The 144,179-nt window shown below is 40.5% G+C and overlaps 1 long non-coding RNA gene across 1 annotated transcript; it reads right to left on the bottom strand.

Moving 5' to 3' along the window:
• Nucleotides 1–63,069: 63,069 nt before the first annotated feature.
• LOC309821586 lies at nucleotides 63,070–124,245 on the bottom strand. The gene is made up of 3 exons (XR_014296633.1): nucleotides 124,156–124,245; nucleotides 118,356–118,452; nucleotides 63,070–63,382 (listed from the first exon to the last, which is right to left on the bottom strand). It is a non-coding gene; the product is annotated as an uncharacterized lncRNA (long non-coding RNA).
• Nucleotides 124,246–144,179: the final 19,934 nt, after the last annotated feature.

Below are 144,179 nucleotides of genomic sequence, written 5' to 3'. Positions count from 1 at the left end.
ACATTCTTTCTTCATGAAAAGCAAAATCATCTCCCTGAAAATGCTGTTATTAGCAGATGGCATCTGCTTCCATGGCTTCCTGCAGGAGTACTGAACCTCCTCTATAAATTTTCCCTGATGCATTTCACATAGTACCCATCAGACTGAAAAAACACACCAGCCTAAAAGGTTAACATAAATGTATAGTTGCCAGATAACTAAGATTTTCAGTAACTCTGTGCTACTGAAGTGTTAAAGGAAGGTCAAGAATCCTAACTTATTAAGGAAAAAAAAAGAGCAAGACCTCTTGATGCTGTTTTGTTCTAGAGGACAGTATAACAGTTACTCTCCTTAAGTAGCTAAAAAGAAAACTGGAAATATATGATGAAAATCAAATGCTTAATATCCCTTTAAAATAATGAAAATTTCTGATAAAGCTCAGTTAAGTGCACTTAAAATCTCATGCCCTGGTTGAAAGGTCAAGTTTTCCATGAAATATTGAGCAGTGATTCCACTTGGAAATTGCAATTAATAAAGAATGAAAGGAGGGGCTTCCCTGGTGGCGCAGTGGTTCAGAATCTACCTGCCAATGCAGGGGACACAGGTTCGAGCCCTGGTCTGGGAGGATCCCACATGTTGTGGAGCAGCTAGGCCCATGAGCCACAACTACTGAGCCTGAGCGTCTGGAGCTTGTGCTCCGCAACAAGAGAGGCCGCAATAGTGAGAGGCCCGTGCACTGCGATGAAGAGTGGCCCCCGCTTGCCGCAACTCGAGAAAGCCCTCGCACAGAAACGAAGACCCAACACAGCCAAAATTAAATAAATAAATAAATAAATTTAAAACTATTAAGAAAAAGGATGAAAGGAAAAAATTTTATTTGATATGCTATCTTGTGAAAACACATTGGTAAAAGAAATGTCATGTCTGCAATTCTAGGCCAGTTGTATAATCTAAGAATAGTAGCAGGGCAATTTACTGACTATGCAAATTCTATTTTGTTGTTAAGAATAAGATGAATGATTTAACGAATGTAATAAAGAAGGTATACAAAAGGGGGATACTATGAAAACTGATAGTTTCTCCCACTCCTAGTGTCACTTACCACTATCAACAATTTCTTCAACAAATGTTCCATTATAAATCTATACATATTTTTATTCAAATGGACACATATTATTTACACAGTTCTGAACTTTCCTTTTTTATTTAATAATATATTGAAATTTGAAGCTCCTTCCATATCTACATAAAGATAGCTATACATTTTCATTTTTAGTGGCTACATAATATTCCACCAGCATTTAACTTTACTTTGGGTCATTTCCAGTTTAGTAAGCTAGGTATGAAATCTCCTTTTTTCAGGATCTTGTTTCAAAGTGTGGTAGTTTTGCAAAAATAAAATGGAAGCATTTTTTTTTTTTTGCAGTACGTGGGCCTCTCACTGTTGTGGCCTCTCCCGTTGCGGAGCACAGGCTCCAGATGCACAGGCTCAGCGGCCATGGCTCATGGGCCTAGCCGCTCCACGGCATGTGGAATCTTCCTGGACTGGGGCACGAACCTGTGTCCCCTGCATCAGCAGGCAGACTCTCAACCACTGCGCCACCAGGGAAGCCCAAAATGGAAGCATTTTTCTACTCAGTTTTCTATTCAAACCCAAAACAATTAAGAAAATTGCCATAGTAACATACATGTCAATAATTACCTTAAGTGTGAATGGATTAAATGCTCCAACCAAAAGACACAGGCTTGCTGAATGGATACAAAAACAGGAATGCAAGTACCTTGAATTCAAACAGTGTATAAGGGAGCTTTGATACCTTTTCTCAAGATCTGAACGATTCACATTTAAAATACTATGAGCCTTGACCTTTTCTAAAAGGATAGCACTTTCATAATTTTTTTTCATTTTCTTCTTTGTAATTGTTCTGTTTGAGTTTTCTCTTTCATATGATATCAGTTTTGGTCATATGTACTTTTCTAGAAAATCATCCATGTCTCCAGGTTTTCAAATGTATTTGTTAAAAGAAAAACCTGAAACGTTTCCCATAATTTCCTCTGTATCTTGTTATTTTTCCTTTGGTTTCTAATTTTGTGTTTTTACTGTCTCCTTTTTTCTTTTTAATTAGGTTAACTAGTGATTTTTTTTTCTGTGTTATTGGGAGATTCACTTATGCATTAGTTCTGTTTTTCTGTATTCTAGTTTATTAATTTTGCTGTTATTTTAATTAAATCTTTACTTCTGCTTTCATAAGACAGTTTTGCCGGTCTTTTCCAAACTTATTCTGTTAAAAGACTTTTTCATCTGTGCTCAAGGCCATGAATTTTCTCCTGAGCATGGCTTCAGCTCTATAACATAAGTCCTCTTGTGCCATGTTTTCATTATTGTTATTTTCTACATGCTCTGTAACTTCAATTCTGATTTTTCTCTTTGACCTAAAAATTGAGAGTTTCTTTTGTTGTTATTGTTGCTTTTAATTCTAGATGACTGGGATTTTTTTTATTTTACTTTTGTAATAAATTTCTAGTTTCAGTGCATTATGATCTATTATAATATTATGCACTCTTTCTAGTTTATAGAATTTATTGAGGCTTTATTTGTGCCCAGATATATTATATGTTTGTTTGATTTTAATATCCAAAAGCATTAGAAATGAGACCATCTTCTCTGATTTCAGATCAAGGGATTTGTGTGTGTGTGTGTGTGTGTGTGTGTATATATATATATATATATATATATATATATATATATATAGTTAAAATTTCACTATCATGTACATTTTCAAAGAAAGATGCATAAGTATTCTATTCCTTGCATTCGTTAATCTCTGAGATGATCTGTGTACTATATACTCAAACAGCTTGGCTTGGTCCAAAATTCTCAAATTCTCTGAGAACGGTTTCTTTCCTTCCTAACTTTTTCTTCTTTGAGTCATTATTTTTCTTGTTGACCTCTCATTTCACAAAAGTAACAGTGTCTTGAAACGTTTTTTCTGCTTGTGGGCATAATCCTTATTCCCATGTGAATTAATCACCTACCTTATAGAATAATAATAATAACAATATTAACTTGTTGAGTACTTTCTACACGCCACTTTACATGGATTATCTCCTGTTCCTCTTTCTTTTTCTTCAATATCTGTGTATAAATTCCATGCTCATTCTTTTCAGAAAATGATATCTCTGAATAAGGATCGTTCTTTCAGGACCAGCTGAGATTGACTGGTGTGGGAAAAGCCAGGGAGGAAAACTAGGAATGCCAGTACCTTGAATTCAAATATATTATCTCAAAGTATTTTCTCATTAATTCTGAGGCCTCGCTGTGTCTCCAGTTACTGCTCCCTGTATTCAAGTTGCTAAACCTTCATTTTTTCTGTCCTGTCCCCCAACACAGAGTAAGGATATTTTGCCGGGGCATTGCAAAGCATCTGTGGGTGCTTAACTAAATATCCTTAAAGTAGTGTACGCATTTTTATATACACATACATTTCTACATACGTGCATGTTATACACACATACATAAACTTATTCTAAGTTTTACTAATATAAAGGATTATAGCAAACAATTTACAAAATAATAAAGTAATTGTAAAGTCCAGGTAGCCAACTGATTCTCTCAGAATGCTTTCATTGAGTTTGCCAAACTAGTACCCAACCTCTGGTGGTGACTGACAAACAAGTGTGGTTCAACATGAATGTTGGATGTTGTTTTCATTTATGTTAATAAGTCCAATGAAAGTGAAACAGCAAAGATGCACATCTGGGAACTTCACTCCTTCGTCAATGACTTGAGCAACTTATTTGCTGAATTAGATAATAGATTCAAACACTAGAGGAATACTTCCTTATTTTTTTGTGCTAGAGCCATGACACTGCTAATTTTTATCAGCATGATTAAAATTTTCTCTATCATTTTAAGTCAAAATAAACAAGACCAGAGAGGGCAGACAGCAGAAACAAGAAGAACTACAATCCTGCAGCCTGTGAAACAAAAACCACATTCACAGAAACATAGACAAGATGAAAAGGCAGAGGGATATGTACCAGATGACGGAACAAGATAAAACCCTATAAAAACAACTAAATGAAGTGGAGATAGGCAATCTTCCAGAAAAAAGAATTCAGAATAATGATAGTGAAGAAGATCCAGGATCTCAGAAAAAGAATGGAGGCAAAGATGGAGAAGATGCAAGAAATGTTTAACAAAGACCTAGAAGAATTAAAGAACAAACAAACAGAGATGAACAATACAATAATTGAAATGAAAACTACACTACAAGGAATCAATAGCAGAATAACTGAGGCAGAAGAACGGATAAGTGACCTGGAAGAAAGAATGGTGGAATTCACTGCTGCTGAACAAAATAAAGGAAAACGAATGAAAAGAAATGAAGACAGCCTAAGAGACCTCTGGGACAACATTAAATGCAACAACATTCGCATTATAGGGGTCCCAGAAGGAAAAGAGGGAGAGAAAGGACCTGAGAAAATATTTGAAGAGATTATAGTTGAAAACTTCCCTAACATGGGAAAGGAAATAGCCACCCAAGTCCAGGAAGCGCAGTGAGTCCCATACAGAATAAACCCAAGGAGAAACACACCAAGACACATAGTAATCAAATTGGCAAAAATGAAAGACAAAGAAAAACTATTGAAAGCAGCAAGGGAAAAATGACAAATAATATACAAGGGAACTCCCATAAGGTTAACAGCTGATTTCTCAGCAGAAGCTCTACAAGACAGAAGGGAGTGGAATGATATACTTAAAGTGATGAAAGGGAAGAACCTACAACCAAGATTACTCTCCCCGGCAAGGATCTCATTCAGATTCGATGGAGAAATCAAAAGCTTTACAGACAAGCGAAAGCTAAGAGAATTCAGCACCACCAAACCAGCTCTACAACAAATGCTAAAGGAACCTCTCTAAGTGGGAAACACAAGAGAAGAAAAGGACCTACAAAAGCAAACCTAAAACAATTAAGAAAATTGTCATAGGAACATACATGTCAATAATTACCTTAAGTGTGAATGGATTAAATGCTCCAACCAAAAGACACAGGCTTGCTGAATGGATACAAAAACAAGACCCATATATATGCTGTCTACAAGAGACCCACTTCAGACCTAGGGACACATACAGACTGAAAGTGAGGGGATGGAAAAAGATATTCCATGCTAATTAAAATCAAAAGAAAGCAGGAGTAGCAATACTCATATCAGATAAAATAGACTTTAAAATAATGAATGTTACAAGAGACAAGGAAGGACAATACATAATGACCAAGGGATAAATCCAAGAAGAAGATATAACAATTATAAATATATATGCACCCAACATAGGAGCACCTCAATACATAAGGCAGCTGCTAACAGCTGTAAAACATGAAATCGACAGTAACACAATAATAGTGGGGGACTTTAACATCTCACTTACACCAATGGACAGATCATCCAGACATAAAATTAATAAGGAAACACAAGGCTTAAATGACACAATAGACCAGATACAGTTAATTGATATTTATAGGACATTCCATCCAAAAATAGCAGATTACACTTTCTTCTCAAGTGCACACGGAACATTCTCCAGGATAGATCACATCTTGGGTCACAAATCAAGCCTCGGTAAATTTAAGAAAATTGAAATCATATCAAGCATCTTTTCTGACCACAACACTATGAGATTAGAAATCAATTACAGGGAAAAAAACGTAAAAAAACACAAACACATGGAGGCTAAACAATACGTTACTAAATAACCAAGAGATCACTGATGAAATTAAAGAGGAAATCAAAAAATACCTAGAGACAAATGACAATGAAAACACGACAACCCAAAACATATGGAAGGAAGCAAAAGCAGTTCTAAGAAGGAAGTTTATAGCAGTACAAGCCTACCTCAAGAAACAAGAAAAATCTCAAATAAACAATCCAACCTTACACCTAAAGGAATTAGAGAAAGAAGAACAAACGAAACCCAAAGTTAGCAGAAGGAAAGAAATCATAAAGATCAGAGCAGAAATAAATGAAACAGAAACAAAGAAAACAATAGCAAAGATCAATAAAACTAAAAGCTGGTTCTTTGAGAAGATAAACAAAATTGATAAACCATTAGCAACACTCATCAAGAAAAAGAGGGAGAGGACTCAAATCAATAAAATTAGAAATGAAAAAGGAGAAGTTACAACAGACACCACAGAAATACAAAGCATCCTAAGAGACTACTACAAGCAACTATAGGCCAATAAAATGGACAACCTGGAAGAAATGGACACATTCTTAGAAAGGTATAACCTTCTAAGACTGAACCAGGAAGAAATAGAAATATGAACAGACCAATCACAAGTAATGAAATTGAAACTGTGATTAAAAATCTTCCAACAAACAAAAGTCCAGGACCAGATGGCTTCACAGGTGAATTCTATCAAACATTTAAAGAAGAGCTAACACCCATCCTTCTCAAACTCTTCCAAAAAACTGCAGAGGAAGGAACACTCCCAAACACATTCTATGAGGCCACCATCACCCTGATACCAAAACCAGACAAAGATACTACAAAAAAAGAAAATTACAGATCAATATCACTGATGAATATAGATGCAAAAATCCTCAACAAAATACTAGCAAACAGAATCCAGCAACACACTAAAAGGATCATACACCATGATCAAGTGGGATTTATCCCAGGGATGCAAGGATTCTTCAGTATACACAAATCAATCAATGTGATACACCATGCTAACAAATTGAAGAATAAAAACCATATGATCATCTCAAGAGATGCAGAAAAAGCTTTTGACAAAATTCAGCATCTATTTATGATAAAAACTCTCCAGAAAGTGGGCATAGAGGGAACCTACCTCAACATAATAAAGGTCATATATGACAAACCCACAGCAAGCATCATTCTCAGTGGTGAAAAACTGAAAGCATTTCCTCTAAGATCAGTAACAAGACAAGGATGTGCACTCTAACCAGTATTATTCAACATAGTTTTGGAAGTCCTAGCCATGGCAATTAGAGAGAAAAAGAAATAAAAGGAATACAAATTGGAAAAGAAGAAGTAAAACTGTCACTGTTTGCAGATGACATGATACTATACATAGAGAATCTTAAAGATGCCACCAGAAAACTACTAGAGCTAACCAATGAATCTGGTAAAGTTGCAGGATACAAAATTAATGCATAGAAATCTCTTTCATTCCTATACATTAATGATGAAAAATCTGAAATGGAAATTAAGGAAACACTCCCATTTACCACTGCAACAAAAAGAATAAAATACCTAGGAATAAACCTACCTAGGGAGACAAAAGACCTGTATGCAGAAAACTATAAGACACTGATGAAAGAAATTAAAGATGATACCAACAGATGGAGAGATACCATGTTCTTGGATTGGAGGAATCAATATTGTGAAAATGACTATACTACCCAAAGCAATCTACAGATTCAATGCAATCCCTATCAAATTACCAATGGCATCTTTTACAGAACTAGAACAAAATATCTTAAAATTTGTGTGGAGACACAAAAGACCCCGAATAGCCAAGGCAGTCTTGAGGGAAAAAAACGGAGCTGGAGGAATCAGACTCCCTGACTTCAGACTATACTACAAAGCTACAGCAATCAAGACAATATGTTACTGGCACAAAAACAGAAACATAGATCAATGGAACAAGATAGAAAGCCAAGAGATAAAACCATGCACCTATAGTCAACTAATCTATGACAAAAGTGGCAAGAATATACGATGGAGAAAAGACAGTCTCTTCAATAAGTGGTGCTGGGAAAACTGGATAGCTACATGTAAAAGAATGAAATTAGAACACTCCCTAACACCATACACAAAAATAAACTCAAAATGGATTAAAGACCTAAATGTAAGACCAGACACTATAAAACTCTTAGAGGAAAACACGGGAAGAACACTCTTTGGCATAAATCACAGCAAGATCTTTTTTGATCCACCTCCTAGAGTAATGGAAATAAAAACAAAAATAAACAGATGGGATCTAACGAAACTTAAAAGGTTTTGCACAGCAAAGGAAACCATAAACAAGACCAAAAGACAACCCTCAGATTGGGAGAAAATATTTGCAAACGAATCAACGGACAAAGGATTAATCTCCAAAATATATAAATAGCTCATGCAGCTCAATATTAAAAAAACAAACAACCCAATCCAAAAATGGGCAGAAGACCTAAATAGACATTTCTCCAAAGAAGATATACAGATTGCCAACAAACACATGAAAGGATGGTCAACATCACTAACCATTAGAGAAATGCAAATCAAAACTACAATGAGGTATCACCTCACACTGGTCAGAATGGCCATCATCAAAAAATTTACAAACAACAAATGCTGGAGAGGGTGTGGAGAAAAGGGAACCCTCTTGCACTGTTGGTGGGAATGTAAGTTGATACAGCCACTATGGAGAACAGTATGGAGGTTCCTTACAAAACTAAAAATAGAATTACCATATGATCCAGCAATCGCACTACTGGGCATATACCCAGAGAAAACCATAATTCAAAAAGACACATGCACCCCAATGTTCATTACAGCATTATTTACAATAGCCAGGACATGGAAGCAACCTAAATGCCCATCGACAGACGAATGGATAAAGAAGATGTGGTACATATACACAATGGAATATTACTCAGCCATAAAAAGGAACAAAATTGGGTCATTTGTTGAGACGTGGATGGATCTAGAGACTGTCACACAGAGTGAAGTAAGTCAGAAAGAGAAAAACAAATATCGTATATTAACGCACGTATGTGGAATCTAGAAAAATGGTACAGACGAACTGGTTTGCGGGGCAGAAGTTGAGACGCAGATGTAGAGAACAAACGTATGGACACCAAGGGGGGAAAGCCGAGGGGGGGTGGGGGGGGTGATGAATTGGGCAATTGGGATTGACATGTATACACTGATGTGTATAAAACTGATGACTAATAAGAATGTGCTGTATAAAAAAATAAATTAAATAAAATTTTAAAAAATAAATAAACAAGACCAGAAATCAAAGGCTGATTTGTAGCATTTGCAGATTTTCATGGTATAAATACTTTCACTGTGGCTGATTTCAAACCACTCTGACTCCTGTCATATCTCTGACCACAGGGTTAGGAAGAAATGCATGGCAGGGCACTTTTATATAATCCTCTCACCAATCAGATACAATTGAGGTAAATAACCTCAAGAACATAGATAAGGGGCTTCCCTGGTGGCGCAGTGGGTGAGAGTCCGCCTGCCGATGCAGGGGACACGGGTTCGTGCCCCGGTCCGGGAAGATCCCACATGCCGCGGAGCGGCTGGGCCCGTGAGCCATGGCCGCTGAGCCTGCGCGTCCGGAGCCTGTGCTCCGCAACGGGAGAGGCCACAACAGTGAGAGGCCCGCGTACCGCAAAAAAAAAAAAAAAAAAAAAAAAAAAAGAACATAGATAATAGTAAAATATAGTCATTAAGGAGTGATGAATCTTGAGCACTTATTACCTTTTTAAATATAATGTATTGTACATTTATAATTTTATTTTTAATAATGACTATGTTTAACAATCGACTTGCAAAATTTCAAAGGTTACTAATTGGCTCTAGAGAGCAGACGTGAGCTGGCTCCAGCAGACTATACATGTCTTCGGCTGCCTGTGATTTCCTAAAAACCCTGTTGTCCTTCTAACATCTTCCCTCCTCCTATGGGTCAGCCTGCTCGTGATAAAATGGTATGTCTGAGGACTTCTGTTTAACCCTGACCCTCCTCCTCCTTGGCAGTGTAAGCCTGAATTCAATGACCTTCCTGCAGCCAATCCAAACCCCCGAACTCTGTGATTCCAGGGAGAAATCCTTGGTTGGGCCTTTCAGGACTGGGCCCCCAGCTTGTAAATCACTCTGCTTACAGCCAGACATCAGAGATGTATGTGCCGGCAGCCCGAAGCTATTTCAGTTCGGTATTATTTTCACTGTTTTTGGCACCTGTACTTTGCTGTCTAGTTTGCCTATGCCTGGTTTCATCGAACATAGCCTTTCTTACTTGTTTTTGCCCCAATGTTGTTTTTTATTATTTCAAGGAATAAACTGGGCTACAGACACATTTCCTCTGCCATCTTTAGTCAAAAATCTGTATTTGGTCTTAAATTTTAACATCTTTCACTTGAGAGCCAAGTTCCTCTTGACAAGCGGTGCCATGGAGATACATAATCTAAAAGAGATACCGTAAGAATATCAAGTATGGCAGTACCAAAATAAATGTCCCTCACAAAAGAAAGTGCTGAGTATATAGAGAATGATTACAATAGTGAAAAAAAATCTGTTAGGATATTTGCTGATTGTATACAAAAGTTTAAAGAACCAGAGCTTTTTAAAATCCTCAGCTGAAAAGCATTACACACATTGTTTAATGATAAGAAAGGAGGAACTATCTACATATGTTTCCCATATAAATGGAAAAGACAATTTTTAAGGAGGGAAAACAAGGACATTGACTCACAATCAAGTCATTCCAAAGTGGTGGATTCTGTGGTATTTTTTCTCTGTGTGTGAAACATTTACAATTGAAAAAAGAAAAGAAAAGAAAAGGAAAAGATAGTCCATACTATTCCCGCAAAGTCTTCTATTTGTCGAAAGGAAACATCATTCGACAGCAGCGGTGTGTAATTAACATTCCCAAGGTGGTGGTTGTTTTTTTTTAAATACAGATTTGTTTCAGAACACTTTGAGATCTACCCTCACAGTTAACATGGAAATATTTGAACACATGCCCATTTTGGCGTGTACTTTTTTGTTCAAAATTCTCCTCCAAAAGACAATATGACCTAGAGCAAGATAGAAAGAAAATTTTTCTGGGACAGATGTGGAAGGATGCATGAGACAGCACCGCCTCATTCAATGTGAAACTACTTATCAGGCCAGAAGTCTGCTATCTTCCCATAAGAAGTTGTAGGAGGGAAGGACTGGCAAATCTTATCTTCTAAGGGAGATAGATGGTCCCCAGAGTAACAATGACTCCATCAAGTTTTTACTGAAGAGTTTCCAGATAAATAATGTCTTCCCACAAATAATTTGCTCTCAGAAGGCAGTCCCCAGACGTGGGAAGCAGAAGGAATGGCTAAGGGCTGTGGAATTTTTGAACATGAACAATAAAGAATGTAAGTCTTTGTAACTGAGAAATAAGATCACTTTGAAAGCATAAATGTCTAGGACCAGGACTATTGCACAAGGCAGCACGTTTTTGGAGCCTCCGAAAAAAATGCATTCTCAAAATGAATCTTTACGTCTGTTTCCAGGGGCTTCATTCAGAAGTTGACACTTTTGTACAAAGAACACCCTAGTGCTGCCCGTGACAAGCATGCGGCACTGCCAGCCAAGTCCTAGCAACTCACGAAGCTGTGAGGGGCAGCGCACGCCACGCCGCCACCCTCACTGAACCTCTGCAGCCTCTCAGTGCCCCGAAATTTGGAGTAGAGTCCCCAGAGTGTGAGAAGAAAGTGGCCGAATACATAAAATAAAAGACAAAAGCCGACGGGATTATGCCAGCGGCCATCTGCACAGCTGAAGTCTTCAGGCAAAAAAAAAAAGTCTCCACAGTTCCTGAACCAATTGCTTCCTATTCACAGGCTCCCTGTATAGGGCTAAATTCAAAATGGCTCTCGGGAAATTCCTGCCAACCCTGTGGTCTGATTTTAGGCTCTATTTTTCCCTTTCTTTTTAAGACCCGAGGATGTAAGTATGTATCAGGGCTGTAAACTTGCCAGCGCTCACTGGAATGAGTCAAAGGGACCTGGCATTCAATCACAGGGATTTGAGTTGCTAATAAATACAGCGGGCCCCATCCATTGTTGATTAATTCTGACTGAACTCTAAACACCAAACAACAAACACTCTTCTGAACTGCTCTGGTACCCATTAGTTTGATGTGTTTATTAGACAGGGCTGTGTTCTTTCAAGTATATTAACAACAGATTAAAAATCTGCAAACAAATCTAGGTTTCTTTTTATGATTTAAAAGTGCGGGTACCATTTACTAATGTTTTTAGGATTTGACAGTAAATCCAAACAAAACTAAAACATGCCATCATGTCAAATTAAGATCTTGGTACAAAGTATGAATACTTATTGTCAATGTGCAGCTCCCAGGATTTAAACAAATAATCAAAATTTCTACTTAATTTTTTAATGTTTAGAATTGTCATGTTTTTTAAATTCTTGAACAGGGATTTAAGTGATATTGTAGAATGAGATGTAAAAATCTTTACAAGAAATATGATTTACTGCATGGTTTTAAAGATATAGATAGGGGCAAGATGGAAATAAAGACGCAGACCTACGAGAGAATGGACTTGAGGACACGGGGAGGGGGAAGGGTGAGCTGGGACGAAGTAAGAGAGTGGCATGGACTTATATACACTACCAAATGTAAAATAGATAGCTAGTGGGAAGCAGCCGCATAGGACCGGGAGATCAGCTCGGTGCTTTGTGACCACCTAGAGGGGTGGGATAGGGAGGGTGGGAGGGAGGGAGACGCAAGAGGGAAGAGATATGGGAACATATGTATATGTATAACTGATTCACTTTGTTATAAAGCAGAAACTAACACACCATTATAAAGCAATTATACTCCAATAAAGATGTTAAAAAAATAAATAAAATAAAAATAAAGATATAGAGGTTAGTAAGATATTTTCATGGTATTTGATTATATTTATCATATAGCAGAGTTCCCATAGGTTAATTATGAACTGGGCCAAGCAATACATGGTTGTGAATTTGCCATATATTATTTATTAGCAGTGCCTGAAAGTTAATAAAAAGTACAAGCAAATGTACAGTGTACAGAGATACACTGGTGCCTCACTATCAAGGATTCAAGAGATCAAAGACCACAAGTGCAAATTTTCACACTTTTGGAATGTATTAACTCTGACTATGAATACCTGGTTGAATCCTTGAAAATTTCCAAGGTATATACTTTTATCAACCACGTAGAAGACACAGAAGTCCCTGAGAGTCTCAAAAACGCCCAGTTTCTGCTATTTCAAGTTCACCAGTGGAAGCAAAGATAACAGAGACATAGATGCCCCAAGAAAATTACCATAAAGGATATTTACCTTAATTCAAGCTGTCTAAAGACTTTAAATCGATTTTACTGGCTTAAAGACCATGTACTTATACTCTGGTAATAGTTTTTGCAAACCATGTGATTTTACATAACTCTTTAAATAATGTGTGAAGGGGAATAATTTTCAAGTTTTGGCTAAACCAAAAACTTCTGGTCAAATCTAGAGCCTTGGGAGAACCATCATGCACTAAGGTCATGTGAGGCAACATCTTGATTTGAAAAGGCGTGCATAAGTGCATCTGCTATTGCATTCACAAAATATTCCAACCCAAATCTGCCACCGCAATATCTGGATTTTCCCCAGAGCTTCCCAGACCACCAGAGTTCAGCTCAGCAACTCCAAAATTAAATCATTACCTCCTTTAATCCTAAATCATGTCATCTTAATTTTTACAGCATGTAAACTACTAAGCTTTTATTCTCTGCTTTTTTCATGAATGCATAAAAGCCACGATAGTGAAGATCAGACGACAAGTATAACAGATTATAAAATTGATTCGTCTATTGAACCCAAAGCTTACTGCTGCTATGGTGGTATTGGTGGTGATTGTGATTAGGTGAGCCCAAAGTAATGTTTGATTTTATGACATCTATAAACAAATCCTTTTTACCAAAAGAAAGCATGATAAATATTTCAAAGACCACATGGTATGAAAAATGCAGCACTGTGCCCAAAATGATAAAGATTCCAGCACCACATTTAAAAAAAAATAATCATTGCTGTGTTACATCTAGTACACGCCCCCATGAATAACTGATGGATTGGTAATGGACTGAGCAGAGAAAAGAAAAGACGAGAGAAGAGGAGTATAGAAATGGGGAAAGGCACAAAGGAAAAGGCAAGAGTGTATTGAAGCTTATTATACTAATATAAATCAAATAATATTTTCAATCAATGATAGTTAATCAAGAAAACTGAAATAATAAAAGGACAAATAACACTGATTACCAACAATTAATAACTAAGTCATCTACTTCTATCAGTTAGAAAGTTAGTACTTTATAAAACTAAACCTCACATTGTCAGTGTTTTAAGGAATAGGTTGACATAATTAGTGTCTTGATATCTTTCAGGATAGATGTAAAAAATGGAGAATTTCAGGGGAAATTTATCTGGTTTTCTTTGATCCTATTTGAAACAAAATTCCTCTATCTAAAAACTAAATGGTATTTTGGATTGGCATCCTAGGCACTTAATAATATAGCCCTACACAAATTTTCCTGACCTGTTTCCTATGGTGCCTTGATTTCTCATTCATGTAATTCTGGCCCTGTCCTTTGTTTCATGTAGAACGTTCTTCCCTCTGTATGCATCTGTCAACATTAGACCCATTCACCAAAGTCTATCTCAGGATTAATGAAAAGAATATCAGCCCTGAGACAGATGACTTGATCCAGAAGCAAATCTAGCTAAAGAAAGAATAATCAATAATTATATGAATCAGAATATCTTAAAATGGTGTGTACAGCTTCCTCCTGAAACCGTACCAAGAGCAGGATTTCTTTTTTAAGAAAATTCATGGATGTTTTATTCATGATAAACCCAAACAGAAAACAATCCAAATAACCATCAACCAGTGAATAAACAAGTTGTGCCGTGATCATACAATGCAGTAACGCTCAGTGAAAAAAGAAACAAACTACTGATACACAGAACAACATGGGTGCATTTCACAGCTTTAAGTTGAGTGAAAGAAGCCAGGTGCAAAAGAGAACATACCGCATGGCTCTTTTTATGTGACTTTATATGATGTTACAGAAATCTAAACAGTGGTTGCGCAGAGGTGGTGTGGAGTGCGATAGGCTGGAAAAGGGCAGAGACGGAACTTTCAAGGGTGATGCAAGAAGGAGCAGGTTTTTATAGATCTCTGGTCTTTCAGTGGAAAAGGAATCTTCTAGATTCATTAAGTATTTCTTAACTACCGACCACATGCTGAGTACTGAGCTCCCAGCCTCCAGGTGTTGTTATCTACTGCCACCCTTTCCTGTTTCCCAGGGTTGTCTAAACCACCACTCTGAACCTCTGCTTTGACAACACATTCTGCTTCTTCTGGTGTGGGTTTCTTTTTCTTTTTTTTCTTTTTTTGGTCACCGTTTTTGTTTATTTTTAGTGCCCCACTGTATTAAAAAGGCCTCCAAAACAAGGAATTTGTCTTTACAGCCCCCATGTGCCCAGTTCCTGGCGCATACTGAATGCTCAGTGATGATCACTGATAACTAGTTGAATTAAATTAAGACACAAAACTGATTTTTAAGAGAATGAGATCCAAAATACAAAATCCACTTTAGCACCACCAGAAGACAGCTAAAGTGCAAATCACAAAATATGTGAAAGGATTCCCAAAAGCAGTAGCGGTGGAGCAGGGGAAGGTGAGGAAGGTGCCGAGAGGACTCTAAGGTTACAGACAGAGCCCGCAAAGTAGATTTCTCGGCAGCGAGGTGCACACTCATCCGTGTGAAACCTAAATTCCGGGGCTTTCTTTTTGCAAGAGTTGGAAGAGTGAGTTCTGTCTGGTCTCAGGAATTTCCCTGTGCCCGGTGTGGTTCCAAGAAGCAAAGAAGATGGGGACCAGTGAGAAGCCACACACACAGGCCATATTTGCAGGGAGCAAGAAAGGGAGAAGGAAGACTTTGCACCATAAACAGGCAAACATACACACACTCCAAGGACCTCCCCAAATAGCTTTGCATCTCGCTAAGAAAAGTAAAGGCTAACCGAAGTTATACACAAAGGCCTGAGTTATAATACAAACTCTCTTGCCCTGACCACTCCCCCCCCCAGGGGAGCCTCCTACAGATAGCTGGCCCGAGGAAAACTCACTTCATTCAAAGACAGGTTATCAGAAAAGAACATTCACTATATCCACTCACACAGACTTCACAAAAAAGGAGTAAAGGGGCAGGAGATACAAATGACGGACACAGACTAGTCTCCACAAAAATCTGCCGCTGAGGAGATGAATAGTGTGACTAGATATTTTCACCATTAATCTGAAGAGCTAGACAAGGTCGTGGCTTCTATGACGCTACAGTACAAAGATGCAAGAACTCAAAAAGCAGTGAGACTACTAGAGAAAAGGAGATATGGGCCTACAGCTCAAGCGAGGAACAGAGGAAAAAATAAGATTATCACAGAAATGAAGGTGAAATTGGAAGGCACGCAGGGGAAAATAGACATGCTGAAGTACACTAGGGACAGAGCAGATAAAAAGAGGAAATCAACCCCCCCAAAATGGAGCTAGAGAGATAAAAAGGATTAGGAAAAAATGATAAAGTAATGAAAAGGAATTTTTCACAACCCAAAGAAGAAAGCTAAAATAATGGAACCATACACATACTTAAGTATAACTCAATAAACCTTTCTGAAATAAAAGAGAATTTGAGGGCTTCCTTGGTGGCGCAGTGGTTGAGAGTCCGCCTGCCGATGCAGGGGATACGGGTTCGCGCCCCAGTCCGGGAAGATCCCACATGCCGCGGAATGGCTGGGCCCGTGAGCCATGGCCGCTGAGCCTGCACGTCCGGAGCCTGTGATCCACAACGGGAGAGGCCACAACAGTGAGAGGCCCGCGTACCGCAAAAAAAAAAAAAAAAAAAAAAAAAAAAAAGAGAATTTGAATCTATATGCTAAAGAGTACAATGTGTCCCAAGAAAAACTGGTCCATTAGTAAATAGCAACTAGTAAGATTTAAAGAAAAAAATACAAGTAGGCATTGGTTAGCCAGACAAAAATACCAAGTGACTTTAAAGGAGAGAATGCCAATCTAGCGTATTTGTCAAAAGCCAGATACAGAAAGATATTGAAGCCCGTTTACAGTAGAAGAGGGTGTAGTTGTAGCTATACCACATCTGGAAGATAAGGTAGCTACATCCAGAGAATCCTCAAGGAAAGAAAGTGACCCTAAGATTTTCCACCCAGACAAACTGTCATTTCATAAAGACAACAGATAATTTTGCACATACAAAAAATCAAGGAATATTCCTCAAGAATATCAGGCTCCCTTTTCATTTGCAGAGACTTTGGATAAAGTGGTTCAGGGCAGACTGTTTGTTGCAGGTATGGAAATGAGTGAGGAAGTATGACTGTCAATTAGGGTGAAGTATGGTGAACCAGCCACTGTTCACCAAACCTAGCGTACTTGCAGTTACATAAGTCAGGTTGGACTTTACTGTGCTGTTCATCTAACCCAGTACTATAGGTACCAGGATCAACTACTGCCAAAGATCCCTCCAGATCAAGCCATCACGTTAGCTATTCCAACCCTGCTGCCAAGTTTGGTAACCACACTGCCACGCGGCCTCTAGCACACTGATTCCATCATTCATTCCCATTAAAATCAAGTGGACCATTTCAATCAGTTGGACCATTTCAATGGCAGCATGTCACACCTTCCTTCCTGGACAGCAATCACTACAAAGCCGCTGTTGCCACTGCTCCAGTTATGGGTCCTCACCACACGGCTTCTCAGCTGCTTGATATAGACAGTGTACTCTGGGCCCTTCTAGGATACACAGTCAGGAAGTGAGTGAGTAGGTCATACATGATAAATCCACTCCTAAATCTTTGGATTCCTTCATCAATGTTTGACCAAGGCATTTCTGGAATCATGATTTCATTTCGTTAAAGAGGACACTCAGGTTTCAAGACAACTAACTGACATGGTCAGAACCCCAATTCTCAAGCTTATATTGAATTCAGAATTTCTGGTAACTGTACCCAGACCGATGAAGTAAGCCTGAAATTTATGTCCCTTCCTTCCTGGTCTAGCATCATTTTACTCTATTTCATGCCCTTTCTTCAGATTTCTTCTGATACATATTAGCTAAATCTTGGAATGATTTTCTTATATAAGTATTTCATTCATAGACACATCTGTACTTATCTCCCTAAGGCTTGTTGGGATTTGTAGGTTTGAAGAGGTAATGGAGGTTGTCTGTGTGGGGAACAGACAACCCCTTATGGCCAACTACCATAAGTGGGGCAACACTCGCCTCACCAGACAGGTAAGGAGGGGATGCCACCCTACTTAGGGTGGCACAGAGAAATTTGGTGGTTCAAGGTATTAAGAGTCATCCAAATCCACCCAAAAGGCCATACTTCAAGTCTCTGGTTCACTTTTCCCTACCAATATTTTAAGTTCTCATAAGAGGTCTCACAAGAATACGCATTCATCTTATATTAGAATCCACAAGCTAAGACTCTTTTTCTCAGTTACACTAGGCTTTTGACTACAAGACAAGAGGTTCATTTAGAGCAGTCAGAGAAGCTCCCTGGACCCAGTGCCTTGAACCAGGCCTTGAGCTTGTCATCATTTTCCTTAAGTACTCTAGCATAGCCGGAAGCAGTTATCCTACCTCATCTTGAATTTTTCATGACTATCCTAATGCTCTAACATAATAATAGATACTCGGTCTGACAAAACACACATTGTGATTCTATTTCTGTTTTGTAAATAAGTTCATTCGTATCCTTTTTTTTAGGTTCCTCATATAAGTGATATCATATGGTACTTGTCTTTCTCTGGCTTACTTCACTTAGTATGATAATCTCTAGGTCCATCCACGTTGCTGCAAATGGCATTATTTCATTCTTTTTTTTTTTATAGATGGGAAAACCAAAATCTGAATAATTGGTTTTTGAGCTTCTTATATACTAATCAATAAATATAAGTTCCGGCTTCTTAGAAATAATTGTGTTGCCAGAAAAAGGAAAACTGATTAGAAACAACCTTTGGACTTGAACTAAAGTGACAATTGCTATATTGCTACCTGTAGTCAAATTACAATAGCATAGAAAAGGCCATTTCTCCTTGATTTGGTCCAAGAAAAATGGAAAAGTATATAATGCAATTTCTAGTCAGTTCAAGAGGTTTTCATCCAAGAGAAATATGTATATCTCCACACAGATTTCTTTGCTAGTGCAAAAAAGAGAAAGAAAGAAAGTAAACATTTGTTAGTGATGACCCGTAACAAAATGTTTTTCTTAAAGGTAAATTCAGTTTCTGTGTCTATTACAGAAGAGTCTGTAGACTGGCACAGAAATCTCAGTGAACTCATTGGAAGCCAATTATTGAGTCAAACAAGAAATAGCAAAATATGATGCAATCCATTGCAGAAACCACAGAAAAGGCAGAAAGATGAATGGATTCTGGTCCATCCAAGAAAAGAATTTATTAATGTAGAAGAGAGAAACCTGAATCTAATCCTCAAACGTATGCATATCAAAATATATATATCTCTAATGCCTGTTACTAGGAGTACAAGTTAAAAAGAAAAGTTTAAAATATTTCCCAATATTTTACTTGTGTGTAAATAAGAACTAATTTCTTAGTGGTAAGAACAATGATTTGAGATATAACGGGAACTGTGATTGGCTTCCAGGCTTACAATTAGATAGCTGTACAATAAAGCTTATATCTTTTAACTCAATCAGCTAGTCAGAAATGCAACTCTCCATTTATCGGATGTCTAAAATGTGACGCTGTTCAAAATTACATAGATTCTGAAGAAAACAAAACAAAAGTAGCCCCTCTCTGATGCAGCCTACACACAGTTTGAGGGAAGAGAACTGCACATTGAACAAACAGTATCATCAATGAATATACGATCATTAAGAGGTACACAAGAAGAAGAGAAAAGGAAGCAAGAGAGGAAGTGATGCTTAATTTGAAACTTGATATGAGGAGTTAGTTAGGCAAAGGGTAAGTAAAAAGTACATTGCAGGCAGCAGGAATTGTATGGACAAAGCCTGTGAGCCTGAAAAGAGGTGTGTTTTAAGAACCCAATGAAGGTAGAGAGAGGTTGACACAGAGGGGTTGGAGAGGGTAGGCCAGGGTCATGTGCTAAGTAGTTCAGAGGATATTCAAAGAACATGAATAACCATCGAAGGTTTTTAATGATGGGAAGACCCGGTAATGGGCACCTTCTGTAGCTCTCCTCAAAACTCCAAAGTGTCCTTAAAATCCAAACTCCTTAATGTGACCTAGGTAGTATAGCATAATTAGAAAATATTGTAACACGAAAAAAATGTCCTAGCACCAACTGCAGTGGAAGTAAAAATAGTCCATTTTTTCCCCTATAGCTGGTATCCTGCCAGTAGTGAAATATGTGTATCCAGTAGGGGAGGGAGAATGTGCTATTAGGAAACCATCTGGTAGCTATATTCCCCATTAGAAAATCAGAACATGAAAAACACAAACATCATAATAGAAACAAAACAAAACAAAAAGAGCAAAGCACATAAAGAGAATTCACAGAAGAGGAAATTCAAATGTAATAAACTTATGAAAAAGGGTTCAACCTCATTAATAATCAAAGAAAAGCAAAATAGAGCGGAACAAGAGGCCTTCGGGCATCTCAGATTGACCGTTTAGATTGGCCAAACCTTTTCAGATGTTTAAGTGCTGTTACATGTGTGGTGGAACTGACACTCCCATGCATTGCTGGTCTGGGATGCAAATTAGTAAAACCTGCCTGGAAAGCAAACCGGCAATGTGTGTTATGATCCCTAAAGTATTCAGTGTTTCTAAGAGTCTATCCAAGAAAATAGTAAAGAGATATGTGATTTTTTAAATTTAAAAGTTCAATGTAGTATTTATTTTAGTGAAACACGAGGAACCTAAAATTGCAAATGTTTGACTATCAGGTTAACGAAATACTAAAAAATGGAATATCATGCAGCCAAAAAAAATCATAACTGAGAAAAAACTGAGAAAAAAATGTTCAGATAAAGGATTAATCTCCGAAATATACAAACAGCCCATGGAGCTCAATATCAAAAAAACAATCCAGATAAAAAATGGGCAGAAGACCTAAACAGACATTTCACCAAGGAAGACATGCAGATGGCCAAGAAGCCCATGAAAAGATGCTCAATATCACTAATTATTAGAGAAATGCAAATCAAAACTACAATGAGGTATCACCTCACACCCGTTAGAATGGCCATTATCAAAAAATCTAGAAACAATAAATGCTGGAAAGGGTGTGGTGAAAAGGGAACCCTCCTGCACTGTTGGTGGGAATGTAAATTGATACAGCCACTATGGAGAACAGTATGGAGGTTCCTCAAAAAACTAAAAACAGAACTACCATATGACCCAGAAATCCCACTACTGGGCATAGACCCTGAGAAAACCATAATTCAAAAAGAGTCATGTACCACAATGTTCATTGCAGCTCTATTTACAATAGGCAGGACATGGAAGCAACCTAAATGTCCATCGACAGATGAATGGATAAAGAAGATGTGGCACATATATACAATGGAATATTACTCAGCCATAAAAAGAAACGAAATTGAGTTATTTGTAGTGAGGTGGATGGACCTAGAGTCTGTCATACAGAGTGAACTAAGTCAGAAAGAGAAAAACAAATACCGTACACTAGCGCATATATATGGAATCTAAAAAAAAAAAAAAGGGACTGATGAACCTAGTTGCAGGGCAGGAATAAAGATGTAGCCATAGAGAATGGACTTGAGGACACGGGGTGGAAGGGGGAGGCTGGGGGGAAGTGAGAGTATCATCCACATACATACACTACTGAATGTAAAGCAGTTAGCTAATGGGAAGCAGCAGCATAGCACAGGGATATCAGCTCGGTGCTTTTTGATGACCTAGAGGGGTGGGATAAGGAGGGTGGGAGGGAGGCGCAAGAGGGAGGGGATATGGGGACATATGGATATGGCTGATTCACTTTGTTGTACAACAGAAACTAACACAGTATTGTGAAGCAATTATACTCCAATAAAGACCTATTAAAAAAAAAAAAACAGTATTGTACCGGCACAGATATCTATATGATAGACATATAGATCAATGGAATGGAATTGAGTTTCCAGAAATAAACTCATGCATTTATGGCCAAAAAAAAAAAAAAAAAAAATTGTTGAAGCTTGTTTTGTAGCCCAACGTGTGGCTAGTTTTTATAAATGTTCTATGTCTGTTTAAAAAGCTGTATGCTGCTTGCAAAGAGACTTATCAATTTTCTCTAAAAATGTCTTTATTTTATCTTCATTTTTGAATGATAGTTTTCACAGGATATAGAATTCTAGCTTGGCAGTTGTTATCTCAGAAGATAGAATTCTACCCAGCTAGTGTGTATTCAAGTTTCACGTCTACCTAAGGGTTGCCTGTAGCTACAAATTCTCAGATTTTTTTTTCAGTATCAATATTTGAGACAGATAGTTTTCCTTGAAGTTCCTTTCTGTTCGGGAGTCGAGGAAGACAAGGAAGCCTGTATGTATTCACATGGAGCAGCCCTTTAGTATCTCAACTTTATGGACACCCTCCTGTTAGTGAACTTGAGTAAGCACTGGGCTTGGACCTCCATCCCCGGAGCTCAGGATCAGTAGTATCTTCAAGTAAATATCTTCAGGGTAGACGCCATCTTCACTGCTGTGCTTACTTTTGAGTTCCTGTTTCTACTCAGTACCTGCCCTAAATACCCTCTTATGTGCCAGCACATGGACGCATTCAAGAATATTTTTATTCAGCATTTTAAGTTGTTTTCAGAGGAAAGATTTATTCTGGTTCCTAGAATATCATGTTAGAGAAAAAAATTGTTTCTAATCAGCTTTTAGTGCCCTGATTTTAATATGAATAGACAACCAAAAATCATCAGACGTTTGAAGAAAGTATCTATCATGAAAGATGTAGACAGATTAAAAAAACAGGGGAAAAAAGCAACCTGGAAAAACAGTAGCAGTACAGGCAGCAAAAGAAAACTTCCAAGCTGTTAATATGCTCAGAAACATAAGAAAAGATGTTATATCCATGAAACAAAATCAGTTGAAACAGGTACATCCACAGAACCTAAAAGATGTTGGGGAAAATTTTAAATCTGATAGTAAAAATGAAAATCCTAATAGATATGTTAGAATATAAAGTTGATGAAATCTCTCAGAAAAATAAATTAAAAAAAATAAATGACAGAGAGACTCTGAGACAGAAAATAAGAAGAAAGATAAGAAAATCAGAGGAGCAGTCTAAGAGAATCACTATCCAACTAATAGGAGTTTCAGAAATAGAGAACAACGAAAATTTACCAAAAGTAAAGCACATGATTCTTCAGATTAAAATACTCCTCTGGGTGCCCAGCAAAACATACAAAACCGATATACCTTAAGACATATTCTCATAGAATTTTAGCAGACTGAGAACAAAGATTTGGCAGGGGAGGGGGTGAGACACATCGAAAACAAAGAATCTAGAGTTATAATAGCTTCAGAATTCTCTGTTGTAACACTGGAAGCTAGAAGATGGAACAATGGCATCAAATTTTCAAAAAGACAATTATTTCCAACCTAGACTTCTATGCTAAACTCTCAGTAAAGTACGAGGCTGAAATAAAAATATTTTCCAACATATTAGGTCTCAAAATATGTACCTTTCGTGCATCCTTTTCCTAACAGGTACTGAAAACTGTTTTAACAAAAACAAGAGAGTACACCAAGAAAGAGGAAGATGTGGTTTCCAGGAAACAAGATTCTCTAACATCACAGAGAATCAAAGAGAATGATGGTGAGTAATCGCAAATAAGTGCAGTGCCACGGGCCCAGAAAGATTCTCCAAGAAGATGAATTCCATCTATCGTATGTTAGACGATATAGAAAGAGGAATTAGAAAAATGCCCCGAGTCTGTAGTTGATAAGAACGCAGAAAACCAACACAATTGTTAACTCCACAGAAAATAGAAAGCAAGCAAGAAAGAGTAATCATAAAAGATTGCACGGCTCAGTTAGAAATAGCATTTATATATTCGTAAGAACGTAAACTCCCGATATAGACCTATGCAAAATTCTATATAACTGTATTGAAAAAACATATAGGACCAAAGTGGGTGTGTGTATGTGGCCGGGGTTTGTGAGAGAGAGTTAAAGTCTCCTCACTCCGAGAGGGAAATAACAGACAAGGCCAAAACCTGCAATATCAAGAAGCAGCAATAGAAATGTGTCATTTGAAGATGTGGAAATAAATACAAAGAATCAGCTTACTTTGTGGAAAACAATGGCCTCTGAGAAGGGACAAACCGAGGGAAAGTTCAGGAGGCCAATGGTTTTGTGTAACAAAATTCATAGAAAAATGGACTCTGTAAACATCGTAATTTTGATGAAAAAATAAAAGTTAGGAAGATTCGGCCACTATTCTATTTGGGTCTATAATACAGGACACCCAAGCAGTATACGATACAAATAAGATTTAAATACTTTTATTATTCTTCCATTTTCCAGATTAAAACCAATCTAAGGCAACCCCTATGCCAGGACACCTGTATCACAAGGAGCTCAGGTCACCCTGGAAAAAGGGAGGAAAATGAGAAGTGTTGCCACATTTCTCTTGGCTTGAGCAGCCCCCTCCTGACATGCTGCCATGAGGCATGTGATGATGCATTGCTGGGTCCTTACGCCTGACACCACAGTGTTTATGAGAAATAGACATGGTTTTCCTTTCATAGTGAGGTACCAGAATTTTGCCAAGGAAAGGCGCTTTTCACCCACTTTGGGCGTCATCATCTCTTTCTCACAGTTTATACCTTTATATGAAACTTCCCTTCTACCACGTTAGAGGTTGTTCCTACCCTATTGTCCTCAAAAATATGTTTCTCACCCACTCCCTCACCCTGATACGACCACCACACGGAATTAGTGAAGCTTTGTGCATAGTTCAGGGGAAGGAGGGTGACAATGCTCTCTGGCGTTTACTCTCCACAAATCATTTCATATGTTTCATATTTAAGGAGGTTGGACTCAATCACTCATTCAATCTTGTAAAGCTCTGCTATGTTCTGGTGCCAGAGCCCATAATTACCATAAAACAGGTTGATTTCAGGCCGAATTGCACTGGAAAATGACATTTTGCATTTTTATTGGCACTTTGAAGAGAACATATTCTTCTCCAGTTATTGTACTTTTAACACATTAAAATACTGAGAAATCGTCTTTCCATATGTATTATAAGAAAAAATATTCAAAATTTAAGATTTATGCTCGTCTCTTATAATTTTATTAGCATTCTAAGCAAGTTCAATGCCCATCAGACCTAGGTCTAGTTATTTTTATTGATGCCATGTAGACAAGCCTTAATCAAAACCACTAGCAAAACTACTATGTCTCCTCTGCTTCTGCCAGAAAATTGGCAGAAAATTCTCATTTAAAGCTTGCAAGAAAAACCCAGAGGAAGCTTGCAGAAATCCTTTATGCTATATTTCCCAGCAACAGAATAGTTTCCTGCCTTTGAAACTCAATTAATTTTACTTCACCAAAAGTGTGAAAACCAGGTGGCACCTAAGAATCCCATCCCTACTCTGGTTGATCCTTATAAAAATAACACCATGATATTTTGCAACAAATAGTATAAACCCCTTTTGGCCACCCTAGGAAACATGATGTCAGAGACCATGAATATGGAATATTGATTTTCCCTTTAAGCGTGAAAAGAAGAAACTTGCCTACAGCCTAAATCTCTCTGTTCTGTGTACTTCACCAAGAAAATAGTTATTCTGCTGCCTAAGGTGCTATCATAGCCTTTGTGTTCCAAGCTTTCCTGGGAGTTCTGTTCCCATAAGAGATGCTTTAGTAAGTTCAAGCCACATTTTGAAAGAAAATTCCTCAAGTGACCACGTAAGCTCCTACCTGCCCCTAAACTCCATCCAATTTCTGGGCACATCTGGGAGGGACCTTATCCTTCTCCAGAGAAACCCAGTTACTGTTTCTTTTGTGGGCTTAGAAAAGAAAGCTGTTGGGTTTCGTTTTTCCTTTACGCGTGTTCAATTAATATGGCTCTAACTAGGCCAGTCCCTCAAGAGGCCTGAGTCGAAGAGAAATTATGAAGGCGTCTGGCAGCAACATCAGCTTTTGTAAATCTGAGAATTATCTCGGTTTTCCTTGGTTCAGCGAGAGCCAAAGTTTCATCCACACTTTGTTCTACTACCATGTTGGACCGGTAGCGATAGAACCACAAAGCAAGCCAACATAATAAGCGGAGTTCAGAATTCTGTCAGCAGGTTGGTTAGAGAAACTATGTTTCGGGAGTCTTCAGGGTTTCTCCGGAAAGCCCAGGGAAGTCCAATGGCTGCTCAGATTCCCTTTGAGGGTTAATGGCAGCACCAGGTCAAGAACCCAGTTCTCTCACCTCCCTTCACCGTGTCAGCACTACACTATGACGCTTAGGTGCTGAATTGGGTGAGTCAGAGTAGATCTGTTGCAATCGGATATGGGGCCGGACTCACAGGAAAGGACTGAGTTAGAGGTAGAAGTTCAGAGACACTCAAAGGAAGGTTGCAGCCACTGACTTTCTCAAAGGGGAAAATGTGAATAGGGTACATTTACTACGAAAAAGAGTAGACTTAAAATTTGTCGTTTTGACCGTTTGTGAATAAACCTGAAGGTCCAAGATACATGGTGATTTGAAATTTTGCTAAGATTGGAAGATTAACTGGTCTGAGCCTCGTCTCAAGCCTAGCATGCATACCTTAGCAAAACTTTTATGTCCTACGTTTCTCCTCCACACAAAGTAAAGCTCGTAATTTTTTTTTTTTTTAAGAAGAGAAAGTCAACTAGTCGTGTGAGGGAGAAAATAAGGCAAAAGTAAAGATATCTAAAAAAATGATGTCCTTTAAAGGAAACATGAGACAAAGTACATATTGTCGAACTTGAAATGAACAGGCTGATATCATTTAATCAATTAATCAACAAAAAAGTATTATTTGAGTTCCTAATGCATGCCTGGGCTAAGATGTAGGGGTACAGCTGTGAATACCTAAGACACAATTCATGTCCCCAGTGAATTACAAATAACCAATTTCAAACAAGATGCCTGTTCTAAAAGAGGAGTACCAGGTGCCTCAGGACCATATCACCAAGGAGACTGACATTGTCCTGCAGGTCAGAGAATACCTACCTAAATGGGTGACACTGAAGCTAAGACCTGTACTCTACATGGAAATAAGACAGTCATCAACTTGTTTCAGTATATGCCTAGTCAGCCCCAAAATTACATTTTATGGAGAAAGTAGCATATCTTAGAAGTCTTTGCAAATTTAAGGATTCTCAAAGTTCTAGAAGTGTTGATCCCTCAAAAGTGTTAATGATAGAACAGCTGAGGGCTGATGCCTGAGACCCCTGTTAGGAGACGAGATGATGAAGATGATGCAGAGATACAGAAGAAATGTGGCTGGAGAGACGGAGGAGGTGAACAATGGTACGAAACGCTTCAAGGGGGTTAAGAAGAATAAGAAAAGAGAAACGAGGATGTGTTAGAGATCTTCAGGAGGGTGGTTTGAGGGGAATGGAGGGGTGATGTGATGGCAAGGGCTTAAGAAGGGGTTAGGTGGACGGGAAACAGAGAGAGCCAATAAATGACTTCACTCTTTCAAAGTTGTATCACGTGTTCACCCTGTCGCACTTCAAGGACCTGAAATCCTACTATTTGCAGGAAATTGTTTTTAATAGGAAGAAGAGAAGAGGAACGCTCTTGTTTGCTTTTCGTCAAACATCATCACAAACTGTCACTAAACGTCAGCATATTCTAAACATTTAACATCTTATTTATTCAGCATTTATTTCACACCATCAGATGCTTTTAGTTGGACAGCAAACTGAGAAAATATTTGTGGTTCGGAGCTATTGATGATAAAATCAATAAAATCACTACTATTCGGGACAATCTAGGAAAACTTAGTAACATAGAGCCTTAAAAGAATGCTGCCTTCAAAGCTGAGTGAGCTCTGCCTCTCACTGTTTGGTCAAGTAGCCCCACTGTTTCCCACACTCAATCTGCTCTGCCTTCACAGCTCTTGGCTTGGTCACTCTCTCCTCTGCTCAAAACATTTCAGGTTTCCTTTATCTACACAAAACAGCGAGCATGTCTTAGCTTATCCTAAAGGGTCCTCTACAATACAGTCTCAGCCAGCTTTCCAAAATTACCTTTTAAAAATCTTCCACTTCTGTCCAACTGACCTACTCCCTATTTCTTGTGCCATTCCCTCCTGAACAAAAGCCAGTGTCCTCCCTTGTGTGGACATGTTTCTATTGGATGCCTCTGCCTTGCGCCCTCCATTTGACCATAATTGAGAGAATACAGCTAAAGTATTTATTATAGCGTCCGGCAATAGTGGGTACTCGATACATTTTCTTTCCTATTTTCCCTTCAATAGGCATTTATTAATGAACTGTGAACAACCGATTAGCTAGTTTCTATTGTGTCCTGTATGTCTTGCATGATTCTTTTTTGTCTGCTTATCCTTTTTCAGATTTTGTCCTTTTTTTTTTAGTTCAAGATTCCTAGAAGTAGAAATCTGTTTACTGCCATCGTAAAGCCAGCACTTTGAAATTTTAGTCACCCCATAAATACTTCTGGATGACGATGATAGCTCATTTTCTTTAAATGAGTTAGTATATACAATGCATGTAATTAATTGAATTATGAATTTATTACCTATCATAGGATCGGCACACCAGTAAGTCAGAGGATTAAATTTATGCTGTCCATATAAATATGATTCCACAAGAAAGTACACTTTTAATTTATTTGTTAAAAGTCAATGCCATCTCCCAATAACTTTCCTGTTTCATTCTATTTCATGTCATTATGAAAATTATGCTCAGGCTTCAAAAATAGTCTAAACTTTTTAAAGTCACTATTTTTAAAATCTAATATCAAATACAAGTTAGTGACATGCAAAATAGCCACCTCTGCAACAGTTTAGGCAAATCCTATTTTCCACACAATAAAATATGCCTCTGTACCTTAAAGAATAAATGTAAAATCTCTCCTTTTTAGTTTTCCAATACGCTCCATTTTCTGCAAACACTGTGGTCTTATTTCTCTAAGTGGCTACATAACAATGACATAAACATTCCTAACCCACATTTATTATGGAGTAGCACCATTTTTCACACTAAAAGTAACTGCTAGTAAATTTGTGCAAAATTCAGTGATTGCTTCCAAAACTTTTTGTCAACATTTTTCAACTGCTCTGTTTCATGACCATAAAGTTTGAACCAAAGACATTTGGAAAGAAACTGAAACCATGTGAATCAAAGAAGATGGGAACAAGAATAATGAAAGTTGACTTATGTGAAACCCACAAATCTCTCCTAGTTTTAACCCAAAGAGTCATGTAAGATGACTGCTTTCCTCTCCAACCCCTCCATTCCCCGCCCCCCAGCACACCACAACACCCCTACCAGTAGATTTTGCTGTTTTATGAGATTGCTACTAGACTGAAAATTCTTACCTTTATCCCAACTTTTGAGAAAATGAGGAAACACTAACCACCTGGTCTAATAATTACCAGTTCCAAAGAATGATATCCTTTGCAGAGAGTGCCCAATTATTATTGATTAAGTCTACCAACTCCTACTGAGGGGATTACTTTTTCTTGAACGTTAGCAAATCCTGCCTGTATCTACACAACACCACAAACCAGTTAATAAGAAAATTCAAACACTTAAAAGCTATTTTGTCCATGTAGTGGTATGCAAACGGTTTTTGGTTTCAGGAGGTTTTGTTCTCTTTTCTCTTCATTTCAAATATTTTTTTTTTCCACTGAATTGACCCTGAATGGGGTATCATGTAGACACAGATTAGGTCAATAGAAAGTGAGTATCTTTTTTAAGGTCACACAAATAACGGATAGAATTCAGATAGCAAGGCAACAGCAAGTACAGGGGTGAGGGAGGCTACTCTCCACAGAGCACTGCATAACAAACAAGAAATAGGAGTCAAGAATCTTATCCTCAAGGAATTTAACTGGGGAGATAGAGCACATAAAACCATGACGGGTCTCAACCCTGTTACCCTTGTCTGTTTGACTTTGGGCTTGTCACGTCACCTCTGTGGGCCTTCACGTTAACCTTACCTGTAAAAGTGATAGAGTGGGATTTAATCAATCCAAGTTTAGCTCAAAAACAGGGACTAGGAGGCAAAATGTAAGGGGGTGCCAAAAAAATGCAATAATCAGGATAAATAATCGTTTATGTGATTTTGTTAATGAACAAACTATGCCCCAAAGCCTACCCGCCTTTTTTTAAATAAAGTTTTGCTGGAATCAGGGCCAGAATCAGGGTGAAGTGAGTGAGGCAGAGTTGTTCAAATGCAGGGTCAGATCCTGTCTTCATTGAAAATTTCCACACAGTGTTTATCAAGGGTTTTTTTTTCTTTGCACTAATTTTGATTTTTTTAAATATTGCATTAAAATAGCATTTATCTTTATTACTGAGGTTTTTGAAACTCTGTTAAATTCTGTGCCCGAGATGAAGGGCTCACTCACTTTACCTTAAATCCAGCCCTTCAAGACTCTAAGAAATACTAAAAATAAAATACTAGGAAAAATATGAAATGCATACATAATAAATTATTGAAATCATTGGCCAGCAAGTACCTTTAGTATCTAATAGATATACATTTTATCTTAAACATACAAATTCCACAAGCAGCCTGATACTATAAAAGCTCAAAGCAGGAAAATTATCTCTACAGGCAGAATGGCAATATACGAAAAAATTTTTATTCATAAAATACTGACAAATCCAGAAGCTAGTGCTTGGTTTTCTTCCCCTCATGGTATGGCTGGGCTGTGTTTAGTCTGGCCATTCCATTTCATAGCCAAATCTCTGCATGTTAGAAAATGCAGACTGAGACACCTCAGCTTCCGCCTACTGCTTAGTGTTGTTGACCTGAAATAAACAGACTACCAGATATCTCTCCTGCAAAGATGGGTTTATTTAGGATCAGCAGAGAATTGCAACTCATGGTCTGCAACCATGGCGAGCCACATGCAAGTCCCCACGTGGCAAGGGCAGGAGAACACTTTCATAGGGAGGAAAAGGAAGTTGGGAGGGTTATAGTAAAGCAGGGTCCATGGTTTTTCATTGGCTGATTCCTTGCCAGGAAAGAAAAGGAGTCTTTCTTCTTCTTCTTGGGCTCTGCTATCATCACAGGGTGTGAGAGCTCCTCATTCTATTTAGTTGGGGTTTCTGTTTATTATTTTTTTTATAGTATGTTGAGAAGAATAGTCTTTTTAGAAAGGTACAAATAGTGTCAAGTATATCTTTTTTTAAAATTTTATTTATTTATTTTATTTTTGGCTGTGTTGGGTCTTCGGTGCTGTGCACGGGCTTTCTCTAGTTGTGGCGAGCAGGGGCTACTCTTCATTGCGGTGCATGGGCTTCCCATTGCAATGGCTTCTCTTGTTGTGGAGCATGGGCTCTAGGCGTGCGGGCTTCAGTAGTTGCAGCACACTGGCTCAGTAGTTGTGGCTCATGGGCTCTAGAGCGCAGGCTCAGCAGTTGTGGCACACGGGCTTAGTTGCTCTGTGGCATGTGGGAACTTCCCAGACCAGGGATCGAACCCGTGTCCCCTGCATGGGCAGGCAGATTCTTAACCACTGCTCCACCAGGAAAGTCCCTCAAGTATATCCTAAGTTGAATTTCTCGCCTTTCTTAAAAGGCAAACCCTTCCTTGACTCCTTAGAAATGCCTGATTTCCCTGGTTTTGCTTCTGTCCAGAGCTAGCTTTCCCACCCTGCATAGGCCTGTCTCACAGGCCATACCTGTGAAACTGGTCCACTCAGAAGTCAGTAAAGCATGAACTCTAAGGCCTAACTTAACGGAGGTGTCATGCTCACACTGGAGGGATGGGGAAGCACGGGGTTTGTGAGATGTGAGATGTAGAGCTCTTGAGAACACTGTGTATTTCCCCTTTATATTGATACATGCAAGGCCCCAACTGGTATTTCCCTCTTTTAATTCATCTACCATAGGTATAAGTCCCCTGATGTACAGTTCAAGGTTAAAGAGAGTAGCTTGAATTAGTATTTACTTACTGCATAAACAAAATCAACTCCTGTTGGAATTATAAGCAGTAGAGCATTACCATCAAAATTACAACAGCTTCTAATGAACAAACAAGCATGTGTGAGAACTTACAGAAACCCTCATCTCTAAACACAGTTGAGGGAGAATTAAGGGGAACAGTGTCAGAGCAGATCAGATTGAAACTCCACATCTTGTCACAACAAGAGAGAAAATGTGAACATGTCCTAAATAAAACAGTGTATCTCTTTATTTATTGATTTATTGATGCTTCTTCAGTTGCCATTTTCTTTTTACCTTCTAAATATCTGAAAAGTAGATAATGAAAGAGGTAGAGTGAATAAAGAAGTGGCTGGAGTATATCTAGTTATTGCCAATAGCTATCTTCCAACCTCTTGCTCAACCACAAGTCCAAATATTGGAACAATAATTATCTAGTATTTCATTAGTATACTCTAACACAAATCCCCTGCAAAACTTACAAAGAGTGGAAGGTAAAATAAAATTTTCTTCAAAAACAATTACCATTTCACCTCCTAAAAGATAATTCTTCTATCATGTACAGCTCTCAAGTTCAATCATCCTTACTTTTCCAACCTTACTAAGGTTTATCCTAAGAAATCTTTAGATCAGAAAAATAGTCATCAGTCCCCAGAGAGATAATTAATGAAAACTAAAATATTTTATCTGAGGATACACAGACCTATAACTTTCTGTAAATTTATCTTAATTTCACCCCAATATTTTTCTTAGATATTAATATAATTTCATGCCTTTTATCTTTACGAATATCTATATGAACCTAGTGAAAAAAGAAAAATTATGGGAAAGGTAATGCATTTGTTTATGATCCTGCTGTAATTATTTTAAATGTCCTTAAAAAGCTTTCCACAACCTAAATGTCCATCAATAGAGGACTTATTGAATAACTATGGAACATTTATTCCATGGAATACTATGCAGCTACAAAAAGGAATGAGGTTGATCTCTGCATATTATTAGTCAGCGATTTCCAGAATACATTATTAAGTAAGACCAAAAAAAGGAGGAAAGTGTGTAGAGTGTATTACTGCTCATCTAAGAAAGGGTAGATATAAATATATTCACATTCCTGAAATAAAAGATGAAGGCTTAAATTACAATTTTTTAAATAAAAACTGATAAGGCAATAGAATTAAGGAGATATGGTACGAAGCTAAATTTTTTTTAATATACTGTGTTTTGTGGCTATGACTCTGGGGCCACATAAATACATAATTATAAAATGAAACTACAGTTTAAAAAATTGCTAAAAATAAAAGGAAACAAACAAATAGAAATTTGCATCCTTTTTTGACAAAACTACACAGAAACTATTTAAAATAACCCTGTAACACAATAGTATATCATCAGTGACGGAGACTCTAGGAATAAATATATAAACATGCAAAAGTGAAACCAAAGGTGAGTGCACCTTTTCAATAATAATTTCATTGCTGGTAGGTTGCTATTGTTATCCTGAAATTATTATGTGTGTATCGTGGAATAAAAGAAACCAGTAGTTATACTGGTGTCATTGAGAAGAAACTAGATTTTCAATTTTAAAATATAAATAAAAAGCCCAATCAGAGGCAACCCTGTAGCCCTGATTTTAAATTGCATGTATCAGGATGAACTCACAATGCAGGGTTTTGTTTTTTTTTAATCTAGATTTCTAACTCTGTTTTTGTAAAGTCTAGAAACAATGACCAACCAAATAGCAATGATCACCATAGTACCTAGATTATATGTTCTTGAAATACCATTGACCACTAAATGGAACCAGAGCATCTTAGAAAATGGCTAATTTCAGATATGAGGCATCATATGTCCAAGATGATCCTGAAATACCTGATTGCACACCAGAACGCCGTAACACTATCAGAGACTCGTAGGATCGTAGCAAGAGTGCTCAGGAGATGGTCTGAATAAACCCCCTCTGGCCAAGGATGAACCAATTTGAGCATAAACAAGAATAACTACAATAAATTAAAATGCAAATTATGACTACATAACAACAACAAAAAACACATGAGGATGAGGACGCATCACTTTTGGAGAATGCTAAGGAAACAATTTATTATTTTGACAGCTGATAATAGAGAGTAAGAATTAAAGAATTTTTCTGTCTTTTCTGTATAAACTGAAACTCATAGTAGCAACATAGCTGTTAAGAGGAAGTTTCTCTTTACAAAAATATTCCAGCTAATAAGTAAAGAAAAAAATAATAGAATAATAGCATTATCATTTTGCAGCCTTTAATGAATTAGTGGGTCTGCAGCTATACTATCCAATATGGTAGCTACTAGACACAAGTGGCTATTTACATTTCAATTTACAGTAATTAAAATTTTTTAAATTAAAGATTCAGTTTCTCAATCACATTAGCCACATTTAAGAGCTACATGTGGCTAGTGACTACTGTATTAAGATATAGAACAGATATGGAGCATGTAGTACAGATATGGAACACTTCCATCACCACAGAAATTTCTGTTGGAAAGTCTACTCTACCCCTCAATGAACTTCAATTGCTATGAGACACTGAGTGACAGAAGTACACAATAGCACCTTGCAAAATATTAACAATGACAATGTTCTTCAACTGCTAGACAATGAACTTCAATTGCTACCAGATATTGAGTGACAGAAGTACACAATAGCACCTTGCAAAAAAACAAAAGAATGAAAACAAAAAAAGAACAACAACAACAAATAAAACCTGAATAAAATGAAGCCTCTGGATCTAACTACCAATTTCCTGTATTTACAGGAAACACAGGGGACAGAGGAATGAGTTACACAACACTATGGGGATCCAGTCGGCAAATTCCAGACCGTGGAACCCTGCTCAGAACAAATGATGCACTTTTCTTAACAAAAATAATACCCAAGAAAACAGATGGAGGAGGAAACAAATCTCATAAATTCCATGAAATGTAAGAAACATATCAAACAAAATTACAATCCATAGCCCTCATTAAAAGCCTGTTTCAAACAGACTGTAAAATAAATAATTACAAATTTTAAAACAAGCGTGGAAATTTGAACACTGACTGGATATTTGCTGATATTAAGGAACTATTGCTAACTTTGGGCATGCTTAAAAATAGGGATATTTGAAGCATCCTTACCTTTTAGGTACACACTGAAACACCGATGAAGTGATACAATGCTTGGACTTTGCTTCAAAGTGATCTGGATGTGGGACCTTGGGGAAGTAATAAATAAAACAAGATTAGCTGTGACTTGTTTGTTGGAGCTGGATGATGGGTACGTGGAAGCTCATTATATTTTTCTCTCTACTTTTGTGTATGTTTGAAATTTTCTATAATACAGACTTAAAATTTTTCATTGTGTCAGCCAATTATAATCCACTGTCATATAAAATCTGCTAATTACAGAGGAACTAGCAGAAATATTTAACCGTTCCTCATCTGTGATGAAACAATTTATACTCCAATGTACATTCCAAATCTTGGTAAAGCTCATTGCAACACAAACCTCCAATACAGGATGCTTAAACTTTAGATTAAGTATAAGATTTTTTTTTTGCAAACAACAAATGAAAATATTTGTCTTAATTAAAACGTTTCTCAGTTAAAAGAAAAAAAAAAAGTTAGACATCACTCAATATGACACCAGTAGGGGGAGATAGATGCTGGATTTCCTCTGAAATTTTTTTTCAAAAAATAACCTAAATTCAATATGATAGTCTGGATTATTTGGGGGTTGAGGGGGTGAGGAGAGAACATTCTCCTGGGTTTTCAGTAAAAAGCATGTCTCCACCCTCAATTCTTTTCCCTTCATTTCCAAGAAAGGAATTGCTGTTCACTCTGCATCATTACAATCCATTTGCTAGCCTAAATACATGTTCAGATTACGGTAATAACACTGTCCAAACTGTCCTTCTGCCACTTTTATCTCTTTAATGGACTTCCTAGATGTTATTTAAGTGTTTTTTAAGTACCCCTTTTACTCTCCCATGTGTAATGCTAACGTTACATTTGGCTCAAACTAGTACTCTAGTAAATAATGTCATTCATCTATGCAATTATCTCTTGAATGTCTACTATGTGCAGGGTACTACGGTCAGAGCTGGAATTATCATGAAGAACAAGAATTAATTTCTACCCTCAAATAGTTTACAGTTTAGTAGGAGAGCACAGTACACAGTAGGATAAAATAGGGGAGTACAGGATTGTATGGGAGCCCATGGAAGGGCAGTTAACCCATTTGGAGAAAGACTTCCCAAATGGAACATACATCTACATCTTTCATTTATTCATCAATTTGTTTAATTACTCAACATATACTGATTTCATCCACCCAATACATGCATATCGAGCATCTTTTATGAACAAGATATAGTGTCCTCTTGATTCAGACCTCCATAAACTTTTCCTGCTCAGGATACACCATCTTTGACAGAGTGTACCTGCCTGCAACAATATTTTCAATATAAATTCTTCCTTCTGCTAGAAAACCCCAGTGGTATTCATATATTACTTCTGGGAATTGTGACCTAATTTTTAAAAAAATTTTACGTTAGACCCTTATATAAAACTAACCGGATACACTCTTTCTTTACTGATTACACAATTTCTTATGTTCTTTAACCAATTCATTTAAAATATTCTTCTTATAGTATGGTACTGGCACAAAAACAGAAATATAGATCAATGGAACAGGATAGAAAGCCCAGAGATAAACCCACACATATATGGCCACCTTATCTTTGATAAAGGAGGCAAGAATATACAATGGAGAAAAGACAGCCTCTTCAATACATAGTGCTGGGAAAACTGGTCAGCTATATGTAAAAGAATGAAATTAGAACATTCCCTAACACCATACACAAAAAAAAACTCAAAATTGATTAAAGACCTAAATGTGGGCTTCCCTGGTGGCACAGTGGTTGAGAGTCCACCTGCCGATGCAGGGGACATGGGTTTGTGCCCCTGTCCAGGAAGATCCCACATGCCGCGGAGCGGCTGGGCCCGTGAGCCATGGCCGTTGAGCCTGTGCGTCTGGAGCCTGTGGAGGAGGCACAGCAACAGGGGTGCGGAGGAGAGCAGAGGAGAGCATAGCAACAGGGGTGCGGAGGGCAAAGCAGAGAGAATCCCGCACAAAGGATCGGTGCCGACCAGCACTCACCAGCCCGAGAGGCTTGTCTGCTCACCCACCGGGGCGGGCGGGGCTGGGAGCTGAGGCTCGGGCTTCGGTCGGAGCGCCGGGAGAGGACTGGGGTTGGCGGCGTGAACACAGCCTGAAGGGCGTTAGTGCGCCAAGGCTAGCCGGGAGGGAGTCCGGGGAAAAGTCTGGACCTGCCGAAGAGTCAAGAGACTTTTTCTTCCCTCTTTGTTTCCTGGTGCGCGAGGAGAGGGGATTAAGAGCGCTGCTTAAAGGAGCTCCAGAGACGGGCGCGAGCCGCGGCTAAAAGCACGGACCCCAGAGACGGGCATGACATGCTAAGGCTGCTGCTGCCGCCACCAAGAAGCCTGTATGCGAGCACAGGTCACTCTCCACACCTACCTTCTAGGGAGCCTGTGCAGCCCGCCACTGCCAGCGTCCCGGGATCCAGCGACAACTCCCCCGGGAGAACACCCGCTGCGCCTCAGGCTCATGCAACGTCACGCCGGCCTCTGACGCTGCAGGCCCGCCCCGCACGCAGTGCCCCTCCCTCCCCCGGCCTGAGTGAGCCAGAGCCCCCGAAGCAGCGGCTCCTTTAACCCCGTCCTGCCTGAGCGGGAACAGACGCCCTCCGGCGACCTACACGGAGAGGCGGCGCCAAATCCAAAGCTGAGCCTCTGGGAGCTGTGAGAACAAAGAAGAGAAAGGGAAATCCCTCCCAGCAGCCTCAGAAGCAGCGGTTTAAAGCTCCACAACTTGATGTACCCTGCATCTGTGGAATACATGAATAGGCAACGAATCATCCCAAATTGAGGAGGTGGACTTCGAGGGCAAGATTTATGATTTTTTCCCCTTTTCCTCTTTTTGTGACTCTGTATGTGTATGCTTCTGTGTGAGATTTTGTCTGTATAGCTTTGCTTCCACCATTTGTCCTAGGGTTCTATCCGTCCGTTATTTTTTTATTATTATTTAAAAAAATTTTTTTTCTTAATAATTATTTTTTTATTTTAATACTTTATTACATTTTATCTTACTTTATTTTATTTTACTTTATCTTCTTTCTTTCTTTTTTCCTTCCTTCCCTCCTTCCTTCCTTCCTCCCTCCTGCCCTCCCTCCCTCCCTTCCTACTTTCTTTCTTTCTACTTCTACTAATTCTTTCTTTCTACTTTTTCTCCCTTTTATTTTGAGCCGTGTGGATGAAAGGCTCTTGGTGCTGCAGCCAGGAGTCAGTGCTGTGCCTCTGAGGTGGGAGAGCCAACTTCAGGACACTGGTCCACAAGAGACCTCCCAGCTCCACATAATATCAAACGGCGAAAATCTCCCAGAGATCTCCATCTCAAAACCAGCACCCAGCTTCACTCAACGACCTGCAAGCTACAATGCTGGACATCCTATGCCAAACAACAAGCAAGACAGGAACACAACCCCACCCATTAGCAGAGAGGCTGCCTAAAATCATAATAAGTCCACAGACACCCCAAAACACACCAACAGACGTGGACCTGCCCACCAGAAAGAAAAGATCCATCCTCATCCACCAGAACACAAGCACTAGTCCCCTCCACCAGGAAGCCTACACAACCCACTGAACCAACCTTAGCCACTGAGGACAGACACCAAGAACAATGGGAACTACGAACCTGCAGCCTACAAAAAGGAGACCCCAAACACAGTAAGATAAGCAAAATGAGAAGACAGAAAAACACACAGCAGATGAAGGAGCAAGATAAAAACCCACCAGACCTAACAAATGAAGAGGAAATAGGCAGTCTACCTGAAAAAGAATTCAGAATAATGATAGTAACGATGATCCAAAATCTTGGAAATAGAATGGACAAAATGCAAGAAACATTTAACAAGGACCTAGAACAACTAAAGATGAAACACACAACGATGAACAAAACAATAAATGAAATTAAAAGTACTGTAGATGGGATCAATAGCAGAATAACTGAGGCAGAAGAACCGATAAGTGACCTGGAAGATAAAATAGTGGAAATAACTACTGCAGAGCAGAATAAAGAAAAAGTCTCGGAGACCTCTGAGAAATATTAAACACACCAACATTCGAATTATAGGGGTTCCAGAAGAAGAAGAGAAAAAGAAAGGGACTGAGAAAATATTTGAAGAGATTATAGTTGAAAACTTCCCTAATATGGGAAAGGAAATAGTTAATCAAGTCCAGGAAGCACAGAGAGTCCCATACAGGATAAATCCAAGGAGAAATACGCCAAGACACATATTAATCAAACTGTCAAAAATTAAATACAAAGAAAACATATTAAAAGCAGCAAGGGAAAAACAACAAATAACACACAAGGGAATCCCCATAAGGCTAACACCTGATCTTTCAGCAAAAACTCTGCAAGCCAGAAGGGACTGGCAAGACATATTTAAAGTGATGAAGGAGAAAAACCTGCAACCAAGGTTACTCTACCCAGCAAGGATCTCAGTCAGATTTGATGGAGAAATTAAAACCTTTACAGACAAGCAAAAGCTGAGAGAGTTCAGCACCACCAAACCATCTTTACAACAACTGCTAAAGGAACTTCTCTAGGCAAGAAACACAAGAGAAGGAAAAGACCTACAATAACGAACTCAAAACAATTAAGAAAATGGGAATAGGAACATACATATCGATAATTACCTTAGATGTAAATGGACTAAATGCTCCCACCAAAATGCACAGATTAGCTGAATGGATACAAAAACAAGACCCATATATTTGCTGTCTACAAGAGACCCACTTCAGACCTAGAGACACATACAGACTGAAAGTAAGGGAATGGAAAAAGATATCCCATGCAAATGGAAACCAAAAGAAAGCTGGAGTAGCAATTCTCGTATCAGACAAAATAGACTTTAAAATAAAGACTATTACAAAAGACAAAGAAGGACACTACATAATGATCAAGGGATTGAACCAAGAAGAAGATATAACAATTGTAAATATTTATGCACCCAACATAGGAGCACCTCAATACATAAGGCAAATACTAACAGCCATAAAAGGGGAAATTGACAGTAACACATTCATAGTAGGGGACTTTAACACCCCACATTCACCAATGGACAGATCATCCAAACTGAAAATAAATGAAGAAACACAAACTTTAAATGATACATTAAACAAGATGGACTTAATTGATATTTATAGGACATTCCATCCAAAAACAACAGAATACACATTTCTCTCAACTGCTCATGGAACATTCTCCAGGATAGATCGTATCTTGGGTCACAAATCAAGCCTTGGTAAATTTAAGAAAATTGAAATTGTATCAAGTATCATTTCCAGCCACAACGCTATGAGACTAGATATCAATGATAGTAAAAGATCTGTAAAAAATACAAACACATGGAGGCTAAACAATACACTACTTAATAACGAAGTGATCACTGAAGAAATCAAAGAGGAAATAAATGACAATGGAGACACGAAGACCCAAAATCTATGGGATGCAGCAGAAGCAGTTCTAAGAGGGAAGTTTATAGCAACACAACCCTACCTTAAGAAACAGGAAACATCTCGAATAAACAACCTAACCTTGCACCTAAAGGAATTAGAGGAATAAGAACAAAAAACCCCCAAAGTTAGCAGAAGGAAAGAAATCATAAAGATCAGATCAGATATAAATGAAAAAGAAATGAAGGAAACGATAGCAAAGATCAATAAAACTAAAAGCTGGTTCTTTGAGAATATAAACAAAATTGATAAACCATTAGCCAAACTCATAAAGAAAAAAGGGAGAAGACTCAAATCAATAGAATTAGAAATGAAAAAGGAGAAGTAACAACTGACACTGAAGAAATACAAAAGATCATGAGAGATTACTACAAGCAACTCTATGCCAATAAAATGGACAACCTGGAAGAAATGAAAAAATTCTTAGAAATGTACAACCTGTCAAGACTAAATCAGGAAGAAATAGAAAATATGAACAGAACAATCACAAGCACTGAAATTGAAACTGTGATTAAAAATCTTCCAACAGTGCTTCCCTGGTGGCACAGTGGTTGAGAGTCCACCTGCCGATGCAGGGGACACGGGTTCGTGCCCCGGTCTGGGAAGATCCCACATGCCGAGGAGTGGCTGGGCCCGTGAGCCATGGCCGCTGAGCCTGCACGTCCAGAGCCTGTGTTCCGCAACGGGAGAGGCCACAACAGTGAGAGGCCCACATACCGCAAAAACAAAAACAAAACCAAAAACATCTTCCAACAAATAAAAGCCCAGGACCAGATGGCTTCACAGGAGAATTCTACCAAACATTTAGAGAAGAGCTAACACCTATCCTTCTCAAACTCTTCCAAAATATAGCAGAGGGAGGAACACTCCCAAACTCATTTTATGAGGCCACCATCACCCTTATACCAAAACCAGACAAGGATGTCACAAAGAAAGAAAACTACAGGCCAACATCACTGATGACCATAGATGCAAAAATCCTCAACAAAATACTAGCAAACAGAATCCAACAGCACATTAAAAGAATCATACACCATGATCAAGTGGAGTTTATTCCAGGAATGCAAGGATTCTTTAATAAATGCAAATCAATCAATGTGATAAACCATATTAACAAATTGAAGGAGAAAAACCATATGATCATCTCAATAGATGCAGAGAAAGCTTTCGACAAAATTCAACACCTATTTATGATAAAAACCCTGGAGAAAGTAGGCATAGAGGGAACTTTCCTCAACATAATAAACACCATATATGACAAACCCACAGCCAACATCGTCCTCAATGGTGAAAAACTGAAAGCATTTCCACTAAGATCAAGAAGCTAATCAACAAGACAATGTTGCCCACTCTCACCACTCTAATTCAACATAGTTTTGGAAGTTTTAGCCACAGCAATCAGAGAAGAAAAGGAAATAAAAGGAATCCAAATCAGAAAAGAAGAAGTAAAGCTGTCACAGTTTGCAGATGACATGATACTATACGTAGAGAATCTGAAAGATGATACCAGAAAACTACTAGAGCTAATCAATGAATTTGGTAAAGTAGCAGGATACAAAATTAATGCACAGAAATCTCTGGCATTCCTATACACTAATGATGAAAAATCTGAAAGTGAAATCAAGAAAACACTCCCATTTACCATTGCAACAAAAGGAATAAAATATCGATGAATAAACCTACCTAAGGAGACAAAAGACCTGTATGCAGAAAATTATAAGACACTGATGAAAGAAATTAAAGATGATACAAATAGATGGAGAGATATACCATGTTCTTGGATTGGAAGAATCAACATTTTGAAAATGACTCTACTACCCAAAGCAATCTACAGATTCAATGCAATCCCTATGAAACTACCACTGGTATTTTTCACAGAACTGGAACAAAAAATTTCACAATTTGTATGGAAACACAAAAGACCCCGAATAGCCAAAGCAATCTTGAGAACGAGAAATGGAGCTGGAGGAATCAGGCTCCCTGACTTCAGACTATACTACAAAGCTACAGTAATCAAGACAGTATGGTACTGGCACAGAAACAGAAAGATAGATCAATGGAACAGGATAGAAAGCCCAGAGATAAACCCATGCACATATGGTCACCTTATCTTTGATAAAGAAGGCAGGAATGTACAGTGGAGAAGGGACAGCCTCTTCAATAAGTGGTGCTGGGAAAACTGGACAGGTACATGTAAAAGTATGAGATTAGATCACTCCCTAACACCATACACAAAAAGAAGCTCAAAATGGATTAAAGACCTAAATGTAAGGCCAGAAACTATCAAACTCTTAGAGTAAAATATAGGCAGAACACTCTATGACATAAATCACAGCAAGATCCTTTTTGATCCACCTCCTAGAGAAATGGAAATAAAAACAAAAATAAACCAATGGGACCTAATGAAACTTAAAATCTTTTGCATAGCAAAGGAAACCATAAACAAGACCAAAAGACAACCCTCAGAATGGGAGAAAATATTTGCAAATGAAGCAACTGACAAAGGATTAGTCTCCAAAATTTATAAGCAGCTCATGCAGCTCAATAACAAAAAAACAAACAACCCAATCCAAAAATGGGCAGGAGACCTAAATAGACATTTCTCCAAAGAAGATATACAGACTGCCAACAAACACATGAAAGAATGCTCAACGTCATTAATCATTAGAGAAATGCAAATCAAAACTACAATGAGATGTCATCTCACACCAGTCAGAATGGCCATCATCAAAAAATCTAGAAACAATAAATGCTGGAGAGGGTGTGGAGAAAAGGGAACACTCTTGCACTGTTGGTGGGAATGTAAATTGATACAGCCACTGTGGAGAACAGTATGGAGGTTCCTTAAAGAACTGCAAATAGAACTACCATATGACCCAGCAATCCCACTACTGGGCATATACCCTGAGAAAACCATAATTCAAAAAGAGTCATGTACCAAAATGTTCATTGCAGCTCTATTTACAATAGCCCGGAGATGGAAACAACCTGTGTCCATCATCGGATGAATGGATAAAGAAGATGTGGCACATATATACAATGGAATATTACTCAGCCATAAAATAAACGAAACTGAGCTATTTGTAATGAGGTGGATAGACCTAGAGTCTGTCATACAGAGTGAACTAAGTCAGAAAGAGAAAGACAAATACCGTATGCTAACACATATATATGGAATTTAAGAAAAAAAGAATGGTTACGAAGAACCTAGGGGCAGGACAGGAATAAAGACACAGATGTAGAGAATGGACTTGAGGACACAGGGAGGAAGAAGGGTAAGCTGCGACAAAGTGAGAGAGTGGCATGGACATATATACACTACCAAATGTAAAATAGATAGCTAGTGGGAAGCAGTTGCATAGCACAGGGAGATCAGCTTGGTGCTTTGTGACCACCCAGAGGGGTGGGATAGGGAGGGTGGGAGAGAGACAAAAGAGGGAGGAGATATGAGGATGTATGTATACGTATAGCTGATTCATTTTGTTATACAGCAGAAATTAACACACCACTGTAAAGCAGTTATACTCCAATAAAGACGTTAAAAAACAAAACTAATATTCTCATTGTCAATACCTTAACTCCACAGAAAAGACTTTTCTGTTACAGTTCTTCTGCACTAAACCTGAGTTAATTAGCATGGTCACCTCATGGTCAGTAAGGGGAAATTTTCTCTTCAAGGAATTACATCCCTTGGGTTATGGCCTTTTACCACGTTCTGGTATTCCTAAGTATTATCCCCTCCTCTACCCTAGCCTCAGTCCAACACAGGCACATCACTAACGTGCACATAGTCTTTCTATTTTGTGAGGAAATTTGAGTTGCAGAGTAGCCCCTACTTGGCAATAGTCTTGAGTATTCAGAACGTTCCACAAGGGGCTCTCTTGTACTACTTTTCTTTTATGTCCCCAAAGGCTCCTCTTTCTAGACTTCTAACTTAGTCTCATCTCCCTCCTTCCCTAGGTCCAAGCTGATATTTCACTCTGAGATTTTAGAGGGAGTGAGCAAGGGATCTTTACCCATTTGGCCCCAGACCTACCATTTCACTTCAAGTCAAAATGGCGTCTGAGCAGCTCACCACCACAGCCTGGGCCAGCATCTCCCTGAGTTGTCTTGTTAAGGAGTCTTTCATTAGCCTTTCACGTGCTTCTGGGCATAAAGCCCTACACTCAGTTTTCCTCTCTCCAAATTCGTTTCCCTCATACCCCTCTTCCTGATTTCGGTTCATAATCTGCCCTTGCTCTCAGTGATGTCAGCCTTCCATTATGGAGTATGCCCATCTCTCAAGCCTCCACCTCTCGGTTTCACTGACATGCCCTCTTATCTTCTCACAGGTCTGTCCTCCGAGCTCTTGAACCTGCTGGTCTAGCCTGCAGGTCGCCTCCTCGGACAGACGGTCCTCTTAGTTAGGTTCCCAGATACTCCTTCTCTTGCATAACTTCCAGGAACCACCAGACAACAACTATTTAAGAGGGGTGATTTTCTCTTCCAAAGACCACGCCTCTGAACTTTTTCCTTTCACTCTGGCCGTTCACCACACCCAGCCTGTCTACTGGGATCTAGCACGCACAGCCCCTTCAAGTGTGCAACTGTTTTTACTACAATAAAAAGGACTGTTAGGATTCAAACTATATCCAGATGCGTGAAGTCACAAGTATACGGTTCCGTGCGACTTGGCCTGGCAGAGGTTGACAGCGTTAGCCTCTTCCAAGGCCTCTCTGCATTTCCACCATCATTGTCTCAGGAAACTCTCCTAGCCCTGATCTTTGGGGCTCACTATCCCCACTTGTTTCTTCTATTTTCACTCCCTGCTGCAGGTCCTGGCATTCCCTGGAATTGTTGGGTCATTTTCTGCCTTTACTTTAAGGCCCCTTGCTCAGCCTTAGGTCATAACTGTCCTTCTCAGATCATATACACTTAGGAGCACCCATATTATTGGTGGTTCACTCCTGGTTCCTTCTGACCTTTGCTCTTCATTTCAACAGAGATATATTCACTTTCCATTAGTTCATACTGAGACTCTGTCTCACCTCGCTCTCTCCCTCTCCCTTAACTTTTTATTTTTCCTAAAACCTTCACGCTTATTTGCAACTCTGCTGCCAGCATCCCTAACCTCTTGGATGCAAAGTCACCAGGGTCAAACCAGACACATCAGCATAATGAACTTTCAACCAACCTCACTCCTAAATTCTGATCAGGAATCTGACTGTACTAATATTGTTTTGACCCTAATTACATGTGTTCTTCAAAGAGTCTATCTCCATTTTATCACACCTAGTTCATAAATCACAGTGTTTTGAAGGGAAGTATATTTTGATTTTTTTAATTATTTTTGAGAATCCCTTTGCTGTCCTTTCATTATGGTGATCTGGGTACTTGGTGTAAATATACTGTAGTTATGCGTATTTATTTGGAATAGATAAAGAAAAACAAACAAACCCCGTGGGTCAAAGTCGGCTGTTGCGCATCAGAACCACCTGTGGATCATTTGTAAGATGAAAAAGCTCTGCCTCTCCATCCTCCCAGGGATGCAGACTCAGGAACACCTTGGGGAACCTAGAGCCACTGATGTAAGTGATTCCTGAGACAGTGCCATCAATAGGCACAATGAAGATGTGAACTAACGTAAGTGCTAAGATGGGCCTTCTGTGATTTTGCTTTGCCCTCCTGTTGCCTCTCCTCCAAGAAGTGCACTTCACGTGTTTTTTCCCACTCCTTCCGAGTCCCATCCTGATGTTCCAACGTAAACTAATTTTTTTGATGTGAGTAAATGACCTACTACCCTTTGCCAAAGGGAAAGAAAGTGTGGAGGGGTATCTACCCTCAGTGCTTACATTCTGTTTTGTCATGCGAATGCATCTCCTGGGAGGTGTGAGGGCTTCTCTCTGCACTGGATGGCCCTTTAACTTATTACTCATCTAATAGTCTTCTTACGGTGGGGATGGCTGAACCAGGATTGAAAAAAGTGTTGGGGGGAAGGGGTCCCCGGCAAGAATGGAAGCAAAGAAAGTTACCAAAGGCCTAACTGGTTCACAGCACGTTTAGTGCACAACCACTTCTTCTTGTCTAGGGAATGTCAGACACCTGTAGCCCTTGACATCTTCTATGGTCAAACTTACCAGCCCTTCATTTAATTTAAGAGTCTGAGTTTATCAGAGAGAAAGGAAGGGGCAGACCTCGTTTCTTTATGCATTTGTCAGGTCCAATTTCTCATTATTCTACTCCTTATCACCCCTATTTTTATCAATTTCTTTCTATGTCATTTGCAGAGAGCAAAAGTGGGAGAACCTCTCTCTCTTTAAGAAATAACAAGGGATCTCAACTAATTATGCCTGTCATGTGACAGGTAATCTTGTTCTATTTTGAGCTTGGCTGTTGGATGGCTGGGGGTTCTGACATTGCTGATGATTTCTAGGTAATTTACATCCTCTGCAAGTTGGGGAAGTTACTCCCTAAACACTTGAGAAAGTACGGGTTAGAGAGGCCTAGAGCAACCAATCTGGTTTAATCCTAGCCTCATCTAACCATCTATGTGACCCAAGGGAAGCCCTATGTGCCTGAGACGCAACTGACCCCTCTATAAAATGGAGATAGAGACCTCCGGAAAAGGTGGGGAGGATTTTACACAATGTCCATTAAGCACCTAGCATAGTTTCTATCTCATGGTCCATCACAAGATTATTATTATTCTCTACAACTCTTAAATGTCAGCAAAAGTCTTTGAGACTCCTATAGGACCAGCACCGTATGCCATGACATTTTAGAAATAAAAGAGTTTTGTCAGTAAATATATCGATGGCTCATAGATGAGCACTTCAAATAATCCATCACACAGCCACATCACTCCCTATCGTGCTGTCAAAGAGCTCTTATCAAGCAAGAGGATGAGTCATGCAAAAGACACCAGATACACTGAACCATCTTACATGACTACCCTGTTTTATTTTTACCACTGAACTATTTGTCAGACTGAACGTTTTGTTTTGTTTTGTTTTCTGTTATTACTTACAGCTGGTCCAGGAGAAGGAAGAAAGGAACCCTCTTCCTTTAAAAGCTGAAACTTTAACTTGCATCTAATTTTTAACAGAAAGCAAGAAAACATCATTTATCTTCTCAGACTCCATTTCGGTGCACCCCGATTGTCTGAAGGACCCCTTGCCACCATCATCCAGAGATCATGGACCTAGAGTTAGGAGAGAAGAAATCTCCCTAATAGCAGACGTGCCTGGATACAAAAGAAGGGTATATTATAAGTGGCATTCATCCATTTATTTCCGAGTAAATAATCCCCCAGAAACTGGGAGGAAAAAAGTTAACCTACATTCTTTTACTTTACAACATGGTTCCAGATAAGGTTTTTTGTTTTATTTTTTATAAATAAAATGTTCTTAACTGCGTTTCAGTAACAGCATTCATTTGTATGGTTTAAAATATTGATGTTTAGGATAAAACTGATATTTCTATTAATTTCCAGCTGTTAGTTGGTTTCGTGAAGGTTTCTTCTAGTTCTAAAATCCTTTAAGGACTTAGAAATGACTCTTGATACAATTTCTTTGTATTGCAGAGCATATTAAATCTTCAGGGAGGCCCTTCTCCCTGTCCTGAGAGAAGCTCATTGGGAAGGAGGTGCTGTGTCGTCCAGAGAGGATCACCTACTGGTAATGATCAGAATAGTAACACCCATGCAAGGAGCACCTAATGCACCAGGCTAAGCATGTTACATCTAGTTGTATATTTACTCCTTCAAACACCCTGTAAAACAGGTTTTCATTTCCACAGGTTACGAGAGAGGCTTCAAGAGATTCATTAAGCTGCTGCAGGTCACAATTTGGTAAAATCTGGAACTAGGAAAATCTGTATCTCCCTGGCTCCAAACTTGTGTTCTTTTCCTTCTGTCAGACCACCTAGAATAAAAAGTAAAATGTGTAACTATTATGCCACTTGACGGCTTTAGAATATAAGAAGCTGCGAAAGGCAAGGTCTACCCGTAGTGAATCAGGGGCAGAGCCTGGGGGTTGGACACTAGCGTCCCCAAGCGTTCAAGAGCCATGTTTTGATTGACCTTCACAATGTTCGACTTCAATTCAAATTAAAAATTGCCAACATTTAAAACTATGCAGAATTCACATAAAAATCAGGATTGGGGAACTTCTACTGACAAACCAGAATATCTGGCAAAACTCTCCACATTCCCACATGGTAACTTCGGGGGCAGCTGAGCAGCAGATGCCTTTTCCGACAGACCACTCCCTCCCCTAGACTGCAGCCGACTTAGCTTGTGTGCCTGAGCCCTAGGGCTTTTGAGCTTGTGACCCTACCCCCCAACCCCGCCTCCTTTTCTCCATGGCACTCAGTCTAGAGAAACTAGAAGGGTAAAATGTTCTCAAACTTCGTAAACATACAGTGTGTCAAAAGCTATAAGAAAGGAGGTAACTTGTACCTTTTCCTCAATGGTTTCCTCTTGGGGAAGACCCAGAGATTGTGAAGGTTTTGAGAACAGCCTAGAGCTTTCAATTAAAATGGTTTTGTCTTTGGTTGCTACCGGAATAAACCTGTAAGCAGACAGCTGTTTTATGCCAGCTAAAATTCTAGTCTTGGGTGGGATGGCAGAGGTTTATGACTTCAGATGAGAAACAGGCAGGAACAGATTATATTCCTATGCCAAGTTTCTCCCTTTATTGCCATGGAAGCAAGAAGACATGCAGAAAGGGGAAAGCTTTGCTAGACCCGTGTTTCACTGAGACTTTCTGCTAGGCATCAGCAGCTGCACAAGATTTTGCAAACACTTTTACAGGAAAATCATGGCTATAGAAAACCTCTAAAATTAAAACAGAGCTGGAAAAGAATGAAGACCATGCATTTGTCTTTAAACTCAGAAGTGGAACCCCTGGGATTTCGTATTCTATAACAAGACTGGAAACATTATTAACGTTAATAAATAAACATCTGGATTGACTTGCAGTCTAAATTTAAGTGTCCAAAATATTTTGGCTCTATTATAACTATACTGCATTTTCCTAAATTTTCCAATGTTTCTTCTGTCCTCAGCTTACACTTGATTTTCTTCTGACTCTTTTAACTCAGGTCTTGTTTTCCATGAAAATAGACCTTGTTATATAAATGTTTAAACACCAAAGGTCCACAAAAAGATACAGAATTGGTTTTGATTTCATCCCTGTATTTGCACAATGTGGGTCTTTAACACGCTCATGTCCTTTTAATTGGAACCATGGAATCACACCATTTGCTTCTCTTTCATTGATCTAACACTTTGTGCTATATCTAATTCCAGGAGAGCCGAATTTTACCAACAAAATTTTCATTGAGCTAAAATTAAAACTCAAGGTCATTATGAAGCTATCTGTTAGTTCCATTCTTTAATGTAAAATTTAGCCAGTTGTTAGCTCAGTTTTGGACAGTATAAGGGGGAAAACATGTAAAATATGGTGGCATAAACCAGATTAAGGCGTACGCATCGCCAAGTTTCACTTGGATCCTCCAAAAGCAAGAGTCCACGTGAAAGTGAAGGTCAGCAAAACACATCTCCACCAAGAAAAGTGCAATAAAACCAATGCAGAATTAAAATAAGCCAGCTACAGAGAATCCTCCTCATAAACCCAGTGCTTAGACTTGATCAGTTCCTCACCACCTTCATTTGAGTGTTGGTCTCAGGTCCCCGGGCTGCTGTTGCTGCCTTGAGCCTTTTTCTAGTTGTAAGCCAAGGGGTTGCTATGCAGAGTCCCAATGCACGGAACCAGAGTTAATCATTCACAGGCCCTTTTGCCTGAAATAAGATGCTTTTCATTTCCCTTGGCTTATGTGAATAATGAAAAAAGAAAACAAACAAAGGAGATAACTGCACTATGTTAAAAGATAATCCCTTAGCATAACTATTGTCTAGAAGGCTGAGCACCACGGGCAGGCAAAAATCCAGTCTGCATTCAGTGACTACGGTGACATTTATTTATAAGAGATTATGCCATGACAGAGCTTCAAGTCATTTAGAAATGCTCCTATTCCCCAAGGCCTCCGCTATATTTATATGCAGGATCCCATATTATTTTTCCTGCTGTTATGGCAACAAAGATTTCAATGTTTACAGAGCTATCAAGTTCTGACAGGCCAAGCTGGGGACTTTGCATCACTGGCTCGAATGAAAATGGAGCAAGGGACCCGGGGAGCCAGCACAAGCTCGTCTGTCTGAACACCGAATACCTGAGCAGAAGGGAGGTACAAAGCAGACAAACTGTGCTAATCAGCCCGCAGGGCCACTCTCCCCAGGGGAGTTTGCCTTCAGGATCCTGTGGTTTCGGGGATACATTACGAAGTACCTGAACCTAGTAAGTCACGAAACCCGAAAGAAAAGCAAACCCCCAAATTCCTACTACAGTTTTGTACTCTGCATGGATATTTAAAGCTCTTTTAAATATGGGATGATAGGGTCCAGTATTAGACCTCTGGGGTAGTGGAAGAGGAAATGAAAATGCAGTGGGTGAAGAAAGGGCAGAGCAAGTACTTTCTCTGTGCCCACTTTTTGTTTTTAACTACACAGTGGAGAGCATCCCTGCTTACCTTCACACCGCGTTTAATCATTGCCCATGGCTTGGGAGTTTCTAGAATACTCCAGTGCTGGGGCTAATTACCGTATGGAGCCGGCTATAAAAACGTCCTAGAAATACTTGTATCTATCTCACAGACAAGGTTTTCTTGAGAACTTGCCACCTGCCCCATGGAAATAACTGTGTGTAAATGGGACCTCATGGTCTGAGGTTCTCTGCCTCAAAATGAGTTGCTCTTTGGAGTGGACCCAAACTCCTCCATACTCTGTGACTGAGACACTGGACTAGAAATCATGAAAACACAAGTCCTTCCAAACACGCTCCTTGGATATCTTGGTTCTAGTGGAAGCAGGAAATAAAAGTCACAAGCGTAGCCTCAGATGCAATCAGCCACCACTTTCCAGGCCTAGATGTGGACCAGGAAAACAATATCAAGTCACAGTGAAACGGAGCAAGAAGTTCTAGGCCAAGTTCCTTTCTTTTTTTCTTTTCTTTGTGTATGTGTGTTCATAAGGGTATTGGTGTTTATTTGCTTACAAAAGTGTAGGATGGACTTCACAAACGTGTCGAAATTTTTTTTTTTTAATTTGAGGTTTTGTTCTGTTTAAAATTGTAAATAGCAGGAAATATGCATAGTCCCTAATGCTTAAGATGAACATGGCAACAAATAATAAACTGAGACTTATCATATAATATTGGACAGGTGAAGAAAACTGTTTACATGATACGGACTTTCAACTTACATAAAATAAATGTTAAAGTATGGAGGAAAAGGTATTAATAATAATTGCGATAAATGCCTCTATATGTCTTTCTTGATAAACTAGAGCTAGAAATGAGTGATGTATGGCCTTTCCCTTTGGAAGGGCTGCTTCCCAAGGCCATTATAAAGACTAGTTGGAAAGCCTGGGAGAGGAGAGCAGGGCTTTGAGCTCTAATAGACATCAGGCCATCCAGTGGTAGCAACTGTGACCACTATTGGCAATTCCTGTTGCCATCAGCGACTTGGCTTTTCTTTCTCCATGAACTAACTTTGCTCATAGTTTGCTCCCTTGGGATCCTGGCCCCCAGACAAGATTATCTGTGGCTGGGCTTCCCAGCAGTCAGAGATTAAAGGATACTGTTTGAAGCTGTGCTTCAGTGTGTCTCTCTGTCTCTTCTGGTCAACCCACTTCAGTTTACCCCACGGCAGCAGGAAAGGCAGCTCATGTTATCATCTTCATGATCACAACAGTCTTCGTCATCATCAAGAAAAGAATTTATTACAAACACAGTTAATGGCCCAGATCTCATTCCTAAGTACTCTTTCAAGATAATTATTTAACCGTGAGTCTTACCATGAGCTCTGCAAACGTACTATTCCTTCGTTTAACAAATATTTTTTAGCCCCTAATTTATGTGTGGCTCTGTACAATACCCTAGAAGTGCAGTGATATGCAAGATAAACAAGGTCTTTGCTTGGATTGAGCTTAAATTTTATGGGGAAACAGTAAATAAACACAAGTAAATCAACCAGCAATACGACTGTTAGCATCAAATATGATAAAAAGGAAATTAAGAGGCTATGACAGTAGAAATCATGGAATATCTTCATATATTGGGTGCTTAAGAACTTCTTCCCTGATTGACATTTAAGAAGGGACATGTTGGATGTGAAAACAGTTCTGAAACTAAACACACTGGAAGTGTTCCGCTGATGGTAAACCTAATGATGTTTGGGGCTCTCAGTGACTCTACTTAAAAAGTCAAATAAAATATTTCTGGTACATTTTAAATCTCTCAGTCTTCTGGAAGACCCAATAGGATGACCTGGGGGAAACCTTATGTCTTAGTTTTAACTTGATACTACATTGTTAACTAATTCCATCTGTTGGCTTCTTGTGGAATTTTGGCTGCCACAACAAAACCAAGATCTTCCTTTAACGAAGGAAGATATAGAAAAGGGTTTTAACGTGGCAGATTAATGAGGGATTTTTCCTTAGTATCTGTCCTAAATTTATTTGCAAAATAAACTATGTATGGTTCATATATACAATTTACTAGTGCGAACATCTTGCACTTTCATCAGATTTTTAAAGGGTTCTGTGACCCAAAAGAAGGACATGGCCACTCAGACAGAATGGATCTAAAGCAGTCCATTGATCTGGAATCTTTCAAAGAGTTGAGTTTTTCTATCCAGGCCTTCAGCTGATTGGATGAGGCCCACCTGTATTACAGAAAGCAATCTGCTTTACTCAAAATCCACCAATTTAAATTTTAATCTCATCCAAAAACAACCTCACAGAAAAATTCAGAATAATGTTTGACAAAATATCTGGAACCATGGCCTAGAAAACTGACACATAAAATTAACCATTACAAGGTATATACTGCATCCTGAAAGGCAGAGGCCCATACTCACAAGGTATCATTTCAAAGCTGATGCCTTAGCTATACCTATAAGAGACGATACCAAAGTTTTATCAGGCTGAAGCTTCTGGGTGATGGATGATGTAGTATGTGGTAGGATGGGGTACCATGGTCATTTATCTTTTGCTACACCTCCTTTTCTGTAAGGTGGGTCCCTTGGTTCAAAGAAATGTCATGCCAGATCTCATGTCGATAAATCAGATAGTCTGTGAGCCCTTGGATAGCAGAAAAGCTGAGGAACTGCAGGCAGGAAAGAATATCCATACCTGGAAATACATGCAAATCCTAGTCACAACAGATCACTGCCCTCTCCATGACACAAAGTGTCCAATGTAAATAACTTGCCACTAAGAGGCTTGTTGGCTTCCTTGAGGGATAGCATTACATTTGGGGCTCAGCATCGTATTATATTAGGAGTCTCTCCTGCTGACAAGTTGCACATTCAGCAGCAGTAGCTAGGAGAACATATGCTTTTTGTCTCTGCCACCATGTCTACCCAGTTCATGGGCACATTTTGGTAGCCAAAGACAAGACACCGGGGTAGCCAAAGACAAAGGATGGCTGGCTTCTCCTGGATGAATCGTCCTATCCACCTGCTGCTCTACCATTGGATGGTCTCTGGTGGGCATTAACATGCAATAGGAAGATTGCTTTGTGCCCACTCCCATTAAATCCACCCAACTGCCTCTCACCCGATCTCCTTGTCCCCAATCTTCCAATCTTGCTGCTTTCAGACCCCTGACTAAATAGGCAAACCAATCTCCACTACCTGGGAGTTTGTATATATCCTTACATTGGGCTACTCTTCTCTCCACACAAAAGGGATAACAAGCTACCCTGCCTGGAGTCCTGCCCACGGGAAGAATTTCTTTCCGCCACTGTCCTTCTGGGCCATCCAAGAATAGGCTCAACTGAACTAACGTACTGAGCTGACCTATCTGTGAACCAAGCTCAGGATTTTTTCCTCTTCTAGCAGTTGATTATGGAGCTGAAGGTGTAAACAAAGGGAGAAGCATCGGTGCCATGGGGGTAGGTGACATGGGGATTTGAACCACCTATTTGTCAAAATTACATGTGCCTTTAGGACCTGCTGGCACCTGATTCTGGATATACCACTTTCATTGTACAATGGATTGTTGCTGGGCCCACCTAAACTTACGAACTAGTGGGTCTGAAAGCAGCCGACTCAGGATGGGCAGCTCTGGTCGGGTAGTCATTTGATGTCCTGTGTTTAGATGGCCAGTACCTACCAGATCCAACAGCAGATCAGCAGCTGCTTCGTGAATGGTGTATAGTACTCAGTTGTAGATGGCTTCTCCAGAAACTTGGGTTCTGCCCTGTGATTCTTCTACTAGAACTTGCCAGAGACTCCATATAGTGTCTATGTTAGTGTCGTGTAGGATATATAATGTATATTTATATTCAAATATGTATATTCAAATGCTAATCTCATCTGGAAACACCCTTACAGAGATACCCAGAAATAATGTCTAATCTGGCATCCCATGGCCAGTCAAGTTGACATATAAAATTAGCCATCACGAGTCTACCCCTTGTCAGCTTGGCAGTCATACACATCTCCTTAAACCATACTTAATCTCCAAATAAAGACAATAACAAAATCACATTTCTGTCCAACATGATACAACTATCTGGCCTACAACCAAAAACATACTAATCTCTTCCCTAGAAGAAGACGTAGAGTCCTTCAGTGATGCTTACCCTTTCCTTGATATCCTATAACTTAAATGCTATGATGTAAAATTAACAATACTTAAATACTGTGATATAAAATCAACACATCTTATATTACATAACAAAGGAGTAAGAGAGAAGAGAAAACAAAGGTCGTAGCTGGTATTTATAACGACCTTCTTCCACTATCCATTCTGTATTCCCTTTGCCTTCAGCAAGCACCTCAGCTGATCATGGTTCTTTACCTGGTGGGGTGACCCGAGCCTTCATTCCTGAAGGATCTGGGCTATTGGTAGTCCTGCCTGGGTCAGGTCGTTGTATTTTTCCATTGACCTTAATCACTAGGCACGGTAATACTAAGAGATGTCCTAAGGGATCTCCTGTATCCCAGACACACTCTTCCTTACCTTCACTGTGGAGTAGTAGTCCAATTTCCCCTTGGTAATCAGGATCAATCACCCCAGCCAGCACAGTAACTCCCTTCTTTGTCTGTTGATTCAGAGGCATCGGGAGCCCACAGTGGCTGGGCAGCAATCTTAACTTACAGTTCAATGGAACCATTGTTGTGTCTCCTGGTGGAATCATTCCTCCCTCTGGAGCTAAGAACTTTAGGCCAGCAGAGCATAAAGTTGCAGAAACAGGAGGCAAAAATTTTGCTAGTGGGTCACTAGATATAATTGTAAGTGGTACCACTCCCATTTCCACTCCTTGATTCCTGGACCTGTGAATCCTGCCTGTTGGAGAAACAGCAACATATACTGGACACCGATTCGGAGCTTATACAGCCTTCTGGAGGACCTTGCCCCAAACCTGAAAGGTACTTCCACCTAGTTGATGCTGTAACAGAGTCTTCAAAAGGCCATTTCACCATTCTCTCAAACCAGCTGCTACAGGATGGCAGAGAACATGGTAAGACCAAGGAATTCCACGAACATGGGCCCATTGCTGCACTTCTTTTGCTTGTGAAGTAAAGTCCTAGCATGTCCCAAACTGGTGGAGCCTTAAAACCTTTACTGGAATGACAGGCTCCTGAATCTCTGTAGAGTTTCTCTCAATCTCTGGAGTACACGTGTCTTCCCAGGGCATCCCAAGTACTTGCCACTTCCTGCTTAGGTATGATTAACTGCCGTCACCAGTATACAGGACCAAAGTGGTATTTTGTGGAATGACCAGAAGATCAAGGTCCCTTCAAGCTCCATTGTGACAGAGCAGGAGAGTTAACTTGGGGCTAGGGCAAGCCTGTGAATATACCCTGTTGTCCACCCTGGCGAACTGTCTCTGATCCTCATTCATAACGGGTATTGGAAAGAACACATTTTCCTGTTCAACAGCCGCATACCACAAATGAGAAGCAGTGGTAATCTGTTCTGGGAAAAATACCACATGCAGCGTAGGAGCCACATTGGGGATGCCACTAGGTTACGTTTCTTCTAGTCCACGGCCACCTGCCGTGATTCATCTGATATATGCAGGAAGGAAAATGCTGTGTTAAATGGGGATATAATGGGGTTGCCCATCTATGCTGGTTTCATTAAGTCTTCAAGGATGGTGCTAATCGCTGCCAATTCACACAGGAGTTGGGGGACAGAATTATTTTTGATTTACCATCTTGGCCTGCGTGAACTCCACTTGGTCTTTGCTACTACAATAGCTCTTACTCCACAGATTAGGGAACCAACGTGAGTCTTCTACCAGATGCTAAATATGTCCACCCTGATTATTCAGTCAGGAAATTGGAAGATGATTACCAGATGAGCCCAGAGGCCCACTGGACCCAATTTGAGTTGGTTCCATTGACCACCTGACCTCTATTCTCCCTCACTGTAACAGAGAAGGCATGAGAGTGTTCAGGTTTCCCAAGGACAGTGTCTTATCAAATCCTCTATCCATCAGCCGTGTAAAATGTGTGTATTCCCCAGAATCTGAGACAAACATTCATGAGCAAATAACTTATTAAGAAAGTACCCTCAGTTTCCACTCCTGGGTATATACCTGAAAAAAAACAAAAATGCTAATTCAAAAAGATACATGCACCCCAATGTATACAGCAGCATTATTTACAATTGCCAAGACATGGAAAACACTTAAGTGTCCATCAACAGATGAATGGATATAGAAGATGTGGTATATATATGTATATGTGGTATATATATGTATATAAGAAATAATTATGAAGAATAGTTATTGGCAAAGTAGTTAATAATATAAGATATACATTTTATATATATATAATGGAACACTGCTCAGCTATAAAAAAGAATGAAATTCTGCCATTTGCAGCAACATGAATGGACTTGGAGGACATTATGCTGCGTAAAATAAGTCAGACAAATAAAGACAAATACTGCATGATGTCATATGTGGAATCTAAAAAGTACAACAAACTAGCAAATATAACATAAAAGAAGCAGACTCACAGATATAGAGAACAAACTAGTGGTTACCAGTGGCGGGGTAGCGGGTGGGTGCAATATAGGGTTGGGGGGTGAAGGGTACAAATTATTGGGTGTAACATAGGCTCAAGGATGTACTGTACAACACGGGGAGTATAGCCAATATTTTGTAATAGCTGCAAATGGAAAGTAACCTTTAAAAATTGTAAAAAAAAAATAAAAATAAAAAAGTTAAAGTGCCCTCAGAAAGAACTGCAAAGGGACTGGCCGAAGTAGAACGAAGAAACGGAAGAAGTGGAGGAGATGTGTAATTGCAGGCAAAATCCCAGCCTTGGACTAGTCTAACAGGGGAGCTTTCAAGTGGAAAATTATGACTGATGTATCCAGATGGGGGCAAGGGGGCTGGCCTGTCATATTCCTACATCAGTCAGTCACTGGTTAAATGCCACTGGGGGCAGGAGGAAGAGGGTCAGTGTAAGCTTCTGGACACCTCTGCTCTCTTGAAGTGGAGGCTTTGTGGCAGTCTCCTAAAGAGAGCTGCAGGTGTGGCTTCTTAGCAGCCAATGCACACACAGGCCAGGGAGGGTGGAACACAAACGAAAATACAAGAGAGCCAGCAGTTTCCAGTGACGCATGAGCTATATCCACTACAGTAGTTAAATGAGCAGACAATGGCCAAAGGGCAAGAAAAGGAGAAAAGGATGAAAAGGACAAAAACCTGGTGAAGAGGAAAAGTTAAGATAGGGAACGCTATGGCAGTGTAAACGGACGACCTAAGACAAAAGAAGAAGTGAGATCGGATCCCGATAGTCCAGAACGTTCACATCTCCCCTCCGCTTTCCCCAGCTGCTACAGACATGCCTGTGCCCCTCTCCCCTTCCCCGCACACACACCCCCTTAGAAAAATTAGCAATCACACAAGCACTGGCACTGTATTATCCCATTAAACTTGTTTCATTGGTTTACTTGCCTCTAAAGAGGAAACACTTCCTCAGTAGCACAGCAGAAACCCTGGTTTTCGGAAACTGAGTGGCCTTGTGCAAGTTGTTTAACCTCTTCAAGACTTGATCACATATTTTTAAATGTGGATAATAATACCCACAATACAAAGATTTTTGTAGATTAATTTTTTAAATCTACCAAGAAATTGCTAGCACAATGCCAGGCATACAATAAGTACTAAATAAACAATAGTTTCCTTCTTCCTTCAGATATGTTCCCAAACTAGACTGCACTTTTTTTCTGAAATTCTTGAGGACAACTGGATTCTTGGTGTTACAGTCCTAGCCTATCAAGAAAACAAAAAAACAAAGCCTGAGGAGTGCAATCTGGTATAACGCTGGCAGATCTCGCAAAAAGAAAGAACTCGTGGTTTTTCTTTAGTTCAGTTTCTATAATGAGAAAAGGCATACTTTTATAGAGTATTTGAACAGATAGAAGTGACTTACATTTTGAATAGGTAAAGCTGATTTCTTGTATGATTGTGTGTCGTAACCTCTGATATTTTAGACTGTTACCATCGTTTTCCATTTGGACATCAGGATGCTAAGTTTCAGCACATAAATGTCTAGGAAAGAGGTCTTGTAAAGTGTGGAGACGTGAGGCTGCTCTGACAATCTTCCCTAGGAATCTGTATTTCTATCTTAGTTAAGTATCTAAGTATCTGTTAGCAGTGAAGCAATGGTCCCATCTATAAAATCAGTCCTGAGAGAAAAAAAAGAGAAAGCACGTGACAAGGAGATGAAAAGTAAAAGTGTAAAAGACATATGGGGGGAAGGAACAGAGGAAATTGTGTGAATGAATAAGAAATAATTATGAAGAATAATTATTGGCAAAGTAGTTAATAATATAAGATATACAATTCAACTTACTACTTGTAATTTCTAATCTCAAAATCAGTCTGCCAGGGTGGATGAATGGATGGGTGGTAGATGGACGGAGAGATAGGCATGGATATTAAAGATATAACCATTGATGAATAGCTGTTGAAATGAATTATTAAGGGGGAACATATTCCAAATTTCTAAACGGTTATGCACTACAGTTCCCAGATGGAGGCTTTATTTTTCCATGTGTCTTTGTCATTTTCCTTCTCTGTATGACCACCTGGCACCCTTTTGTTCCCCAGCCTGGCCCCATAAGAATGTAAGTTGCTTAGCAACTGATCCATCCACTCAAGTGTCTCAAGGAAATAACCCCTGCTCCTAGGATGGGGCATGATCCGAGTTATTATAGTAAGCTCTAGTGTTTACACCTAAGCCCGAAGAGATAATCCTTGTTCACGGTATTTCCATTGCACTCTATGAAAACCCATGTACAAGCCAAAAAAGGTAAGTGAGAGCTACATAACCTGTTTTTTCTTTCAAGAACTATTAATTTGACAGTATATGAATAGGTGCTGGTGCAAGTTGGTTGAATGCTGAAATATTCCACGGTCAGACATAACCAGGAAAATGTCTGGACATTTGTAGGCAACCAACCTGACAATGATTAGGTGTTTCCAATACCGTCACTAACAGATACCACTTAATCCATAAAATGCAATTGAAGTGCTGTAGTTTTGTTTGGAATCTTCAGCCTTTCCAACCTAAATCTTACAAACACAAATATATATACACACGTACACTTCTAGCTGAAGTTGCTGTTTTTCATACTTTTAGAAAACGCAGTAAAGCACACAGAGGAAAGTGGTGTGTTGGCATTTGTTTCAAAGGTTTGAGGGCTCATGAGCTAGAGACAGAGGTGTTCTCTTCAAGAGCTACAGGCACGGAAAACGGAAAGCATCCATTTGTTTATACGGACATATTTATTAGCCAAAAGTCCATAAATCTGCACAGCAAGACACAAGAGGATGACTTAGAATGCTTCTGTCCCATTACAAAACAAATTATGTTTTACTATCCTGGAAGGAAAGCTCCCACACATAGTACAAGGGCCAGTCTCACCCATTATACACATTACAATGAAAACATTGTCTATAAACTTATTCTTTCCCTTAAGACGCATGTTACTACGTGCAGGAACTCCTTATAAGATAATTATTCTCTTTCACCAAAAGTTAAGCATTAAGACTCTCATATATCAAGCTTTCTTACAGCAAAGTACATATATCCTTATTATTTATTGTTGGTTTTTTTTCAAGCACAAGGGATTGAGTGAATAAAGCTCTACAAAAGCTTGTCCAAAACTAATGGATGCACAGAAGTATGGGGTCACTTGGAGGCAGTCTCCAGAAGTGATGTGATGAAGTTCTATTTTGGGAGGAGTAATTGTTTTATTTTTTATTTTATTTTTAACTAGGATGCAACAATGAAGTTTCCCTTATATTCCACGTGAGTAATATGATCCCGGTTCACCCAGAATCTAACAGAATCAGGACATTTCCGAGAAACCAAAAAGATTAGCATTTCCATGTACTATTAATAGAAGTATAATTCGATGTAAACTTTTTGAAGGAAATTTGTCCATATACATCAACTTTTTCAATATGCACATATTTTAATCTAGTAATTCTCTTTCTAGGAGTTGACACCTAGCAAAATTGGATACTAATAAAAAGCTGCAAAGATGTCCACACAAAGTAGTTTACAATAACAAAAGGGAACAAATTATAAGTTTAATAGGAGATTTGTTCAGGCATTCATTCAACAGTTTTTTTTGCACATACACCATACTTCTGGGGAGATAGCAGTAAGTTAAAAAGTCATCTGCTTCCATGGAGCTTACATACAATGAGGGAAACACAATTAAAATCATATACAATTTATGAAAAAGACAGGAGATGTTGATGCGATTGCTGAGGGGTATAAGAGAGGATTAGAGGGTGAATTCGAAGATCGTGGCCTGAGTAAATGAGTGAACAGCACTGGTGAATCTTGAAGACAGAAAATATCACTTCATCCCACCCGATGCTGTGTCCCCAGGAGACAGGGGTAATGAAAACCTCAGACAAGTTTGAGGGGGATCTAAAGAAAGAGGAAATGTGTGCCTAACTTCAGGGAAGCTGGCGGAAACAAGCTCCATAAGGAGGGTGATGAACAAAAGTGGAAAGGAGCACAATAGAGGTCAGCGGGTGCCCACGGAGGACAGAGGAAGGCTGTGGACGGAAGTCTGCTCCCCACGAGTGTCCTTGCACAGCTGTAAGCCCACCCCTGCCCCTATATTCAACACAGGAATAAAGACAGAAAGGACACCTGGACCGTGCTTGCCCCTGGAATGCCTGAATATCATTGAACTGACAGTTTACCAGAAATAAACCAGATCTACCATTCAGAATAAAGGCCCCAAAGAGACTAGATCAAGTTACAGAAAATTAATATTACTCCTTTTCTCTCCTTCCTTTCTTCCTTCCTTCTTTTCTTCCTTTCTTCCTTCCTTCTTTCCTTTTTCTTTTTTTTTCTGTCTCTTTGCATGGCTGAGTTGGAGGCTGATAAATCTCTACCAAAAATATAAAATCCAAATATCCTCTGGGTGCTCTAGCTTGCGGGCCCCAGGAGGGACCTGTTCAACAATTATCGCCTAAGACAAGAGTAAACAAATGTTGGCGAGATGTGGAGAAAAGGGAACACGTGCACTGCTGGTGGGAATGTACACTGATACAGCCACTATGGAGAACAGTATGAAGGTTCCTCAAGAAATTGAAACTTGAACTACCATATGATCCAGTAATCCCACTTCTGGGTATTTAACCAAAGGAAACAAGACCATTATCTCAAAGATATATCTGTACTTCCATGTTTATAACAGCATTATTCACAATAGCCAAGTTATGGAAGCAAGAAATGTCCACCAACAGATGAATTGATCAAGAAAATATGATATATATATATATATATATCACATTATTCAGTCTTTAAAAAGAAAATTCTGTGATTTTCAACAAAATGGTTGAAACTGGAGAACATTATGTTAAGTGAAATAAGCCAGACAGATACAGACAAATACTTCATGATATCATTTCTATGTGGAATCTTTAAAAAAACTCATAGAAACAGAGAGTAGAAAAGTGGTTGCCAGGGACTGAGGGGTGGGGGAAGTAGGGATATATTGGTAACCTGGTATAAACTTCCAGTTTTAAGGTAAGGTCTGAAGCTCTAATGTATAATATGGTGACTACAGTTGATAACACTGTATTGTATAACTACAATTTGTTAAGACTGTAGAACTTAAATGTTCTCACCAGCAAAAACAGGGAGGAGGTAAATATGTGAGGTGACGGATGTGTTAATTAACTCAATATGGGGGAATCCCTTCAAAATGTGTACATATATCATCACATTATACATTTTATATATCTTACAATTTTATTTGTCAAGTATACCTTAATAAAGCTGGAAGTGTGGAGAGAAAGAAAGAAAGAGAGAGAGAGAGAGAGAAAGGAAGGAAGGAAGGAAGGAAGGAAGGAAGGAAGGAAGGAAGGAAGGAAGAAAGGAAGGAAGGAAGGAAGGAAGGAAGGAAGAAAGAAAGAAAAAGAAAGGAGGGAGGGAGGAAAAAAGGAAAGAAGGAAAGAATCCCTTAACCCTCTAACTCTTCAGGATCAACAGTTGTACTTCCAAGTAGTAAAATTTAAGCCCATGCCCATCTGAGTCTTTGGGAATTCCCAAGGAGGTGGCACCATGACACCAATGTCTATGCAGCCCTCTGCCCTGGCTGCTGCCCTCACCACACTGCACCACTGATCCCTTGCCCTTGACCCATCCAATCCAGTCTCAGTAGCGCGGTGTCAGTGCTCAGTTGTCCGTGTGCTTCTGATAAGGCAATGTTGGAATAGGAGGGAACTTTCATGACTCAATACCTGAAAAAAAAATAGACTGATTCATACTAGGAAAGTGTCAACATCCTCAACACAAACTATAAGGTGCTTCTGCTTCTAGAGGATTTTCCCTACTTCTTCAGTATATAGAACGTCTATGGTGAGAGGGATAAATTTTAGGCTGTAATAGGTTAACAGAAATTCTCCCAAAAGACACCCCAGTGTTTTGGCTCCAGCTCTATCCTCACCTAGTATGAGGCAAGACCTTGCCCCAAGGTCAGATGTGCCTCCACTTATACATTAGAAAAGTGGGATTTTGATTTCTCAGTAAATCACTAGTAGAATTAGCGACCATGAACAAATCCCTCAGAACCCCTGTTTCTGCAGAGCCAGAAACATCTGCAAAGATGAATACCAGAATGACCCACATCTGTCTTAGCAGTCAGGCTTCCTGGTACTTCACAACGGATTCTCAGAAGTTTTTGGAAAGGAAAGGAAAATGGAGCCTGATGGAACACCATCTTGAAAACAGCCTTTGAGCAGTAACAGCCCTGGAAGTTATGCCAATAACAGGCCTAAAGACTAAACACAATTAATTACAGTTTTGAAAGTCACAGACCCCAGTTCCCTCACCCAACTGTCAAAGACTTCGCTTTCCTAACCTTCTGAGAGAAAATGTGAAAAGTTCTCAAAATCTTAGTTTTTATTTCTGAGTTGATTACTCTAAAATCTCATCACCAAAAATAGAAAAGCATGAATGCTAGAATAGTATAGGTGAGTTGCACATCTTCCAATAACTCTGATTGCATTTTCACTCACCACGTATTTACAATTTGTAATTTTGTGCCAGATGATTCCTTTAGAAGGAAACAGATGATTATATAATCACTAAACCCTTTTTCCAACCTAGTATGAGATGTTCAACCACTTTAAGTTTATTTGGGGTGGGGTGGGGATATTTTTTTGGATTGATATTTGCTCTGTGCATAGCGTAACATTCTTTAGGCAGAACTTTCCACATGTTTGTTTCTGAGGTCCTGAAAAAGTAGAAAATAAGATTTGAAAAAGGTATCATAGGACACAGCTATCAGGAATCCAAAAATCACTTTGTACATATGTAGCACAATTTTTATAAGTATTCAGTCATATAGTCTGGTCGATGTTATAAGACTTTGTAAACAGTACAACCATTGGAAAGTTATGTGCTGTTGTGTGGTCTTCATCACAGCTGTAATAAGTTGCATGTAGGTATTTTTTGTTTGTTTGTTGATTTGTTCTTTTCTATCTCAGCTCTAACTTTTCATTTAAAGCCAAATAAGGACATCGAATTAAAACATTAACTTAAGAGACAGATCAGGCAGGAAATTCCAAAGTTAAGTTTCCCATTGTAATTTTAACTTTCCCATGATACACATTTTCCTCACTGGTTCGCATCTTGCATGTGCAGCTTTGTATAAAGAGCCAGATTCTGACCTCAGTCACACTCGTTTTATTTTTACTGAAAATGTAAGAGGGAGCAATGAAGAATCAAAGGAGGGCCAGAGGTCAGTAGACTGGAAAGCAAATGCTGAAGAAGAAGGTTGTGGGAAGCAGGCGAATATGGGAGGTTGGAAAAGGAAATACAAGGTGCAGATGGAGTTGTGTTAGTGGACGCACAACTGCATGTCAAGATTTCTTAATATGCATGTCTTCACATACTTCTTTTCAAATATCTGTTAAACAACAATTAAAACCACATTATTTTTTTATTTATATAGAACTTGAGCGTTTGGTTCTCTTTGATTTCACCTCTTGCTTTATAAATCTTCCAACCAGTCCTTAACTGCTTGTAAAGCCCTGGCACCTCACATATTGTCACTTAATTATGTTATGCTACAGTGGGCTTCCTAGGAGGCAAAAATTCTACACAAAAACACTTATAAAGAAAGCCAGGGCAGACGGCCTGACTAAGCCAGTAAGAATAAAAAATTGTTGCTGACAAGGGAATAGAATTGACAACTAAAGCTTTCTGAACCAAAGGGGAAAATGAATAGCCAAGACATTTGAATTGTTGAAGGAAAGGATGTTTCAGATCTAGGCTAGGGGGAGGAACAGATCATAAAACTGGAAATAGAAGATTAACCACTAAGCCTGCTCAGAATGAATCATAAAGAGAGAAAAGGGATTATTAGCCCAAAGGATCTAGGCAGGAAGGGCCCAGGGCAAAGTCTCCTGGTACATCCTGTCTTCAAATCTAAGATGTTGAAAACTGTACCCTGTTGGAAGAAGGGCTTCATTGCTGTGAGCCTGCCCAAGACATGAGGGAATAAGAAGGACTGGAGAAAAGACAGATTCAAATCACAGGGCACTATTAAATTGAAAAAACTATGATCATTTCCGTGATAACACTCAATGCTGGTGAAGATGTGGTAAAACTAGCACCCACATATTACTGGGGGCAGCATCAGTTGGGACAATTCCTTTGAAAATTAATTAAATAGCATATATCCAGAACCATAAAACTACTATTAGCTTTAATATAGAATTTCCTTTTTTGGTCATTTATCTTAAAGAAATACCTTAAGATACAGAAATATAGAAAAACCTCTGTTCATAGAAATAGTTAAGACAATACTATATATAAAGTTTTAAATGGAAACTAATTAAGTATGCAATAATAAAAGACAACTTAAGTATAATATTGTTGTATATACACTCAATGAAATAAAAAGTGACCATAAAATCATGATTATTGAAGTATACAGAAGTATGAAGTACTTCTGAAGTAAGTATGAAATACTCCTGCCCCCCCAAAACAAATTGTTGAACTTTAATCAAGCTTTTAGACAAAATTTCCAATTTACAGGAAATACCAGTTGTGAGGAACAACTTAAACTGTCCATAAGTAGGCAATCCAGAATTATCAAAAATTGACCCAATTTCTTCAATAATTCAGTGATCCTGGAGTAAGCAGGGTAAAGGTTCATCTTCTAGAGCCCAATGTCCAACAGAACTTTCTGCAATGATGGAAATGTTCTCATATGGCAATCGCTAGACGTGTGTAACTACTGAGCACTTGAAATGTGGCCAGTGTGACTTATGATCTGAATGTCTTAATGTCAGTTAATGTTAATTAATTTAAAATTTAAAAGCCACTTGTGGTCAGTGGCTACCATTTTGGATGACACAGTTTTAGATTAAAAACATTTAAGAGACACACAACCATATGCAATGTGTGGATTTTATTGGATTCTGAAAGCTACAAACCAATTTAGAATGACCTATCTGAGTCTTTGGGGGAAATTTGAATATGGCCTGAATTAGATGTTAGTTTTGTTCATTTTGATAAAGGTATTGTGGTTACGGTGACGTGGAAAATTATTTGAGAGACCCATGTTGAAATGTTTATGGATGAAATGGCAAAATATCACAATTTCTGGGATTTGCTTTAAGATGCTTCCACCAGAGAGAGAGAAAAGAGAGAGATGAAGCAATTGTGACAAAATGTGGATAATTGTTTAATCTGGGTGAGAGGTGTGCAGGGTTAATTATATTTTCCTCTTCTGTGTGTGTGTGTGTATGTGTGTGTGTGTGTGCTTGAAATACTTTCAAAATAACAATTTCTAAAACACATAATTACATGGAAAATTCTTATAAATAATATTAAATGAAAAGACAGAATACAAACTCGCCCATTCAGTTGATGTTGCAAGTAATCTATTAAGATATTCAGATTTACAAATGATTTTACTTCTATTTCAGTGAAGAGGTAGAATATAGTCAACATATTAGGAAATGCTTATAGGAATATTTAGAACATGGTTAAGCAAACATCCATTAAGAATGGCAGGAAAGAGTAGTTTGCGAGTCACTGTTACTAACACATACACAAACCCGTACATGCTCATACACAAAAGAGGCTGGATGGAAATACACCATATAGTTTATTCCACAGTGGTGGTTTTGTTCACGTGATTGAACTGAGTAAAGAACAGAAAAATTTTTGGATCATGGTTCTGTTACTTTTAAAATGAGATTAAAGCCACATTTAAAATAAACTTTTTAAAAAGTAAGATCTATGGTTTACTACATGGAATTATTCTTAATAGCCCCAAAACCTTTTTCTGCCAAGACTCAAATCCATGCCTCCACACTTCACTGTCTTAAGTGTTTTCAGTGGCATGTAAATAGAATAAAATAAAGACATTCACAAACATTTGCAAATGTAATGTGAAGAGAAAATTGAATGTAATGTGAAGAGAAAGGGGCAATTTATTCTGCCTTAGAAGTGGAATAAATTTCTCCCTTCTTCTGACTTCAACAATAATATTTAGTATTATTTAATAATTAACTAACCGTCATTTTTAATACTTGCATTTATATAGCATATAATATACTGAACACAGTGAGGTGCTGTTTTAAGCACTTTATTTATTATTTATAGTAACTCTCACGACAACCCTTTCCGTAATGGGATATTACTGGCCCCATTTTGAAGCCGTTGACACAGAGCTTTAGAGACACAGAGAAGTTAAGTAGCAAGTAAGTAGTGGAACCAAGATTTAAACCCAAGAATTCTGCTCCAGAGTCCATCCTTTTAAACACTGTACCACGTGAGCTCAGGAAAGAGCTCTACTGCCTTTTTTCATTTACAAGGAGAATCAAATATCTTTGTCTCTCACTGCAACCCACCCTCCTCTTTGCAAGCCAGGGAGCTAAGGACCTTCTGGCATTTTACGAAAAGCAAAGGTAGTGGAGTCAAAGAGACATTAGCTTGCTATTATCCAACTTACATCTGAATCAAATTCCCTCTCAGCGCTTGTAACTAAACTTCCCCTTCATGGGTGATCATTCTCATAGTCTCACCCTCAATGAGCCCAGGCTGTCCTTGACAGGTCAGTTCAGGTGATACAACAGAGCAGACCAGCTTCTTGAATATGCTGGTTGCAGTGGTTTGTTTAGAAATAAAGTACTAATTTCAAACCTGGTCATGCAACAGATATTTTGCATGCGGTGATTTTATAAGAACACCTTAAGTCAACCTCACTGAGAAGAAAGGTTTTGGGCTGAGTCTGTTTTCTCAATAACTGAAGTTCAGTCCTTGAAGGAGACCCAATTCTTTTAGGTACATCTTTTTAAAGGATAGTAAGCAGAACACTGCCTTGTTAGACAAAGTATGTGGAATATACTACAATCTTATCTTATTACTGAGGTCATTTTGTAACAAAATATGCAGCATTGCAGCGTATTACCAATTCTTGGATTAGAGAGGCACACGGGGTATTTCAGCCCTACCTTGCATGGTCTTGGGCAGTTGTGTTTTTGAGTTCCCATAGCTGTCTCTTGTCACAGTTTTCTGGTGTCCTCAATGGAGCTTATCAATCGACATTCTTACTGTTCTTTCCCTAGCAGTCATCCCTCACCTTCTAACTTCCAGCTTCTAATTTGCTGTGGTTTTGAAAACCATTGATGTCACAAGCATGAATCTGTGAATGTACTAATGTACTAGTGAATTTATGAATGTGTGTATACATATCTCTTTCTACAAAGGATTTGTGACAGCTTTTTAAAATTATGCAATGAAAAATATAATGATTTTTGAGGGAATTTGAACAAAAGGAAAATAAGAATAGGCAAATAATAAAGCCAAGAGTCAGTAACATGCACAGATTGCCTTACGGTTGCTGGCACTAGGTAGCAAGTAGAGTTCTAAGCTTCCTGCAAGCAAAAGCAAGGATGGAAAGGTGATCAATTAGTTACAGGTTTACAACCATCAGAAAGTAAAAACAAGCCAGCTATATTAAAAAAATGCTACCACTCTTTTTTTTTTTTTTTTTTTCGGTACGCGGGCCTCTCATTGTTGTGGCCTCTCCCGTTGCGGAGCACAGGCTCCGGACGCGCAGGCTCAGCGGCCATGGCTCACGGGCCCAGCCGCTCTGCGGCATGTGGGATCTTCCCGGACCGGGGCACGAACCCGTGTCCCCTGCATCGGCAGGCAGACTCTCAACCACTGCGCCACCAGGGAAGCCCAAAAAAATGCTACCACTCTTGACATGAAGACCGAAGAGAATTTTTCTCATGGTGTTCATAATAAGGATGATGTAAGATAGAATAGATACCATCTTCAATGGTATTCTGACAGTTGCTAGTATAATACATTTCAAAAAGTGTTTCTTTTAAAAAGCCCTTAATATAAGCCAAAAGCAAATACCCAAGCAAAAAACCATGTCAAGTAAGAGTGAAAGCAATTGGACTAAGCAACTATGAGATTCTTAGGAAGGAACAGGCACAAATTTTAATATGTGAACTTTATGGTAACTATTTTCCTTGATCAGACATTGCGGGCACCTGCTTCCTGATTGATGGCCATGTTCCAGGTACAGAGGTTTATAAACATTTTTACATGTTTTATGGGGAAATCTATTTCTTTTAGGTACTATCTAGTTAGAAACCATTAAATACCCCCAGGCATTAGATTTAGTTAATTCTCAATTCCAGCCTTGCTGCTATCTTCATTCTATTTAAAGGGACAAACAAGTCTTATTTGAACCCTCTTTACCGTCGTCAGCTTCCAAATGTTCAATAAAAAGATAAGATTGCCAGATTTTTAAAGAAAATTTCTAAACGTGTAAATTAGCAAGGTGAATTGAATAGACATACTCTCACACACTAACTAAAAGATATTCTTTCATTTTGAATCCTTCTCTGAAGTGAATTTAATCAAAGTTTATTCAGTGATTTTCAAAGCAAATCCACCAGCCCACTTTACTTTCCATTTAGGTCCCTAACAACAGGATTTGAGGACTGTTCCTTACTTTAATTCTTTACTTGTGCAGTGCCTACTGTATGTAGACAATGTTTGCAAGTTTGGACTCTGAACAACACAATGAATTCCCTATACCATACCACAACACAATTGCTCGGCTATCAAGTAAAGCTTTTTTATCCTGCTGAGTTCAAAGTTCAAAATTTATTTCTTAGCTTAATGCAAGGCTAGTGCAAGTGTGTTTAATATATTCATTCTAAATGCCATCAGAGGACGGTGGTGTCAACATTTTGGCTTTGTTTGGACAGCTTTTGTGCAAGTGCAAACACTGAGTGTATGAAATCTAATGAGATTAGGCGCTTACTGCAAAATTAAAGGCAGGCGACTAGACTTCAAAGATGTTACCGCAGCGCAAATTCCTTACTATATTTCTTAGGCCATTTCAGCAAACTAAAGTTTGAGAATCACCTTTACCAAAAGACTTTCTTCATAGCAACCCTTTAAGAGAACATTTGATATTAAATACCTCCTAAAGGGTACATGATTTTTTTTTTAGCTTTTTTTTTTTAACCCTCATTAAAAAGCACTACAGTTAAGGTGGATGAAATTGAATCAAGACAAGTAAGAATTAACCAAAAGCTCTTTTACAGACCCAGACCTAAACATAACTCCTTTAAAAGCTGTGGATTTTGAGTGTGGTTTTGTTATGTTTTGTTTTTGCAGAAATATAGAAAACAGCAAAAGAAATTTGACCCCATCACGTGATAATGAATCTTCTCATTTTTTTTCAGCATAATTTACATTTTAAAAGGGCTTACTATGTCCCATGCACTGTTCTAAGTGATTTGTATGTATTAAATTAATTCAGCCACTACCTTATGAGACTGTTAATATTATTAGTCTCAATTTACAGATTAGAAAACTGAAGCTTACTGAAATTTAACTGTGGTTTATTATGCTAAAATAATAGACCCAGGGTAGAGTAGCAGACCTATGCTGAAACACTGAGCAAGAAAGAACCTTGTATCTAATCACAAGTATTTTTAACTTCGAACAAGAGATACAAAGGGCCCTCCAAAAAAGTGACAAGAAACAAACCCATATTACCCAAGAATCAGCGCTCCTGGACATAAATCAGGTTATACAAAGGGGTGTGCAAACTTCCTTATGGCATTCCAGGGATAACGTGGTTAGGAAGAAGAAAAAAACCAGAGAACAGCTATAAGCCTTCTTGCTTGCAGGGGAAACAGAGGAGGAACAGAGAGACAGATGAAAGAGAGTTCTGCTGCTACCCGTGTCTCCAATGTAACAAACCACCAAGCATCCAGAACTGCAATGGGAGTAAGAGGCTGGCTGGAGGAACTGAAGGCTGGGAGAAAGCAATAACTTCAGTTTCGGGACATAACTATTAGGTTGAATCATATAAAATAGTTCTCAGACCGTTTTTTATCTACTTTGGTTGCGTGGTGCAACAAAAGATTTTGAGATATCCAAATGGCGAGGTTTCCGATAACAGTGTATTACTCTGGATATATGTCTGTTACAGTAAGAGCTGCATATATGGATTTATGAGTCACCTAGACATGGCAGATGACTTGAAGCCGTGTCAGACGTTGTATTTCCTAGGGTAGAAAACAAAGAGGATGGCCAGGGATACTCACAGTTTGAAGAGAGAAAGAAATCAGTAACACGTGAGGATAAATAAGAAACTCTGCCATCACTAATGTTAGGCCAGAAGTGATGAACATTTCGAAAGGTAAAATCAGAAGCAAAAACTTTGGGCACAGACAAAAGATGACGATGGTATAAGGGATTTCTGTCAAATGGCAGATTGTAAGGGCTGGGGGTATGAAGGGTGGATAGTAGGGAAATATGTAGGTATAAAATGTATACATGCATTCCATGAGCTTACTCTTAGGAGGGAGATAAATATGCTTTTTTCTTTCTTAATGAGATGACATTATAAATAAGAAAGTGTGGAGATTGCTTGGTACTTTCTCGAAGACAAAAGAGACCCAGGTATTTTTTTTTTTTTTTTTTGCGGTACGCGTGCCTCTCACTGTTGTGGCCTCTCCCGATGCAGAGCACAGGCTCCAGACACGCAGGCTCAGCGACCATGGCTCACGGGCCCAGCCGCTCCGCGGCATGTGGGATCTTCCCGGACCGGGGCACGAACCCGTGTCCCCTGCATCGGCAGCGGACTCTCAACCACTGCGCCACCAGGGAAGCCCGACAGTGGTATTTTAAAACATAATACCAGACGCCCATTAAACTACAACTCCCAGCCCCCAGAAGGCAGAGGCAACATATCCTGTCATCTCCATGTGAAACGATCATGTTCTTACCTGGACAGGAAAACACATTCTTCACCTCTAGGCCCACCAAAACATCAAATATTTAATTATTTCACAGCTCTCTACTGCAGCTTCTCAGATGATGTTCAAATACCTCATAAGACTGAACTAGCAGCTGGGAGACATAACTGAGGAAGCAATGACCCTCCAGCCAGGAGATGAGAATAATCAAGCTCAAGATGCCAGGCCCTATAGGTGCACATCTAGTTACAGAATCCAAGGTCATTGCAAAAGGACTGTTGCATTTTAACTTGAAAAAAAAATGGATGAGTGGATTCTGCCCAGTTTGCCTGAAAACAAAGCACCTGCCCCCAAATGAAGAAGTACCCCACAAAGATAAAGTTCTCTTTTCTTCCAATGAGAACAAAGAATTGTAACTCTACCATATTTTTGGTATATCCTTATAGCAACACTATATTTAAGTGTAACCGGATTACACCTAAAGACTGTTAAAGGTTAACTGTCATCAACCAGAAAACTATTATTATTCTTGTTGTTTCCCACCTTTGAGCTCCCCCAATAGCTTAGGCTGGCTGAAATGTCCAATACTGCAACAATTTCTTTCGAGAATTCCAAAGCCTTTTTAAAACCAGAGGTTATTTTTTCTTCTCATTAGCAGAAGGGAAATCCTGTCCTTTAGTCAAAACCACAGAAAAGTATTTGGTGGATCACCATGAAACACAAGAAAAAAAAATGTAATGATTTCTCATCTTCAGAAATTACTTAACATTTTGCTTACAGTTCAACTCAGAGAGAATTCTTTGCAGAAGAGCATAGGACAAGAGGTATATTTTCTCAGATTAACAGATGGAGGGGTGGGGGGGGATGCATACCACTCGTGTGTGTGTGTGTGTGTGTGTGTGTGTGTGTGTGTGTGTGTGTGTGTGTGTGTGATTTAAAGGAAGTCTCACTTTCACAGGAAAACCACCCGCGGTACTAATGATGATGACTCTGACCCACCAGGTTGGCAGCTGGGTGCCGATTCCTGGGAAACCAGTCTCTGTGGTTCACCTCACTCTCTGATAATGACAGGCCCTTGCCTTACTCTCAACCCTGAGAAAGAAAAAAGTCAACACTCTAAAAATAAGAAGAAAGAAAAGGGGAGTGAAGTTCTTGCCAATGCTAGTAACCAGGAGGTCTAGAAAGAGGCCACTGGATACCCTGCTATTTATTGCCCATTTCCACCCATAGGAAGCTGAGCTGAGAGCTTGCCAAAGGGAAAGAAAAAATGAAAATGTTCTCCATCCTTCCTGTTTACATTAATAGAACAGAGTCACGTACAGCATTCCAGCTCTATTATTTTCCCCTTCTACACAGAGCAGCTTTTTTAGGTCAAAGTTTTTAAGAAAAAAAATGTTAAATAATATCTTCAAGTTTTAAAACCCTACCTTTCCTGTATCTTATACTTTCTTCTATTACTCAGTTGAATTTATAGAAATAAAAGGTTGCTTTCATCACCTTATCTAAGGGGCCATGTTTGCTTATTTTAATGAATATAAGTTAAACAATTAGAAGTTCCCCGAGTCCACTGTTCCAGAGTGAACCAGCTAGTTAATGAAACTGAGTTTACACTTTTAAAGAAACTTCTTCCCAAAGGAAAAATAAGGTCAAATTCCTAGGATAAGAAACCATAAGAAATGTAACTTTACTGCCCAAGCCAGGGGTTTGAGGAAAGCTCAACCCAATCCCCTAAATCATTATATCTTTAAAACAAAGAAAGTAAACACTGTTACTGATGCACAATTATTTGTAGAAATTTATAAATTATAAATTATAAATTTCTGAGTAGAAATTTTACCACATGGAAGGATTCCCCTAGAAACAAAAGAATTTGACTTATTATAGACTGTAAAGCCTACAGAGAGATGGAGTGCTATCATGGGGGGCTTCCCAAAACTTTTTGTATATACAGTATAATTTCCCCCAGAGTCTCAGGGCTCAGCCTTGCAGCCTTTTAGTCAGGTGCTGCACAGCATCTAGATCCTTGCTTCTAGAGGCTTTCACCACCCTGTTCCCTCAGCCTGGGTAGACCTTTCCTTCCCCCTTACCACTCCCTTGGCTTCTCCAACCCCTCTTGTCACTTCCTCAGAAAATTCTCCTTTGCCTCTCAGACTATATTAAATCCCAGGCTGCCCTGCCCTCACCTCCCTCCACCCCCCGCCATTCTTTGCTCTCATGCACTCTCACTTAGGGTCCAGAGCCCTTAAAACATTTGTGATAAATTAGTTCTTTGTGTAATCATGTAGTTAATGGCTATGTAATTTTTATGTAACGCCTGCCTTCTGCTCTTAATAAGCTCCCACGCAGCAGGGGCTGTATCTTGCTTGGTTACTGCTTGAGCATAATAGAGACACTCAGTGAAGTGTTCTGAATGAGGGACTGAAGTTTTGAGCAAAATATTCATTACGATTCTATCAACTCCGTATCCTTTTCAATTTTCCGGAAGCCCTAGAGAATAGGGTTGGGAATACTTCATCAGAAATCATCCTGTCTGAAGCAATAACATGAAAAAAGGAAAACAGGGCTTCCCTGGTGGTGCAGTGGTTGAGAGTCCGCCTGCCGATGCAGGGAACACGGGTTCGTGCCCCGGTCCGGGAAGATCCCACATGCCGCAGAGCGGCTGGGCCCGTGAGCCATGGCCGCTGAGCCTGCGCATCCGGTGCCTGTGCTCCGCAACGGGAGAGGCCACAACAGTGAGAGGCCCGCGTACGGCAAAAAGAAAAAGAAAAAAGGAAAACAGTCCATGAATCTCTGACCTGTGGAAAAAAAGGATGGCCAATAAAATAAACCTTCCTGAACAGAGGGCCACTGATTGGGATGGATGATAAAGCTACAAATGCAAGTTGGGGGTGGGAGGGTCAGATTATGGAGAGTTAAATTCAGGCTTGAATGTAAACAAGCAAAAGTGTCTGCATAATAAAGTGACATGATAAAGTTGTGAGGTTTTTCCAGAGGTCAAATACAATATTGACTCAAGGGGTAGAGATTAAAGGCAGCAACCCATTAGGAAACTAAAATAGTCTAAGTTTGAGGCAAATAAGAACCTCAGTGATGGTGGCAAGTGTGGAAATGGGAAATAAAGACTGGATTATGAGAGATCATGAAAGAAAGACTGATAAGACCTGGTGAGGGAAGAGGGTGCAAAGTTCCTAGAGACATCAAGCCTGGGTGCCAGGGAGTGGGGATCCAGCACACAGAGGTCTTCCCTCCGTTCTCAACTCCCTGGGTAACCTTGAACAAGTCACTTAACCTCTTCAGCCTCATCTAATTAATGAAAAGATTGGACTAGATGATCAGCAACATTTCACATTCTCTGAAATCAGCTATTCACGGAAACCAGGGGACAGCAAGGGTCCTGGGCTGGGAAACAAAAGATTTGTGTTTCACCTTAGCTATGTTGAGCCCAAGGTAAAGTGAGACAGCCAGAAAAAGATCTCCATCAGGCAGCTGGGAATACAGGACAGATGAGCCCGGAAGGAAAGCAGGCTGGAGACAACAAGTTAAGAGTCAGGCGCCTCAAGTTTTAGTTGAGGTGATGGGAGTGAAGAAAGCCGCAGAGGAAGATTTTGAAGAGACGGGAGAAAGTACCCAGCTCAGATCCTCTCTAGTCCTAGGAACCTCAAGCTCAGGTCACTTGTGGCCATAAGTCTCTCCCGGGGGTTAAAGGGTTCATTTCTGCTCCAGGAATGGAAAGGTCAGGACAGGTCTTCTGAGCCCACTGTACACTTGGACCTGGTTTAATTCAGACAGGTAGTCAACTGTAACCCCTAAGTAAGGTGGGGTAGGGGGAAGAGTTAAGAGCTTGCACACCCTATTGGTCCTGTAGCAAGTGGAGAATCCCTGAAGTTGTGTTGCCAATGCAAAAGGGCTCTGTGGCCTTCAGTGCTCTCCACCAAAAAGCCAGTGAGCCATTGCGCCTTCTCGCTCCTGATGCCCCTGCCTGGGACCACTTCAGAGTGACCCAGCGGCACACCCGACCGTGGCGGAACAGCGGTGCGCGCACAGCATTCCCGCAATGCCGAAGGGGCAGTTCTGGGAAGAGAATCCCGGTCCTCTGCCTTTCAATCCAATTCTCTTTTCCAGTAATCATCCCACCTATTAAAAGCATATGTGCTACACCTTAAAATTCCCATTGCCCTTAACTGTGAATAGGGTTTCATTGTCCGCTGCCATCCTACCAGAGAGGGAGCATTGTGCACTTTGACAACACTCGCACCCTCGAGCAGCTGAGGGCTCAGTTTCCTCCAGTGATCCGCAGGCAGGCGATCATTGCCAAGGGCATGCTTGTATATTGGTTCTCCTTGAATTGAATATAGGAATATTGTTGCTATGTGGCCCGAGCCAAACAGTCCAAGTCACCTGACATCCTCCGTCCAACGTTTAGGAGTCATCAAACTTAATTTCCCCTTTGTGCAATAAAACACCAAGAGGAAGTTTTAATAGATTGTATTATGTAACGGTTCTATAAAAATAGCAGGCCAGCACTGGAGCACTTCCTTCCTGGGGCCCAGTAACCTATGCTGAAAGGATACACACTGGTTGCCCAGGCAACCATGAGAGATGACACTAGGGAAAAAAACAGCAACAAAAGGACCATTTTTTGGCTCAGTCAAATGAGGTCTGGCTTCAAGCTTGTGATACAGTGAATACAGACAGCCCAGCACAGAGAGAGGGAACCAGTTAACAATTCTACTCAGGCACCAGTAGCCTTGCAAAGCGGCCCCTGCTTTCATTTTTTCTTTTTTTTTTTTTCCCCTCTTGTTTCTTTAAAGAGGAAAAAAAAAAAAAGCCTTTCCCTAGTAATTTTTTTTTTAACTTAAAAAAGCAAAATCTTTGAGTGGAGTTGAATTGTAGCAATCAGTAAACAATGATTATACTATTTTTTCTTTCTCTTCCCAGGGGCTTAAAAAATAATTTCAGTGACATGCAATTGTCTTTTCTCCTAGATTCTTGGGGATTTGATCATGAAGGAAACAACTAGTTTAGTGGCAGTAACCCTTATAAACAACCTCTAAATAAAAAAATAAATCAAGGACACTCAAGGAATAATGCATGATAAAAGTGAGAACCATTTCTGGAATCCCTCTTCACAGCAGACATCAAAGGACTGTTTTAACAGACTATAATCTCCTCTCTCCTGCTGTACTGAATTAGAACCCCTACATTTTATTAGCATCATTATCATCATCATGATTGCCTCGAAAAATGGACTGCCGTTTTAATTTCAGAAAATTGATTTTCCCAATATAATGAGACTAGTGGCAGAAGGTTCGTAAACTCCTGACATGCACCTAAACGTTTTTCCTCTTACACGGAGGAAATGGACCCTGAGGGATTTACAAACATGATTTGGAACCTCTGGAAAATAAAACCAAGGATGAATCAAATGGGATTAAGTTCAGATTTCTAATATAAAGCAACATCAATAGTTCTTTCAAAATGATTCTTGAAATCAGTGCTCATAAATATGTAATGCACTTTTTATCCAAAAGACCTGTTTAAATCCTCATATAGTAAATGATTTATTTCAAGATTAGGCACTCAGCACAAAGCAGGCACCCTCTGATCAAGTGGGAATAAAAATCTGTGAAAGCGAGTGGTAAAGCATTATGTAAATGTAAACGGCTGTGATGATGATTATCCTGTGAACTGGTATGTTTGAAGGAAGAAAACCAAAAAAAAAACAAAAAACAAAAAAAAAACACAGCTATGTATTCTTCAGAAAAATATTCACTATCTGTCCTTTCTTTTCAGGCTCTGTTCCTACCTCTTGCTGCCTTTCGTCCATTAATTCAAACCCTTGCAGCACCTTTTAATCATCTGCCTATTGGCAATTAACTAATGTTAAGACTGTCTTTACAAACCAAAGGGAAAGGGAGATTTAGAAATTATTCACTTATTTTTATCAATGTATGTTGCCAAACTGGAGATTTTTGTCTCCAAAGGGTAGGATTTGAGGCAAAATTCCAATCCTTCCCCATAAAGTTGGTTGAATCATCTCTATTTACTACATCTGGGCTCTCCTCAGGATGGATTTAGAGACAGATTAATCTTTAAACATCAGATGCTGTTGAAACACAAAACAGCCTTTATTATCAAAGTTGCAAACTTCAGGCTTAAGTCTTTTAAGACCTGAGACCCTGTATCTTTGGAGAAAACATATGCAGAATGCATGTGCCTTAAGTTACTTAGCCTTATTTTCCTTTTGTGCTAAGGGTTTTGAAATCAACAGGATTAAGTTGCAGATAGTTGGGTTTTATCCAGATCTTTATTTCTGACTCTAAAAAAGGATTGAAGAAGGCTTTGATGAAATGGACATAGAGTTAGCATTCAATAGGGGCTCAACTCCAGGGGAGAAGCCTGACTTCGAGGAAACAGAACAGTATATGTTGCTTGATTTTCTGGTCCGTGATTTCAATTCACTGATGCTTAAGCACATGCCACAAAATAAAGTGTACAGGAGTTATAAATCTTGGTATATGCCATTAAATCCATAAATCCTTTTCAGTTATTGAAGAAATACTAAATAACATGAAGCTAGGATAAGTATTTCCCAAGCTTCAGGTTTTCAATTTAGCGTCTCCTCTGATTGCTTCCTGAATGGACTACGTCAACATGAATAATGATATTAATCATATGGCCATTCCTTTCAGAGGTTACAGAATCCACAGTACTCTACGTGTATTTATCTAGGAGGAAAAGTACATCATAAAGTATGAGATAAAGCGCTAGTGTTCATTGAAGCTTGCTATACGCAAGGCTGTTCTGCCTTGTAGGAGTTTACAGTGTAGATTTGGGTTTGGCACATAAACTTATACAAAGATAACTTCCACTACTAGGCACTCGGTAAGCCCTAAAGAAGTACTACAGCTAACAAATGCCAGAGGAGCTTTTCGGGTAACAGAGATCTCTGTGGGCTGGACGGACCAGGGAAGGCTGAGAAAAAGATAGAATCTAAGCAAATAAAGAGTAGTGAGAATGGGAAAGGACAATATACTAACAAAGGGGCCCAGATACTCACACTCATGGCATACTCACAGCACTATGGGGAGACAGAAGGTGTGGAGGTGAAAATACAGGCCTTGAGGGAGAGAAAGGCAGGAAATAGCATTAGTTGAGTTTATAGGAAAGAAAACGTAGACCATTCACCATGTAACACTGAGCTCCAAGGAAACTGAGAAATCATTTTCATGTAATTTGGGGCAAGAGTCTTAACCTGTGCTTGTCTCAATTTCCTTGTCTAGAAGACGGAGTTAATAACAGTAATAATGACACTATCTTATAATGCATTAAACAAATATTGGTTCTCATCTTACCCAGGCCCCTCAGCTTACATTTTCATTTCATTTCATATACCATTTCTGTGTTGATTTAATCAGTCTCAACGTGCGATGTCTACGCAGTGAGGCTAGTACCCCCGAATCCAGCCCACAACGTGTCCTCTTTAAGAGGAATTGAAGGCAGTAAATTCTCCCCACTGGCCGGGAGGAGAGAAGAGGCCCTGAGAGAACAGTGATCCAGTTTCCCAAAAAGATCACACCATTTACCCACTGAGGTTCTGATCCAAGGGTGGCCATGGGAGAAAAGCATCATGGCGTCAGATCAGAGGGAACGCCCGCCAGCACCTCCCCGCGGCCAGCCAGCTCTCTGACTTACAGTTTGAGGTTGCTGATCAAATAGACCAAAGGCAGTGGATGCCTGGAACACGGACTCCCGCGTCTCGGGCTCCTCCAATGGCTCTGACAGCAGTAAAGTTACTCATTTTCCAACCTTGGCACCCTGTCAAGGGCCCCCAACAAGAGAGGAGACACCCCTTTGCCCATTTCTTTCAGAGCATCTTGATTTTTTAGTAATGCCTCTCTCATCCCTGGAGCACATCAAGCCACAGACTCATGGAACCGCTTCCTTGCAACCCACTTCTTTTTGTTTACTTAAAGATTGTTTTCGTGACTTTTAAAAAGCCATGCTTGCATCTGGGATTTGTAATTCTAAGTCAGAGAAAGACAGTTGTTATGTATTGTTTAAAATTTGTTTAATAAAAAGGAATTTCTTTGAAAACATCAGGCCAAGCTTATGATGTAAATTTACTGTCTGTAAATTTACAGTGTAGTGACAGAAACTATAACACAGTATGTTAATTGATCAGTGTTGTAAGAAACATTCACTACAGCAATGAAAGAGTATAGGGTGTTTTGTTTAAAAGATATTAACTCAAGATGAGAAATAAGATGTTTTTCTTTGGGGTAATTTTCCCTTTTATGGTTTTTTTTTTCTTTTTGTCCATCTATATTTGCTAACTTTTCCATAACAAATATAAATGTCTTACATAATTAGAAAAGAAAAAGCAAATAAGATGTTGATAATACGACTTCAGACTACCCAGCAGGTGATCTTCAACTGAAAATTTCAACTGAAAATTAGAAATTAATCCTGGCCTTTGGCAACGGTTCTTTAGAAAAGGAAGTGACATTTCAAAGGAGCACTTCTCTTGATACACCAAGTCCGCAGTCTAGATTTCCATATGGCTCAAGCAAAAAGACAGCAGGAGACAGTAAGGTCTTTCAGAGACCTCACCTTGGTTCTGCATTACGTAAATGCTACCTAAGACTTTCTTTTTTCTTAATTTATTTCGTTGTACCAGGTCTTAGTTGAAGCACGCAGGCTCCTCGTTGTGGCATGCGAACTCAGTTGCAGCATGCATGTGGGATCTAGTTCCCTGACCAGGGATCGAACCTGGGCCGCCTGCATTGGGAACGTGGAGTCTTAACCACTGCGCCACCAGGGAAGTCATTCTACCTAAGACTTTTCATCATATAAAAGCAAATCCTGGGACTTAAAACCTAAAATGCTCCCTAGCATTGGGGAGAAACCACTTGGCGTAATCCTCTATTCAGTGAAACATGTACTGAGGATCTATGCTGATCATTGTAGGGAAAGGAGGGCAGAAAACACAGCCCTCATTCTGAAACCAAGGAGCCTATGTCATAGAAGGGCAGATAAAACATGAACTGTACCATGAGAAAATGGCCCCATGACACAAGGTAAGACCATGATTAGTGCCATTCCCAGATGACTCTGGGCCTCGTTCTTCTGAGCACTTGGTGGGATTGTTCCTCCCTGCCTCTTTGAAGTTAGCTGGGGCATGAGGTTTGCTTTGGCTATTGAAATGCATATCACTTCTGAGCAGCAGCTCTAAGAACTAATGCACAGCTCACTCCATCCCCTTCCTCTTGCCACACTGACTGTGCTATTCCAGTTAGTGACAGTTCCAGCAATATGAACATTCAAGGTCCCTGAATATGAACATTGTAGAGCAGAGTTCCTGCCAGCCTGATATGGACACGGAGTGTGAGCAAGAAATAAAATTTTGTGGTTTTAAAACACTAAGATTGGGCTTCCCTGGTGGCGCAGTGGTTAAGAATCTGCCTGCCGATGCAGGGGACATGGGTTCGAGCCCTGGTCTGGGAAGATCCCACATTACGTGGAGCATCGAAGCCCATGCGCCACAACTACTGAGCCTGCGTTCTAGAGCCCGTGCTCTAGAGCTCACGAGCCACAAGTACTGAGCCCTCGTGCCACAACTACTGAGCCCTCGTGCCACAACTACTGAAGCCCGCACGCCTAGAGCCCGGCTCCGCAACAAGAGAGGCCACAGCAATAAGAAAACTGTGCACTGCAGCGAAGAGTAGCCCCCACTCGCCGCAAGTAGAGAAAGCCCGCGCGTAGCAACAAAGACGCAACTCAGCCAAAAATAAATAATTTTTTTTTAAAAAAACAAAAGACACTAAGATTTGGGTTTGGTTTTTCCAGTAAAATAACCTCACTCATCCTGATTAATGCACAGTTAATTGTCACACCAATTCGGTTAGTTACTCTTATTATCTCCATGTTACAACTTTAGGAACTGAGCCATAAAGAAAAGAAGCTTCCCCATGGGAGGTCAAATGGGGATAGTTCCGAACCATAACCCATTTCATATTTAAGGAAACTGAGTCTTATATATTAAATGGCCTGCCAAAGGTCACACAGACAATAAGTAAAAGGGTCATAGTCAAACTGGTTCTCTTCTCAGTGCCTCGCAGTAAGTGGTAATGGCCAAATGATTGGTTTAACAAGAGGTGGCCTAAGTAAGAAAGAACTCTAGACCTCAGAAATACGGCAGCTTTAGAAAAGAACTAGGATCTGAACTGGAGTCAGAATGGTCAAGTTTATTAAGCAGTGAACAGGCAGGAGAAACAGCGTCACGCCCAGGTAGAGATGTAGGGAGACCACTTGGCAACACTGGATCCAGGTCCCGATATAGGGGTGGTGGTAGAGGATTCTGAAAAGGCAATCTGGAGACAGATTATATAAATCCTTCAATGCCGTCCTTAGGAGTTTTGACCTATTTGCTGGCAACCAGGAGACATTGGATGACTTAAGGGAAGTGGTGGTTCAGTATATTAATTTACCAGTTAACCATTCAAGTGATACGTTTGAAGGGCCTGAATAGCATTTTAGCTTTTGCAATAGAGAGGAGAAGATCAATCTAATATACTTCATGGAGGAGGAATCCCAGGACCAGGCTAGTTGACTGATTAGAGGAGAGGCAGATGGGAATGAGTATGTAAATATCTGTGTTGAGTGGAATGCTGTTTTATAATTGCACCCATAGGGAATTTACTTAAATATCTAAGGCTATAAATTTACCAGATTCATCTATTTCACTAGCAGCTCAGACCTAGGAATTCTAGAAAAACAGACTGTAGGCATGGGTTTTCACGAAAGATTGGCTTGCCACTTACTACTTGTGTGACCGGGGAAACTTGGTTAAAGTTTTACAGATCTCAGTTACTGCATCTTTAAAATAGACGTAGTAAGACCACCTCAAGGGATTAAATACACAAGTACATATAAGGACCCTGCAAGGTTCCTGGTTCATAGCAGGCAACCAATAAACATCAGTTTCTTTCATTAGCATTCCAAACTAGATGGAGGTCCATTCTATTTTCCAACATTGTTTAATACTCCCTAAGAACCCACAATGTGGATTTTATAAACCTTGACTCAGCTAAACTACTTTGCAAAATTCTACTCATTTTTCTTATTTTTTTTTCTAAAATCTCTTACTATTAACTTACTATGACTATTTATACTTTAAAAATTGAAAAGTTTAGACATCATGGTAAAGTTGCTCCTTGACAACTTGGTGACATAGAAAGAACTGAATTAAGAACTACAAAAGGTCATTAAGCCTTTCTCCAGTTTAGAGGATATTCCACAACAGACATTGACCATCCTGAGCAGAATGAGGACCTAGGAGAAGAGGCTAGAAGTCCTACAACTTCCTTCAGCCACACATTCAAGACTAACAATACGGGGCTTCCCTGGTGGCGCAGTGGTTGAGAGTCCGCCTGCCGATGCAGGGCACGCGGGTTCCTGCCCCGGTCCGGGAAGATACCACATGCCGCGGAGTGGCTGGGCCCATGAGCCATGTCCGCTGAGCCTGCGCGTACGGGAGCCTGTGCTCCGCAACGGGAGAGGCCACAACAGTGAGAGGCCCGCGTACCACAAAAAAAAAAAAAAAAAAAAAAAAAAAAAGACTAACAATACTTCACTGTGAAAGATCAATCTCTCTCTAATATTTATGATAACCTATGACTGCCACCTCTTTCCCCAACCCTGATGCACATTAAGTTGGGCAGAGAAATGTTTAAAAGAGTGGTGGTCACACCATAGCAAAGGCGGCTAATACTCTGATCCACTACCATATTATCACACACAAAACCTCTTTCCAAGGAAGTGGTGTCTGGGGAAGACAGCCTTTCAACAGGAGAGACATACCTCCTGGAACATACTAAAACTCCTGTGCTAGAGAGTGAGTTCAGGCTTACATGTACTGAACATTAAGTAAATATACATTGTAAATATCTTGTTTTCCTATGCATTTTATTATTTCTCATAATAACATCAATGAATAACTGCTATCCATGTTTTAGACACTATTTTTAGCACTTACAAAGTAAACATACTTTTAAATTCTTTGGTATTGTAGGAAGGAGTTCCAGAAATTATGCTGACACTAGCACTGTATGTTGCTCTGTTGTATCAAGTATAACTTTCTCAAAGCCTTGAGAAGTTCTCAGTTTCTAGGGCTACAGCATAAAAGAGCGCCAAGAAATATTACAAGCTTAATTCATTTTTGAGCGATCAGTTGACATGGGGGTAAATAATTTTGCTAACACAATAATTTACAATAATTAAATAAGTTTATAATAATTTTATAACACAAATTCCCTGGCCAAATAAAATAAAATAAATAAATACCTCAAATACATTTCCATGCCTGAAGTTAAAAAGGCAACCAAACGCTATGGTGCATGCACCCAGAGATTCACTCACTGTGTGCATCTTACATCTTAGAACTGAGCTGCAATCTTGGTGCTGAGCTGCAATCTTGGTGCTGAGCTGCAATCTTAGTGCTGAGCTGCAATCTTAGAGCTGAGCTGCAATCTTGGTGGTGAGCTGCAATCTTAGAGCTGAGCTGCAATCTTAGTGCTGAGCTGCAATCTTAGAGCTGAGCTGCAATCTTAGAGCTGAGTTGCAGTCTTAGAGCTGAGCTGCAGTCTTAGAGCTGAGCTGCAATCTTGGTGCTGAGTTGCAATCTTAGTGCTGAGCTGCAATCTTAGTGCTGAGCTGCACTCTTGGTGCTGAGCTGCACTCTTGGTGCTGAGCTGCAATCTTAGAGCTGAGCTGCAGTCTTAGAGCTGAGCTGCAATCTTGGTGCTGAGCTGCAGTCTTAGTGCTGAGCTGCAATCTTAGTGCTGAGCTGCAATCTTGGTGCTGAGCTGCAGTCTTAGTGCTGAGCTGCAGTCTTAGAGCTGAGCTGCAATCTTAGAGCTAAGTTGCAGTCTTAGAGCTGAGCTGCAGTCTTAGAGCTGAGCTGCAATCTTGGTGCTGAGCTGCAGTCTTGGTGCTGAGCTGCAGTCTTAGAGCTGAGCTGCAATCTTGGTGCTGAGCTGCAATCTTGGTGCTGAGCTGCAATCTTGGTGCTGAGCTGCAGTCTTAGTGCTGAGCTGCAATCTTAGTGCTGAGCTGCAATCTTGGTGCTGAGCTGCAATCTTAGTGCTGAGCTACAATCTTAGAGCTGAGCTGCAATCTTAGTGCTGAGCTGCAATCTTGGTGCTGAGCTGCAGTCTTGGTGCTGAGCTGCAATCTTAGTGCTGAGCTGCAATCTTGGTGCTGAGCTGCAGTCTTAGAGCTGAGCTGCACTCTTGGTGCTGAGCTGCAGTCTTAGAGCTGAGCTGCAATCTTGGTGCTGAGCTGCAGTCTTAGTGCTGAGCTGCAGTCTTAGAGCTGAGCTGCAATCTTGGTGCTGAGCTGCAATCTTGGTGCTGAGCTGCAGTCTTGGTGCTGAGCTGCAATCTTGGTGCTGAGCTGCAATCTTGGTGCTGAGCTGCAGTCTTGGTGCTGAGCTGCAGTCTTAGAGCTGAGCTGCAGTCTTGGTGCTGAGCTGCAATCTTGGTGCTGAGCTGCAATCTTAGTGCTGAGCTGCAATCTTGGTGCTGAGCTGCAATCTTAGAGCTCAGCTGCAGTCTTAGAGCTGAGCTGCAATCTTAGAGCTGAGCTGCAATCTTGGTGCTGAGCTGCAATCTTGGTGCTGAGCTGCAATCTCATCTTTCCTCAGCACAATGTTTTCTTCCCTAGACCCCGACGTGTTGAAGAATAAAGAATCAGGTCACCATTTCCTCTGAATACCAAAATTTCACAGCCTAGCCACTCTTGTTCACTGTGGTCCAAAGCACAGTTAGAAATATGCAGCAAATTTTATCAGCATTTCACTCAGACATTAGTCTCCTCACTACTTAAAAGAATGAAACTGTCTTAACCTGGAATTCATATGACAGGAAAAACAAAACAGTTCTGAATAGCCAAGCGAGTTATCCAATATCCTTATTTAAAAACAACAGCAACAACAGCAATAGTCAGGGAATCTAGTTAATGTGGGTAAGAGCATATTCTTTAAATTGTAAGATTCTTTTGCATAAACCAATTGCAGTTTAATGAGGTTTCCCTGTAGTTCATTTTCAGTGAGTTTATTATAAAAGAACATCTGCACTATTCCTACTTTTTAAGAATCCAATCGTTCTTATCTCTATCATGTTAGTTGTTTGTTATCATAAGTTTACCACTTTTTTATTAAAGATAATTGCAATAGAATTATTTCTTGAGAAAGGGAATAGGAAAAAATTAAATCCCAGGAGGAAAAAAGATTCTATCTGACTAACAGCATTATTATTAATAAAGCATGCAACAAGGAAACCAGAAAATATCTTGTTAATTAGAACTGCTCTCGAGTAAGAATTTTCCAGAGGATGTCATAGGCCTCAGTCATGACTGGTTCTTAAATTATATATGTTTACATGCACTGTGGTATTTTTTTAAAGTTTACCAATAACCCAAAAAGCTCTGGGCGCATATACAAAAAATAATTTTTTAAATACCACAATTAAATTAGATTCTGTGGTTAAAAAAAGAAAATCTAAACCTTAAACTACCCCATAAAAGAGGAGGAAAGAAAAAATAACCCCACTGGATAGTCACAGAATGCCAAACCAAAACTAGATACTTTTGTCCCATGCCCCAGATGTCAAAAAACTTGGGATGAAAACAACCACAACCAGCCCTCATGCCACCTTCTATACCCAGCCACACTGCTGGCACACAAACCCCGCATGTGATGTTCCAGTGATAACCATATGTATACATCTGGTCAACTGCTTTCCAAACATAGGAATGACCTATAGACTTTATTCCATCTTTTCTGAGGAGAGAGGCAACATCCAGCTCTGAAACCACAAACCACACCCTAGCCACTTCCTAGCCTCAAACCCGCTGGCCAGCAAAACCTTTGGGAAATGGGCCAAACGGCTATGGAAACCGTACAACTTCAATGTTCTCTTCTGGTCCAGTCATTTACCAGAACTGTAACCCAGTAGCAAAACGCACTGGTTTGAGTCTCAGCATTTTTTGCTTTCCGTCTTCCACCCTCTGGTAGAGATGCTAAAGAGCAATCAAATCTCCAAGAGGCTGCCAGCCAGATAACAACACTGTCCCTCAGATAGTCCAGAGGTAACTGGGGCTTCTGGAGACAACAAAGGACATAAGCACACAGGATCCTACAAGAACAGGCCACAGCTGCAGCAGGACGTGAAACATCTTCGAGAGGAGATCACACCGTGGCACTGGGTATCGAAGGAATAAAATACATGCATTCTAAATGCCAAGAGTCCTTTCAAATATCAGATCAAGGTGTGACACGTCATCGGAGTTCCCTGGGGCTGAGGACACAGGAAAGCTGAGTGAAGAAATCTGGTAGTGGACAGCCTTCTTACATCTACCTTTCCAAAGTATAAGACAAAAATTGCTACATGATTTGTCCTTGATTTGTATCGTGATCAATACAATCCTGTAAATAAAGCTCTGGCACCACCTCTGGCTTAGGTAGGTGGTCAATAAATGATATCAACTTGATTTATTCATTTCACAACTCTGACAGCACCTACTACCTACCTGGCAGTCCGTTGATCACCATGATTACAGAGACTAAAATACCTATTTCTTACCTTCAGGGATCTCCTCAGCTCTGTGATGCTAAAGGTCTTCCAGAGCAAAACCAGAAACTGGAGAAGGGCTGTAGAGTATGTAACTATTCCACCAACAGAGAGCTCGCCATCCCACAACTTGAATCCTCAACAATTCCAAAGAGAGTGTGAAAATGGCCAAACTCCAAGATTCCAGGAAATTCAGTATGAAGATGCTACTAAACAGAACAAAGGAGGAATCATCCCAGCACCGTCTGACGGTGGTGCATCTCAGCGTGCAAAAACCAGGTCTTTGTTGATTAACACTCCTGATAGTGGACTACAAATATTTCCTTTCATACTTCACGGTACTATACAAATTCAGAAGCAGGAGGGTCCTAGAAATTTAAGTTCTCATTTTAGAAATGAGACTCAAAGAAGTAAACACCCACCCTCAAGTACCTGTTAAGCAAGTGCAAACAAAGGAGTGCAAGGGAGGGAGATAGGAAGGGAAACAAATAGTATTTGCTGAGGGCTGACTGTTTTGCCAGACCTTGTTATATTACAAATATCTACTGCTCACAGCCAAATACCGCAAAGTAGGTAGGTATTCGTATCTCTGTTTTACAGATGAGGAAACTGAAGCTCAGATAGTTTAAGAAACATGCCCAAAGCCACACAGCCAACAAACAGGAAAGCGTGTTCATTCAAAAACTCATGGCGCTGTCACAGGCCCCCTTGATCAAGGCTGCTCTTTTTACAACTGCCTCTTTGGAGTAGAAATCAGCTTATCATCCTTGGTAAACTCCCAGCTGCAGCTGACCCTGAATCTTGAGGACTGGTGTGATGTAAAAAAAGGAAAAACCATTCACTAAAGTTTAGTGATCTTTCCTCATCTAGAAAAGTTGATGTTGTTCGGATAACTGTCTCCCCTATAGGCTATCCTTCACAAGGTGTTCTATCTAGGTCTAATTTTCATCTTCACGGTCAACCTTGATATTCACCACGTGCAAGTATTTAGCTTCTAAACCACAAAATTATCAATCTCTAGCACGTTATTGTTCTTCAGCTGCCAGAAATCTCTTGAGAGGCCTTATCAGAAGTGGTGGTAATCCTTCAAAATGCCACCTGGCATCTTTTCCAAACTGTTCTGCAACGTTGTCTCAAGCAACATCCTCTCAAGCCACATCCTCCATGAAGACCTCCAGGAGGTAAGGTCAATACTTTACTGAAAGTCTTCACTACACATGTGGAACTAGCTACAGATGAGGGGCTGTAATATATTTAAGAGGTCACTGTAAGTGCAGAAAGGAAATAGCTGCGTATTCTACTCCCAAGACAAAGTCTGTTTCTAGGAATTATTGATTAAAACTATTAAAACAACTTGGGTATCACAGAGTACCTTCCTTTCAGTGATAACAGTCACCAATAAAATTGGCGGTTAAAAGCTATCTTAAAATACGTCCCATGTTTAGATTTGAAAACACTTTAAGCAGAGCAGGAAATGTTGAATTGTTCTTAGGGGCGTTAAAAAGAAAAACCAATAAGAGGGTCGCATAGCGAGATTTCTTACCTTAACTGCCATAAATGAGACTGCATCTCAAAATCTTTTTTTTTTTTAATTTACCAAATTGCAGGGAGAATGGAGAAACTAGGACTCTGTTGTCCAGATTCTTAAACAACCTGTGCTGCAGTCATCAATGAATTGTTTAAGCCTCCACTTCCTTTGGTCTGGGTGTTGTTGGGTTGGGAGGGGAAGGAAAAGAGAAAGGGAGCACATCGAAAACAGATGTGGAAATAAATATTTATCAACACAAAATCTTGGCAAACCTTGATCTTTATGTTGCGCTTGCACTGTACCTTCCAAGTTCCCTAGCTCCCCCAATTCCCAAAGCATTTATAGCCAGAAAGGAAGGTCAAAACCTTTTATAGGTTTTCCACAGTGCGAGGGAAGCTTCTTTGGCGAATTCTGGATGCCTCTCCCTTAATCTAATATTAATAAATATTTTTGACCCAAGGAATTCCTGCCAGAGAATGGGAGGAATAAAAGGTTCATTTAGCTGGGTTGTCCTGTCCTTGGACTTCCAGGCAGAATAAACAGCACCTTGTGACAAAGGCGGACCACACGCTGGCAGAGCTCCAGGCAGACACTGGGGGATGCAGTCTGTTTATCAGGCAGCACATTGTCTTAACCAGGATGTGGTCGGCCTTTGTAACAAGAAGTATGCAAATGAGTTTCCCAGGGCCCCAGCACCCTGCCCCCCCCCCCACCACCACCCCCAACCCCCCATCCACTTGTTCCTTCAGTAGACACAAGCCAACGGTGGCCGTCCTGAGAACAGAAGACAGAGCCACAGAAAGACAGGGGAAGAGGAAGCGGCCAGAATTAACCAGATTAGCCCAATGGCACTTTTCAAGAAACACACCGCAAAGAATGCACCTCCAAACCACCCTGCTTCCAAAAAAACAAAAACAAATTTTAAAACAGGATTGCGTGTTTTTTAAGGTTCAGGAACTAAAAGCATTCTGAAGCTGGCTGATTTATTCCCGGGGCAGGGGAATGCAGTGTGACTTTAAAATGCTCCATTTTCTCACAGGAAAACTGCATCACCAGACTCTTTACGAAACAGCTGCAAGGGCATCCCTCTCACCTTCAGTGGCCTCGTATATAAAATGGTGCTGAGAAGAGTACCTGTGATATTTGGTTGCTGGGAGGATTAAAGGAGGTAATTAAAGGGAAACAACTTTTAGCACAACGCCCAGCACCTAATCTGGGCTCAGAAAATGTTGCCACGTTTTATATTATGCACATTGTTGAACCATGTATCATAACAGCACAAAGAGTGAGAGGAAAGTACCAAAGGAGAACAGGGGTGGGGAAGGCAATCCTGGAAAGGGAAACAGTACTCCGCCTTCTGGTTTAGAGAGTTTAATGAGTTACTAGCGGGGATAGACTCTGGATCCAGACAGGCCTGGTTTCACATACCCTTGGGAAAATTCCCTAACCCTATCTGAGTCTCAGTTTCTTGACCTGTAGTACGAGCACAACACTTCCTTCACGGGGTTAAACATATGAAAGTGCCTAGCGCTGCACCAGGCCAGTAGGAGCCACTCCACTGTGGTGATTATTTGCTTGTTTTAGTGACACAACGCTATGGTTGGGTTCAGATTCACACACCGTAGCTGTGTGATATTCAGCAAATGGTTTAACCTCTCTGGGCCTCAACCTCCTCATCAGTAAGCCAGGGAGGATAATAATACCTACCTCACCAGGTTTGCAGTGAGGATTCAATAAACTGCAAGGCCCTTAGACTAGCTCCTGGCACGAAATGAAGGCTGGCCATTCTTGGTGGTGATCGTAGGCTAATTTATTACTTGACATGTACAGTTAATCTCATTTTACTGCTAAATTCATCGAGGCATGGGATGGCTACTTGGCATACCTGTGATCGAGCTGTCATTTCTGGCCATTAGAATTGCACCAGGTATCTTGGCAAACTTTCACATAATCCTAAACACTGACATTAATTATGCCTCATTATTTCAAAATGGTTTCTTCAAAGCAGGCAAATATCCTGATGGTTGGCCACACTGTCTTTACGTCCCTAAAATCCCCTTTCATCTTCTAAAACATCTCTCTCTTAGCCAGGGTCAAGGAATAGGAAAGCAATATCAAAATCATTTTGGAAAAAGAGTCCAGTCTTACAGACTTCTGTTTTGCAGTATGTTTTATACTGGAAAGCGTTTCATCTTGCTACCTCCCCGTTTCTACAGGAACGATGCCGGATACCTTTGTAAGCAAATGTAGATGACCCAACAAACACACGAATGAAGGTATTTCAGAATTTTCTAATGCATTTTAATAAAAGAAGATGTCCCACGTATATGATTTCCTAGCCCCCCTTTGATGCCTGGAATATAAAACTTATCAGGCTTTATTGTGGTTTTTCTTTCACTTGCCTATCTTTCCAACTACTGAGTATTCAAGAGGAGTGTCTCTGCCTTATTGGGATCTTTTAACTCCTGAGACTGCACAGCAGTGCAGAGTCTTTGCCGAGGTTCAAATCCCAACTTTATCATTTAATAGCCATGTGACCTTGGATAAGTCACTGAAATTCTCTGTGTCTCAGTGCTTTCAACTATAAAGAGAGGATAACAACAGTACCTCATGAGATTATAAGGATGATTAAAGACCTAATATTCGGAAAGGGCTCAGAACAGGACTAGACTGAAGGATCATAATAGATGCCATATTATTTTGCTGATATTATTAGTATTATTACTAGTGATAACTGACAGACATATTCCTACTCTCATGCAGCTTACATCTCACTGCTTGAGACCAATAAAGAAATGTATCAAAAGAGTAATCAGGTAGTAAATGTACGGTAAAGAACATAAAAAGGGGAGTGTGATTAAATATCTTTGGAAGACTACTTAGATTGGATGGTCAGAAGACACTCTAACGACGTGACAACTGAAAGCAAGACCAGGGAGGAGCCAGCCTTAAGAAGTCTTGGAGAAAGAGCATTCCACAGATGGGGAAAACTAGCCCCAGAGCCATAGGCAGGAAGGAGCTTGTCTAGTTCCAGAGCAGAAGAATGTCAGTGTGGTTTGGCTGGAGTGTGATCAGCGAGGAGGAAAGGGGCAGGAGATGATGCTGCAGAGGTAGGTGTTGGCTAGAGAACAGAGCCCGTGTAGAATCAGGGAGAGAATCGGAATTTTATTTCAAGTGTAAAGAGATGTCTTTGTTGAGTCTTGCAGACTCACGTGATCTCATTCATATTTTTAAATAATCACTCTGGCTGCTCTGTAGATTAGAATCAGGAAGATAAATCTGGAGGCTCTTGCTTCAGACCCAAACAAAACAAACAAAAAAGAAGGTAGCTTATATTAGGATGGTAGTGGTGGAGACAGCCTAGATGGTGTTGGGATAGGTTTGGAAGATAAAATCAACAGGATGTGCTAATGGTTCAGCAACACCGGTCATTGAGGTAAATATACTTATTAAAGGAAAAAGATGTTCAGGTTACACGGTACTTTTCTTTACAACTCTGCTTTAGATTTATCTCTGACTTAAAGCACAAAGCAACTCAGAGAGTCAAAATTTCTAAAATGGACATTAAAAAGGGATAAGGCTATAAAAGCATTCTAATAAGTACGAGGAAAGCTGTAAACACCAGGGCTAGCAGCCCTCTTCCCCCGCCATGACCTACAGAAAGCTGCAGGCCTCTAGGAACACCCCCCTCATTGCCTAGTGCCATGTCAACATGACATGGGAAAATTGGCAACATGACTGATTGAGCGGGGGACGGTGGGCGGGGCTGGGCCCAGCAGCCTAGGATGGTGGTGTTTCCTCGAAGTCTGCATATAGCTCGCAAGGACCAAGATGTTCCTATGTCCCCTAGTAGGGGACCCAGAAGAGCTAGACAGGCCAGTGGAGCAACAGAGATGGAACAACAGAGATGGAGCATCAGAAAAAGTAGAGGCCACGGAATATGAAAACTTCTCACCCCAATGCCAGCACCCCCAAAAGCCCAGAGAGGACCAGTCCTACCTCATCAGACCCTTGCAACACAGACCAATAAGGATCCGGAGAATGGTGACGGATCCTGCCACGTTCCATAAAACAGCCTCTTACACCAAGATGCCGCCTCGAGGACACGCAGGGAGAGGCGAGGGGCATCCGAGAAACCTGCGCATTTACCCAAAAGAGCATGAGTAAGCAAGGGGCCTGGGATACCATTAATTAACAAAGTTCTGGTTTCCTTCCTTTCTAGCAGGGTAAATGGCCTATGAAGAAAATTAGCTCAGGTGTGGAAAATAAAGGAGCTGTGGTTTTCTTTGCTCATCTAATTTATAATTATTGCATTCGTAATACAATCATAAATGTTGGTCACAGTATCAGTACTAGGTAAGATTAAATTCAATCAAACATGTTAAGCAAAACAAAGAGAAAACTTTATGATAAAGAATACAATCGACAATGAGAGTATAGTTTAGATGCACAAAATAGTTATTTTAAATTCATATAGAGACCATGAAAAATGCAAAGAAAAATAGACCAAAATATAAGATTAGGGGACTTTAAATCACAATTTTAGTCCACGGAAACTCAATTAGAGAAAAAATAATTAAGCATGTTGGATGTCAATTAGATAACTGATGAACATGAACATAATAGATATATAGAAATTACTATCCTAATTTTTAAAAAATACATCTGCTTTACAAGAATTTATGGGACATTTATAAAATTCTGACCATAAATCAAACCAAAAAGAAATAGAAATAGCACAGAATACATAATCTGACTGTGACCTCCAGTGATATTAAACTATAAATAAAGAGGAGGAAAAGGAGAAAAAGAAAAGAAGGACAGGAAGAAGAAAAAAATTAGATCTCATAGAAATTAAGAAATTTACTTTGAATCAACACTTGGGTCAAAGAAAAAAACAAAACTAAAATTTCAAAATATCTACAAAATAATAATGGAATACATTACATACTAAAACATATGTAACAACCTAAAACTCTTAGGGTTTAAACCACAATCATAAACACATTGTTAAATAAGAAAGAATAAAAATAAATTGAGCGTTCAAGTCAATATACTAGATAAAGAACAACAAAATAAAATTAAGGAAGTGTAAAAAGGATGAAAAAAGTGAATTAGGGAAATTAAATTGGTTAATTTTACAATACTAAAAAATAAGAGTACTAGTGATAAATAAATCTAATAACTGATTCCTTGAAATAATTAATGAAATAACAAGCCATTAGCTGGCCTAACCCAGAAAAAAAGAAAGTTAACAAAATTAGAAAGAAGAAGAAATAGCCACAAATATGGAGAAATTTGAAACAATCATAAGAGACACTCAGACGAATGAATATGTATTTATTCATACTTTTGGAGTTGGTCTAAGACACTTCTCATATACTGCATTTCTTTTTGGTGTTCCTGTTATCAATGTCAAAAAATGTCATAGCAAGGCAAAAGAATTTTTACATTATTAAATCAAGAAAAACTTCAAGGTTGTTTAAATAAAACTTTTGTGGATTTTTGGTTTCTGCTGTTGTCAGCGGCAATTTTTTTTTCTCAGAGCATCTCTCCCTGACTGGACTGATTATTTCATGGTCATAACAATGATTGGGTTACATTTCTTAAGTGATTTTATCCTAAATATAGAATTCTCTGATGGGGCTAAATCTTAGCATCAGCAGGAAATGATATGCTAAGTATATTCTCAGCCTCCAACCATCCCCAAAACTACCGGTCAAATAAATTCCACCAATTTACTCTAATTAAAGCTAAAAAGTGTCGTGTGTGCTTTAAAAGTCAGTCAATTTTGAGGTAATTATACCTGAAAGCAGGAATCCATCAGGGTCTCTTTTTTTAGAATTAAATTCAGATGGGAAGTAAAGGAGTCAAGGGATGTTTGCACATAATTAGTTCCATTCCTATCTTCCTCTGCTGTTTATTGACAGTACAAGAATTGGTGCATTTTTGGAAAGATACATAAAGGGTTTTTTTTCTCATCTCCATTCCATTTCCTTCAACTGGGTCAATTTCATCGTGAATTTATATGAAACTGAGATTTCAGTTTGAAGGGGAAAATGCAACCTAAAATATGGGAATAAACCCTTACACTTGTAGAATGCTTTACAGTTCTCAAAGTGCTTTCAGAGACACCATCTCATTCCATTCTCACAATAGCTCTTAAGGTAACATCATCTTTATTTCAGATAAAGAGGATGAGAATATGCCACCCCAAAACAGCCCACTTTGGCATAAGGATTATTTTGTGCTGAACACAATTAAGAAACAACAGACAAGGAGGAACCTCTCTGCCCTCCCCCTTATTTCCTAACAGCAGAGCATCAATTTGTATTTGCGAAGTTGTCCTCCTTCCCCTCTCCCGTGCCAGGAAGAGGAGAATTTCTCAGTCACTGAAGATGGCACCCTTGAGTCTGCATAACAAGCCTTATTAAAATAACTCTTATCTTCCATTAGTTTCCCCCATATATTTACCTTCTTACAATTTACCGCCCCCTAGAAGCCCAAATCCCTTCTCCTTTGTCATTACTTTCCACAATTTACTGCCCTTTGTTAAATGATGTTTAATCTCCCAAGCCTAACCACCTCTATGGGTTTTCACTTCTTTTCTGTGAAGCTCCCATGTGCATGCAAAATGGACCTTTTCTCCTGTTAACCTGTCTTCTGTCAGTTTAATTCACAGGCCCCATTCACTAAACTTAAAAGGGTGGAGGAAAGGATTTTTTCCTCTTCTACAAGATCAAAACACTTGCCACAAGATTGTACCTCAAGCAAACTTACTGTGTGCACAATTACTTCCCCCTCACACACCTACAGCAGACATTACTAATTCATCAAGTTGCTCTTTTCTGCTGAGGCCAAACATTCCCAGAATCCTCAACAGTTTCCATGAAACCCCTTTGCTATGCCTGCATTAGTCATTTCAACATCAACCATAAGAAAGAGTCGTGGCATAGCTTAGAATGTTTGTCACCTGACATCTCAAAATTTTTAAAACATGCTGTAGGACCAGCTGGATGTCTCCAAAAGAGAGCTTGAATACTCAGAAGTACTCAGGAGTTTGATTTTAATTTCATAATTTGGGCGGGATATAGAGTAATACAAAAGGGAAAGGTACATAATAATTGAAAAGGTATCAATTCCTGCAGATACTTTTAAAATTTTAGGTACAGCTAAAGGTACACCTGCAGAATCAAAAGAGAATCTGTTTTGATCTTCATTACTATACATTATTAGTTTTCTCCTTTAAAAACTGGTCTTTTTCTGATGGGTGAGTTGATACCGAGTTGTGGGCCACAGGTGCTCAGCCTTCCTTCTCAACTGCAACACTAACTCTACCATAAATTGCATAATAGAGGTGCAAGATGTTTGTTATTGATAACGATGTGGGTGATCCCAATAATTTAGATCAGGGCTCAGGAAAGTATGGCTCCAAATCTAGCCCATGGCCTATTTTTCTAAATAAAATTTTATTGGAACACAGCACACCTATTCGCTCACATATCATTTATGGTTGCTTTCATGCTACAAAGGCAGAGCTGAGTAGTTGGGACAGAAATCTCATGACCCACAAGGCATAACAACATACTATCTGGCCCTTTAGCAGAAAAAGTCCTACAACTCTCAACCTAAAAGATCCCTTAGGAGTCATTAAATAAGTGGTAATTGTCACAAAGTGTTTTCATGTACAAGTCACAACATAAAAGTGTTCTTTAGAATTTGGTGTCTTGTAAGTCCGTCAGTCTCACTTTCAACCTCCCCCTGTGTCCAAGGCCCTGATCTCCTTGTTTGCCTCCCCTCCATATCTGGGGTTAGTCACAGAAGAACAGGACATAGGGCGCCATAGATTTTTCTTCCTTAGTAACCACAATGTAATGAATATTGAGGGAAAGGCAATGCTAAAAATGTTCTTAAAATGCATTAGAAGTAAACAGCAGGATTGTAAGTAAACTTTCATTCTCATTTTAGATGGGCTGCTTGACATAACCCATTAAGCATCCCTCTATGACATACCTAAAGGCTGTTACTTTGAAAACTGAACTAGTAAAATCCAGGATGAAATATGATATACAGTTCAGCCTATGATCAGAAAGGCTTGCACTTCTGCCTTAACTAACCTGTCCCAGTCAAATGAATGATAGCTGATAGCAGAACCAGAATAATACAAAACAAACAAAAATATATTGCTTAGAATATCAAAGTCAAATGCAACACAAAGCCAAGGATAATGTACATTCTCTCGCAAGAAATCTTATCCCTGAGGTGTAGTAACTTTCCACATGATATTCTGGAATTCAAAAAAAATCTAAATATTGATTTTATGGGGTGAATAGAAGGTTTTCTTCTTTCCTCTGCAGTTGTTCCATTTGACATTCAAAAAACTCTCGTCCTTCTCTCAGAAGAGTTGGAAAATATCAGAATTTTGAACCGGAAGAATCTTCGTCCAACCCTCTGAATTTGTCTGATGAAATTAAGGCCCAAACCACACAACTAGCTAGACATGGAAAGTGAACTAAAATTCGGATCTCCTGTCTTTAGTCAAAAACTCTTTTCTCTACATCACATTAGTTTAATTTATCTTCGCCTCTTGGATGGGGCAGTAGGCAAGTTACTTGGTGAAGAAAGTCTAAGAGGAAGTGTTGTTACATAACACTTCCTCTGCGGTGACGTAAGTTAAATTCTGGGCCCCCAAGCAAAACTTTTAGAAAAGGTCCCATCACTCTTGATTAACTGCAAAATAAGTGAAGAGTAAACAGCTGTGTAATGAAAAGTCCTCCCCACACGGCTGACCTCACTAAGATGCAGACACCCGTTCAGGCAGTAGTTACCACCATCTGCCTCTGGAAAAAACTTTTAGTTCTTTTTTTGGTTACTGTCACGGCCCCTCCTGTTCTCTAGAGTGCACGGTAAAGACTAGATGCCTTCTGTATAATGACTGTGGTCAACTATAAATATAAGGAAAATGAACATGCGCCATCTTGATGTCAAGCTAATTTTAGCTTAACAGTTTCATTTTAAGGATGCCCAACCTAGACTGGGCACATCATGGCTCAGCCAAAGAAGTTTTAAAAATGGAAATTACAAAACCACAGCGTGGAACCAAAATTGTTCAGATGGTAGTAACAGTGATTGAGATGCTCTTAGCAATGTTGCCAAGAGGAGGCCTCTCGGTGCACAGCGGTGGGCTCTTAAACCACACGGATAAATAGATTCGGTCATCGCTCTGAGGTGAACAATAGATCCCGTGTTGTGGCCTTGGCTTTGTTGTAATGAATGTAAATAGTTTCTCACCATTCAGATGTGTTCTAGAGCACGTGCCGCGGGCAGGTGTGATCAAGGTTTCTTACCACGTCGTACGTACTGTCTTCTCAATATTTCACCTTAGCTTTAAGCGTCAGCAGCGTCTGACTACTGTTTTCAATCCACAGAACAGCTACAGAATATGTCTGAAGATTCCAGCCTGTTATTTTTCTTCAAATCTGGGTTTCAATCTTGGTTAATGTTTACCCAGAAATATGTAATTGCGGACTTCCTCCTCATAAACCCTTCCAGAGCGCTGGCTGCCCGCGTGCATACTATTATTATCTCTTTGCCTGGGGGCTAACGTAGGGTGTGTCCACATAGTCACAGGATGGATAACCTGCTCTCTGCCAGGAAGCCTGTATGGTTAGCAGCTGCAGCTAAGAGAAAACACAGCTTGCATGTTTCCAATAATATTTGTTTTTCTTCTCCTTTGGATAAACAAAATGGAACTGGTTTCTTTATTAAAAACTCACACTTGCCTTTCCCTATATTTTTTGGATCACTCCTCATTTACTCTGTTTCCATCAGTCACTGTGATTTGGATGTACTTGACCTACTCCCTCTCCCTCATTCAACCAGTCTTCCTGGGGAACTTTTTTTCCCCATCCATCACCTGTAGCTTCCTCTGCAAGGCCCTCCCCGCTTACAAGCTCCCATCCTCAAAGACGAGCACACACACAGACACTATTAGAGTTTATTGCAATCTTCTGTGTGCTACCCGAGCACTCTTATACCTCCACTTAAAAAATCCTGCTCTAACTTGTATTTAACTGTGTCCATCCAACCTCCTTCAGCCAGACTGATCTTACTGATCTCTTCATTCTCGGTGTTTAGCAGTTATCTCAGTCCTAGGATGAAACTAAATAATTTTTCGGTTTTGAATTTAGGTACAACTGACATATGTAAACTTCACCCTTTTTAGTGTATGGTTCTATCATGCAGTTTTGGTAAATGCATACAGTCATGTAACCACCACAATCAAGGTACAGAGAAACTCCATTGCCCCCAAAACTTTCCTGTTCCCCGTGTAGTCAACTCCTCCCCTCATTCCCAGCCCCTGGAAACCACTTTTCTGTTTCTATACGGTTTCTGCAGGCCCACAAATGAAACAACACAGTTGCAGCCTTTTGAGTATGGCTTCTCTCACTTAGCATAACGCATCTGAGATTCTTCCACGTTATTACTGTGGCCGTTCATTCCTCTCGATTGCTGAAGAGTATTCCATTGATGAATATACCACATTTTTTACCCATTCACCAGCTGAGGGACATTGGGTTGCTTCTAGTTTGGGGCCGTTGTATGTAAATACAGCAGCTACAAGCATGCACATTACGGTTTTTGTGTGAACATAGTTTTTATTTCATCTGGATAAATAATTAGAAATAGGATTGCTGGGTCGTATGGGAAGCGTCTGTTTTACTTTATAAGAAACGGCCTGGCTATTTGACAAAGTGACTATTTCATTTCACAATCTCAACAGCTATATATGAATTCTAGTTTCTCCACATCCTCACCAACACTTGATATTGTCTCTTTCTTTCTCTTTTCACCATTTTAACAGATGTGTGGTGGCATCTCATTGTGGTTTAAATTTGCATTCCCCTAGAGACTAAAAATGTTGAACATCTTCTAATGTGTTTATGTGATAGCCATACATCTTTGGTGAAATGTCTATTGAAATACTATTCATTTTTGGAGGGTTCTTTGTTTTCTTATTATTGGGTTTTGAGAATTCTTTTTATAGTCTGGATATTAGTCTTTTATCAGATATGTGAATTGCAAATATTTTCCCTCAAACTGTTTAATAAATATTTTTAAATAAATTGAAATCTCATATGGAAAAAATAGTTCTTTTGAAAAGGGCTTATGAGATTTAAACCTACAAAAGATGCAGCTCTGTACCTTCACCTCCTCAGGTGAGTCAACAAGACGCTTAGAATATTGTAATAGAAAAGTTGGTAGTGGCCAATCTAAATTAATAAGTCTGATTGGAAATTATTTAACTGCAGCACACAGGGAGATTTTATCTAAGGGTTATGGACATCCCCCAAATCACTAAAACAATGATTTATCATTTAAGGACTTTTTTTCTTTGAAAGAAAGTCATAATAGAAAATATACATTATGCACATTTTTCTGAGCAATTAGGTATTAGTTTTTCAAATAATTTCTACCATAGAAATCAATTCTTAGAATAGGTATATACCTCTACCAAGACAAGTCTGATGGGTAAACCACTCAGTATTGAAAGCTTCCTCCTCACTCCCATTGAAATCAGTCTGTTGAAAAGTATATTAAAGGATGATGCAGTCAACTTTTGTGCATAGATACGTATAGGCTATTCTTTACTTTGAGGGCCATGGACTTAATGTTCCTAAGAGGATCTTCAGTCCTATAATAAAATATTCCATTGTCATTCCTTGCTTGAAGGGAAAATTTTACAGGAATGGGAGGAAGTTTTATTACTATTTCTGGAAATGAGGTATTCTAACATCGAGTGAATACCTACTGGATGAAAGGACCCACAAGTGCCACAAAATGCTGCATTTTTCAGGCATATTTATTCCCAACCAATCACTAAGCATATACTATTTGTTCCATATTATGGACATCACAGAAGAACTACTAGATATAGTTGCTACCTTCAGTGGGAATTCCTCCTAGTGAAGGAGACAAGAAAATAACACAAAATATTAGCAACAACACCAGACAGTGTTGATTATTAGGTAAAGACCAAAGATAAAGAGAACAAGGGGAGTCCGCTGAGTGGAAGGAGAGGAAGCTATCCATACAGACTAGATATTTCTCTACTAACGATTCGAAAGGGCCACCCAATACTATTCTACTTGCAACAGTTCATTGGGACAATGAGGTTCAGGTCTAATGATATGAAGTCAACTCTTAAATCTTAGGTTTTCACCACTCATTCTGGCTGTAACTAATGTAGAGGTTCAGAAGAGGAATAAAACCCAAACCTAGAGGCATCAGAGAAAATTTCATAGAGGAAATGGGATAAAAGCTGAACCCTGAAGCATGGATAGATGCTGCTTAACAGAAGAGAAACAGGAGAGCAGTATGAAGGGACCAAAATAACCAAAAGGGCAGCTGTGGAATTTGTCATTCTTGGGTCTCCCAGCATCTAATGTCCCTGATTATCATAGAAGGTAAAAGTGCCAGGTGTTTGCTTTCTGAGTCTCCCCGACTAGCACATCATGGCATAGGCTCTGCCAGTTGAATCACCTGCCCCAGACTTGGAATCACCATCTGGTGCTGTGTCGGGAGGAAGTAGGTAGCATGCAGCATGCACGTGGACCGTGTGTGGCTGGATCCTCATCCCAGAGGCAGCCAGAGCAGGGGCTCAAATAACAGGACCCATGTCAGTGAGGCCAGTGGTGTGGTTAGCAGCAAAGAAGTGTCTTTAGTGGGTCCAGCCCACAGTATGATTCGGGGCATTGCTCCTGGATACGTGGCCTCCAAGCCTAGGATTTTTCTGGAAGTCTGTGAGCCGTTCAGTATCTTTTTAAGAATTTTCTTTTCTACTTCAATCAGCTAAGATCACTTTTTGATACTTAGAGTAGTCATGGGCATTATATTCTAAGAAGCTCTTTATCAATTTTCATGTCCCCGTGTAAAGCATCCATTAGGAGTCCACCTTCATTTTTCTTAGCAGGCAGCGTAGCACAGGAGTCAAAGGCATGTCTCTGGAGTCTTGTGGCCCTGGGCCTAAACTCCAGCAACATGTGAAAACAAGTCTGTGGGAAATTCTGGGGCCCTCAGCAAGCTGTATGACCACATCATATACTTTCGCACCTTCCTCACTCGTTCCCAGTAAATATGTGTTTGTTGAATATGCATTCAAGGGTCCAAGATCCTTTCCATTCATAACTTTCATTAGAACCAATATAGATTTTCTGCCCATGCATAACAGAATTAAAAGATAATAAGATCAAACTCAGTGACCCTTGGTATAACCCACCCTTCTAAGCTCATTAAAACATGGCCCAGGGGGCTTCCCTGGTGGCTCAGTGGTTGAGAGTCCGCCTGCTGATGCAGGGAACACGGGTTCGTGCCCCGGTCTGGGAGGATCCTGCATGCCATGGAGCGGCTGGGCCCGTGAGCCATGGCCGCTGGGCCTGCGGGTCCGGAGCCTGTGCTCCGCAACAGGAGAGGCCACAACAGTGAGAGGCCCGCGTACCGCAAAAAAAAAAAAAAAAAAAACATGGCCCACATTTAGCCCGCATTAGCACATTGCATTTCTTCTAGTGGTGTTTAACTTCTTGTTTGCTATTTAACTTCTCACCAATTGCCTCACAAATAATCTTGTTTCCTGGAAGACAAAGACTGTCTGTATCTTTGGATTTTACCGCTATACCCAACACAGGGCTGGGCATCTAGAAGTTACTCAATACCTATTTCCTGAATGAAATAAAGTCTGGGGAAGTACCTCGGAACAACCATTTTATTGTTTCTCACGATTTTGTGGGTCTGTGATTTGGGCAAGGCTCAGCTGGGTGATTCTTCTGTTGCATGTGTATCGATGTAGGTAATTCTTTGGTGTCCAAATAGCAGCTGGGCTTGTCTGCTTAACTTCCATGTCTTGCATCTTGGCAGGGACAGCTGGAAGGCTGAACTCAGCAGTAACTGTCAACCAGAACACTTAGGAGAAGCCTCTCCAGGATGATAGCTGCAGAGTGGTCACCTCTTGCTTGGCAGTTCAGGGTTCCAGAGCAAGTGTTGCAGTCAACAAAGCCAAAACTGCCTGTTCTTACAACACCTAGCCTTGGAAGTCTCACAGCATCACTTCTTTCACACTCTGTTTTTCAAAGCAGTCTTAAGTCTGTCCAGATCCAAAGAGAGGGGACGAGACCCCTCCTCTCAATGAATTTGCAGCCATGTTTTAAAACTGTCACAGTCCTCCCTCTGGCCACAAATGCCAACATACCTCCCACATTAAAAACAGACTCAACTCCCTCCCAAAACCCTCCATTATGGCACCAGATGCTGGCCTAGGCTCAGGATAGAAGTCCAGGATCTCACCATCAAAATCAAGTACTTATCAGGAGTTTCCTATAGGCGCCTCATTGATAAATCTTAAATCTTGTTTCTATGAACTCAGCTGAAAGTCAGGGATTAATCTGAAAAGTAAACTGAGAATTATATTTTGCGTAAAAAGATGGAAGAGACTAGAAAGAAGCATTTCAAGGAATGCTTTCAATTTACTTCAAATAATATATCAAATATTACCAACAATAAAACTCAAGGAGCTAAGGTCTCCCCTGGGCCTGGCCATAAACGAGGCACTTAGAAAAGCACAGTGAATCTGGAGCCACTAGGGGATCATTTGATGTTCCATTTAAGGCACATTCCTAAGCATCTTTCTTATTCCCAGGAACGTTGCTCATCAACTAACATTTATTCAGTGCTTAAAGGTTCTGACCTGTCGTTGGAAGTGCTATGCGGGTTCATTCAAATATGTTTAATCCAAACATGTCTACATTCTCTCCTTCACTCAGTGCCAAGGACCATGAACAAGTGACTCATAATGCAATTCTCACACTGCCCGTAGAAGCTGAAGTAGACAACAAAGAGGTCTGGGGGATTTTTAACCTTATTTTGATTAAAATGATGAACAGCGCACATCCACAAACAAATGCATTAAATGGCAAATTAATGGGTCATCAAGGACTGCTGAGGCGGGAGAAAAAAATGGCGGGAAATGGACCTGGGCCCCAGAAGCATGGATTTAGTGTCTGATTTCTGCCACCTTTATACTCTGAGCAAGGCTTTTCCCCTCTTTATGCCTCAGTTTCTATAAAATGAAGACTCTAGAAAAAAAAATGAAGACCCTAGGAGTTACTTTACCAAACCCTTCTAAAGATCAAATGAGGTAAAAAGGGGAATAAATGTTAAAAACTGTGAAGTGCTGAAATAAAGTGTCATTAGGGTTTTTTTTCTTAATTGGAGTATAGTTGATTAACAATGTTGTATTCGTTTCAGGTGTGCAGCAAAGTGATTCAGTTATACATATACATGTATCTATTCTTTTTCAAATTCTTTCCCCAATTAAGTTATTACAGAATATTGAGCAGAGTTCCCTGTGCTATACAGTAGGTCCTTGCTGGTTATCTATGCTACCTATAGCAGCGTGTACATTAGGTTTTGATTGACTTTAATAATCAACTTTCACTTAAAACTCCACACAGGTATGTAAATTTGTGGTGGCAATCTCTCCTCCCAGCGACCTAATACACATGGATATTTATTGAACACATTTATTCCTCATTTAACCTTGGACTTAATGTCAGTCCTCCATTCTTTCTATTAACAGGCACACAGATCCATTTGGTGACGTATGTCACAGTGTGTTACAAGTGCATTAAGTGTAATGTGGCAGAATGAGGGCAATGTGTCTCCGTGTGCTTCCTGTCATCACTTCCCCCCAATTCAAACCTCATCACCTCTCCTCTAGATCACTGGCCTCCTCAGGAGTTTTCCAACATGTGTTTCATCAGATTAAAATTGATCCACATTGCCAAAAATTAAGTACCTATTCCTTATTCTGGCACTCAAAGCCTTCCACATATGTCCCCCCAAATACCTTTCCAGTATTCTTTCTCAGAAACCCCCTAGAGAACACCTATACTCTAGTTAAACAAATCACCTGGCTTTTCCTAGGACACGCTCCGCCTCATTTTCTTGCCTGCGCTATTTGCTCCACTTGAAAACCTCTACACCCGTCTCCTGTTAAAATCTGACCAATACTTTAAGGCAACTTACAGACTTGGGAAAAATAAAATGAAGCCACATCAATAATGATAATACTCATACAGAAAGTCACAGGAACTAATCTGGTGTGCCAGGCAAGACCACAACGTACAGACAGCTATAGAACTGGGAAGATAATGTCAGTGTGTTACAGCTGAAGTTTGCATGGTTCCTGCCATAAGAATTTTGGAAAAGTTCCTCACCCCTGGGACTTTACTGTACTGAACAAGTAGACGGTACCCAAAAATCTGTCAACTATGACAATAACTGGCTGTCTTTTATGTACAGTTCTCATCACATAAGCCCAACCTAAATGGTGCCAAAACAATCCATCATTTTGTTTTATTTGGTATTTTAATGCAAAACAGGTCTCCCAAAAATCTATCCAAAAGTTGTATTTTCCAGACCTTTGACAAAGAAACTTCTTGGTTGTTTTGTTTTTATGTCTTCTGAAACCTTGGTAAAGCGATTGCAAGCACATATTATCTTGCATTTTTTATCTTCACAGAGGCTTTAAAATTTTTTTTAACTTCTTAGCTTTATAAAGTTTGAGCAAAGGATCCACACACAAGTAAAAGTGAACTTAGATCAGATTTGCAACCACCTATGACTCGCAGAGAAATTGCCGTCTACTGCCCAAGACAGATTTATTTCAAAAAGGTTTCATTGGCTCCAACCATTTAAGAGTATGCTAACAATTGGAGAAAATGTCTGCAAATCACACATCTCATAAAGGGATGGTACACAGAACATATTTTTTTTTTTAAAAAAAAAAACCTCTTAAAACTCAAAAATATAAGAAACAAACAAATAAATAATAAAAGTATGCTAGCACTGAGTGGTGAACTCAACGCATAAAGTACTACAAGCCCATAAAAGTAACCCTCAAACAAAGGCTACATGAAAAAAGGCCATCCTCTGATGTAAACTAACCAGAATCCGCAGAAGATGGTTGGAATTAGTGATCCGCTGCTGAGCCACTCAGCTGCTGAGGCGGCACAGGGAGTCCCAGCAAGGACCACTATAATTTTTAAGCCTGTAAAATTGGCCAGCAATGACAGCATAACAATCACAGCCCTTCTCAGAAAAATAAATGAGCTTTTCCTTTCCTCTCATGGTAGCTTTTATATTACATACAAAATATTGACAAGCACTGATTCGCAAGATGACTTCCCCGAGGCAACCCAACCTACAATGTGCTTTGGAGATAATTTGCCACCAACAAAAGGATCTCACGCTGCATCATCAAGGAAAGGCCCCCCTAATATGAAATCAATTACCCAGTGCGTCCTGAGGGCCTATTATGTGCGATGCCTTACAAAGAAGATTAAGACAAGACAGGCAAAGAGGTCAGCCTTTACTCAGCACGTGGTACTAGGTATTCAGCCCAAAGTGCTTTCATAGCTACATCACTCAATCTCCATGAAACCCTGGAGTTAGGTATTATTACTCATATTTTTACAGGTTAAAGAATTGAGGCTCAGAGTAATTAAACAACTCTCCCAGGTCACAGACACATAAATTGTGGTCAAAAGTATCCACAGTTTGAACCCAGGCCTCTCTTCCTTAAAACGCATGCCTCTTCCAGTGCACACCTGCTTTCCTGAAGTACAGCTCTTGCCCTCAAGGAATTTACCTTCTGGTAAATCTGAAACCTTTGAGACTCACAACATGTAAAGCGTGTTGGAATGAAACAGTTTGGTGGTCAAATGATATAAGCAGAGGAGTACCTTAAATATAAAAGGAGGAGAAAATAAAGAAATTTAGTGGTGTTTTGCTGACACTGTGGGTGACAGAAATGGTCTTCTCAAACTCGCTCTAATTAAAATAGATTGTCTACTTGACAAGTATTTCTATTTAGTGGAGAAAACTGATTCCAGAGAATAGCAGAGCTGGAAGAAAATATACTTTTAAAACCATCCAACAAAACTTCAACTATATTTACTATATTTCTAAGTGAGATTCTCAAACAGGAATGCATTGGTCAGCTGACCCAAACATCCAATTCATCAAGAAGTTAGATATTGCATTATAAATTCATAAACTGACCTTTTAAAAAGTAACACCTAGTCTCAAAAATTATATAAATTAGACTTGGGCTTCCCTGGTGGCGCAGTGCTTGAGAGTCCACCTGCCGATGCTGGGGACGTGGGTTCGTGCCCCGGTCCGGGAGGATCCCACATGCCGCGGAGCGGCTGGGCCCGTGAGCCATGGCCGCTGAGCCTGTGCATCCGGAGCCTGTGCTCTGCAACGGGAGAGGCCACAACAGTGAGAGGCCCGCGTACCGCAAAAAAAAAAAAAAAATATATATATATATATATATATATATATATATATATATATAAAAGTAAGACTCATATGCCCCTGCCCTATTATCTCTGGAAAAAAATAATAAAGTCAAATATCCAAATCTGCTCAGTAGTGACCCCCACCAAGGCTCAGGAGTCTAAGCTCCACCAGGCAGAGTCCCAGCCTCAATTTTCTTGCTTCCTTCAGCACTGTCAAGGTACTCCGTGGAATCTAAATCTTCTCCTAGTTGCAGGGAGACATTCATGCACAAAGGAACAAAATCATCTCCCAATTAACATTCTAAGAACCTTAAGGAATGGGTATGCCATACATAACACTCTCAGTGAGGGAACAGACACTCAGAAGATCATATATAGGGCTGTGGTTTAAATCAGGATATTATAATTTTCTTTTCCAGTAGAGTACATTTCCTCACCCATTTGTAACAATTTTTACTTGACTGTACTCCCTCTTAATTTCACACTCATAAGAGCTTGGATCCAAGGATGGCTGCTGAACATGGCTTTAAATTAGAGAGGCTGAACAGTATGAAATAGCCAATAACCATTTTTACATACAAAAAAAAAAAGCAGTATCATATGTACAAACTAATAGAATGAAAAATCCCAAGGGTTTCCGGTGTGCTAAAGGGTCTTTAAGTAGAATCTTTTCTTTCTCTGGAGGATTTCAATGTTTCCCTGAAAGGCATCTCTAGGTTTCTTCCAACCCTCATAGCTATTTGTCAAAAGTCAATCCTCTAACTGCCTTGGGAGGTTTTGTTTCAGAGAAATTATACAGCAGAAAAATCCAGGCTTCTTTCAGAGGATAATTCCGAAACCATAGGAAATAATCCGATAAAAATATAGGACCTTTTAACTTGTGAAGGCAATAGAAATGCTTTCCGAAGTGTAAACAGTTTAAGACTCTGTAATACCTGGTTCTTCCACCTCAGCAAAGGAGTTTGTTCCATCTCTGCTGAAGGAAATCTCCATCAAGACATTACAGGTGATTTAGCTTGCAAACTAGTTTAGTCCTGTATGAGCTCCACCAAATTGTATTTATGGACTTTCATAACGTGAGAGCAACAAAGACGCTTCACCTGGGTCCCCAAGCTGGGCTGGCACAGGGGCCAGTGAAAGCAAATGCCTTATGTTAAGATCCCTACATTCACAGCCGTGCTGCTCTCCACCTCTCCCAGCCCCACCTCGCTGGGAAGTGTAGATGGAAGGATTTGGTTTTATCCCCCAGGAGGCCCAGTACAGACACACAGCATGAAAATAAAGCATACAGGATAATATGCTTATTCTCTGGGGGGGTAAATGTTTACACTACACTTGCTCCTTGCAGATCCTGCACTTCCTCTTACCTGCCCTCCTCAGGCCAGCATCCAACAGTGCTGCCTAAGAAGATCACCTAGGCCTTCTCTTGCAACAGCACAGAAATAACTCATCTTGACAACGATACGGATGTGGGGATGCAGGCGCAGGTAGACAGAAGAACGCATGTGCATAATCCTTTTTTCTCTAGGCTATGCCGGCTCTGGCCAGGATTGTGAAGGTTTTGTTACTATTTATAGAAGAGGCAACAGCAAAGAGGGTAAGAGGTCTGGCTCTCCCCAAAGGAAGCAATGATCATCGGTGACCGCTAAGATCACAAAAGGGAGACAACACTTACTAGGCACATCTTCTGAACTATTCTTGCTGAAAAAATAGAATATCTAACCTGAGTGAGGTCGACCTCTAAATCTAACTACCAGTTCACAGAAAATGGAGAGGGACAGAGGAACGAAAAGTAAAGCCACAGGTCCGACGTAAGCAGGAGGGTAGATGTGATGGTGGCAGCACGGGAAGTGCTCTCTAACCACTAGACAAACTAGATGCCCAGCACGTGGATCCTTCTACGGTGTCTTGCCGTGCGGCCATTCCTTCACTGTGTCTAGAGGGATCCCACACTTGGGCAGATTTTATTTTATTTTTTTTTTAACATCTTTATTGGAGTATAATTGCTTTACAATGGTGTGTTAGTTTCTGCTTTATAACAAAGTGAATCAGCTATACATATACATATATCCCCATATCTCCTCCCTCTTGCATCTCCGTCCCTCCCACCCTCCCTATCCCACCCCTCTAAGTAGTCACAAAGCACCAAGCTGATCTCCCTGTGCTATGCAGCTGCTTCCCACTAGCTATCTACTTTACATTTGGTAGTGTATATATGTCCATGCCACTCTCTCACTTCATCCCAGCTTACCCTTCCCCCTCCCGGTGTCCTCAAGTCCATTCTCTACGTCTGCGTCTTTACTCCTGTCCTGCCCCTAGGTTCTTCAGAACCTTTTTTTTTTTTCAGATTCCATATATATGTGTTAGCATACAATATTTGTTTTTCTCTTTCCGACTTACTTCACCCTGTAGGACAGTCACTAGGTCCATCCACCTCACTACAAATAACTCAATTACGTTTCTTTTTATGGCTGAGTAATATTCCATTGTACATGTGTGTTGGGCAGATTTTATATCACCCCTTTATTTCTTCCTCTCATTGAGCAAACGTCTACCTCTTTTTGTGCTGAGAGTGCTATAGTCCACGTGGTTAGACTGCCAACTACTCTGCCCGGATTCTCTTCCCTCCAGGGTTCTAGGTTGGAGTCACCAACAGAGACTTTGGACAAGACCTGAGAGGCACAAGTGAAGTCTTCAGTAGGACGTGGTGACAGAGGAACAAGTCCCAGGGGACCTCGTCCCCTCTTCTTCACATGTAGCTCTTTTTCCCAGTTGTGAGCCCTGCCGAGCACCAGTGTCCCACTACCAATCATGTGGTCACAGACCCTCTGCAGCTACCCAGAAGCAGCAGCTTCCCGAGGAAGCTTTCCACCAGTTCCCCCTTCCCAGTCCCACTTCAGCAGCCACATGGCCTGTCTCCTCAGATCTCCCCACAGCTCTGACTTGCCCCCTGGGCCAGTACTCCGCCCATTTCTTAAGGAAGTGACTCCTCTGACCTTCCAACTCCCCTTTCTGGACCTCCCCTTCCCCTGACCCTCCCACAGTGTGTAAGGTTTAATTCCTATAGTAAATACCTCAGCCCACACTCAGAGGGCACTGTTTCCCCGGGGAACCCTGTATGACACACACCTATCAACTCCAGGAGCTGGATCGTCTTCCCAGAGCCTCCCAAGAAAGACAGTTCTAATCCTGCTTCAGGAGAGCCTGTGAGGCCTGGAGGGTGCCGGTGATTTCTCACCATCGACCTCACTGCTGCCGGTGATCACACCCAGCACCTCAGCGTTTCTGCTGGGATGCGGTTTCACCCCTCTTACATCAGGTCACTCTCTCTCCGAAGACCACCCACGGCATTTAATCGGATTCTTTTGTTTAATTGGAGCTCATTTACTCTAGCTTTTAGAATCATTTTTCCAAGTGCTTTATTCCACACATTCAGTGTTTCTTCTAAATAGTCACATTTGACCAGCATGTGTTTACATCTTTATCTAACCCACTGATCCATGGGAAAGGGCCAAGGACAAATGGCTACTGTTACAGACTCCTCTCAAGGAGTCTCTTTTGGATATGACGGTCATGTCCAGGTTTCCACGGAACCCCAGGTAAATCAACATCTAATGCAGGAGACTTGGTCAAATGAGGTAGTGTAAAAGTTAAACAAATAAAGAGATATACCACCAGTGGCTTTAAATCTGGGAAAATAGTGCATCACTGAAAATAGGAAGAGACAATAGGGCAGGTGTTTTCACACTGTATGCAAGATATCCAAGATGATACATTTAATTTTAGATGCCTTAGGTTGGAGGTCTGTGGAGAAATACCTGAACTCAAATGGACACTTGCATAGGAGTGGTACTGTATTTGAATACACAAGGGTAGATTCATTCTTTAAAAGGTAATAAATAGGTAAAGACAGAAAAAAGGGGGAGGCCAAAACTAGTACATTAGTAATGTCTGTGTCATATGCACATATGATCTCCTGAAAGTTAGTAGCTGCTCCTAGCACATTTCCATTTACATATGTAAATATGTAGATACCTGTAAAGTTAATTTACATACTTATACCAATTTGGATCTCCAGGACTAGGAACCACATGGAGAGTTAAGAAACCCCATGATTCTCCTATTATCACCTCCTGAAGCCCAGTATTGTTGAACAAGGAAGGTTCTCTTAACTTATATATACATGATGACCAGGAGAGTGACCCAAATTGTAGAACACATTTTATCTAAGTTTGCCCCTTTGCTGGAATGGGACTTTTTCCCCCCATTTAAATATCTTTAGACTTTGATCCACATATGGACAGAACTGTGAGACTGCCCATCACTCGGGGACTGGTTGAATAAACTCTGCAGCTCCCAAGGGGATGAGAAGCGTCTATATATCTGCTAAGTAGTGACTGTCAAGATACATGGCATAAAAATGTGAAAAGCCAAGTAGAGGAAAATATGTATCTCAAGCTAACATTTATCTAAGAAAGTGGAGATGGAGGAGATACCCGTCAGCTACAAATTGGCCCTCGCCATCTACCTCTACAGGGATTAAATCACGTGCTGCTGCAGCTGCTGATTTTCAACACCCCCTGAAAGGAGTTCAGGGTGGAGAGCAGAAGTGAGGCACTCTGTGCTCTGGGAAAAACTGGCAGAACAGGTCTTCAGATAGATATTTTCAGGAGAGAATTTTATGAGCCCAATTCTTGTATACTCATATCTAGAAAAGCACTAAAATCCTTCATGGTGACATCTGCTCCCTGTGACTAGCAGTAACCTTCATGACACTAGCAGAAACCTCTGCAAAAAATATGTGCTTGATTGCATGCACTCTCCATTCACCAAAATCACCTTCCCCCCGCCTCTTTGGAGCAGTTTCTCCGAGCTATCTGAGATGCTGTCTCCCAGGCTATAGTCCTCATTTTGCCCCAAATAAACCTTAATTCACAACTCTCACATTGTGCATTTTTTTTAAGTTGGCAACCAATAGCTACACATACTTGCTCCTATTAAAAAAAAAAAGAATGATAAACAATGAAATTTTAAAAATTACTTAATGGTGGATGGGGAGACAAAAATGGAAGCCAGACGTCTCTGAATAGACCTTGTTTTACATGACTTCAAAACAAAATTAAGAGAAATTTAAAATAACTACACTACAACTCTAAAGCAGAATGAAACAAATAAATTTAACCACCAAGCACATTTTTAGATTATACAGAGAACAGTTCATTTCAAGTGACTTTAAAAGACAATAATTTGACTGTACATCCCTAGTGGTATATACTCTAAAGATGAATTACACAATAAATTCAAACTGGTTTTGATAATCATATTTTAATACTATTTTATATTTTTATTCTGAAATATTAATTATATATATAGTTATATATAAATTTATAAAGAAAGAGAAAACAAATAATTAATTATTGGTAACAACTCAATAAATTGGGTTACACAATAAATTCAAACTGGTTTTGATAATCATATTTTAATACCATTTTATATTTTTATTCTGAAATATTAATTATATATATAGTTATATATAGATTTATAAAGAAAGAGAAAACAATTAATTATTGGTAACAACTCACTATTTAGCTTCTCTTTATAAAGAAAGAAAAGGAAGAAAGGTGCAAGGGGGAGAGAGGAAGGAAGCAAGGAAGGAAGGAAGGAAGGAAGGGAAGGAGGGAGGAAAGAAGGAAGGAAAGGAAACAATGACCACCCTAGTAGCAATAAGCACCCCCCATACCCAGGCTGTGGTCTCTAAATAATACTGTTTCCCATGAAGGAATGCCAGCTCCTTGGAAAAATGCTTAATTCCAGGTTAGGGCAAGAAATACACAAGATAAGCCTAGAACATCTTGTCATACCAGAAAATAAGGGGGCTGCTGAATATGACTGAAGGACTCGTAAACCAAACTTGAAGAGGCTCCCACTGACCCAAACGGGACAATCTGAGCATTGATAAGAAAAATCCATCAAAGAAGTACCAAATACGTTTACTACAACCATTAATATGTTTAAACATCCATAAGTTCAATATGCTCCTTTAAACACATGAAGTGATCAACTTTGGCTGATGTGAAAAAACCAACTCACTGAAACTAGTAAAGAGAGAGAGAGAGAGAGAGAAATAGAGAGAGAGGCGCTTGTGAATCTAGCATCTATCTGGGCTTTCCTGTGCATACGATACATCAGGATAGCCAAACTGTTGGTATTGGGAAAGTATTACAGTAAATAAATGAAGAAGAAATGAAAGAATATCACAGATCTAGACAATCATCTTCCAAGCTGTTAATGCCACAAAAATAGAGACAATGTGCGTCTTATGGAAAAGTGTGTTTTTTTTAAGCCATTGTTTTTTTAGTAGTACTTACTAAAATATTTATGGATGATATGTTAGGATGTCTGTGTTTTCTTGAAAATAATCCAGGAAGGGGGCTGGGAGACCACTAAGGAGGTTGAGATACAGATAGAACAAAATTGGCCGATGGGGCTTCCCTGGTGGCGCAGTGGTTGAGAGTCCGCCTGCCGATGCTGGGGACGCGGGTTCGTGTCCTGGTCCGGGAGGATCCCACATGCCGCGGAGCGGCTGGGCCCGTGAGCCATGGCCGCTGAACCTGCGCGTCCGGAGCTTGTGCTCCGCAACGGGAGAGGCCATGACAGTGAGAGGCCCGCGTACCGCAAAAAAAAAAAAAAAAAATTGGCCAATGGTTGTGACAGCTGGGAGATGGTAAATGGAAGTTCATTGCACTGTTCTCTCTACTTTTGCATATGTTTGAAATTTTCCATAATCAATTTTTTTAAACTGATGAGGCTCTGAAGCAAAACTGCCTGGGTTTGAATCCCAATTCAGCTACTTAATAGAGATGTAATCTTGGGGAAATTATAGCAAGTTGTGTAACTTCTCTGTAACTCGCCTTCCCCATCTGTAAAAAGGGATGATACAAATGGCCTGTTATGAGGATCAAATGATATAATACATATAAAGTATCTAGAGTAATTCCTGATACACAGTAAACACTTAAATGTTAGCTATTATCATTTTTAGGATCCACAAAATTGGATGAAGTCTGGGCTTAGAGTTTCTGCATTGTTAAATGGTTACGATTGGCTCATGAGAAATTGTTATTCCTTCTCCTTACTGAGGAGCAAAACAGGCATCCAACAATCCCCTTTCCTCCGCACAACAGCTAAATAGACTACAAAGATTGACCAGTCTTTCAGTCTTCACCATTCTGATGCACTGCTGCTCCCAAAGAAGGAGAGGCTTCAGGTCAATGCCGCCACGTGCTTCTCTCCACTCCCCAAGGGACTCCTCTCTCTCTCCCAGCACCATGTCCAGGGCCAGCCCACAGTCTCTCGCTGAGACCTCTAGTGGTGGTGCAGTTTAGCAGAAAACCAGTAGACTGGACCTTCATCTTGTCTCTGTCCCTGAATAGCTGTGCAACCTTGGATAATGGCTTGATCTTCCCAGAATCTGGGCAACAAGATGTTGCCAACATTTTTGGAACTCTTGTCTTGAAACTCCCTTGGCAGACTATTAGAAGATTCTCGTGAGCCCCCTTCAATGACAGCAAACCTTCAGCCTCTGAGGGTAAAATCATAACCATACACAGCCAAGATGATGTGAATGAAGTACGTCATAAAGCTGGCTTTGGTTTAAAACCTGATGTAACTATTAATAAGGGAGATCAAGTTTCCTTTTAGGAAGCATATACTGACTTTTAAAAACAGTCCTGAAGAAGAGCAGTGACCAAATTCCCAGATTAAACATAAATGGCTTCTTCAGAAGATGTCTGCCTTACAAAACTTTCCTTGCGCTATGTTTGCTAATTTTTCTTTAAGCCAACTTTGTTACTTTTAAATCTCACCTTAAAAAGAATCATAGTCATGCCACCTACAAAGTACTTGAGTGTGTGGGCTTTGTCCTTTGTATAGATGTATTCACGTAGGTAAATTTACAAGTCAAAAAATCAGAAAATTATTCCTATTTCAATTTAACAGCTTAAAGAAATTCAGTACCAGTGGGAGCTTGACTGATTGTGTTTCATCCTCTGTAAAATGGGGCTCAAAGTAATATGCCTACCTCATAGGGTTGTTTTAAGGATTAAGTGAGTAAATATACGAAAAGTATTTAGACAAACTAGCTTATAATAGAAGCCATATATGTGTTAGTTACTATTATCCTTATTAATGTTTCACTGTTTCCAGTTCTCAAAAATAAAATGTCTCTCATTCAGTTTCATTTTTCATTCATCTTGTTTATGGCAAATGTATTGATAGATTCATACCTGAGTGCACACACATTTCTGAGGATTTGAAAGGCTCTTAAAATTTCTTCCTATATTTAGGCAGGCATTCTTATCTTGATAGATAAGCTTATATGCAAATACATGGGTTTCTACATAAGGGCTCCAACACAGACACTGATTATGGGATGACTACCTACTTCTGGTTTTCAGAAAATACCTATACATACCTATCAATCAGCAAATATTTACTGCATGCCAACTCTACCCAAGTTAATGTGGTAGGAAGTATGGAAATACAGGGAGAAAGAGGCACAAGCCTATTCCTGGGGAGGAGAGTATCCCAGTTGAAGAAGGAGAAACATTTGCATATGAATCTGGTGCACCAGTTATGGTTACAGGTCACCTGTGAGTGCTAAGTGACTGGGGCAAAGGTAATGATGTTCTTCCACCTGCAGTGGAAGAACAGGGGTGGGGAAAAGGCAGAGAAGGCTCTAGCGACCAGGATAGTTCAAAATCCTTTAGGAGAAGATGGACCTGAGCCGAGGCTTTAGCGATGAGTAAGATTCAGAAAAGGGAAAAGGAGGGGGAAGGGCATGAACAAAGGGAAGGAGAGATTCTGAGTGGACACTGGGACGACCACACAGACTCAAGTAGAGAGCTGGGGTAAAGAAATCGTGGCAGAGAGAGTTAGCACAGGTATCCAGACTCTGACACCAGCCTAAAGAATTTCAACTTTATGTCAGAAAATGAAAAACAAATACCGTATGCTAACACATATATATGGAATAGAAAAAAAAAATGGTTCTGAAGAACCTAGGGGCAGGACAGGAATAAAGAAAGACACAGAGGTAGAGAATGGACTTGAGGACACGGGGAGGGGGGAGGGTAAGCTGGGACGAAGTGAGAGAGTGGCATGGACATATATACACTACCAAATGTAAAATAGATAGCTAGTGGGAAGCAGCCGCATAGCACAGGGAGATCAGCTGGGTGCTTTGTGACCACCTAGAGGGGTGGGATAGGGAGGGTGAGAGGGAGACACAAGAGGGAGGAGATATGGGGATATATACGTATATGTATAGCTGATTCTCTTTGTTATACAGCAGAAACTAACACATCATTGTAAAGCAATTATACCCTAATAAAGATGTTAAAAAATCTAAAAAAAGAATTTCAACTTTATCTCATGAGTGATACAAAGGTTATAAGGGTTTTGAACAAAGCTTTGACATGAGTCAAGTAGTATTTTAAGGAAATTTCTAGATTTGGGTCCAAAGAGCCTTCTGTGGCTGAACTATTTGCAGATATGGGCATTTGTGATTCCTTTCTCTCCCATTTTCAAGAATTCTGTGGCCCATTTGCCTGTGTTTACCACACTGTCGATTCATATAATCCCTCAGAGTTGAGTTCCCCTTTCCAAAACAGGACAAGACTGAGGTAGCAAGCATGTGATTTGCCAAAAACTAAATCCATCTCGTACTCAGACTGCATGGCCACGTGATCCTTCTAAATTGGGTACTGACAACTCCTCAGGCTCTGAAACTGTTAGAAGAGAGACACATGCATTCAAATGCCGGCTCTCTTCCCTTAGTAGATTGTTATGGAAATAGAGAAGCATTGCTTTCTTCTTTTTTCCTGACAGTAAAAATTTTTTCTTGTTTTTCCTGATTATATAAATAATACATGCTTACTGTCAAAAATTAAAATACATCAAAGAATAAGGAAGAAGTCACCTGGAGTCCCAATCCTTCTGAGACAACCATCATTAATATTTAGAGATTCACTTTCTAAGCACCTCAACGTGTACAAATACCTAAACCCACATATTTTGTAATTTAATCATGGTTTTCAGTAACGTGCTGGTAATGTAAATGCCTTACTATTTAGTCATTTTGTTGCCTTTCAACTTTCCCTTCTTCTCTTTCCCACCCCTCAGTCCTGCCCTTCCTATACCCAGCTTTATATACTTAGTGTGTATCTTCCTAATTTTATGCCCTTATAAACATACTACATATACATATATAGGATTTTTACATTTCATTGTTAAATTTATAAAAGTAGCAGCCATCAAATACATTTCTCTGCACATATGTTGCCCACTAAACGGTGCATGATGAAAATTCCTCTGTTAAGTGATATTTAATTCATTCTTTTCAATATGTCATGAGATAATAATATTTACTGAGTACTCACTGTGTGCCAGGGACTCTTTCCATATTATGTTGCCACTTTTACTTAATTCTCACAAAAACCTTCTGAGATTGGTATCGCTGTTGTCCTCATGTTATGGCTGAGAAAACAGAGGCATAGAAGCTTAGCACCATTCCCGAGGCCATTCATCATACATGTAAGAGGAATATAGGGATTAAAGCCCAGGCAGCCTGACACAAGAGCCGTGCTGTTCACCCCTATACCACACGGCTGAGCCAGGCATGGTGGGTCTCCCAACCAGCCCATCACTAATGGGCATTCTCTTGATTCCAGTTTTTTGCCACTACAATAATACTTCAATAAATATCCTGATCTATGGGTGCTTTATTTCTTTTATCCAACAAATATTTATTGAGGACCTACTCTGTGCCAGCAACTATTCCAGATGCTAGAGTTCCAGTGGTAAGGGAAACAGGTGCAGTACTAGTTTTCATAGAGCTCACATTCTTGCAGGAGAAGACAATAAATGAATGAATGAACAAACAAGTGAACAAATGAACAAGAAAAATAGCAGATGATGCCATTGAGTCATATGTAGAGAATTAAAATAGGGTAATGTGATAGAGAGCCACTTGGTGATAACTACAGATATTTCTTATATGACACAGATCCCCAAATGGGAGATTGCTGGGTTGAAAGATATGGGTTTTTTTAACTTTAATAATTACTGCTACTTTGCTTCCTAAAAGGCTTATTTCCAATAAATCTCATTTCTAACAACAGAAATACAGATTTAAAAAATAAACTTTTCTTGTCTTCCTTTTTGACTCACTAAGGAAAGTTTTTAAAGATTTTTCTTTCTCTGCTAACTCTGCTGACCTATTTCAAATTCAACATATATAAATGTACATCAGCTACAAGGTAAACATCAAAAATTAACTTTATATTACTTTACGTACTTTTTAAAGCTTGTGTACTTTTTTTTCACATCTTTATTGGAGTCTAATTGCTTTACAATGTTGTGTTAGTTCCTGCTGTACAACAAAAGTGAATCAGCCATATGTATACATATGTTCCCATATCCCGTCCCTCTTGAGCCTCCCTCCTACCCTTCCTATCCCATCCCTCCAGGTCATCACAAAGCTGTGTACTTTTATATCATTTCGTGTATACTTTGTGTACGTGTGTATGGCTATTCCTATGAAATAGGAATAAGAATGCTCCTATTCTTAATACAGATAGTGAAAGCAAACATTTTTAAAAGCTAGTTGAACACCACTCAGCTTTACAAAATAGCAAGGAAGCAAGTCTTGTAGATTGAAAAGAGACGCCTATAAAAAAAATCTTGATAAACATTAAAAAGCAACCTTGAGGGGCTGAGGTATTTCAGGAGCAGCAATCAAAAGAATACCACTGAATCTGCCACCCATAGCCTAGGGAGCTAGACTTTCCCACCACATCCCTTTCCTTATTTATAGGCCTGTCTGGTTATCACAAGTTCTCAGGGACTGTCATTATTTAAAAGACTTATAAATATGCAACAGGTATTTCATGGGAGAAAATGCAACTGAATAACTTCCAATCACCCTGAGATGCAGGAAGGAGGAGAGCCTGTCCTACTGGCTCTCACCAGTTCCATGACCCTTCAGCCATGCCAGGGAAAAGTCAACAGCACTCGGATACCTCCTTTCTGCAAAATGCCCTGTCGGATCAGAGTGAGGGCATGGCAGCTTCCATACCTAAACCCAGCCCCTCCATTTTAAAGGGCTACACGCTCTGATTTGTGCAGGAAAGCAGGGTTTTAATTTAACCGTGTTCCGTAAGCAAAAGAAGTGGAAAGAATTCTACGCCTAATCGTTGTGGGGTTTTTTTTTCCTCCCTTGAAATTTGATCATATTCCTAACTTTAGTCATACTGCCTGGTTTCCTTTCCTTAATGGAGTGAAATTTATGTCTGTGATTAGAGAATTGGCTTGGGAAAACCATTTGAGTTTTTAAAGTTACATGTTTTAACAATAATAGATATGGGAACCCTGGAAGAAAACCAGTATGTTTTGGATGTTAATTCAGACATCATAATGACTTGCTATTTCAATCCACAGTTAGTAGGTAATGGTGGTATTAGACATATTCAAGGGGGGAAAAATTGAGTTGAAAGTTTTCAGAAGGATAGCATAGTGATAAATTTAAAATTATAGCCTAGATGTATAGCTTTTGGGCTAAAATGTCTGGAATTATTTTGAAAATAAAGAATAAGGCGACATGCATTAAAAGAGTAGCTTTTCGGGAAGTGCATTTACTACAAGCATGACATGAATTCTAACTTTCATCGACACAGGAAAAAAGAAATCAGATGTTCTGTGCTTTATGCAATAGATACGTTCCTTAATTCAACCGTATTTTTCAATGTATCAGGGAAACTCACTAGAAATGAAACGATGTGGTCAGACCTTTAGGGGAAGAGGAGCAAGGCCACGAAATGCCCTTTGCCCAACACAAACACGCTAAATACCTCCTGGCTGGAGGCTGCTGGGGGTGTCTAGGAGCTCTGTCCTCAGAGCTGCACAAATCTGCATGTAAATGTCTCTACCTTCTTGCTGTGTGACTTACTGAGCCTCATCTACAAAATGGGGTGTTAGCAGTACCTCAACTTCAGAGGACATTATGAGAATTAAATGAGATAAGGTACTAATGTACATAAAACAGAGAAGACATTAATTACATTTCAGTTCCTTCTTCCTTCCCACCCAGTTTTTATGTTGGCTCTGCGATACTTGAGTTGGAAGAAAGGACTCCCAATGGAAAAAAAAGAGGTGGATGTAGGGGTGAAAAGGAAGAGCTGCCTGGGAGCGGCCTGTACTTCACTTGGAAAAACAATCTCAATTAAAGAACCAAAGAAACACCACCCGTATCTGAAGCATAACCTGTGGACAACCCTCTCTTGTAGCACAGAATGCTTTTTCTATATGAATAATTGCCTCCTAATGCTTTTTTTGGTTTTTTGGTTGTTTTTTTTTTTTTTTGCGGTACGCGGGCCTCTCACTGTTGTGGCCCCTCCCGTTGCGGAGCACAGGCTCCGGACGCGCAGGCTCAGCGGCCATGGCTCGCGGGCCCAGCCGCTCCGCAGCATGTGGGATCTTCCCGGACCGGGGCATGAACCCGTGTCCCCGGCATCGGCAGGCAGACTCTCAACCACTGCGCCACCAGGGAAGCCCGCCTCTTAATGCTTTTAATTTCTAAGTCTTTCTGATCAAGGCGTACTTAGTCATTTACATAGCTGAGATGTTATAAATATGTAATTTATGTCACCCACTTCAATACTGTTCATTTAAATGCTACGGGCCTAGGATACTGTTTGTCCCCAAACAAGTATTAAAATAGTTATTAATTCTAACAGCATGATAGCCAAAAAAAAATTTCCAAAATATCATAAGCATAGCAAAAACGAAAAGCCAAATCTATGCTCGCAAGCGGTTATTTAACATACAAATTCTAAATTCTTAACTATCACGACAGCATATAGCATTCTCCATAACATGTAGGAAAGTACATTTGAGAAGTCTAAGTGACTCCTGAGGCTTCTTAAGAGGTTAATGACGTTAAAAATACAGGATTAAAAATTGTATAGAAGTATTTTCTGGCTAAGAACTTTCATTTTCGTAGACCCTCACTTGCCATTTCCATCAGTCTCTCGGGTGACTTTGGGTGAAGGTCCATTTTTCACAAGGGACCAAATGTTGATCACTTGACAAGAGCTGCGGGCTGCATCCGTCGGGACGCGTGAAGAACCGCAGAATCACCCTGAGGCGCTGGGCACTTTATTCGCTGCAGAAGCCACTTGTTCCCACACACGGGATGAAATGTCAGAGTTTTGGGCCTGACGGAGATTATACACCATCATGGGCTTTTAGGATACCTCGTGAGTAGGTGAAATTGCCAATATTATCTCCCTAAATGCCAAAGGCCAGCACTACAGATAGAGGAATCAGGATGCAATTAATCACACCTAGCACAGACAGGAACTGAGAGCAAGTAAGACATGTTTTAAATCAACTTTAAACCTAGTGTCTTTTGCAGGCATCTCTCTTTTTTTGAACGCGGATGGGTAATAGTCAGACACCTGTGGGCCATCCATGCCCTGCCTTAAAGAGACCGGTCTGATGATAAAGCGGTCTTGACTTCATTCAACAATCTAAATTACCCAATCTCCTTACATGGTGTGAGAAGTCATTGGGCAAGGAGAATTTTCAAGTTCATTTCTTTCTTTGTTCTCCATGTCCCTGAGATCTACCTACAGAGCCTGGTTTTCTAGACCATTTGCCACAAGTTGTTTCTTTGTTTTTGTTTTGGTTTTTTAATTATAACTAAAGACTACTGAAATATTTGAGACTCTTTTTATTCCACATTGTAAAAACAAATAATCATTCACGTAAGTTACAAAATCAATTCAGTAAAGAGGGGGAAAATTATACAAACTCGTGATTTGCGTAACACAAGTCCACACAACTAGACTGTCTCCCATCTTCTTTTAAGCTTTTAACTAGTTCTTTGGGCATCATATTTAGATGGTTTTACATAGCACCAATCCTCTAATTAAAATATTTAAATAAGATTTCATACTAACATGGCTTTATCCTAACATTTCTTAAACGAATACAGAAAAAAAATCCATTAGAGTCAATTCTCGGCTCCCCATTTCCACCAACATCCACTCCATCACCACTGCCAGCCCCAAACTGCTTTATTGCAGTGGAATTATGTTATAACGTTAAATTGCTATAATTCAAGTTTCCAGACTAGAGGAAAAGCAGCCGTAGAGATAGTCGTTCTCAGGCGAATTAGCAAATGAAAAGAAGTGTGTTGTAGGAAAAGTCAGGGAGCTGGGGAAGGAACTCCCACAGGCTGTTTCCAGGCCCTTCTACCCACCTCTCACCCCCATCCCTCTGTGTCTTCCTGGGGTTTTGTTGTTGTGGATTTAAGCGTGTTTGAAGTAGTGGGAGGACAATTGAAAGGTGATGGCCACTTGGTGCTGGGGCTAAAAAACCTTGAAGAGTTCAACTCAGGCTCCCACTACTGCCCACTCCGTCTCTCTCCTCAGCTCCTAACGCCCTCCATGCTCAGCTGGGTCCTTTCCAAGTAAAGAGTGGCTGAAGCAGGGACCAGAGAAAACATTTCTGGAAGATAATTCCTTGCTGTAGAAAATGAGCTGTAATCAAATCAATAAAGCATCATTCCTATGAGCCTCTACCTGACATAGAAATTACATTGTTCTACCGAACACTCCTTTGAAATGAGATGCCATCGCTCCCCACATCCCTTCATTGAATAAAGATTCATTCAGAATTATTACGTGTCAGGTCCTCTGCCAGACACAGGGGGGAGACACAAAGATGAAATGACAAAATGATGAGCCCTGCCCTCAACGTGCTGGGAAGGGGGTGGTGGAGGGAAGGAGTATAAACCCTAACTTCTCTTTGTAGCTCTTTTTCCCCTTTAATCAAGCCCACATGTTTAACGCAGGGGAACTGAATGTGGTGAGGAGGGAGGGATTATAAAAATGTTCACTTTCATCCTACAGATATGAGAAAATAAGAACATATTGCCATTACTCGACAACTTTACGGCTCCGAATAACGCCAGCACACAGTAAATCAAGGCAGCCTTGCATGGGCTTCACCGAACGGGCACCTCACGTTTGCTCGGGGAGGGAGCCCCGGTGATGCCAGCCCAGTGCCCGGCTGCCCAGGGCCCCAGACGGGAGGAGAAAGGGCCGAGGAAGACAGGAGCCCCATCTGCTCTCAGAGCCAACAAAAAGCCCACCAACCCCCAGGCCCTCCACAAACCTTCCTTCTCTTCTTAAGAAATGACAGAAATCAGGAAATATTACTTCAGCTTGCAGGCTTCTGTCCTGGCCTATCAAACCCACAGAGAAGTCCCAGCAAATTACTGGAAACTGCACTTTGAACTTAGCCCCTGGCAAGGAGCCCAGTCAAACACAAATGTAAAAAGTTCCTCTCCTCCGAGGGGCCCCTGCGCCAGGGTGTCCCTATAGACACTCGGAGAGCTGATTGCAACAGGTTGGAATGAGGCCCTGAGTCAGGAAAACAAGCCCTGACCAGTATGATTTCCTACTGCCTGTGTTGTTTCTCAAAAAAGTTTTTTTTGGCTTCCTCTCCCTCGTTTTGTTGGACTGGGTTACAGGCTCAGGTCCCATCGAGGAAAAGATTGGCACCATTTTCACAAAAATGCTGGATCGTGTTTGGTTCCCAAACTGCTCCATCAGCCCCGCTGGTAAGTCGGGTAATGTCAGGGGACAGCAGGGGTCGGGGGACCGGTCAGGCCAGTTGCTAAGCAAATTCTCTGAGCTCCTAGGGCCTCCAGAAGTAATTAGCTGGTAAACCCTGAGGATATTTCCACCTCCCACAGGGAGACAATCTTCCTCTGACCACTAGACTTCACTCCACGGTGTTAAAAGACACCAACAACAGGGGCTGTCAGAGCACAAGCACCTTCTGCGGTGCCAGGTCCCCTGGCTGCTTCTCCTTCTTCAGAGGAAATGACTAAAACATGGGCCTCTTTCTAGCTCTGTTCTATTTCTAAGAAAACTCAATTTGCACACACAAATAAACTGACTCATTATAAAACTAAGAGGTCGAAGAGAGACAGATAACACTGAAGGTTAGACAGCTGGAGAAACAAGCCTCTATTCCAGCTGCAGTGGGAGCTCCTTGGAGGAAGCAGTAAATCCCCGGGGGAGCCAGCAGCGACCTGCGAAGTGGAGAGGCTGCCCTCCTCCTCCACTTTCTGTCAGATCAAACATTCCTTTCCCCGGTACTGAAGCGGATGCAAATCACCGTCAGATCGGCCAGCAGTGACCTAACTCTCCTAACGTGCAGTTATTCTAACTGCTTTCTCATAATGGGGCTTTTCCCTATGATACTTGTATTGTTTCATAGGCAGGGTATGAAGAGTGCAGTGATCTACGCTTCTGATAATTTTATAAAGAAAATTCCCCAAAACGTGTTTTTTAAAGCCCTGTGTTCTCTCTACGGATCTCGCAGGGATTGCTAGAACTGCTTGTTCCATCTCTAAGCCCACAGCTTCCCCCCTTCCCTGACCTCTGACTGACCCAGTGCTACAATAACCAACAGTCAATGAGCACCACACCGTTCCCCCCCAAAATGCTATTGGTAAAGTCTCCCTTATAAGGCACTCCTGGCTGGCCCTGGCATATTCCAGGGTGCTTCCCAGAGCTTGGGCACTGTGATTGTTAAAGCTGAACGCTATCATTTGCTCCCCCTCTCCTACCTCCCAGTGGTTCTAGGAGAAGTAACTCAAGAAGAACAATACACCCAGATCCCATATAAAGTCTATCAAGATGGTGCGTTCAGGTGAATCGCCCTCTCATCCATGCACTCAAAACGCATTTATAATGATTCTCCCTAACAAAGTCAATCTTACCACGTAGATCGCTCTCAGGCGCTGTGTCCTCATCTACAAAGTGACCTGGGAGAACAGTACCTAACACTTCGGGAGGTTGCCCCAATAGATGGCCAGGGTGAGCGGTCACACTCAGCATAGGGGAAAGGCCCAGGGAATAGCTGGAAAGAGGAGATTTGACGCAGGACGGGAAGGGAGCCTCTGGTGCCTCCCAGGAAAGTGAAGCCTGCCGGTGTATGAACCTCCCCCCATGAGAAAAGGGCAAGAACAGACAGCAGTGTCAGGAACTGAGTTTGGTGGGTATCAGGCATTAAAGCAGCGTGTCTTGAACTCAGGTGTCACAAGAAGCCCCAGGAATGCGTGATCAGCGGGCAGACTCCTCAGCCGTCCCCAGCTTACTCCCAGAGGTTCTGATCCACTTGTCTGGTCAGGCCCCAGGGGATTCTGATGCTGGACATTCATAAACCACAATTTGAAAAACACGAACTTAGAGAATGAAAGGAAGAAGAGGATCAGGAAGGGTGAAAACAGAGAGGCGTGGAAGGCAGCAAGAGACAGTCTAGAAAATGGAAGAACCAAGATGGTGTAGCGGTAGTTCAGAATGTAAAAAGAAGACAGGGGCTTCCCTGGTGGCACAGTGGTTGAGAATCTGCCTGCCGATGCAGGGGACACAGGTTCGTGCCCCGGTCTGGGAGGATCCCACATGCCGCGGAGCAACTGGGCCCGTGAGCCACAACTACTGAGCCTGCGCGTCTGGAGCCTGTGCTCCGCAACAAGAGAGGCCACGACAGTGAGAGGCCCCCGCACCGCGATGAAGAGTGGCTCCCGCTCGCCGCAACTAGAGAAAGCCCTCGCACAGAAACGAAGACCCAACACAGCCAAAAATAATTAATTAATTAATTTAAAAAAATCTTTGCATACAATGTGATTTAAATAAAAAATAAAAAAATAAAATGAAGAGAGTTTGCCAAGAAGCTGGGGCAGGGGGGCGGTGGTGGGAGGGATAACGGGGTGGCCAAGGACATTTTTTTTTTTTTAATTTATTTTTGGCTGCATTGATTCTTCGTTGCCACACACGGGCTTCCTCCAGTTGCCACAAGCCGGGGCTACTTTTTCTCGCATGCGCAGGCTTCTCATTGTGGTGGCTTTTCTTGTTGCACAGGCTCTAGGCACGTGGGCTTTGGTAGTCGTGGCACACGAGCTTCAGAGCACAGGCTCAGTAGTTATGGTGCATGGGCTTAGTTGCTCTGCGGCATGTGGGATCTTCCCGGACCAGGGATCAAACTCGTGTCCCCTGCATTGGCAGGTGGATTCTTAACCACTGCGCCACCAGGGAAGTCCCCCAAGGATATTTAGATCTCCAGCAAGGCCTGAGTCTCTATAAGACCAAGTCTCCATAAGACAAAGATAGGAAGTAGATTATTTTGGTTTATTCTGTTAAATGCTCAAAAATACAATAAACAAACAAGCATTCTTAAATTCGTATGATGCCAATATGATGTTCAAGTGAAAATATTCTAAAACTCAAATTAACTTTTTCAGAAAGACAGCTTTATTCAAGCAATATGGACAGTTGGCTGCCTGGAGGTATACAACTAAATCGCCAGGATCTGTATACGAATAACAACAGGTGATGCAATTGTAACCATCCACTTCTTCAATTCATTAGTTACATTAAGGACCCAGACACATGTTCTAAGCCAAGGAGACACAGAAAGCTGGAAGAACTGAGGCTGCAAAGAAGGCCTCCATCTCCATTCAGAAATCCAAGGAACCAATGAATTTCAGTTGTGTCAAATCACATGGAAGACTAGAGCCATGTGGCTGATGATTTAGTGAGGGGTAAATTCAGAGCGCTTCCCCACCAGAAAACGTCCTGGTGCCAAAAAGCCTTCCCACCCTCCCCCACTCCATCTCCATTCATTGGACCACAACCACCTTTTGAGGACAATAGAAAAAATTATTTTTACTTACCCTATAAAGAAGGCAATACAAAGATCCACAGAATATAAAGCAAAGGGATGAAAAACAGGAGAGAACAGATGTCCAGGAGATCCACCGTGTGACTAATAGGAATTCCAGAGAGAGAGAACAGAGAATGTAGCATGAAGAAATTATCAAAGAGATAATACAAGAAAATGTCCCATACCTGAAGGACACAAGTGAGGGCCCATGAAGGGAGCATCACACTGAATAATAGAAGATTTACAGCAGAACACGTCAGTGTCCAGTTGAGAAGATCCTAAAAGCTACCATAAAGAAAAAAAAGGTCACAAATAAAGGACCAGTGGTCAGGATTGCTATCTCACTCCTCAGCAGCAACACCTTCACCCAGAATACAAGAGAACAATGCCTTCAAAATTCTGAAGGGAAGGGATATCCAAAATCTAGGTTTATATAACCAAGCATACTAGTAACTAACACTCTATAGGACACGGAGGCTGGGTGGACAACTCTCTCTTCTCTCACTGAGCATGGCTTTTTTAAGGTCCCCCCCCCCCCCGCTAGGGATTATCTGGCCCAGGTTTTCTCTATTAAGGACCTGCTTTTACCCAGGCAAGGTGCACTGAGAGCCCTCCCCATAATACCTGATGCTCAGTGGATTTAAACTCTGCTGCCTGACCTCACAACCCCTTGCCTTAATCTTTACTTTCTTGACCACCTTTACTAGTAACCTTGCTATCTGTCCCCACTCCCCATGCAATCTGGGCCCTCACCTCCACTTTTTTTTCTTTTTCTGGCCACACCATGTGGCTTGTGGGATCTTAGTTCCCTGGCCAGGGATTGAACCTGGGCCCTCAGCAGTGAGAGCACAGAGTCCTAACCACTGGACTGCTAGGAGATTCCCTCCACATTTTCAACGTAAGCTTTTCTCCAGGACCCAGAGGTGCTGCACACGGCGCTTCACGTACACTCCTCCTAAATGCAAGGGCAGCCCCACCTAGCCTGTGCCACCCTAACAGTGGACCTAAAACAGGAAAGGTCAAGTGGGGCCCAATGGAGGCTCAGAGCAAAAGGGAAATAAGGGCACCTGCTACTAAGACATGCCCCGGGACGACAATGGAAGAGTGTTGTGTTTTGTCCGTATGTGAGCTCTCCAGTGTGGAAGAACACACAGCGATTCTGGGAAGAAGCTCTTTTAAGAAATAGGTGTTTTCCCAGAACATCATCCTTGTCATAAATCTCAGGATCCTTAAGCCTAACGATGGAAAAGAATCTCTGTGGAGCTCGGGTTCAGCAGAGAAGACGTAACCCCGTTGCCTTACTCCATCATATTAACAGAACGTCCCTAAATAACAACATGTGCCCCAAAAAGCATCTGAGGCTTTAGGACATCCTAGATATTAGGATTTTAAAAAAATTAGGTGAACTTCCTTTCTATTTGGAAATGTACAATACAAATTCCCCCAAAGCTCAGTCCTGGTGTACCACCAGCACCGTGCTCAACTTGTCCAAAACCTAATTCATGACCTCCTTCCCTAAAACTCCTCCTCCAACTTCCTTATTTCATTTACTGGCATCACCAGCATCCCTTTCACGTGCTTCTAAAATCGGGAGTGTTCTTTGCATCCTTCCACGTGCTCACACCCAGCTGATGAAATCCCGTCAAACCTGGACAGTCCTGTTGGCCCTCCTCTGCATGAGCTCCCCCTCATTCCCCTACCCACCTTTCCAGGGTCACTCCAGTTTCAGGTTCTCATTCCCTCCACCTAGTCCATAGCTTCCCAACTACTGCCACTAACTAAATGAATCCAGGGCAGAGTTCCGATCATTTTCTGTAGCAGAGACCACAAAAAGCTGCCTTCCAATAGCCACTTTCCCTTCTCTCTTAGTAACAGAACCCCGACTTTCAGCTAGTCACATCCCTGCCCAGAATAAAGTGTCCATTTCTTAGGTTCCCTGAAACTAAGTGTGGCAATAAGACTCAGTTCTGGCCGATGAGATGTAAAAAACTGGGTCGTGAGGGACCGCTGAGAAGGCTGATTAAAGGGAGCTGACTCAGCTGGGATGCGTGCCCTTTTTCCTTTACACTCCTTCCAGCCTGCAATGCAAGCATGGTGGGTGGAGCCCAGCACCCATCGTGGGCCATGAGGTAACTGTGAGAAGGAAAGCCTGCTTCGCTAAACAGAAACGCAAAACACTAGGAGGGGTCTGGGTCCCTGATGGCTGCATGGAGCTCGCGTGCCTGCCCCAAGTTTGCCAATCTTGAAGGATCTTATAGAAGGAAGTAACTCTTCTCTGCTGAAGCTACTATTTTTCAGGTCTCTGTTACTCACAGCTGCATGCAAAACATAACTGACCAAATTTTGCTCTCCAAAATCATTGCTGGCACCTGAATTCCAACGAAACAGTGTCCAGATTGGCCAAGCTCCCATGGCAATCCCAAATCTGGACTGAAACTTCTTTTCCAGCCTTGTCTTCCAACTTCTGTCCTTCGTGCAATTTATAATCCAGCCAAACGAAACAGCTGTGATTCCCAAGGAGCAGGGCCATTACCCACGGCCTTCAAGAGAACTGTAGAACTTTAGAGCTGAAGACCTCAGCGAGCCTCTAGAGCAGTGGGTTTGTAACAGTTGTTGTCGGTGAGTCTCCCTTTCCATTTAGTAAACAAATATCTTTCACAAAACTGCAATACCTAAAAGATGAGAGCAGAGCCGCTGTGATTTGAAAACCACTGGCCTGGTCCAAGTTTTTATTTTTTTAAAAGTGAGGAAACTGAGACCCATATGGATGGGAGTTGGTATCACGGGTCCCAGGCTGGCTAGCAGCAGGTCCGAAAATAGAACCCAGGCTTCCCAGCACCTACTCTGTTCTTTCATTATTTCTTACCGATAGGTGATGCAAAGAGAGGTGCTCAATAAAAGCACAACAAAGTGTAGCAAGTTTTCAGATAACTATTATTTCCGGTTAAAGGAAGACAAAATTATACTAAACAAGGATTTCTGGGCCTTCTCAATCCCCATGGACTAGGTTGACTAGGGATACAACATAAAGAACAGGGGACCCTGGGTTAATTCCCGTCAATCTGGAATTTTCTGAACACCATGTTTCCCATTCGGACCCATGGCCCAAGGAGCTGCTGTAATTAGCCCAGCGCCCAGAGATGTGGGATTATACACCAGGTCAAAAGACGTGTCTCCCCGTGATACTCATAAAATCCCATGGACCAGTGTTTTACACTATTAGAAATGATCAAGATGCTGGCTTCCCTGAGAAAGCCACATTCTGTTTCGTCCTTTAGTCCCCATGAGTGGCAAACTGAGTTGAAGATGCTAAACTGTGAGCCCCGCCTTTGCCTTTGGGGTACTGGTAAAACCCTGACTCTACCTGACTGTGTTTAAGGAAGGTCACTGCTCCATGTAAAACAGAGAGGGAAGGAATCACTGAAAGGAAGGAACCTCAGAGACCATCAAGTTCCGCTTCATGGAGGTGAAGTTCTGCTTTGTACACTTACTCGTTTTGAATTAGGTCCCTTCTCTCTACTTGGATAATAAAATCACGGAGGACAAACAAGAGGCATGTACAAGGTTAATGTCGCCTAAGGAAAAAAGAACTGGGCTGTGATTGCTGAGCAGGAAAAGACAGAGGAAGGGGAAGAAACAGAACCTGTGTAGGGTCCCAAAGGGTACTGGGGGCTAAAAACGTTCCTCCGGGCAGTTGGCCTGCTCTCCAGAGGGAGGGCAAGGAGAACAGTCTCGGCACCGGGGCGGAGAGGATGAGGCCAAATGCAACGGACCGCTCACCATCACTGCATGTTCAACAGACTTGGGTTTGCAAACGCACCTCTCTCCTCCGGAGTCACCAGATCTGATGCGCACACAGCCTGACTGCGCACACGGTGTGACCGGGGGCACGTGATCTCGCTAAAACATCTGTAACATGGAGATGATAACACAGTACCTATTTGATGGGCTGTTATGAGGAATAAAGGAAAGTACCACACAGAACGTGGCACACGGGAAGTACTCAGTAAATGTTAGCTATTACCGCGTCGTACACTCATATATATTCCATCTCCCCAGCTAAACCGTAAATCCCTTAAAAGCAGAGACCATGCTCTTACTTCTCCAATGCACACAGAATCCACACTTAGATGCTTTCGGTGTTGGTTGATAGATTAATGGGCACTGGAAGAGGAGGCCAAGCTCATTAGATTACATGTGACAGCATGTTTCTTCCAGAAACTCCCTATCAGCCCTTTATTTGGGGGAGAAAGCTGCAAATCCCCGCGCCTTTTAAAAAATATCAAAGTGTCCCCTATCTTCTCCTATTTTCCAGATCAAAGAAGAGAGCTGTCAAGGGCACGCTAGGGACGGCAGAGCCGGGGAAGTGACGGAGGCATGCGGTTCCAGTCTGAGGCCTGCAGCTCGGGCTCCTGCCAGGGTGGCTCGGCCCTCCCCGCGTGCAGCCTCCGTGTCCAGACTTGTGCCGCAGCTCCTGGGACACCCGCTCGGCCTTCTCCTCCGCAGACCGCGCTGCCTTTGTCGGGCAGTTCGGTTCACGCCAGAAAACCCCACCGCCGGCCGTGCCTTTTCACTGGTAATGATCAAAGTGGAGGCCGTCGGGGTCGGAGGCAAGCACCCTTTCAGGAACTCTGAGTGCTTCAAATTCAGATTCAAAACAGCACTCCGGGCTCGCCCTTCCCGAGTTTTCGGAAACAGGGGCGCCTTCCCGGGGTGGCAGGTGAGGTCACGTGGCTGCCTTCCCAGAGGCCCTCGCCCCTCCCGTCTGGGGAATCTGGTTACCTGGAAGGTCGGGCCACTTCTCCCAGTCTGGGTAGAGGCCGGAGGGACTGGGTGTGGGGGGTGAAGAAACCAGAACCCTAGGAGGAGGGAAACAGGTTTCCTTTTTGGGGGGCACCCGTGCTGCAGGCGCATGTGGCTGGGAGGAAGAAAAATGCCAGTTACCTTTGTTCGTCTTGAAACAAAGACAGAAAGGGGGTGCTTCCCCGCAGCCCTGCCTGCAAATGCAGGTGACATGCGTACCTGAAGGTGTCCTGGGTGGGCACCAAAGACGCTGGCAGCCACACGCTGATGGGGCAAATCACAGGGTCATTGTGTAAGCAGTGGCTACTGAGGATGGCTATATAATAGGCGTATGATGGAAAGCACACCTGGCTCCTGCAGAGCCGGGGAGTGAAAAATTGCTTTTACGGAGCCATTAAGTGAGCAGTAGGCTGACGGGCTTCCACTGTGTCAGAACGAGGTTGTGCACCGTATACAATTGCAGGTATCGTGCGAGGTCTTCACGGAGCCCCACGTACAAACAAGTGTACGTGCCAACCGTATGGGTCTTAGGAATATCCCCGCTATTTTTCCTTAAGACAAAGGAGGAACCATTTCCCTCCACTCCAGTATTTGGGGAAATCAGACTCTGCCAGGCCAGTTCCTCCGTCGGTATCTTCTGAGTTTACAGTCAGCAATCTGGAAGTTTACCCTCTAGGAAGGCAGACACCTCCACGGGGGAAATGGGACACCTTTGAGATTAAAACCACCAGAAAAGGAAGAAAAAGCAGATAATATCCTTTCTGCCATCCCCTAATACCTTGAGGAGTTCAAAGGTTTTCGAAGCCTGCGGGCACTTGGCAATTATAATTACACAGTAAAATACCTAAGGTTAATGAATAACCTCTAAAGGAAGTTACTTCACATAATGACAGCAATTTCTCTGAACTAAATGTTAATAATAAGGCCTGTAATACTATGAGAAGGAAATGGTGGCAATTGGCAAATGGAGCTATGTTGCTTGGTAACAAGACCTGAGGTATGAACATTCTCTTTACCTCATGGGAAAGGGGTGGGTGGAAAGATTGCAGCTCTAGCCTGAATGGTTTGAAAGGCAGGCAGTTTATGAAGCCACCGGCTGTCCAGGGGTACGTAAAGTGGAAGCATATGTGGCAGATCACTCTGTTAGCGGAGAGAAGTTTGAGGGGGAATAATTCCCTGAGAATTACTTAGCAGCACAGTAAAGGAAATGGGGTGTAATCTGCAAAGAGACTGAGGGCAACCTAGTTCACATTACCTGGTACAAATCGCTGCTACTCAAATAGAACAGTTCAGCGAAATCCACCCAAGAGCTGAATCTTCTCCCGTGCCTCTCTGCCCGTTTGCTCCAGCAGAGACATACACTTTGATCCTCTTGTTTGTTTTTTCTGTTTTGCAGCAACTGTGGCATTTGAGAGATGAATTAGGAAAGGAATGCAATTAAGGCAACCTAAGAGTGCAATGTTCCTCACAGAGGAAAACGGGACACATTTGAACTGCAGGCGTACCTTTAGTTGGGTAATTATTGGCAGTCTGAATTGAAAGATCCTAGAGACAACTTCTTCCAGCTGGTCATTAATCAACAGGAAAGAGCCTCCAACAAGGTCATTATTACCTTAAACCATTACAGGAGCATATTCAGTGAGAGGCTGAGATAAGACTGAAAGTTTTAAATCCCTGTTTGTTTTATGGCAGTGGTTCTCAGATCCGTCAAAGGCCCCATATCACCTGGACAGCCTTTAAAAATACAGCTTTCGGGCTTCCCTGGTGGCGCAGTGGTTGAGAGTCCGCCTGCCGATGAAGGGGACGCGGGTTCGTGCCCCAGTCCGGGAGGATCCCACATGCCGCGGAGCGGCTGGGCCCGTGAGCCATGGCCGCTGAGCCTGCGCTCCGTAGCCTGTGCTCCGCGACGGGAGAGGCCACGACAGTGAGAGGCCCGCGTACCGCAAAAAAAAAAGAAAAAAAAAATACAGCTTTCTGGGATCCCACGCCTGGATATTGAGAAAGTAGGTCTAGGATAGTACCTGAGAATGTATACGAAATTCTCCATGGTATTCAGATCATTGGCCAAGTGTGAGAACCACTGCTCTATGTTAGGAGGAGTTTCTGGCTGGACAAAAGACAGAACGTGAGAGTGTATACTTTCTTGCACTTGGAATTTAATGCAGTTCAATTATTTCCCTAAGAGAAATTTTTAAAATTTTTAAAAGAAACTTAAATATACTCATTCTAAATGCATTGTTTCATCAAGTTTCCTTTTTTTAATATTAAAAACGTTTTAGAACGGATTGTAATACCAAAAATAAATTTGCTTTCTGACTATAGCAGCATTTAATTTGTGGCCATTGACTGTAACTTCAGTAGCCAAATAAAATCATCTGCCCTATCCGCCTTAAAAGGCTCACCCTATGCAAAACCATAAAACGGGCCAAGTTTGCCCCCAGCCTTGGTTATTTTTTCACGGGGTTCCTTATCAAGAGTTGGCCGGTGCTTTCTAGAAGCCCTCAGCAGATTTCCCTTTCCCAAATTTTCCTTCACCACATGCTCCCTCTGACCTCTACCTTGGGATCTCTGATTTCTTTAAAAGCAGGAATAATCCTATGTTATTTAGCTATGGTTCTTAGTGGGCTAATGTTACAATGGCCAAATTACACAAACATATATTTACAAAAATTGGCGGGTGGGGGGAGAGAGGACTTCATTCAAAGGACTCTTGTATAGTGAGAAGATGTTTGAAGTAGATTGGGCTTCTGGCCCTGAAAATGACGATGTCTTACACTTAGATGGAGCCCTAAATCCTTCGAATCTCTGCATTTACTATGCACGGTGCAAGGAATCACATACGATTCAGACTTTCTATGTTCAAGGAAATTAAAAGCCATCCACTAAATAATCAAGAGAAACACCATCAAAACAATTAAAAATAAGCACCAGTGGAATGTGTGGATCTCTTGAACCACCAGAAACGTTCCCTCACAAAGCGTGGAATTGACAACTAGACAAAAGTCATTTCCACATCTCCCAAATTGCATAGGGGTCATTAACATGATTGTTCTGAAGCCGGAAGCAGTTTTACCTTAACCTCAAATCCTAATTTATTGGAAAGTTCTTTAAAAAGAAATCACTAGCACCATTACATCCATATTCTGGGATGAGTAGGAACCTCTGGAAAGCTCCACTGCGGTGCATCTCTTGATGTTTAGAAGAACAACACCTCTCAGTCCTGAACGCAAGGACACATGCCTAAAAGATCACAGGGACGTGCTGATTCACCAGCCAGCTTGAATTGAGGTCGCCTAACGTAGCTGAAAGCTGTGAGAGCTATTTACCCTCACGTCTCATGGTCTGAATAATGTCGGTCGTACAGAAACGTGATGGTCAGGCAAAAGGAAGCTACGCCTTCCCTGTAACACTGCCACCTCCCCCCTCCCCCCTGCCACCTCCGTCTACGCTCTGGGCACCTGTGCATGACTCCAGTGATGCCTTTGCCATGCTCCCATGCTCATGTTGACCTATCTGTCTTCTGTGATGGAAGACAGGCTCGCTGAGGGCAGGAAGTGGATTTTACTCAGTCTCACTTTGCAGGGTTGAGCACGGTACCATAGGTACTGTCGGGGCGGTGGGGGGGAGGGTAGGAATTTTACTTCTACCCTCTTTGAGTCCCTGGCTGGGCCTGAGAATTAAATTGACATAAGATAGATTAACGGGAGAAAGGCATACAGGTTTATTTAATACAAGCTTTACAGGACACAGGAGCCTTCATAAGGAAATGAAGACCCAAAGAAGAGGCAAAATCTAAGTGCGTTTATATACTAGGTTGAACTAAGAGGCAATTGTGGAAGAATAACTAAAACGTATGGGGAGAGCAAAGGAAGATCAGAGTTATTTTAACAAGGTCTGTTTGTACAGAGTTCTCTTGGCCTCCACTCCCCGCCTCTGGTGATAAGAATGTTCCTTTCCTTCTGGTACCGGGAGGGCATCTTTCACATGAGAGTTTTATCTCCTGCTTTGGGCAAGAAAAAGGAAGATCAGAGTGTCCTTCTTGCCCATATGCCCAAGTGACATATTTTGAGGAAGCACATTCTGCCATCCTTCAGTACCAGGTACATTCAAGAGTTAGGTACCAAAGACTAATGAATGCATAAAGATCTGTGCTGCTAATGGTCGCTTTCTCTGGGTTAGCCATTGTCTTCTATCTTTTTTTTCTATTGAAAATAAAAAACGTTTAGCGATGCACTTAGCAGTTAAACCTTGGTATGAGCCATTACAGTTGGTGATTCTTGTCCAGATTGGAAGCACTGATGGACTTGAAAATATAGGTAGAGAACAGGGAAACCAAAGTCAGAGTGAAGAACCACAACTCTAAGGGGAAACCTTTTACTAACATTTCACTCTGTCCGCTGGGCGATCCTGAAGTGTCCCCATTCCAGTGCCTTCCCAACCCAAAGCAGAGATGGTGATGAAGTGGCTTGGTGATTAGCTGAAATGAGTTTGTCTCGTGAGCTACCTCTAGGATACTGAAGATACAGTGAGCGTCCTAACTGAGGCCTGAAATGGGTAGCAATAGTTTCTCGGTGAATTACTTGTCCTTGCAAAAACGCACCCCTCAGAACCATCCTATGGCAATCCTGGTGCGCACTTGTAATGGAGTCACATGGAGAGGGAGAGAGGTGTGGGCAAGGTACAGAGGTTTGATCTTGGAATCTGGAGTCAGAGAGACCTTTGTTAAATTTCTTGTTCCGTCGTTTACCACTTGGATGACCTTAGACAGGTTATCTAAGCCCCAGATTTTTCATTTGTAAAATGGTAATAGTAATACCCTTACTTTCTTGCAGAATTGTTGAGAATCAGAGATTGCATATGTAAAACAACAGGCACCCAGGCACGTAACCACAGTAGGCATGATATTACTATCATGTGCTTCATGAATGTTCATGAAATGGAATGGAATGGAACGGAACGGAACGTACTTTGGAATCCCTCTGGTCCAGATGCCGTAACCCATGGCTTTTACTTCTAGGACACACAGCCCACTTTAGGCTTCCCATTCTTAATGCATGAAGGAGTGTTAAGTTTTGCTAAAGACTGAGTCTTTGTAACACAAAATGAATAAGAGATTCAAATATTTTCCAGTTAATTTGATCAGTAAACATGGTTAGACCACATAATTCAAACTCTTTTTTGGTGTGACTGATTGAATATGCTCAAAACTGTAAAACTGCATCTGCTGGTGAGCATAGGGACATAGCACTAAGAAACCTTATTCTTTAAAAATCATGGCCCGGGCTTCCCTGGTGGCGCAGTGGTTGAGAGTCCGCCTGCCAATGCGGGGAACGCGGGTTCGTGCCCTGGTCCGGGAGGATCCCACATGCTGCGGAGCGGCTGGGCCCGTGAGCCATGGCCACTGAGCCTGCATGTCCGGATCCTGTGCTCCGCAACAGGAGAGGCCACGACAGTGAGAGGCCCGCGTACCGCAAAAAAAAAAAAAAAAATCATGATCCTTGAGAAACCTCGCTTTTTGAAATCCTATCTGGGATTATATGACCAAAATGAAACAGCTTTAAACTGAGTAGAGGCTAAATCAGCCCAGCTTTGGCCCAAGAGCCGATCAACATTATTCCCTGATTCTGTTAGAATTAATAAAAAGGTTTCTCTCTTCTCTTAGAACGAATCAAAACCCTCTGTACTCACACAGAAACGTATATATAAGTCCTGCTCAAGCAATCTTCAAGTAAATTGTGTTCCAATATTCTATCTCCCTTGCTCAACAAGATAAATTCAGCTGCTTTTTCAGAATTGACAGTCTTATTATCTGAAACATAGAGCCCATAGGATTTATAGTTCTCAAAGCCTCTGTGAAGAAGCCCTGATCTTCTGAATGTCCATTTTTAGGTAACTTTATGCCATTATTACCTCAAGAATTGAGGGGTTTCTCCTCCAGAGACCATGCTCCTGAAATATTCTTATTCCTATGGTACCTACCCCTGTACCATGTCCTCATATGGTCACTGCTTAGAGAAAATTCTGAACACTGAGGTGATATCACAGGATACAAATTAGGTAATTTCCAGATACCTAGGCTTATTGAACTTGACCTAGGCGGGCACACATCAGGATTGTAATGACACTGGTTCACCTTCAAATCTACTTCCCAAGGACTGAGCATGATTCTCTTGGTCCTCATGGCCTCTGGAGGGGGCTGGGAGTGAGGGATAACTCTCTGTACCTCAATTCCAGGCCTACCCCCTTGTTTCCAGTTGAAACCATCTTTCTTCTAGCCACCCAAATCAAAACACCCAGTGGATAAGGGGGACAGAGATAAATTGGGAGACTGGCATTGATATATACACACTACTATATATAAAATAGATAACTAATAAGGACCTACTGTATAGCACAGGGAACTCTACTCAATACTCTGTATTGACCTATATGGGAAAAGAATCTAAAAAAGAGTGGAGATATATAGAGAGATATCTATATATAGATATCTATATAACTGATTCACTTTCCTGTACACCTGAAACTAACGCAACATTGTAAAGCAACTATACTCCCATAAAAATTTTTTAAAAAAGAAAAAAGAAACCTCTGCAGCTTTCCTGGGTTACAGTCATTTTTCCATTTTTCAGGAACAGAACTCAGGTCTATTACCAATGCTGCCCCTGCTGCATGGCTTCCGCATGCTGTCCCTGAGCCCAGGTTCTTTCAAGCTCCAGGTCCCACCCCCTACCCCCTGCCCCCCCAGCTCTTCTCTCTAGTCACTTTCCCACCATCACCTGCCTCTAACCCCTTATCTAACGTTTTAGTCTCACGTCTTTTTCCTGACTTTTGGGAACCACTTCTTTTAAGGAGATTACCAATATTAGCATAAACATTTCTAAAACTGATGACAGTATTAGCATAAACATGACTAAAACCAATCACATTTCATTATTAATCAAGGATGGGTGACTCTCTAACTCCTCATGACTTTTAAGCAAAGCCATGATCCTGCTTTCCTGAATTGCCAGTGGGTACTGGTAGTTTCAGGTGGTATCCCAGATATAGCAACAAAATGCCACAACCTAATTCACTCGCAGGTTGTTTGCTAAAATCAACATAAGAGGTTTCAGATTTCCATTTAGTGTCTTGCAGACATAACTGGTATCAACACTGACTAAACGAAACACTTTTTATCTCTTTAAAAATAATATATTTTGTCATTTATAGACAGTTATTGTAGCTGATGCTGTTATTAAAGTGCTTCATCTTCAAGAAGAGTCATAGGAAGGCTACAGAAGCAGTTACAACAGCTCCATATCAAGATGATGGCTACTCGAGGATTCAGGGATTCCAACCCTCTGACTCGAAACAAGAAGCTGTCCTGCCCCTGGGGCCCCTAGATCAGCATCCAGAGATTTTTACTCCCTGACAGGCAGGGTTGACGTCCCTACTCAGCCCTGAAGCAGCTACAGAAGACAGACCGTCGCCCCTCTGCTTCCCATAAGGCTATGGAAGTAAAATCTCTGAGGGGGGAATGAGACAGGAAGGGGGCAGGGCACAACCTTTAAAAGAATGACATAGCCGTTGAGGACACGACATAAACTGATTAGAACCAACTAGGTCCAAGATGGCAGACTAGTTGACTTCCAGTAGACCTTGAGCCTCACTGTAATACATCAGCTAAATGACACACCCACAGGTGCCATGACAGTTCCAAGGCCGACCATAAAAGGCCAAAAAGTGGGCAGTGGCCCAATTCCTGGAAATCCCACCCCTTCCCCAAAATAGTTGGAATACTCCTCCCACTCATTAGCCTATGAAATTTCCCACCCTTATGAAAACTAACAACCCTGTACCCTGGGGCCTCTCGCCTTCTCAGATGGCCCATACTCTGTCTATGGAGTGTGTATCTCCCTGAATAAACCTTCTTTATCTTTAAAAATAAAAATAATAATAATAATATATTGGGCATATGCTGCATGTAGCACACGGCAAGCTGTGTGTAGGTGAGGAAAAAATCCTTTCCTGTACTCTCTCAGGTGCAATGACTAGAGTCTGAGAATTAAACTGACAAAAGACAGATTAGTAGGAGAAAAAAGGTATTATTTCATGTGCATGTGGGGACTTCACAGGAAAGAAGAGAAAACCCCAAAGAAACAGTTACACCCAGTGTCTTATATACCATTTTAACAAAGGGTGATAAAGTGGGATGAAGGGAGTAGACAAAAAGGAGAGGGTGGCCAGTCTGGGCTTCTGGCCTGGGGGTATGTTTTAGAAGACTAGGAAATGTATGATAGATAAGGGTTGTTTAGGAAGGTTTGTTATGCAGACTCAAGTTATCTGAGGTGATAAGAGATATCTCCAGAGATTTACAAAAGAGGAGAATAACTTTACAAATGGAAACTTTCTTTACAAATGGAAATTGTCTTTACAAAGGGGGAATTTATGCCCTGCTTTTAGACAGAAAGGGGGAGGGCAGAGAGATCTTCTTGTGTTCTCTGTTTCTTAATCGCCTTAAGCTCAAAATGGTCCTTATGCCAAAATGGCATACTTGGGAGTGGCATTTTCTGACCCCCTTCATATGCAAAGATGAATAGCACGGTGGCCTTCCCCTCAAAGAATTTATGCAAAACTGAAATCATTACATTCCTTTGGATTAGATATTCTAGGAGAAAGAATGATGGGGTCTGGGGCATCACACATAATGCACTATACTTCAGCTATGAGGCATTTGCTGTGGTTTAGTCAAAATAATACCCAATTTTAATTAGTTTAGACAGGAATGCCTCATTATCCAATCCTGAAAAATATGTTGCCTAGTAAGTTTAATGCTTTCCCCAAAATGGGTTAGCTAGTTTTTGGATGATAGGAACTATATACATCCATTATTTTTAATATGAAAAAGAATATGTTCCCAGTGTGTCTGAAAAGCCCAACTAATTTTCCCAAACATCACTGAAACACTCTTAGACATCTACATAACAGTGCATCAAGGGTTCCTGCACGCTACCAAACGTGTAAAAACACCAATTATCTAATTATTTAACACTTAATGAACTCATTAGTGGATATATTTGTATGCAGTACTCCCTGATATTATACAGAATCAGATATGAGTTATGTTTTTCCTTCTGTGCTGCCACAAACATGCACTGTAAGCTAAATGAACAATGAAGTAATACGTTAAAGATACACAAAAGTTCAAATAAGACTCAGCGAAATAAAATAAACAAGACAACTACTTTGGAATGGCTACTGCTTGAAGGTTTGGTGGCAAGGGGTGGAAGGCAGTCTGTGGTTGCCATTGCTTTTTGGAGGTAAGAGAAGGTGAGAAGGGATCGAGAAGGCATGCTTCATCACCTGAAGCTTTTCTCCTAAGATATAGCTTTTCTAGTCTTCTGGGTCTCAACCAATTTCCTCATAGGCTTTTGCACTATCTGGAAAGATATTTCGCTTAATAATGTGGTTAAAGTGAGAGCAGTAATGCACAGTACGTTTCATCGACACACAACCTGATTCTCTTGAGAGAACAGATGAAAGGAGTCTCGCTCAGACTCCAGGACAACTTAAAGTGTTGCTTGCTTCTCTGTGGACCGATTATAGCAAGTTGTAATTCAGATAATGAACTTCCTAATGCAGGAAGTTCTTAATTCAGGAAACAGGAGTTGGTGAAATTGAAACCAATTTATTAAATAAAAGGAAAAGCACATACAGCCAAGTACTTAGAAGCTAGAACACTCAGTTTTTAAGGTCCGAAATAGAATAGTGTGGGAACTAAAATTCTTCAGTTTTTATACTGTACTATCACTCTGATAATTTGTTCTAATCCTCTGAAGTTGTTTAGAAAAATGCAACAGAGATCTGGAGAAATCTGTATTTTTAAACTTTAGCTCAATGTTTAGCTATACACACAGATATTTAATGGCATAAACTGGTAACAGCCTACATAATGGACAAGGCTTATATTTACCTAGAGAGCAGCATATTTTCCAGTTTTCTGGGACGAGCCTCCCCCAACTCCCTACGAGGAAAAACTGTGCCTCCCCCCCATTTGAATGGGTCTATAAATCCCACCTGTCCCCTTGACCACAGGGAGGTCCATGACCAAGGCCAAGGCAATTGGAGTAATGCCTGCTGGCACTAGCGATTGGTCCAAGAGTGAGCACCTGCCCAAAGGTGAGCCTTTCTGTTCCAGAGATTTCCCCAACCTGAAGGTGAGAGAAAGAGCTTCCTCTCCTCTGGCATTGTTAAGCCTTCCCCAGGGACTGTCCTGTAATTCTGGAGCTGCCTGTGGTCGGCTGCATTCAAGGAGCCATCTGAAGTGACAGAGAATGACTGTACCAAAGAAGCCAAGACTTAAGGCAGAGAAATGGAAAGACAGTCCCGATACTTCCAGTTCTGGATCCAGATGCCTCTGAGGCCAACCCTACCTCTTCCCTCCCTATATCAAGAGACACCAAATTCCCCTTTTTGGATAAACTTTTGATATCAGTTTCCAAAACTGCAACTGAATGCATTCTGACCAATACACCTATATGTCCAACAGGATTGGTTAAGCAAACCACAGACTCAAAATTGTGTGGCCATTAAAATTATCTTACCAAAGTGTAACTCAGTAAAAATTAAATGAATAGATGGCATGCAAAGATGATCTGGTATATTAAGTGAAAAAAAGCTAGTTATAAAACAATATTCATAAAATAGATGAACAACAAGGACCTACTGTATCACACAGATATATTCAATATCTTTTAATAACCTATAATGTAAAAGTATATATATGTATATATATATATGTATATATAACTGAATCACTTTGCTGTACACCTAAAACATTGTAAACAATAACATGTCAATTAAAAAAATATTATTCACAGTATCAACAAATTATGTTCAAAATAGATGGATAAATAAAGATAACATTTTAATGGTGGCTTTTTTTCTGAGTATTGGGGCATATGATTTTTTTAAATCACTTTCCTTATTTTATAAGTTTTACTTTTAGAATAAGAAAAATTATTCTAGAAACTAAGCCTTTGGTTCCATCTTTTTACAAGTCTGTGTACAAATTAAAACATAATCACCCACCGATTCACTCTGAGCTTTACCATGTCCCTTTGTTTCGAAATAAGCTTCCTTTAACATGGTGACACAGCATCCCTTTTCTTTTTCAAGCACTGGGACTTTAAAGATGACATTTATAAGGACGGTAAATAACCAGCACCGTCCACCAGCATAGTTCATGGCTTTGGGGCTAGTACAGCAATGCACAAAAGAAACATTTTGATCTAAACGAAATCACTCAGTAACTTTCTATTTTTCTCCATAGTAACACATATAAAATATGAAAAATGTTTATTCAAGTTTTTTTCTCCTCTTTCATAACTATTTCAAAAGGCCTTAAGTGTGTTTTATACCTCCTTAAAAATTTCACCTTATAGATGGGGTTCCTTTTAACACTGAAGTCTGGGGCTTTGCTCCAATAGCTTTGACTCTATTACTGCATTCCTGATGAAAAGCACTAATAGCTTAAAATGTTTCTTTATTGAATTTTTTCTTACGAAAATGACTCTGAAAGCTTTGGAAGGCATTTCTAAAATACGATCATCCGAAAAGTCAGCCTTTTATGCGACTTCAGACCGCAGAAGAATCCCATGGACTTTTTACCTAATATAATT

Source organism: Grampus griseus (assembly GCF_964374135.1).
Source record: "Grampus griseus genome assembly, chromosome: 4".
Lineage (NCBI taxonomy): Eukaryota > Metazoa > Chordata > Mammalia > Artiodactyla > Delphinidae > Grampus > Grampus griseus.
The sequence above is the reverse complement of the archived record's forward strand: the minus strand, read 5'-3'. Positions and strand labels throughout refer to the sequence as shown.